The following is a 144,179-nucleotide window of genomic DNA, read 5'->3' as shown; positions in this document are numbered from 1 at the left end:
CCCCTTCTTTATTCCAGGGTGTCTCTGGGTCCCCCCCTCACCTCTTCTCATGTCAGAGTACCCTATCCGAAGGTGATCTTCCACAGTGAATAAGCAAGAAAATTTTGAGCAATTTTGGTGGTGTGTTACTGTGTTAGTGTTCTCACTATTGCTGCTACTGGTGGGACAGGACTGCAAGATGGAAATCTGTCATGGCACAGAAGAAATTAATACGCAGGCTCTGCGTTCTAGATTTTATTTGCTACTTATCTTTCCAATGCGTTTTCCTCTTCTTTGCCAAGTTTCTCACTCCATTCTGAAATTACGGAATTGATTGTTTGGGTTTTTTTTATTTTCAAAATTCTGTAGATGTGTCTCTCTTGTCACATCGTCTTACATGTCACACAACTCTGCTAAGCAATCGCCTGTGTCTCTGCCAGTTTCTCACTTCGTCATATCTATTCCTTCTTTGCTAGCCCTCCCCCAGCCCATGTATGAATTTCTCCACAGGCCCTTATTATCTCCACTTTTAATTCTGTCTTCAAACCCCCCCACAAACACACCACTGGAGTCTTTCAGGGTTTTTGTTTGCTTTGTTATTTACTGTGGAGAATCTTGTCTGTTTCAACAGAAATTAGCTTTTCCTGTTCTACTTCCCTCTTCTCTGACACTTTGTCTGCCTCTTAGATGATGACTTCTTGCACTAGGGACTCTTCTGACCTCTCTGGAACACACCTAGCACGTCATTGTCTCTACCACAAGAAAAAAATCTTCATAATGTATTCCCCATGAAATATCTTCTTTCTTGAAATTTGTACAATCATGTGGTCACCTGAGTCTTACCAGTCTACCCCCTAAAACTTTTCAGGGGACACATATAAAGGGCAAATTACATTTGTAACAAGTAGTCACATTCAAATTAAAATCTAAGTATTATAACCATCTGCACGTGAAATCAAGACTCTACCCTTTAAAACTTCACTTTAAAGTTTAGAATATCCGAATAGAAAGAGTACTAAGAAACACCAACAGTTCTATAGGGCTATGCCCTAATCTTTCATTTTTAATTTTATACATATCTATACAGAAATAAGATCCAAGAAACAGTGAATCACTATTTCTTTAGTGGAAACAGGGTAGGTGCCTGTCAGTCAGAGGTGTGTTTATTAAAGAATTTTGGTTTGGGGTTAGGAGAGTGTGGTGGGCCCTCAGTTTCCTTGGACAAAAAAAGCCTTCCCATCTTCAACAACTGGGATCATCCATGGTATGAACAGCCCCTGCTAATAACAAACAGTAACTTCCCAATCCCCCATTCTCTCACTCCGTGTTATTCTCGTACAGGAATGCTCTTTCAAAGAAAATCATCAAAGAGTCACCTGTTCTTTTGTCAACCTTTTCATGTGTCAGAGCAAATCTTGTGAAGTGTCTCAGCTCCTTGGCCCTACACCAGGAAATGTGGAAGTTTCTGACTCTCCCAGTCTTTGAATCTGTCAGTTGGTTAACGATCATGTCTGCTTAGCTGGCATATCTGTGCAATATTCTTTTCCCTTTGGGGGCTCGCAACCAGACGTGAATTACCTCTGGCTTCTCATATCTTGAGTAGTTTAACCAGGAGGGACCAGACATTTTGAGAAAGTGTATCCTCAAACAATAAAATCTCTGCACTCCTACTGGCAGAGACCTCAAAGGAACATAGGGTAGAGGTCAGGGAAAAGTCACTGGACAGCAGATTCAGAAACGTTTGACAAAAAAAACCCAGCAAGTGCTTCTCACCAGCTGAGTAACTTCCTAGAAACCTACTCCTAACAAGAACAGGAGTCCTTTTACTGCTGATAGCCCCTGCTCCTGCCAGTTCCCCAGCTATCGTCTGCTGGACTGAAACAGCCCCACATGTTCAGCAGTAGGTCGAGCTGGACTCCCAGCAGCCAGCATCTCTGGAGCAGACTACAGTGCCCACCCAGTGCCTCTTATCATGTCATTTATAACCTATTTTTTTCTAGGCAGCTCACACAGTTTAACTTTAGTTGGAAAATACCGAGGGCATGATGTGGGCGTTCTATGAGGAAGTCCCTGTCTACATGAGGGTCACTCGCTCCTCATACACAGCTGCTGAATACTCACTCAAAAGTTCAGCAAAAGGTCACTCATGGATGACTCTAACTTGTCCATACTGATATTTGATGGGATTTGGGAACTGTCTGCAGAAAGAAAACTTAATCTTTCCGTGCTAGTAAGAGGAAGGATGTGCTGGATAAGGGTACAGACTCCAACTGATGAGCACATTGAGTCCAGTGCAGGTATGTCTTATCCTTGCCACAAACCTAAGAAGCCAAGGCAACTGATGAAGTCTTTTTTTGTTTTTTGTCTCTTTTTTTAATAATGCTTGGGAATAGAAAGGGCAAAAACTCACTGAACAATTTGCTTTTTATCCAAGTACAATAGGGGAATTCAGCAGCAGCATGTACTAGTTCTACTTTAGCTCTTACACTGCATGTAAAGTTCTACTTTACTTATTACATGCAGAATATGTATTTCCCTTACTGTTAAACATGTGCAACTTAATGGAGGAAGTCTTAAAAAGAGATGAGATTTTAAATGCCAGTTGAAATATACAAACAAGCAGTAAAATTCTTTCCCCTGACAAGGGAAATGGTACAAACCCAACTACCTCCAAATTAATCTAAAACAGAGAAGTATCAAAAGCAGTAGAAGGTCTTGAAAATATCTGTGGGGTGGCTTTCAAATATGAAAAGTTACCTAATTGACATCAACAAAGTATCTAGTTTACTTCTTTTTTTTTAAAGTGACATAAAACTGCTGTCAGCATCTGAGGTAAAAGCTAGGTTAGATGTGGCATAGACTTCACTATAGTTCCTTTTTTGCAAACACCATTTGGCTTTCAATGTTTTTTGGAGAAAGCAACTGAAGCTTCACTTGCTATTACCATTGTTCTTTTCTTATCAGCTATATGATGTCTGCAAAGCAACAACTGAAAAGTTTAGCTGATTAGGACTTGTCAACTGCAGTGTAAAAATTGGCAGGAATTTACCTGCTCTTATGTGGGAGTGACAACTGATAAAACAGCAGCTGCAATAAAAAAGGTGGAATGACAGACACTCTAGGTGTAATTCCTTTCTGATCTTTTTGGATCTCAGCAGGAGCAGAAGTGTGATTTTTGTTAATTACTTGGATTAGTGTAGTCTTTAGAACTCAACTGTGTGAGAACAGGTCTTGCATAAAACCAATTTATGTGCCTGAATATCTAGCAAAGGCTTAGGACCTTCCTAGATAACTGCCCATCTTGTCTTCATCAGCCTGCATGCACTAGGCCTGTGAGAGTCTCACTCCATCTTCCTCTATGGGAAATGGCAGCCCTTCCTCCCAGCTGTGGCTCCAGACTCCATCGCTTTCTCTCCCATGTTCATCAGATCCTCTCTGGAGTATTGGACCTCCCCATACTGTGACACTGAACAGAAGCGATGCAAAAGTCCTATTAGTAGACTATGCCCACCTGCTTCTTCAGCTGATTAGATGACTTTCAACACATTATTCATTTGTGTTGAAATTAAATAATTTTTCCACAAATATTTGGTTTGCCCATATTGTCCGCACAGTATCTTGATCATGACTTTGTGGACCGTGGTGCAATCATGTTAGTAACTCTGTGAACAAGTCAGCCAGGTAACAGGGTGCAGAAAGAATACAAATATTCATGCACATGCTGGACGGACAAATATTCTGACTTCAGCCAAGTACAAGAGAGTAGAGGAAAAAGAATATTAAGTGTCCTAGTGACCTTTCCAGTCTCTGATCTTGAACTCCAGCTTAGATCACACTTGTAGTCATACCCATCACCCCATACCCATAAGAACCTCTCCAAGGATTAGAGGGAGCTCAAGGGCTCCTTTGCACTTCCCCAGCTGCCCCCTACCAGTTATTAACCCCTGCCACATCCCAGCATGCCCTTTCTGTCAGACGCAGATGGGAGACACACAGCTGGCCATTTTCCAGTGTTTGCAGTTTCTCTTCTGTGTCTCTTTAGGGTAGCTTTCCTACGCTGCCTGCTGCCCAGTTTACTGGACAGGATTCATTTGTATTTAAACCAGGGCTAGGACTAATTAAATAACATAATTTCTCCTACACTATAAAGCTTCAGTCTCAGTGCACTATGAAGCTGTAAGAGTGTCAGATCTCTTGATAAATGCTGGCCCAGACAAGTCTAAATGAAATAACAGAAAGTGTTTGTGACTGTTCTGATGACCAATTTGCATTCACTGGCAGAAGGGTACAGTCTTTCATTTTAATCCTTAATACCACCACCGTCCTTTAATCTCATTCACTGTTTATGTAGTTGAGGTCTTATCTTGATGCCAATCACCAAAGCATCTGATGTCTCACAAGGAATAAATCTGTCATCTTTCCCATCAGGTAGGAGTTGGAACTTGATTAGGAATAATTTAAGCCATTGTTACTCCTGCTTTCCACCGAGGCAGCAAACAACCCTTGTTGACTGAAACACTAGTAAACAGGAAAATGATGAAACAAATCATCAAAGTAGGAGAATTGGGGTGTGAATCCCAAAGCATTTATAGAAATGCATTAGTCATACCTTGGAAACCAATCAAGAATTTGGGGAAGGGGGGGCAGCAGGCTAGAGAGGCCAAGAGGTAAGCAGAACTAGCTGTAAATAGCTTCACCCAAGGCAGCTGACTAACACATCGTGCATGAGCTGAAACTTGTTTATTTGAACGCTGTGAACCCTGTACAGGTTTCTACTGCTCAAATGTTTTGGGGTTGGAGGCAGATGCAAGTGGCAAAGGTTACTCCCTAGTTACCGCTGCCAAAAAACAACATGCTCTCCAGCACCTTTCAACCGGGGGCTGGCACAGGGACAGTCAAGCAAAGAGAACCATCCCTTTACCCCTGGCAAACACATGGGTGGCAGGTGGGAATGGTCCCGGAGAACAGCCTGCACGTTCCCCTCAGGTCAATTTTATGCACCAAACATTTGGTACAGTCCAGGAGTAAGACAAGGAGGGGAGGGTGGGAGAGGCTCTTTCAGGTTTTCTCCTTTATTCGGCTGTTTCCTGCAAATTCACAGCTAATGAAGGGGAAAGAAACAAGGGGAATTGGAAGTGTGCTTATCTCCCACAGTAACTCTCCTCCCTCCTTCTCTGCTCACATCACTTAATTACCTTGTCACTACTGTCTTTGTTGCTGGAAATCAGCATTTTAGCAAAAACTGCAGAAAAACTAGCACTGTGCTCAATGAAACGGCCCTGTTGAAATGTAAAAGAAAAAAAAATCCCCCTAAAACTTCATAGAAAGAATGCTTTAAACAGTTTCTAAAACTTTGGGATCTAATTATTTTATCAGGTTTTTGCCTGTTGCCTTCTGGGTAGTGGGGATCTAAACATCTCATCAATAAGATTCATTCCTCTGCAGGTATTGTTTCTCTTTTAACGTATCTTCATTATGAATTTTAAAAAGGGAAACACTAGAAGTGGTCACAGGCAGAAAATTATTTCACAGCATTAATAAACCTCTCGCATTCCAATACTAAAGATGAGCTACAATGGACATGTCAAATTACTTACAACTCCTGTAATGCTCTAAGCCCACCTCGTGGTCTGCTCCTGCTGCAGCATAGGTCATCTGGAATCAGTCTGCTGCTGTTTGCGCCCCTTCGTGACTGAACTCAGAAGATCATTCAAGTTAAATTCAACAAAAACGGCATTTTCTCCAAATAAAAATATTAATGCCTGATTTTTCCAGAAGAAAAGCCAAACCCACATTATTCTGTTTGAACTGCTGTTTTGTCATGAAATCTCATTTGAGTATATCCAAACAGCAACCCGCAGGGTTTTCAGTACAGCAAAAGCAATAAAGCCAACTATGAAAAAAGAAGCTGGTCTGGACAGTGAACTGGTTCTTCAACAACATCAACTGCAAATTAACATTTGTTACAAGACTGGAACTTTGTTATGTTATTTCAAGGGGTGATACGAGTATTAGAGAAGTAGTAGGTTAATATCTATAATGTGGGCTAATTCAATGGGCTGATGCAGGAGGAATACGATAAGGCATAAACAAGTTTTGACTTGTTATTAACTAGGTTAACATGACACTCTGTGTGTGTGTGCATTGGATGGAGATATTACTCTTACGAAGTATTATGAATGTGTATTATCTGCAATACTGATTACTCATCATCCCTGCTTGCAGACAGACTGAAAGTACTTGCTGTTAAGTATATGTACCAATTTAGCCAGTGCACCCTAATGGATTAAATGGAGAATATTGTCATACAGGTGATTCAAATATTGCAGCTCGGTGAAAGAAATCTGTTTGGGTTTTTTTAATCATCTTCGGTTCCCTTGTGCTACAGTAACTTCACCATCTTCAGAAACTAGAGCACCAGCTGGAAAATCATGTCCACAATGTAGCTAGTGTTAGCCCAGCACTACACCACAGGAGTCCTGAGTTTCCCTCCATTGCTTTTTGTGCAGATTTCACAGAATAAATGCCCGTAACGGCTCTCTGAGCCTGCAGCAGTTCTTCCATTCGTACTTTCTGGTGATTATCCCCCAAAGGTCCAGTGAAGTGCAGTCACCCTTGCTCATTGTGTAGCTGCGTCCTCTTCTTCTGCAGTTACTAAGCTAAACCTAAGCCCCACATGGAGCACCACCCTGCCCCCCCCACCTACCCTGGTGATAGGCCAGACCTAGTGCCTTACCTAGCACCACTATCAGTTGGGAGCTACAACTGGATACAGCCCATCACACTCACAATTTTAAAAATGCTTTTCCACTCATCTTCTACTGACAGTGTGAGAAACCACAGCAGCAGGTTAGTTGGATGTTTTTGTATTTCCTGTGGCAGGGAAAATATCCAGTCTTCTATAACAATACCAAAACAACTGGAACATTTTGTTTAGAGGAATTCTGCACAAAATGAAGGCAGCAAATCTAAGGATCCCCACAGCTGTGGGTAATGGACTTTGTTGCCTCCTTCTTCCTGACAGCTTTACAGGAGTGAAAAAGAGCCAGATTTTTAAAAATACTTGTAGCTGTGGATTAATTAGCATTCTAAAAATTTTGACAGCCTCAAATTTGTACCTGCAAACCAAAAGTCTGAGGGCTCAGCCAAAGACACCACTGCCAGGGCTTCCACTTCTTCCGCAGAGAGTTTCTAAGCCCTGAGAACTGCCAGAATCAGGTTTCAGGAAAAGCATTTTCCTTCCTACTGCTGATGCCTCGCCCTTGGCTGAGGCAAGCCACAGCGAGAAGCTAAGGTGCACTGACTCCAGAGCTGCATCCCAGGAAATGGCTGTCCAGTGCTTTGGGATCCCCAGCCTTCGGAACACCTGCACACATGGTCAGCCTACGGTCTAGATCATCACTTTTACTACATCTATTTAAACAGGAAAACTGCTAGTTTAACTAACTGATGATGGCAAATAGTTCCTACCAAGCAGTGAGCTCTGTTGATGGTTCATAAAGATGTTTTAAAGGGGTACAACCTTGCTTTTACTTTCAGTAGAAAAGCTTTGGATTTGAGCAGCCTTCCAGAATATTTAGGACCTTAAGGGCTACTTACACTGGTTGAAAATGGCCTCTGAAAACTCAAGCTTTTGTTGTGGATGTATTCCTAAAGAAGTGCTCCAAATTTAAAAGTGGAAAGAGATGACTGAAGAGGTTTTCTTGCAAATTTTATAAGCCGTTTCATTATAGGCAAATGCTGCAAAAAAACTGGTTGCTGACCTACTGTTTTGCTTTTCCACATCCTGTTGTGTCAGGGCCCGGCAAAGGTGAGGAAATATTTTTAACAATCCAGAAAAACTCTGTCCAATTTGCAAACCTCAAAGGGATACAGATGTAGTTTTACTGGGATTAAACCGGCCTTTCCTTCATTCTAACCATTATACGTTCAGAGCAGGACTTGAGACTGCACAACTCAAAACCCATGCCACAGAGCACAATCTGCAGACAGTATCATGACCCTACTTTATTCATGCAAGTTATCCCATTAACTTCAATGGCACAACTCATTTTCTAGGTTGATCTATATTCTAAAGTGTTTGCAGTTTGTGTTAAAAATAGCTATTGAGGGAGAAATAAATTATTATGAATAATCAGCCTCAATATGCCTTGTACATTTCACAAAGCGTGCTGGGTTTAAAGATGTAGCCTTCTACTCTTCTTATGGATAAAGTATATCCAGGACTGCAATATGCAGAAGGACAGCCATCTACACAAGAAGAATAGAAGGGGGAGGAAATACTTACAAATATCTGAAGGGTGGATGTCAGGAAGATGGGGCCAAGGTCTTTTCAGTAAAGCCCAGCGACAGGACAAGGGGCAATGGGCACAAACTGAAGCACAGGAAGTTCCGTCTGAATATGAGGAAGAACTTCTTCCCTCTGAGGGTGACAGAGCACTGGAACAGGTTGCCCAGGGAGGTTGTGGAGTCTCCTTCTCTGGAGATATTCAGGACCTGCCTGGACAAGGTCCTGTGCAGCCTTCTGTAGGTGACCCTGCTTCGTCAGGGGGGTTGGACTAGATGACCCACAGAGGTCCCTTCCAACCCCGAACATTCTGTGATTCTGTGAAAAAAATCCATTTGCCACAATAACACAAACACAGATCATCGCTAGTGATTTAATGGGATTTGTCCCCTGCGCAATAAAGTTTCCTTGTGCAATTATTTTCTATTATCATCTTTCTCCAGATGAATTTAATGATGAATTGTAATTTTAAATGCCTGGAAGGTATAACTAACATCCAGACCAGTTCAGCCTAGAATCACTATGCATAGGACACTGGAAAATTTTGACACATGTATCTACTCCAAGATGAATAGGAGAGATAATCCATGGACATTAGGGCTTACAGAAGAGTCGGTAAACAAATTTATTTCAAAACCTGAAAAGCTGGCAGCTTGATGGAAGGGTAGGACAGGAGTCATCTCCACCTTACTGACCTAGATGGCTTTGCTTACTTTCTTGCCTGATATTTGTCCATTAAAATACCTTGTCATTGTAAGATTATTTTGCAGCACAGGAATCTTGTACCTGCCAGGAAAGTAAACACTGCTTGAACATGCACATTTCCTGAATATTAACAGGCCAGAATTTCTGGACAGGAGAGGCATCTCGTGGGAGACAATAAATGATTATAATGCACTTATCCATGTCTTCTTTTATCTCAAACGATGCAACACTACCTGTTTGTCTAGCATCTCATGTTAACAGACTAAGAAGCAAGCTATTGACACTGGGCCTAGGATTTAACCACCCAGGCAGACATGACCCAAGCCATGATGCACAGTGCCTATCACAACGGGACCGCACCCCCAGTTGACCCTGAGGAGTCTTTCTAACAGGTTCTTATGAAGATGTGGTTAGGTCCCCAATCCCACGCAAATTAGTGTAGGATGACAACGGCTTCTCGTCTTTGAAGTGTAGGTGCCAGATGAACAAATGCCAAATAACTCTGTACCCTCACAGTCTCTCATCCCATCCTGTGACTTAGTTCTTTCTTCATCATTCCTGGACTGGCTTCGGTGATTCAGAATAATGCTGTTCCTTGCCATCAGCACAGGTTAAAACACAAGGACTGAACTGGTTGCCAGCAGTCCTTGCTCTAAAGTACAGCTCTCATTCTGCATTTCCAAATCATGTAAAAGTCTACACTAGGGTCTAGTCTGGCCTCTAAGTCTCATTTTTGTGCATGCAGGTAATGTGAATTGTATATCCAGAATCATGTCCGATTTTACGATGGATATTTAGTTCCCCACGTATGCGTTTATTATTGAAATCTCTGCTATTTCTAAAGAAGTTTAGCCTTCGTTGTTCCTGAAGAAGAAAAAAATAATACTGCCATGAACTCTGAAAGTTTAAAGCCAGAATGAACATTTGAAGAAGCTAAAGTATATTACAGTTGCACAACTGCTTATAGGTGCTGTGATTTTTGAGTGCAAGGAGTCAACACTATAGGGCTGGTACAACCACTTTGCTTACAAGGTGCAGCACCGCCCTTCAGGATGGAGAATGACAAGTTCTTGAAAAGGTGGATTGTTTTTTCCCTTAGTATCGATGAGGCCCTGTCAGCTGAAATGTGCCGTGTTTGATGGGTTAAGGACTTTATGCAAGCAGTTCTTGGCAGACAGGAACCAAACGCTGAAAACAATCCCATCTGTAAAACTGCACCAGTTTGGCAGGCACTGAGTTTCCTCTCCTTATGCCACATGCTGACTGATGGCATACGAATCGTAAGAATTAAAGATAGAACAGATCTATTAGCTCATGTATCCTTCTACTGCCAGGCCAATCTTATTCCCTGCCATACATTCAGCACTGCTTCCAAGTCTTTTTTATAAAAGTTGCACATAAACTTCCACCAATTCTCTGGCAATGCACAAGCCTAATGGCTCCCAAATTAGAAAACGTTTCTTAATGTGTCATTTTCGCCTAATTTCATGGCATTGTCTCCTAGGCATGACCTTGGCAATCTGTCTATATGTTTAAGTCTCTTTCCACTTGTTTCCACCTCTGCCACATCATTTTGTCAAATGCCACAGCAAAGGAGCAGATATTCAAGAGTGGCAGTTTTCAGCATCCTCAAAAATTTTCAAAGCAGCTCTACATAGAACAGTGTGGCTGCTGGGGTGGATGGTGAGCAGCTATCAAAAGGAAAGGCAGAATTACACAAAAACACATGGACAGACTTCTGCTAGTGGAGGCATGACTGAACCATTACTGAGGACCAACAGGCTTTCCTGAATGTTGCTACATCTCTTGGAGTCTGTTTATGAAACGCTAACAAGAATCTACAAAGAAAACACGACAAGTCAAATTCTGAGGTTTTCTCTTGCTGTTTAAACCTTCCTGTAATGGAAATTGAAAGATTTCTCTAGCCAGGCAATTCTTCTGCATTCTTAAAATGTCACATTCATCCACTGGTAATTGTATGTGTTGGTGACAAGTATGCAGGTAACTTCCTGATGCAGCCTTTCTGTACACTGCATTATCTATTAGAATTTCTAACTATTCTTCAGACTGAAGTTGCAGGTCCTGCAATAAATATCCCATTTCAGAGCATGCCAGTTGCTCATTATGCCAGGAGCCAGGTTTAAAAGACCAGACTCTAGACAGCGCGCTTGTATTCACTACCTTCCTGCCTGCAGTCCTCTCCTTCCACTACTAAGGTGACAATGCTATAGAAATTACAAGCACTTGTGTGGCTTGTTATTTGCCCTAAGGTGATTCCACATTTGATTTACCTGAAATCTTCAGCTGCCTCCACCCTCTTTCTTCATGGAAAATGCCCTACCTGGCACACAGGAAGGTGAGCAAAAGAAAACCTTACTACCCTAGTAGTTACCTCCTAAATTACATGGTAACCTCAAGGGGAGGGTCAGAATGGTGGTTTATCATCTTCTTACAGTGTCAGATCACAGTACACCCACTAATGCCAGGCAGCAGTCTGAGCATGAGTAATACACCTCATTCTGCTGTTACTGACTGTAAGGCTGGATAGTAAGCACTCAAAGCTTTTTTCAATGGGTTAACAGCACACAGTACAGGGTCACAGAATCAGAAAAGTAAAAGATAGGAAAGCCATTTTAGTTTATCTAGTCTTGTGCTAGCTTGTTCCTTAAAACATATTTTCTAGATTGTAGCTGTCTCAAATCAGTTTCTTCCACTTTCTTTGAAGTGTGATACCCAATCTATCATAACCATCAAAGCTCCATCAATACAGGAGTCATCTCTAGTACTGAGCAGTGCCAGGAATTACGTTTTATGGAGGATTTTCACTTTTTATCCCTTTGTACAGCAAACAACCCAAAACTTCAAAATTCTTCAGAAAGGAAATTCCAGGACCTGGGGGGAAAAAGGAAGTGTTGGAATGGTCAAAACATCTTAAAATCTTCCTGTATAAATGTCAAATTTTCAACTGTTATATTGCATTATATATATTATAAGGTATATGGTACACATACTTAATACTTGAAAAGTCATTTATTAAATGCTGTAGATTCTCAGCTTAAATACTGACTGGGTTCAAACATTTTCCTGTTCACTTTTTTTAATGGAAGTTTGAGCCAGCAAAATCGGTTTGATTTCTTCAGAATTTTAATATGAACACATCTTTACTGTGCATTTTCCAATAGAAAGCTTGTGAGAAATGTAGACTTGAACATTTTAATTTTGTTTTGTCCAGCCCTAGCAAATGCCAGTCTAGATATATGGTAAATACATTCCTATTTTGTTCCCTTCATGCATACCAAAGTACATACAGTGTAGGCCCCTGAGCAAACTCCAACATGTTCTCAATGTAAGTATAAATATTTTCCAGTTCAGCATAAGCATAAACCTATTGAACATACCTCCTTAAAATAAATTTTATTCAATAAAGAGAAAAACATATCATATCCTAGTTCAAAAGCATGGAGGATGAGTGAGAGGGAGATTTTTAATCAGTTCCGAATGGAAGAAAGAGGGATGCTCTGCTGTCATTTAAAAGACACTTGTGAAAAACTGCCTGTACTTTTATAGTTCCACAGAGATTTATCATGGTTCTAAATATTAAGCAATGCTTACATTTCAACAACAATTCCCCAAGGGACCATGACAACTGCTGGGATTCACAGAAGAACCACACTATCAGCTGTAAGAAAAGTTCAGCATTAGCATGGAGTCAAACAGTACTGACGTGGTAGGTTAGGCTCCACCTTTAATTGTTCTTACTTACAATACTATTTTTAAAAGATTCCAAGCAAATCACATAATCCTGAGAGAACAAAGAGAGGCTACTGTAGCCTTGAAAAAGGAAAATTGCCCAGAGTTTTGTTTTCTCATGTTGTCAGTTCAGAGAAGGAGAGTAAAGGGCCCTGAACTTTGAAAATGTGTTCAGATTTAAATAAATGAACAAGTATTTTCAGAATTAGGGCTAACATTGAACATTAACCAGATATTTCACGTTTCTAACTGTTGTATTTCTCTCCACTCCTCCAATGAAGTCACTGATTACTGCAAGATCCTAACTGTTACAGCTGCTCCCTCTTACCCAGGGAGATACATACGGAAGATCCATGGTGTCTTTATATTTTGCTACATTAAATAACAAGGCATCAGCACACAGCATAGCTTACAGAAAGCTTTGTGTCAAGGCACAGCAGAACAAGGCTTTAAAGCTTGGGCTGCTAAGCTACACCAGTACAATCTGCACGTACGTGTAAAATAGATTATTGTATATTGCGCTATTTTTATTCGTTTGTATTTTGGTAATTATGACAATGTGCTTGGCATGCTCTCACCACACACAGAGAAAAGACAGTTTGAACACACACACACACACACACATAGCCTTCTTTCATGCAGTTTTGGAGAGGATTGAACTTGTGGCCTTATGTAATGTAAAGCAAATAAGTAAGCAGCAGATAACTGTAAAAAAAAGTAACTCTATCTCACACTAGTCAAACTCAGCAAATGTGGCTTCTCTTTATTAAATTTTGGGTTTCATTACAAAGAAAGCTGGACAACGAAATGAAGACAAGAAAACTGTGAACAGAAGAAACATGTTTGCTCCCAATCGTTACATCTCGGCATTGGCTCTGCCAGAGTTCAGAGTGGCAGCCTGGTTTTCTTTTCATGCAGTTAAATTGTCGTTTTCCTCACAGACCTGCTAAGGAAAAAGAATGGTGACATTTGTGCAGCAATAATGAAGTAGGGAGATAAATGTCCTTCATTTTCCAGCCATTTGCTGACTGGCTGTCTGAATTAGTGTTAAGGGAATTTGCAGTCTCCTGGCCCAGCAGCATCTCCCAGCAGTGCGGTTGTGTTCAGCAGGCCTGGCAGCTCAGCCTCCATACCCTGACATGGTCATAACTCTGCTCTGTGACATTTTATGGCAATACACAAATCTTGCCATTCTGTGGTTAGGCCATAACTTGGAACAGAACTGGGAAGACAACGCAACCTTCATTTAGCATAATTAGTCTGGGATTGGTAGATAGCTCTAAGTAGTTTTTTTCCTAGATATTGTGATAATGAAATAATGTTGTTTGGTTTCACCACCAGCTTACAGCTGCAGCCTTGGTGCAAAAAGGCAGGAGTACTCCCAGACCGCTGAATGCCTGTATAATTTTATTTGCTAAGAGAATGTTGAATTCTAGTGTCATGGCCAGAATTATTCTAGCTTTGGGATCACAGCAAACACGTCAACACAAAAGCAGTCTAGAGCAGTTGCAACGAGAAAGTACAGCTCATTTGTGCAAGCCTATTTATTTCAGTGATATCAACCCAAGCCAGCCCAATACAGAAAAAGATTTAGAGCTTGTCTGCTTTCTTCAGGTTACATCAAGATGATGTACTTCATTTCAAGTGTACCATCTGAGCTTGCACACAGTGGCAGCATCTAATAGCCTTCATTTCACAGTGAGTTAGTACTTTCAGACAAGGAAGGCTTTCTCTAATGGCTTCACTTGCTTATAACAGTGCTGACCTCCATTCATGGTAGCATTTTTCTAGCAGTTGAATGCGGGTCATAAAGTCAATAAAAACTGCTGTGCTCCACCTCAGGATCACACAAGAACAAACCTGGGAAGTCCTCCTGCCATCCTGTGGTCCGACCCCTTTGAACAACCAGCAGCAGTGAGCAGCCACAGCTGCCATAGAAGTAACTCACGCTTCAGTCTGACCGTCAGGCAGACGCACTATGCACACAGCGCACGTGTACATTTGATGTGACGCTGATCACTGCAAGCTGGCCACAAGCCAAGCAGTGTGCTCGTCAGCAGCTGTGACAGCAGCTTTAGTGGCCACAGTCACAGCTTCCTCTGTCTCATCTGCAGCTGCCCAGGAAAAAGCACAAGCATGAGGCCAAGGAAAGTGAAGAAGCCTGGGTAGCTGCTTCAGCGTGGACCACACAGAACAGCTTTCTTCAGTGCACTATTGTTCTAGGAGCAATAAAGAGGCATTGCCAGGGAGAAGCAGTTGGTGCTGCAGACCCAGAGCAACCCATGGCTGCAGAAGACAAAGATCCACGCACTTCAGCAATGGGAACGTACACACAGGAGACCTCCTGCAAGTACCTAGAGCACCTGTGAGTTCGTGACAGCCCATTGCTGCCTGACGGTGCTGACTCACACAGTGCTGACAGCCAGACAAATGGAGCTGTCGTGCTGAAGGTGGGCACATCCCTTAAATTACAGATATTGCCACTGCCTTGCCCTCAGCAGTCCTCAAGATTGCTACTATTTGTGTGCATGGACATTACTGTGCATGTTTCTGTCTTCTTCTGAGTCTTCCTGTTTTCTTCCAGCCACCACAGCTGACAAAGACTTGCTCACACCAGGAACTGTCTAACAGTCACCAAAGCAGCTGCAGGGTGACCGCAGAACACGCCTCTGGGAAACAGTGATCCCTGGTGTGCAATATGAACCCTGGAATTCAGTTCTGACTTGTTGGCAGCAATATTTTCTGGAGCAGTACAGGAAGCATCGCAGGGAGAGAAAGACACCAATTTTCCAAGCAGTCCGAGTGCACTAGGAGATGCCACTCCTAAGGGAAAACTGATGAGCGTACAGTACTAGGGATGTCTCACATAGACAAGTAGATATTAATTTGGCAAAACAACACATTGTGTCACTTGTCCTAGCTCGTAGGATATGACACCACTAGCCAAGGCCCATGCTGTCCTGGACCCGTGCTTTTGCTGCACCTGCAGTGTGCCTTATTCAGGGTACAGTGGTATGAGATACACTTCATGACAAGATGGTGATAAGCATACCGTTGCTATGTGATCTGTTTAAGCATTTTGGCCTATTGTCTCAAAGAAACAGTGACTACTCTCTGTGAAATACCTCACTAAACACTTTGTAAAATGGTATTTTCTTCACAGAATGGAAGAAGAGCTCTCTCTGCCCAGGAGCTTTTGGTTTAATGTGCCAAAACAGAAAACCAAAGCACGTTTGAACAAACTATATCTGTCTTCCTTAAACTGCAACTGCTTACATGCTGTGCAAACAGTGGGGCCTTGAACTGTAGGATCAGAGACGTCTCAGTTTGGAAGCTTTAATCTTTGGGTTCGAGGTTCCCTGTTGCCTCTTGGAGCTCCCTCAAGAACCCCAGAGGCTAAAGGAGTTCATTAAACACCAGCCTCACCTCCAGAGGTATCAAAGCAACTCAGCTTCTACAGGCCATTCTTTTCACTACAGAAGGAATCACTAGCTGAAGAGTTATGACACTTCCAAGGTCTGTTTCTTGCAGGAGGCAGAATGATTCATGCCTGTCAAAGGGAAATCCTCAACAAATTCACTGCCCTGCAGCACCAGCCCTCATACTGCTTCTTTGCAAAGCAGCAGGGAATATCTCGCCAGCCCCTAAGTTTGCTGAACACTTCCCAGTGTCTAGGTCCGTGAAGACTGCCCATGTACACCTCTGATTTGCTATTTTCTTTGAAGCACTGCACCATACAGCTTTAACCTGATTCACTTTGTTTTTCCACTTTCTCATTGTCTCCACTGTCTCACTCTCATGGTATAAAGAAGGAAGGTTCCTTTAGTTGAACAATGTCAGTGTACAAGATCAATATTTCTAATTAAAGAAAATGCAAAGGCAAACTTTAGTCATATTTTGCAACAGGGACATTTCTTAGCTGCTTCAGTACTCTTTGCCTACAATCTATCAGTCAGGCCTAGATGTCACAGTGGGGAGCAGGGTTTGTGTATGTTGTGACTGCGTCGTGGTGCACTGGATCCTTTGCAGGAACCTAGGTGAACACCCACGAAGGAAACACACACGAGGAAAGCCAGAATGAAATCACAGCACTGCCCAAGAGCTCCACTGGTCTAGGTGATCATTGAGTCAGGACCTGGGAGGTAGACCCCAAAGGACATTTGCTCTGCAGAGTAACCATAACCTCGGTTACACCACCTCCTGTGTAGTGTCCTCAGCTCAGAATGGTTCCCCTTCCACCCAGACTGTCCACTCCATAGTCTCTGCATCCAGGTGGGACATTCCATACATTTACCACTGAGCTTGTATGCTCTGGAGCAGTATCAGCTGCCCAAAGTGATCACACACAATATAATATTAATACAGATGAAAGAAACCTGTTGCTCTTCTTGACAATGCCTCTTCTTTTTACCAGGTACTATTGGAGTTTAAGAGTCATAGATTCTCACACACATGGTTTTCAGAGCCTGCTGCTGATGAGACTTTAGGTTAATGTAAAGGCAGTCAGGAACCAAAGAGTAAGAAGTAGAAGAGCAACAAGCAAGCATGCTTTGTTAGTTCATTTATCCACAAGATCTGCTTCTGCAATGCCTTTCCAGTTCCCTGACTATAGCAATTTTCCTTCTTCAGCAACTCGTAGGTTTTGCCTCCTTGCTCTGCTGCCTTTTTGATTGTCCTCCATACGTAACCCCTCCAAAGTCACCCTCTCTCTTTCATTTCATTGTGTTCATAAAGGTTACCAAGCATTTGTTTGCAGATGTTGTGCAGCATTTAGCAGCAGTGTTCCAGGAAAGCTCTGATGCACTTTGCATGTAAACTTTCTGCTGCTCATCATTCACAATTTATGCTAGCAAAGCTGAACACAAAATACAGAAACATGCTGCCTATATGCAGATCTTTTTATATCAGTGCAGCTTGAATAACTAGAAACCAAATTCAGCGTGCACCAAAGTCCCCAGGTACAATCAACACTGATCTACAAAGTGGATCTTTCCTTGTTGTGCTGTCCATGCTGCTAGGCCCTCGTCATGCAACACTGAAATCAACTGAAAGTATTTATAAGAGTCAATGAAGTCCAAATTCTATCACAAGGTTGTTCTGGTGAAATAGAAAAGGAGGTCAAATGTAAATGCGGATCTACAAACCCACTTGAAATTAATGATGACTTTGCACATAAATCAGCCGTCACCCTATTTGCACATACTGTCGTAGTAACTATCCAGCCTACAGCAGCACCACCTACAGATTTTTAACCACTTTACACCAAATACACATTGCCGGTGTCACTGTTAATGTCCCTGGCCTACATGACGTCCCTGAAAATTCCACTCCTCTCTTCCAGACTAAAATTAGGTACAGATGTCTCCCCATTTGTTTTTGCTCAGTGAATACCATATATCGTGAGGGAAAAATATACTCTATTGAGGGAAAATTATTGGGCAACGTATCATGAAGCATCTATATTGTTTCACTGAAGAAGAGCCTTCCCAGATGATGATGAGCAGCTTTAATGGCTTTGCAGAGGAACTGATAGATATGTGGAACAAAAGGGTGGGTAGTTGAGGCACTCTCCAGCACCCCATTGCAGATAACTCAAAGTCCTGCTGTATGTTGGATGTGGGTCTCTGAGGCAGGCATTTGTGCTAAACATTTTATCTACACAGAGAAATCTATGGGTGAAACAATGTTGGTATAATTATCTCACTAGAGTTATATCAGCACAAATCCTTGCATGAACACTTACCTTCCTGACTACGACTGTGCACATGGGCACTTATTCCAGCATAACTACAGCACTCTAATTAGATCAATAGTTACACTGGCAAAAATTCCTATCTAGAAGGTGCTGTCAAAATTACTAGAAGAAACAATACCCATTCACCTTCATTTGTTCAGCCACATTTCTTCACTGCTATTTTTGTATATAGAGAAAGGAAAATAAATTTATTCTCTATATAATGCAGAAGGGAAATTTTTTTTATGATGTCTGCTATCTTATCTTTTTCTGTGTCATCAGTAATTGCTATAAAACTTCATATCAAGTATATGGTAGTATAATGTAACTCAGAACTCAGAGAATCAAAAGCCACCAGACCCCAAAAAAGACTCAATAGAGCTCAATGAGCTACGATTAAGGGGGAAAATGGCAAATTTCCCATTTGCACTAATTAAACGTAATTGCAGCTGACAAGTAACTGTTACCCCCAGGGGCTTACTGAATCTGTTTCAAAGCTCTAATTTCAGATTAAATCAAAGTACAAACAGTTCCAAAAGGCACCAGAGATAGCATGGTCACTACTGAAATATGAAAATACTATGTCACCCATCTGACACAATCAACTGATTTCTTATCTGGCAGTTCTTGTCATGATGAAAACCCCTGCTCATCCTAGTTCAATACCATTCTTCTGTTCTGGCTGCACTCAGTAATTTGCTCCTTTCCACACAGACAGCAACAAACCATGGAAGTGGAACAATTAACTCTTTCATGCCAAGAAAGAGAAGAAAATAAAACCCCTTTCACTGGACATCTTTTGCTCTTGGTCTCTATTTTCCTGAGACAATGGCTGCCTACACATGTTCAAAAAACAGAAGGCCAAAGAAGAGATTATTAAAGTTATAATGGTCAAAGACGACACACTTTTCACAGCCCACCTCTTACCTATACGGTTTCAACATTGAGAGAGCTAGACCCTTATCAACTATAAGCAGGCACCCGCTCGTAAGTGCTGGAGGATCTCTGCAGGCACTCACGGTTTGACACCGTCTCTCCTTGCATGCTACGAGGCCTCCGCGCTGCAAGCCGTGGGGATGGCGGACGGGCTGAGGCAGGTGCAGGACCCTGCCGCGCTCCGTTTGGGGAGAGAAGCCAGCACTCCTTACCTCGTGCACGTGTGGAAGAGCCAGCACCGCCCTCCTGCCTAGCGCACGTGTTTAGTGGAGCGATGCGCCGATCCCGCATGCTACAGTAGCACAGCGCAGGCACCAGGCTGGGCAGAGCCCCTCCTCATGCTGCAGCACGGTCCGTTTGCTTGGCTTCGTGGACCCACTTTAGTGCTGCCGCCGTCATCATAAAACATCCCCAGTCAAAGTCAGTCTGTGTTAGTAAAACTACAAAGCAGAGACCAAGCCAAGCACTGAGGTTCCCCAAAGCTGCCGCTTATCTCCCTTTAAGACGTTTCCCTCATAATTAATAGAGTCAGCGGAGCTTGTGACAGGCAAAGGAGTTTGCCCACATGCAGCAACTCGTGACACTGGAGCTTTCTTCTCTCTTCCAGTGGCACACCAAGAGGTCGAATAATGATTTCCATAAGGGTTCCTGGATCTTTTTTTAATGGGATCCCAACACAAGCTTATGGTTTTCCTTACATCTGGTGGAGCAGAAATCTGTATTTCATCCTCTCGACCCCAAAGATTATTTTCCATGAGAATTTGATTGTAAAATATGTTCTTATTGTTCCTCTGTTTCCTCATGCCTGTCCTTCTTTAAGAACAGCGTCTTCTGCTGTCTCAAGGGCTTTTCTCAAATATTAATTTATTTTCTCCTCCAACATATTATTTTCATTAGAAAAGTATTTTGTCATTCACTACATGGTCTGAGTCCTCTGAGAAGTTCAGCGGCTCCTGAAAAGTGCAAGTGCTTAGCTCCTTACAGGGGAGGCTCAAGACAGCATCCCTTGGAGAGCGCTGAGAGGGAACTGGGAAAAGGCTGAATCCAACTCCTATCCCACTGAAAAGCAGATGAATAGCTGCCATGAGAACAAAGGCTGCGTTTGCTGGCAGAATGAACTGAAACTAATGCAGAATCATGGACCAGAAACTTTGACTCTTCTTGGAGCATCTTCACGTGTATATTAAGCCTCCCAGACTGGAAAAGGAGAGGAAAAGGGAGAGCGCTGTATGTCTTCCAGGAAGGGAGGCTGGTAGCCCAGGCTACTTTACAGATCTCTGGGTGTGCTGGTTAGCATTTTAGGAAATTTAAGTCTCTTGGGCTTCTACCACTGCCAGTCACTCCTTTAGTTCAAATACATGAGAAAAGTTTAGGATTCCTTATCTCTGCTAAGGACCCATATGAAAGTTGGTCAGGAGAGCTCAAGAAGATGACTTCTTCAGCTTAAGTGGTGATTTCCTTTTCAAAAATCCCAGGAAATTACATCCCACATTTCCAGCTTCCTCCACACCATAAGCAAAGCCTGATGCAAGAGAAAAGTTCACAATGCAAAGTTGAACACTGAAAGGTTCATAGATGTTAGCATAACGGTAGGCAAAAATTTGAGCAGAAAGATGTAGAGGACAGGGAAAAGAGCAAATTGCAGCAATAAGCAGAAAGGCAATTGCAGAGCGTTGAAGTAAACAAGATAAGAGGAAGAAAGGAGCATTCTGTTGCCAGAAACTGCAAGCCCATGGACAACACATAATCAGCAATTACACTAGCTTGTTAGCGCGCGATGTATCCGCGGATTGGTTAGAAGCTTGGTGGGAAAACTTGTGCAAATAGCTGCCTTATCGGGATGGAAAGTTCCCAGGGGACTAACGTCCCGGTACAGATGTATAAACCACTGCCTGCAAAATAAACTTTGTGTCACTTACACCACAAGTTGAGTCTGTGCCGTAATATGCCACAGAAAAAAATGTATGCAACAATATAATTAAACCTGGTAGCTTAATGCATAACCTCAGAGGGCCTGAACTAAGGCTTCTCCAGCAACTCTGACTTTTAAACACTACATTTCACAATGTTCATGTTTCTCCCTCAGAGGTTCCTGGACTGCGATGTATCCACTGTCAGTTCTTCTTGTGGCTGTATGGAAAGCACCATTTTTTTAAAAACTGACTTCAAGACAACCTTGAAAAACATGGATTTTTAAAATACACTAAAAAATTGTTTTAGGGAAAAAAAGAATGTAGCAACTTCTATTAATTTGCAAAGTTTCAAGTTCCATAAAATCTGCCTGTCCTTAAACTGAAGCAAAATGCTACGGTTATAGTGACCATGAAAAGGCACCCCAATTAGCGCTCACTTTTGAATTTCATAAAATAACACGGAACCTTCTTCCTAGAAAACATAGATCTTAACTCCCTGTCCTCATGCTGAAAACCTAGTCTGGTTACTGATATTTGGGAGCCACCACATTTGCATTACGAGAACTTCTGCTACAAGCTCTTATCTTACCTAGTAAAATTCTGCTGAGCTGATGAATGAAGTCATTATTGTTAAACCGCACCAGAAGCTCCTCACAAATGTATCAACATCTTCTCTCCTTTCTGCAGAGCTGAGTGTGCATGAGACTCAGCAGTTCAGCAAAACTTGGTTCCTACTACTCCCAAATTCAGGAAGTTTGCTTAACAATCCTTGTTTCCATCTGTGGGATTTGCTAGCCTGGTTGTAGGTCAAACTCTAACCTGCAGAGATCCTTTTAATACATAATGACATAATATTTCCCACTAAGTTACTCAGCAAAAAGAGAGAACCAGCTGACTCACAAACTGGACATTGCCATTATCAACGGATCTTAAAAAACAGGTCATCCTGAAATACTCTGAAAGCTGCTAAAACAAGTGCAAGACTAAGGTCACAAGGTCAGCATGCCTGAGTGTTACTACCGTATTTTGTCATTTGTCACTGATTTGGAAAAGCTTGTTGTAACAGCTGGGTGATTTCAAGCATGCAATGTGGTTTCTTCAGGATAACCTTTTAATCTCATGAGCTTGATTTCTTGCAGTATAAATTAGCTTAATATAACACAGAAAAGCAGACTTTCAATCGTTAGATCAAGCTGCAAGCTTCTCTAATGAGTGACAACTTTTTCCTCTAAAGTGTGAGGTTTATACAGAAGACTGAATTTTGTGTTGTTTTTATGATAGCAACATTCAAAACAATAACTGCAGGATGCATTTACCAGTTAGAAAAAAAAATAGTGTCACGGTCACTGTGAACTGAAAAAGCATGAAAATTAGAAAGTGTTCATGTAAGTTTAGAAAAAGCAGATGAGAAAAATGTTTAGCAAAACACTAGAGCTTCTGAGCCAAGGGAAACTGATGAAGGTGGTGCATAGATAATTTTCAGAAAAATCAAAATTGTTATTAGCAGATGCTAATATTCTTCAATGGGAGATAAACACTAACATACAGCTCCTGTCCATGCCCCCAACCAGTAAGAGTTCATCTTATATCAGACATGAATCAACATGTGGATTAATGGTGTTGTGATACCCAAAGTTAGAATATGCTGTAAGGCTTCACCAAAGTTTTTCATTTCAGTAATATAAGCAGTACCGTATACTGGAAATCGTGAGTACACTCCAAAATTTAATCTGGCCAATACAATTTGCATTGCATATCAGACACACAGTGACTCACAGTAATTACAGACATGTAGACAGAAACAGAGACTATGTGCAAATAGGCTGCACATCAAAGATGAACATAACCCTTTGCAGCTGGTTTGTTCTTATAATTTTACTCTTTGGGGACACAGTTAAATGCACATTTTAATAATACTGCAGTTTCTAGAAAGATGGTTCACAGGATTATTTCCGTCACCAGCCCCTGTGAGCTGCCAGATAACTCCTTCAATTGCCAGGGTGTGACCAGAGCCCTGCGTGGGCCTTTTATCGTCCTTGCATTACCGTGCGATAGCCTGGCTTCCCCTGTGCTCCACCTACACATTCTGGTACCCTCCTAGCGTGATGTAATTTAACACTATTTTGAGCACAAAAAGGCAAAGAGAGAGGCATTTTTACACTTCACGGGAAAAAGAAGGAATATTTAGACACACTACAGTGGCACAGGGATGGGGCCTGACATCCAGGGCTAAAAGCAGGAAACCAAGGGAACAAGACAAACCTTCCCAAAATGCATTTCAGATGTGAGAGCAATAAGGATTTGTATCTTTTCTCCAAAATATAACAGCAGGTAAAAGGTAAGGAGGAGAAATCAAGCAATATGTCAGATAAAATCCACTGCCTACACCGTAAGAATTAATTTGAAATTTTGATTAGCAGGAGAGAAGCAAGCAGAGTGTCCAGACACTGCCACCAGGTAAAATGCCACCCAAGGCAAACAAACACAGCCCAGTGGGCTCTGCATATCTCTTCTCTGCAGTTTCGAGCCTGTAACCAGCCAGCAGTCCATTCACTTCCTTCAACAAAAGCCACGGTTCATGACTGCAACCTCCCCAAAGTCACTAACCCACCAGCTTGGCACAAGCACTTACAAGCGCGACTCATTTTACATTTGAAATGAGTAGATCCCCTGCACAAAGGAGAGACAGGACCCAGAAGTGTGGAAAGCCTTCCACTACCCTTCTGCCCAAATCCGGACAAGAGCAAAGGCAGCGGCGTGAAGACAAGGCAACTCTTTGTCTGCTTTTGTTCCTAGAGCACACACTGGTGTCGCCACAACACAACTGCAAGCTTGAAAGGGACTCGGTGCATTCACATTCATCTGCTCGGCCAGGAGTCAGCCCAGAAGCGCTCACTAATTCCTGGCTATTTGATAGCAGCACCAAGGCAATCGGAGAACACCGAACATTGGTGGTAGTCTTGAGCATGCACTGGCTCCCTCTTTACAAAGGGGAATAGTAAAATAAACCATTGAAGCAGTGGATGTGCCAAGCTGAGTTTCTAAGTCACAAGCTACAACATTTTAATTTGGTGTGGCTGGTTTTTAATTTTACAGTATTTCTCCTAATTGCTGCAGAGCTGCTCTAAAGCCTGAGAGCCTTCATACTGGCATGAATGAAAGCAAGTACACTGAATGTGTGGGTTGAATGGCAGGGTTGTTGTGATTTCTGTATCACAGGAGGGGGACATGGACAGATGCACTGTGACCCTTTACTATGGAGGATTGCACCACCGTGAGTAGATGAGAAAAGAAGCAGATGGTGAAGCAATGTTCTGGCCACCACGTGCAAGTGAGGCAGGAACCCTAGGCAGTCCATGGCCAACATGAGAAGGCAGATGACAGAGCCATGCTTTACCTAGCCACTGTCTTTCCATGATCCTATTATCAGTAAAGGTTTACAGCAGACACATCTTAGAAAAGCTCCATATATAGCACCAACACAAAGCTTCTGGTACACTCCCAGATACAGAGGTCACAAACCATTTCGACCATTCTCAGGGTCTCCACAGAAATATCACTGGTATCATATTTGAAACCTTTCCCAACTTACTCCATCCCTATTTCCCATGCACTAGACTCATCAAATCTAGGCCCAGGCTAGAAACCTAAAACAGGATTTATTTTCCACTCAGTGTAGCTCAGTCAATACAGCTTCGCACCTTTGAGAAACCGCTAAAGCCTAAACTGAAGTAAAGCCAGCTAAGCTGGTTAGGCTGTGGATAAGCAAACACCATGAGTATTTTCCTCTTGTGTTGCTGAGAAAACACAGAAGAAGAGCTGCTCAGACAAAGACCTTCCCTGTTGCTCATATAACACTGTATTTCCGGCAGGGTAAATCAAATCTCCAGCAGTCAGTCACCAAAAGCCTGCCCTGAACTGACTCACTCGCGGCCTCACCAGCCATAGGCAATACCCTCCATGCCTATCTGCAACGAGGGGCAGGTCTGGCTGCTCTCCTCTGTCCTTTTGCCACAGGGCAGAGTCCCAGATCATGAATTGAGAGCAGAAGAAACCAAAGTAACTCAACACAGCACTTGGGTTAATTTTGTTGTGCAGAGGGAAGCAATTGATGCCCACTACTCAGCCACAAATCTTTCTAAGTGTCTGTTGGAAGGCCAAGGTGAGATATTATGACCAAAAATTTCATGCCAGTGTTGTTTTCCATGGGAATTGCTCTGAGAGGCTGAAACTACAAGCAAGAATTACACTAAGAAAATCTGTAGGTACAATTTCTATAGATTTTGTATTTTGCTTGCACTACTACAGTTCCATTACTATACATTCTTTTATAATTTCATCAGTAATGACTTTAATACTACCTGCCCTTAGACTAACAATCTTCAAAATGTTCTGGAATAGACAGCCTCAAGTGTAAAGGGTAAATACACTGCTTCCTTTAATAAAAAGACATTGGTATTTTTCCCAGGGCATAGCTAACAGAAGCAGAGAATGATAAAATGCAGATTATAATATCTTCATGGTTTCGATGCCCTGATACCTTGAGACTGTTAATGTTATCTTCTATGCTTTGGCATCTTTGCATCTTTGGTACCTTCCTTGGGAAGAAGTACTTATCTTCATTACCTGTCAGCCATAACATCAGCCTCCCCAAAAAAGAACAACTGGTATTTGATATCTTCTGCCCACAGATAATCCCACAGGGTTCTGCTTAGGCTCAGTAAATTCTGCATTTATCTCTTTTTGGCCCTCTCCTGTTGTCCTAATTGCACATATGCAATACTCAGTACTGTTTATGTTTTATTCTGCTACAGTCAATAAGAGTTTCACCATCAATCACAAAAGGAGTCAAGTTACATTTGTGATAATATACCAGACCTAACTGTACTCCTCTGCCGGTTGTAATCTTTTATAATTATTTCTCAATCTCAGTTACATTATTTTAACTACTTTGGGGTCATGATTTTGAGACTGATCACACATTTATGTTTCTTTTGGTTCCTTGAATGACTCAGCTAACTTCCTAAGCACTGCCCTCGCTCCCCACTCAGCTCTGACCCTATCAATACTTGGCTTCAATTCCACTTTCCTCATTATAGCTCCAATATTGATGAGCATGCAGGTCAACTAACTGGGCTATGCATTTTGTGCCTCAAGTGAAGCAGGCCCCCAAGCTGAACCCTGGACCTCAGCACATGGTCCTAGTTTGTACCTGACGAGTGGCTCTGGGGAAGAAATAGAAAGTGGCAGATATGACCTGTTAGCTACCGTTTAGGCAAGTAGAGACCTTTATTTAGTGGATTTACTGTCAGACTCACAGCCTGCCTGCATGGACCGCACCACCACAGCAGCACAGGAGTGCCCAGGTTCCCTGTCCGATATCCCTTCCTCCTGTTGAGCCCGTCCTGCCTGGCAGCACTTCCATTGTTAACACTCTTTTTTGTCAAAGGTTGTGCTTTTCCACTGACATTAGGAAAGTACTTTTGATATCAAATGGTTTCTTAATTTTCAAAGGACATGGGAAGAAGGTTAAGACTGCAAAGTGAAACAAAACAAATTATTAGACACCACTGCTAACGTTAAGTCTGCCAATAGGTTACAACACACACATCTCTGTCTTTTCCAGAGAAAGCTTCCCCTTACACAAAGTTTGCTAAATTATAATGACAAATCACTCCTGTTCCAGCAAAGTACCACTGGGACTAGTGTAATAAAAATGTCTCCCCTATTCCTTCTACAAATGAAAGAAGCCACATGGATGAAAACACAGTATTGTCATTATAAAAGTGCTGGCACCAGGAGAGTCTGTAGCACAGAGTCAGTCTAAGACAACATTGCCAAAATATATCTCTAGCATAAACTTGCCCCACAGTTATCTAATCCCTAACTTGGCTAAGAGGCAGACAAAAAAAATAAGTTCTCAGCATTAGCAGTTATATCTGCAGGCCATATTAAGAGCTGTCTACTTAAATACCCACCAGCTGTTTTTATCACTTTCTGTGGAATGGAACTGTGAAAAATTCCCAAGTATAAAGCTATCAGTTTAAAAAAAGGAAGATGACACAAAGATAATTTTAGATTATTAGTTATACTTTAGATGTAACTTTCATTTTTGGTAGTGAAATCAGACTTCATGGAGCTCTTCCATATTCTACATTTATCTTTGTTTCATATTTCATGAGCTGTAGTAATCATTTTCTTCAAAACACTGCTCATAGGTGTATTGCCTTTGTCTTGCAAAAGCTGGTTCCTTTGTAACAATGGAAAGAAAAGAAACATTTTCAATATTAAACTACACTTTTGGGCATAATTATGCTCTACTGTGCTTTTACAATGTTGAAGCAATAAATCAAGTGAAGTGGAAAGGTGTCGGTGGATAACCCACCCCCTTCAACAGCTTGACTAGTAGGAAAGAACGGAAGAGACCAGACAACAAGATGACATTCAATTACTTGCTGAAAACTGACCTCTTAAGAAAGGTACCTGACCACTGGATCTCTTCCCAGGAAGAAAAAAAAAATTAATTTCTCTTATGTGTGCCTAGTTGGAACACACTGAAGGGAAGAGTTTCTTCAATGTGTACAAAAGGACCTTGCATAGCTTCTTCCTCATGAGATACTGATGGTAAAGAGGAGGAGGTCTTGTGAAAAAGCACTGCAAATGTTCTGGAAATGCCATTACTGTGACCTTGTGGACACAGAATTGGATGGACAAGCAAGGATCTCAATTTCCACAGGACCGAGAATCCAAAGCCCCAAGAGTTCAATGTAACCTGACAAATACTCAGTAAACTCGTCAATGGCTATCTAGCTTTAAAATCTGCCTTAGTCACAAACTGTGAGACTTAAAAAATACAAGACGATGCCAAAAACAGAGGGTAATAGGAAAATTATCAACAACAATTTATAAACAAATTCTCTTTATTATTTTATTTGCAGTAAGACTACAAAAGAGAGAAGCAGAAGTTAGAAACTGATGCCCTCAGACACCTGAAAGATAAACAAAGAAATCTCCTAGTGCTGAGAAATGAAGATGCAAGTAACATGAAGTTTTCTCAAGGCTTCTGGTGCCTTTGGAGTGCAATGAAGGAAATGCTTTCTCAGATTTGATAATTTTGCATATTCATTACGTTTCAAACTGCATTCTCAGCAGCAGTTGAGTGCCTTTTCCAAAAGTATCTTACTTCTGGAACGAAACATGAATGACAAACTGACATCTTCATGAAAATTACCTGCATTTGTTTACACTTACAAGGCTTTTAAAATAGACTAAGTTACAGAGACTTTAAAGACTTGCCAAAACAAGCAGACAGGCACTTATGAAAAGAGTCTGAGGCAAATGGCTTGTGAGTGAAAGATCTTCATGAAGGTATTTAAACTCACAACTTAAGTAAACCGCTTCTGCGGCTCCACAGCAAGAACACTGGACTGACATGCAAAGAATTCATTTGCAGAAGCCCAAACTGGCCACTACATGAAAGCAGCAGTTGTGGGAATTAGACTAATATACATCTTACTTTTCCTCAGTTGCTACATACCTCTTAAAAGTCGCTTAAGATTTTCAAAAGCTTTCAGGAATTTTGGCTAGATGGATCTCCAGGTGTCATACCTTGGATACCCTGAAGGACACATTAGGCTCATGTTTAAGGTGTGGCTTACAGAAACTTTGTCAAATCATCATCTTTAAAGGATATCTCAGTCTGGGTATGCACCAGACTGCTAGCTTCTTCAGAGAAGCAGTGTTTTAACCTCTGTGTGAATTACAGCAGAAATACTAGGGGAGACAATGGAAACATTTTAGCTTTCTGGACTGCTTGCAAATCTACTGTTACCAATAGATTTGGTGTTATGAGTTAGTGAAACTTGACTAGTGAGTAACTACGTGGTTACAGTGAAGTGCCTATTAAGCCACCTTAAAAGTCACTAGGTGCTACCATGCCGTTTAACATACATGCATACACTGCAGCACATCAAAGTACTAGAACTGCATCTTCCACATGTCACAGAACATTTTAAATACCCAGAATAATAAGCAGGATCTCAGAACAGTGTTAGCATTTTAGTTAAAAATGGTGCATGTATGCTTTCAGTTTCGCCAAGTAAGTTCCATCTCAGTGCTTTCTTAAGGTGATATGCTTTATACAATACAAACTTTCAGTTGGTCCTTACTGTCCCAGAAGAGCATTTTAAGATAAAAAACCCTAGATTTTCAGAAAGAAATTACGTGTGTAATGATCACTTCTCATCCAGTTTTGCGGGCATGCATTTATTTGTGGACTTCATTTCTAGACACCTGAGAACCAAACCAAAGGTCAAACTTCTTTTAAATTCCATATAATGAACTAGTCTGTCATCAGTGCAAAGATGTAAACAAGAGGAAGAGTGTATCAGCAGAGAAAAACAGCCCCCACCTTGTTACTTCTCTTAAAACGTGTATTGTTTCTATTTAAACGTATGCCCATCTGAAGTGTCTGAACATTTTTCATGTTTGTTTATTTAGTTTATTTTGAGCGCACACAAATATTGCTTTTAAACTATTTATTTTCCTTGGAAGTCAAACTGTATTTAGTAGTTTACTTTGTGTAACAATTACTATTTTCCCTGATCTACAAATTACGTGGATTGTTGTTTACCCATATCTAGCTCCAAGATCCAAATAAAACCGTAAATAATACATAACACACAATGTACGTAATGCTATAAAAGAATATAATAATAACTCTTAGCTAATAACTCTCAATAGCTTATCCCACAAACGGTATCTTTCTGTGAAAAGTTAGCTTAATTCCTATCCCTCAGTTAAGCACTGTTGAAAACTCAAGCAGGAAGCAAATTTGCAATGACCAGTTACTCCGAGTAATGCTTCACATGATCTATAGGCTTCTGAAGTTAGCAAGCTTCTGTCTTATTCCTGTTACAGGGGGACATTTTCATGTTTCAATGGCAAAGGCAAGTTTCAGCTATGCCTTCAAAACTCTATCCTTTTAAATGCTCCATATTAGTCATAAAATAAATTCGGCTTCTATACACCCTACACCCTGGAAACCCGTTCATTACAGCTTTGCTAGTATTGCATGAGTCTCCATACGGCAGCAGACGTAAAGCTTTTTTCCTTTCTATTTCATTGATCCGATCTTAGCTCCAAGGCATAAGAACTCCTGGGGCTCTTTTGTGTGAAGGATCTAAGCAGCTTAAAAGGGTAAATTTCTTTTATGGTTCCACCAATTCACATTCACAATTTTCATTCTCTGAGGAAACTTACTATAGCTTGGTTTTGACCCAATACTATGGTATTCATGGGGTTCCCCCAGAACACCACATGAAAGTGTTGGGGTATAGGGAATGGAGATTAGCAGTTACTTTCTGAGCAAACTGATGAGCTCTTCCCAGCATCAGAGAAAACAAAAATAGTATTGTACTGAAAACTCCAGTGAGGAAAGAGTTAAAGTTGTGTTCTTTGTGGAGTTTTTTTTCTTCCTTAAACTAAACGAGGACATTCATAGACCATTACCAGTGGTGTTCTGCCAAATACTGATATCTCTGCAGTAAGGAAACTATAAGCCACATATCCAAATTAGCTCAAAAGAATCCCACTCTGAAAAGATTGAAAGGTGGCCTGCTCCAAATAAAGTCCCTCCCTTATTGAAAGAATCTTTTTATGTCACACAAACATCTGAATAATTGCTGCGCCCTGAAGAAACTATCTTTCATATCAGATATGTCCCAGTATTGGTCAGAAAGGATTAGTTTACATTTACATCAGACACAAACAACTGTATGAAGACAAGGGAAACTTTGTCCACAAGGACAGCTGGGTAGCCTAGCAGGGTCTGTATAGCTACACAGACACAAAGAATTTGGCCACCACCAACAGCATTATGCGAATCAGGACATCGCTCTGCTCGAATTAGGACATCACTCTGCTGTACTGAACAAACGGCGCTGCAAATCCACCCATTTCTCTAACGCAGCATCTCTGCCTACCTCAGCCCCCTTACCTCATCATCTAGCAACATTACAGCCACAACGTCTACCTGCAAATACTTGCCTCCTTTGTGAAAAATGAAAACTTATTTGTTGATTCTCCAGGACTGAGATCTAGTCAAGTTTCAGGCTTTCTGTATCATGGTGCGTGGTCATATCTTGCCACAAGTACAGTTTGATCTTTGCCCAGGAGATGCCCAAAAATAGAGAGAAATCTGTCAAGGAAAATGAAGGCAATATTTAATTGTCAGCTTAAATAAAATCACGGATTCCTCTGGGGCTCCTTACAAACGTCATCCGTTGACGTACTTGTCAAAAAATTGCTCTGCTCTTTGAGAGTTATCTTGGAAAAAGTCAGACCAGTTAACGGCTTTCAGCTGAGACCGTCCCACCTTCGTCCTCTGTCCTGCCTTTGAAGGAGAGGTCGAAACTACTCTCCAGGGCTACTAGTACACCAACTTTTATCTTTACAATGAGATTTGCTGTCATCTTCAGTTTTGGTTCTCGCCATAAAGTCTCTCCGAGGGGAAATTAATACACACCTCAACTTCTTTTTTCCAGTTTTCCCCTCAAAGTGATAAAGTTATACAACTCCGAGAGAGTCTTGAGAGCAGTGATCTCAGAAGACTTCTCCTCTACATCATAAACTAGGAAGCTGTGCTAAAATGTTTGCATGTAACAGCTGAAACTCTTTTGTACTACCCAGTAGGAGCTACCAGCCCAGAAGCTGCAGGTAAAAGCCGTGTTACTCCAAACACTGGTTACAGAGCAGAGAGCACTGTGCCACTCCATTTTCCTGAAGCTTTTGGGTCTCAGGAGACATCTCGCTGACAGATGAGGAAAAAGATGAGCTCTAGAAGGCACATCAGGCAAAAAAAGAAAAGACTTTCTAATGATTTCTGTGGCATATTTCCCATGGACCCATAGATTCTGATTCCAGCTGTTCTCTTCAGATTAAGTGGTTCAGAGGTCCGTGAATACAAGCCCAAATACATTGCCTTAGACTATCACTAGGGCATGGCAGAAACCATGTTTAAGAGAAGCTGAATTACTCAGAACACATATCTAAAGCAGCTTCGAATTTTACTGAAAATGTTCTACCCTTAAGAAAAGCATATCATGCTTGTGTGAATCCACGTATTTTCCACTTCCCAGGAAGAGTGCTTAAAAAAAAAAAAATCATTGCCCCTAGTTTACTATGAGAAAGCAAGCCACCATCGCCTTGTGCCTACTGACAGTGTTTTGCAGCCACCCGGTGCCCCGTGTTGCCCTCGGAGTGAGCAGGAAGTCTGAAATACCAAGCTTTCTTCTCTTGCCTTTGGTTTCTTTCTCCTCCCACGCTACCCAGCCTTGCGTGGTCTTACGATTCCCTCTCCACAGCGACGTCACCTTTCCTCCTCTGTTACCCACCCAGGCCAGTGCCACATCCCCTGAACGTGACAGCTTCACGGACACAGAGTCTGGCTACCACACCTACGCCAGCCCCGCAGCACAGCTCGGGCATGCAGAATCATAGAATCATAGAACGGTAAGCATTGGAAGGGACCTTAAATACCATCTGGTTCCAACGCCCTGCCATGAGCAGGGACATCTTCCACTAGACCAGGTTGCTCAGAGCTCCACCCAACCTGCCCTTGAACACTTCCAGGGAGGGGGCAGACACAGCTTCTCTGGGCAACCTGTTCCAGTGTTTCATCACCCTCATGGTGAAGAATTTCTTCCTAACATCCTACATCTGTCCTCTTTTAGTTTAGAGCCATTGCCCCTTGTCCTATCACTACACACCCTTGCAAGAAGTCCCTCTCCATCCCTCCTGTAGGCCCCCTTCAGGTACTGGAAGGCTGCTATGAGGTCACCCTGGAGCCTTCTCTTCTCCAGGCTGAACAGCCCCAACTCCCTCAGCCTGTCCTCGTAGGAGAGGTACTCCAGCCCTCTGATCAGCATCGTGGCCCTCCTCTGCACCTGCTCCAACACATCCATGTCCTTATTCTGCTGGGGGCTCCAGAGCTGGACACAGCACTCCAGGTGGGGTCTCACGAGAACGGAGTAAAGGGGCAGAATCACCTCCCTTGACCTGCTGACCACGATTCTCTTGATGCAGCCCAGGATATGATTTGCTTTCTAGGCTGCAAGCGCACATTGCTGGCTCATGTTGAGCTTCTCATCTACCAGTACCCCCAAGTCCTCCTCCTCAGGGCTTCTCTTAAGCCACTCTCTGCCCAGCCTGTACTTGTGTTTGGGGTTGCCCCGACCCACGTGCAGGACCTTGCACTTGGCCTTGTTGAACTTCATGCAGTTCATGCAGGCCAAACTCTCCAGCCTGTCAAGGTCCCTCTGGATGGCATCCCTTCCCTCCAGCGTGTCAACCACCCCACACAGCTTGGTGTTGTTGGCAAACTTGCTGAGGGTGCACTCAGTCCCACTGTCCGTGTTGTCGACAAAGATATTGAACAGCACTGGCCCCAGTACCGACCCCTGAGGGACACCACTCGTCACTGGTCTCCACCTGAACATCGAGCTGTTGACTGTAACTCCTTGTGTGTATCCATCGAGCCAGTTCCTTACCCAATGAGTGGTCCCTCTGTCAAATCCATGTCCTTACAGTTTAGAGACAAGAACTTTATGCAGAACAGTGTCGAATGCCTTGCACAAGTCCAGGCAGATGATGTCAGTTGCCCGCCCTTGTCCACCAATGCTGTAACCCCATCACAGAAGGCTACCAAGCTGGTCAGGCACGGTTTGCCCTTGGTGAAGCCATGTTGGCACGCACACGGATATTCAACCTCGAGGTCCAATGGCCCAGAAATCCACAAACCGAACACAAACCAAGGCCTAGTCCTCACAGCGAAACCTTCACGCAGGGCAGGGATCACTCTGCTCTCAGCAGTTTCACGCCCCACCGAGCACACTGAGGCCGAGGGCAGCGCCCTGAGCCCCGGGAACTGCCTCGGTAACCGAACCGTGGGCAGCCGCCCCGCCCGGCCCGCAGGAAACCCCGCCCACTCCCGCCACGGCCACGCCCCCCGCCCGCACATGGCCTCCTCCTTCCCGGGGCAGGTGTAGCTCTATGACGTCGCCTGGAACGACGTCCTCCCTCCCTCCCTCACGCGTGCGGCGCCGAGGGCACCGGCGACAACGGCAACCTCCCCCCTCCCCGCTTCCTTCCGCCCCCGGCGCCAGCGCGCATGCCCCGGCGGCCGGCAGCGGGCGGGAGGAGGCGGGGACGGGGGCGGAAGCGGAGGCGGTGGGCTCCCTCCTTCCCCTGCCCCCTCCGCCCCTCCCCCTCCCTCTCCTCCTCCTCCTCCTCCTCCTCCTCCTCCTCCTCTTCCCTCCCCCGGCGCACGGTGCCTCTCCCCTTGCGCCGCGGCCGCCGGGACGGCCGCCGCCGCTGCGGGAACAAAAGAAGGAAGCGGCCGCGGCTGTGCGGCCAGCCCTGCGCGCCGCCCCCCTCCTCCGCCGGGGGCCCTCCCGGCAGCCGCCTGGAGACCCCCGCGGCGCCTTCTCCGACGCAGGCCGCGGGGTGTCTGGCCCCCGCCGGGAACAGGTAGGCGGGGCGGGGAGGGGGGTGGCTGCTGGGGTCAGCTCCCCAGGGCCCTCACGGCAGCGGGAGGGGAGGAGGGGGGCTGCCCGGGCCACCCCGCGGGCGGCCCCGCCGCTCTCCGCCTCCCGGCGGCCTCCTCCCGCCCGGACCCCGGTGCGGGGCGAGGCCGCGGGCCGGGCCGCTGCCAGCGGGGAGACAATAAGATTTCCTTGGCCGCCGCCGGCGGCGGGGCCGTGCGGGCCGGCAGCGGCGCGGGGCCTTGCGGCGGCGGCCGGGCCGGGCGTGACTCAGGGGTTTGCGAGGAGCGGCCTGGCCCCGGCACCCCCCCCGCCGCCGCTCCGCATCCCGGCAGCCGCCGGGGTTCCTTTGTGTTCCGATGTCCGCGGCGGGGGGGTGCGGGGGGCCGTTAAGACGTACGGCGCTGCGGGCGCTTGGCAGCGGCTCCCCTTTTGTCTGACTCGCCCGGCCTCGGGAAGCGCCCGGTGTCGGTACCGACCCCGCGTCCCCCCGCGCAGGTGAGAGAGCCTCGGGAAGCCTGGGTGAACGCCGCTTGGGGTTTGTCTCGCGTAACTGCGGTCCCGCTGCGGAAGGAGGGTGTGGGCCGAAGGGGTGTTTAGGTCGCAGCAGACGCGTCGCCGGCGCGGTTCCCGGCTTTTGCGGTGGATCTCGGTGCGCGTCGGGGGTCCTGACGTCCGTCCTTAACGCCGAGATGTGGGGCCGTCCCGGCGGGACGGAGCCGGGCTGTGCCTGCGGGGCGGGGGGGAGGGGGGCTGCGCGTCCCGCTCCGAGCCTCGCCGCGCACTGGACGGGATGGAAGGGCTCCGGTTTGTGTGGGTTGTGCGCCGGAGGCCGCCCGCTAGGCACCCCACCCACCCCCCCCCCGCCGGTCGCACCGGGCCGTCCTGCGATCAGGCGGCGACGGCGGCCCGTTGGGGGCGGCGATGCTGCCGCGCTTCTCCGGGGGCTGAGTCGATAACGGGGCTCCGCGGCCGGGAGATACAAGTAGGGGCTGATTCAGCGGCGCTCCGCCGCCGTCCACCCCTGACAGGCGGAAGCGCGGGCGCCCGCCCACGTGACCGGCGGGCGGGCCTGGCGGGCCTGGGCCTCGGGGGGAGCGGGGTCGAGCCGCGGGGGGGGGGGGGGGGGGGGAAGGGCGGCGGAGGAAGTGCTTCCCTGCCTGGCGGGGGGGTGTGAAGCACGGCTCCTTGGGCAGCGGCGACTCGAGCTTCCCGGCGGTGGAAGTGGGCGCCGGGGCCTGCGGGCGGGGTGCGTGGCGGAACGGCTTCGCGCTGGTGCGGCAGCGGAGCCGGGCACTGGGAGCAATTCCGCGTAACGGGGGGGCGGGAGCGCAGCCTTCCGCTGGCGCTGTGCGGACGTAGGCCTGCGACACAGGCGGCCAGGGTTTGTTTTGTTTTTTTTTATTTAGATTTCTCTAGGCGGGTCGTGGTTTCTTCTCGCTCCCTTGGCTGGTGTGTGTGTGTGGCTGTAAAGCTGCGCCAGAGTAGGTGGGCAGCCGTTTTGTAGTCCTGAAAGGAAACTGTTTATACCCGGGAGGTGTTACAAAAAGGCGTAAATACGGCTGTTCATACCGGGGAAGTGAGGCCCTGCGACCACCAGCAGGCAAGCAGATGAGTTTTGCTGGTTTACTTTCTCCTGCTCCTGGTTTACTTTGGTCCCAGAAATTCAGCTTAAGTAGCTGAAGGCAGCTGTCGGTTGCAGTTGTCATGCTGGTGGAACACAAGTTTACTACTTGCAGTGTGGGATTTTGTTAATTCAATATAGTATTCCTCTGTACACAGTAATGGATTTGCTTGTGGGGTTTTTGACTTCTTGCAGGCATCAGCAGTCAAATTGTGATGACTCTTCCTGGATAGGAAGATGGCAATCTAGAGATTACACTAAAATGTCTCCAGGTACCTTGTACAGAGCTTCTACTCAATCTAAATTTTGGGAGGGCAAGCACAGTGTTCTTAAGTGTCCTCAATTTGTAGCAGATTGCTTGATTACTGTGTTCCAGTTTTGTTGCCCTTGGGAATCAAGGATTTGGTTGCTATTCAGTTTTTCTACTAACCTTGCTTTGCAGAGGTTAACCAGCAGTGAAGGTGAAGTATTTTTTATTCCTAACTTCTGCAGTTCATGGTAGAGTGTTAGCATTGTCTGCCTCTGGGAGGTTCAGAAGACTTGCTATAACTTTATTAAGACAAAGGATTTAACTGGCTTTTTATTTTAACGTGTAGGCTGTGTAATAGAACATATTCATCAGTTTAAAGCTGTTGATTTTATTTCTCTTGGAAGAGTAAGACTCCGTGTAAACTTACTTCAGAAATGCTCTTTAGATTCTCAGTCGAAGGGCCTGTTGTATGCCTGTTGTCGCCACTTAGTACTCAGTATTGGGTTTCATACACAATTTAAGCAGTGTTCATGGTCTTGTTTTGGAAATTTCTCTTAAAGGAATAAGGACTTTAGATGGCTGCTGCCAACACTGAAGGGTTTTCTGTTGTTCTGCGTGGCAGACTCATTGTGAGTGTAGGAACCGCTATTAGCGGAATTAGCATCAAAATGATGCAAGATCAACATTACTGAAAAAGTGGAGCTCTTCTGCTAGAGTCGGGGGGGGGGGGGGGGGGGGGTGGAAGTAAACTATAGTATTTGCCAGAACTGTTTAGTAGATAGGAACTTGGTCTTGCTTATTCTGCATATCACTGTTTGTGCTCAGAGGTTGGTAATAAAGGGCTGCTTTGGCTGTCAAATTTAATATGGTCATAACTTGCATATGCAGCTCAGTGCCCAACAAGTACATTATTTCCCAGTATTAGTATGATGACACTTTTTCTTCTTTTAAAGGTTCATAACGATGTTACTTAGCAATAAAATTACAGTATTGAATGGTATATTAACATCCATATAAGCCTCTTTAAGAATGCTGATGCCACTTTTTGGGGGCAGGGTGAGCAGAGATACTTTAATTCTGTAATCCTGTAATTGATTTTGGTGACATGCCAGCTCCTAATGCAGTTCTTGATTTTATTTACAGCATCGAGATGACTCAGGAGACAAACCAGACCCCAGGGCCCATGCTGTGTAGTACAGGATGTGGATTTTATGGAAATCCTAGGACAAATGGGATGTGTTCCATTTGCTACAAAGAGCATCTTCAGCGACAGCAGAATAGTGGTAGAATCAGCCCAATGGGTAAGGGTGTGTGTTTGTGGGGTTTGTTTTGTTTTTTATTTACTACTTTTAAAATAAAATGTATACAAAATGACAAGGAATCCCGGAACATGTCTCAGGCGAACTTCTGAAAGCCGTACTAAAACAGTGACTATCAAAGAGAATACTACTTTAAATCACCATAAAGATAAAAATACATTTCAGTATAATGTGTTCCGGTCCGCTTGGCATTCAGCCATAGCTTGCTTTCCCACTTAGCCTCCTCTTTTAGTGTATTCTTATACAATCTGTGTGTTTCGGTAGTGGGTAGCCTGTCTTTAAGTAAGGAGTGATATGCAGTAGCAATGAAGATTGGATGCAGACAGTCCATATCTGTACACAAGACTATTTGACTAACGTATACACTACAATTTGTGTGTAACTAACTTGTCAAATTCTTGTTAACCTAGGAACAGCCAGTGGTTCAAACAGTCCTACCTCAGACTCTGCATCTGTACAGAGGGCAGACACTAGCTTAAACAACTGTGAAGGTGCTGTTGGCAGCACATCTGAAAAATCAAGGTACAGTGAAGGTATTACTTTGAGGTTTGCATGAGCTGTGAGTGTGCAGCAAGTGGAAGGCCTGCAGCAGTCCTGCCCTATTGCAGTGAGTTTCTGCAGAGCAAAAAGGGACAGTCTGCCTGACAGTGCTTTAGGAATCTGTGTAAATGAGAACCGATTGAAATATTTGGTGTTGGATTGTTACATGTAAAAGGATGGTTTTGATTTATCTGGAGAGATGTTTTCTGCAGGTTTGCCTGTTTTCTTCTAGGGAAACTAAAATAGTGTAAAAAAATGTGTTTTGAAGATAGTAGAAGCAGAGGTCAGGGAAGTGTATCAGTAGTAGTTGAACAGGTAGTTTATTAATAGGTCTGGATGGTTTAAGGTTTTATTATGAATGCAAAACTAACATAAATTACGTGTTTCACTGTACTTAAACAGAAATGTGCCTGTTACCGCTTTGCCTGTAACGCAGCAAATGACAGAAATGAACATTTCAAGAGAGGATAAAGTAACACCAAAAACGGAGACCGAGCCAGGTATGTTTGCAGAGTAGCACTGGGTACAACTGGTGACTTAACGGAAGTGGATGGTTTGTTTTCTTTGTAAGTAGGCATCTCCTGTTGTGGCCATGGTCTTGGGAACTGTTGTGATCATTGTTAAGGATGCTTTTTGAGTACTCTCTCCCCGGTCAAGAAGAAGGACTAGTGCCTCAATAGAGTTTGAAGATGCATGTTCGCTGTTAGTGAAAAATAACCCTGACACCTGTGAGGGTGGGTGTGGCTCCCAAGCCTGCTTTTTTAAAAGTAAGGTACTCTAAAATTGCTGTTGGGCAAGGTGTTCAGATTTGAAGTCAAAATGTTGAGATCACTGTGTATTATGTAGCAGTACAATTCCTGCGGACTCGTGGCAGTCAGAGTGGCTTGTTGCGTTTGGAGAATGGGGTTCTTAATAAATTCCGTTCCACAGAGGAATGAGGCTGTGAGGGGAAGGGAGTACCTGGTCTGAAAATACTAACAGAAGCTGTTTAGGGTTCTTCAACAAATTCAGTAATCAGCAGATATAATCAATGCATTGTTCCGCGGTTGTCGGATATTTGCAGCCTTAATTGCTGGGTGTGAATTGTCAATTTAAAAGTTTTATACTTGTACTGGAAGGCTGTAGCTGTAGTAGTTAAACGTTAAAGTGTAAACTGTTTCTTGGAGGGAGGCAGGGAGGGACAGCTTTCCTACCTACAATGTGTGACTGAATTCATGTTGAGTTGTTCAAATAGATATCTTAACACACTTGTTCCGTACTTACACACACTTTTTTATTAAATTTCGTGGTTCTGAAATAGTCTTAAGAGGCTGAAAGCCGATGTTTAGTAAGAAGTCTGTTCACTCAAACTGAAGATGAAATTAAATTTTTCAGTTTTGAAGTCAGTGAGATGAAAATTGCAGAAGATGCTACTCAGCACTGTATAAAAAGGATTTTTATCTAGATATATCTTTGCTAGCAAAGACTGCTGTAAGACCTGATATTTAATTGCTCGGTATTTGTACAGAGGGTTTTACCATTTGCAACAAGTCATGCTAAGTCAAGATTCTGTGACATAAAGCACACTTGTGCAACATGTTGGGTTTTTCATTTTGCATGGACTGAGAGGAGACTTTTGCAAGTATTAACTTCCTGTAACTGATGTCATCTGAAGAGGCTTTCTTCATGTAACTGAGAAATAATTTAGACTTTGCTACTGTATTTCAGCCCCTCTTCCCTTATGAATTCCTACCAGAAATGTGGCAAGCAGGAAAGAGGAATACATAAAATGAGAGCAGTGGTGAAGTAATAGGTGACTTCAACCTTACTAGAAGTGTCAGAAGGAATTTGTCATTTCGCCGGGTGTAAAGGACAGTCTTCAGTAGTTGTTGACATATTTCCTGTTTTTCAGGTACTGTGGGTCAACTGCTTGACAGGTAGTGTCACACAGCACTCTGTTGATTAGAATAGGGGAAAAAAAATATAAAAGCAGCTCGAGATACTTATGTGAGGTTGTAAATAATCTCACAGGTTGAAAACAGTAAAAACTGTCACAAGCTTGTGTAGAGATGACTGGAAAAACTGCGAGACAACTTAAATGTGTCTGGGAAAAACATGTAGAACAAAACTGCTGTCCTGAGTACGTACCTGTAAATTTGTGAGATGGCCTCAGCTGCGGTAATGCCGGAGTTCCCTTCTGAGTGTTACCATTTGGCACAGACTGTACACAGCATAGGATAGTGTCCCCACGTAGTTTTCTTAGGGTTTGTTGGACATGTGAAATACACAAAGTTTTGGCTGTATTCAGTGGTACGTCGGTCTCTGTCTTGCAGGCAGGAGAAGCTGGCCTAAACTTTTGTCTAAAAATCCTGGTCATTTCTGGACTCGTTGCGCTTTTCTTCTGCTTTTTCCAGCAGTGTCCAACATGTGCTGGTCTCTCAAGGAGGAACTGAAACAATGGTAAATAATTCACATCGCCTCGTAGCAACAAAGCTAGTACTTTCTATGAGGTGTAATTCTTTAGGATAATGCCACAGCCACGGAGTTGCTAGAGAAAACACAGTCTAGTTGTAAGCACAGTCTGACCCTAGCAACTGAATTTCATAACCATCTGTCAGATAGTAACAGATTATGAACAAACAATGTAACCTTCAGGCAAAGTAGCTTTTTAATGTCTTCAACAGACTGAAGTCACATGCTCTGCCGCCAAATTTTCATTAGTGAATGAAATTTTGGATATTTCCCTTACAAGCGGGAAACATAAAAATATAATTACATCTGGTCAATGGAAATTTTTTTAGCAGTCTGTAGCATAAAATCATACTTGTTTGCTGTTGGAATTGAAGCAGCTGACTTGAGAAGGTGGTGAAGTTGAGGAAAAATGAAGCTTAACAGGCTTACTTTTTTTTTTTCGGTTGAGAGGTTTTATTTCCTTTGCACAGGTCGGTGTTGCAACCTGGGTTCTTATTCAGAACAAAACCAGTGCTAAGACACTTAATTGTATTTTAGTATTTGAAGGAAGAAAGGCATGATGGATGTAACTGATCTAGTTGGTTGTAATTCATGTCTAATGTGTGTGTTTCTTGTAACTTGTAATTTCTATGTTCAGATTACTTGTTTGGTGCAGTTTTATAATTGAACAGTGGCATGTATTCAGTGCAATTGTGTGTCTAAACTGCTCGTAAAGGAATGCTCAGAGAAATCTAGAGGCTGTTATGGCCAAACTCAAATTCATAAGTGGGCACTATTTACAGAATACTTTTTAGAGGATTTTGATAAGCTTTTATACTGCTTATGAAGGATTGAATTCTAATAGTCTTGACCCAAGTCAGGCTATACCCAAGCCTTCTAGAAGTACGATTCATAGTTGGTTTTTTTGCTGTGCTGAGTTGCAGGAATTACATGCAAAACTTAGCTAACTCTTTTCTTTGTGTTATGCTATTAAAGCAATATATCTACCAAGCTGGTGAGGCATAGTGGAGCTCTTAACACATGTGTTCTGTTTTTTTAGCAGGTGTTCAAATGGAAATAAAAGATCTGTACAAGAAAGAGAATTGGGTTAGATGGTAGCCACTAAAAAAAAAAAGATTTTGAAAAGAACTGTGTTTAAATAATCATATTGTGTGAAGTTACAGCAGATGTTTAGCCTTTTCCTGCGCTTTTGTACGTCATCACCTTGCTGAATGATGAGTCTCCAGTCAGGTCTGCCGGTGTTTCCAGACGTGATTGGTATCGGAGGCTTGGGGTTTAGGTTTTGTGCGTTTCTTTGGTTTTGGGTGTGTTTTTTAAATGCAGTAATAGCTCTGTTTCGGGGACTAGTGTGATTAGCTATCATTTTGTGAAGCCACAGCTGCAGGGTAGCACTGCTTATAAAGAAAGTGAACCAGAAATTGAACTGATTAAGGTCTTGTGTAAATCACGTATTTAAAAAATACCTGAATACTGTTAGCTACTGTATAATTCCAGGAGTGTTGTAACTTACACTTTCTGTTGCTGAATAAATCATCTTCAGAAGACAGCAGGCAGCACTGGTTTGCTCACTTGTCTCTTGGCTTTCTACCAAGCCAATATGATTTGAGTTATTTTACACCTGTCCTGCATTCAGGTTGAGACCCCATTACGGGTTAGTCTCACATTGTGGGTAGAACCAATGTACACATCTGTGATGTCTAGTGTGTGGTGCAGGTAATACTGTGAGTAAGATGCTGAGTAGACAGCTAGCTTATGAGATACGGTAAGATGCAGATGGTAACTACACCATATTCCTTGGGTCTTGTTGTAATGAACGCTGTGTTAATTCTGATTTGTTTGCACACATGGCTATAGTATTTTAACCATGTTGCTATCTGTAGACAGTTCCTTTGCGGCTCTTGGTAAAATTGTCTAATACAACAGCTCTATCTTGTGTTGAAAATAATTAGCTCATCTTCATGTTCCCCGTGTCTGCTGCAGCTTCAGCAGATGCCCCTGTGTCATGGCTTAACCCCGGCTGGTGACACAGAACCACGTGGTGGCTGTATTGCCCTTCCCCCCGCTGGGAAGAAAAAGGCAAAACCCGTGGGTTGGGATAAGGATGATTTAACAGAACAGCAAAGGTAGCAAACAGTAACAACAATAATACTGATTTAAAGAATATACAAAACAAGGGATACACAGAGCAAGTCTCTCTCACCGCCCGATGCCCAGCGTGCTCCTGAGCAACAGTTCCCCTCCGCCAGCCAGCTGCCCCACAAAGAGCCCCACCATGATGGCACACAGTATCGGATACCATGTTTGTTTGGCCAGTTTGGGTCAGCTGTGGCGGCTGTGAGCCCTCCTGGGTTCGTGTGAAAGTTAACAGTATCCCAGCCGAACCCAGGACATTATTCACACCTTATTCTATACCGTCTAAATTATGCCCAGGTCCCTCATTTTCCAGTTAATTACCACCACTTTTCCTGTTCTATATATATATCACACAGATATCATTCCTCTTGGGCTGTGGAGCATCCCTCTCAAATGTCTGTTGAATTCATTTAATCTGTGACTTTGGGCTACATCTGTCATAACAGTCTTTCAGGGCAGGAGACTTGAGGTGTGGTGTTGGGTGACTGCATGCTGCGTCCAGAGGTCATGGCTGGTCTATCTGGCATGGCCTGTGCCCACAGTCTGTGGGCTGAAGGTGCCAAACTTCAGGAGGTTGCTGGGCGCCAGTTGCTGAAGCAAGGTCCAGTCCCACCACTGCTGCACTTTGTTCATTTTCATCAAAGCCCATCCTTCATTAGTTTGGGTGATTCTTACTGTAATACCATTGATAAGGCATATAGTGACTATAGTGGTGATGACATGCGGTGGTAGGGCTATTTAGCAATTAACATCATACAACTTAATTCATTGGCTATTCTCACCCAAAGTCAAATCCCCATGAGGTATACATCGAACTTCCCTATCCTGCTGCATCACCCACCAAGTGCACCCAGGTCCTTGAGCAAAAGCAGTCCTGCAGACAGGTTTGCCTTTGCTTGAGGCAGGACTAACCCAGACTGTCTTCCCTAATGTATTTTTCATGTGCACTGTGGGGACGTCATCCCCTTCTACAGTACGTGGAAGTTTTGACTGGGCAGGGCCAGGTTGGTTGGTGGATCTCCTGGTGTTAACTAACAAGGTGGCTTTTACTAAATGAGTAACTCAGTGTCTGAAGGCACCACCCCGCTTGCTCTCAGCGTAGTTTTTAACAGTCCATTGTACTGTTTGATTTTCCGAAAGGCTGGTGCAGGATAGGGGATGTGATACACCCACTCAATGCCATGCTCTCTGGCCCAGGGGTCTATGAGATTTTTTTGGAAATGAGTCCCATTGTCTGACTCAGTTCTTTCTGGGGTGCTGTTTCTCCAGAGGAGTTGCTTTTCAAGGCCCAGCATAGTGTTCCAGGCAGTGGCATGGGGCACAGGGTAGGTTTCCAGCCATCCGGTGGTTGCCTCCACCATTGTGAGCACATGGCACTGGCCTTGGCAGGTTTGTGGGAATGTCATATAATTGATGTGCCAGGCCTCCTCATGTTTATGTTTTGGCCATTATCCTCTGTACCACTGAGGCTTTACCCGCTTGGCTTGCTTGTTTCACTTTCATGGATAGCCTGTGTGATAGTGTCCATGGTCAAGTCCACCCCTCAGTCATGAGCCCATCTGTATGTCGTATTTCTTTCTTGATGGCCTGAGGTGTCATGCGTCCACCAAGCCATAAACAATTCACCCTTGTGTTGCCAGTCCAAACCCACCTTAGCCACTTTAATCTTGGCAGCCTAATCCACCTGATGGTTGCTTTGATGTTCCTCAGTGGCCTGAATCTTAGGGACGTGGGCATCCACATGGCATACTTTTACAACTAGCTTCTCTAGCAGGGCAGCAATATCTTGCTACAATGGCAGCCCAGATGGGCTTGCCTCTGCGCTGCCAATTGCTCTGCTTCCAGTGTTTTAACCACCCCCACAAGACGTTTGCCACCATCCGTGAGTCAGTGCAGAGATAGAGCACTGGCCACCTGTCTCAGTCAGCAATGTCTAAAGCCAGGTGGATGGCTTTTCACCTCTGCGAACTGGTTTGATTCACCTTCTCCTTCAGCAGTTTCTGCGACTTATCATGTAGGAGTCCATACAGCAGCCTTGCACCTCTGATGCTTTCTACAGTGCGGCAGCACCCACCAATCAACAGGGCATACTGCTACTCATCTTCTGACAGCTTATTATACAGTGGGGCCTCTTCAGCTCGTGTCACCTCCTCCTCTGGTGATACTCCAGAATCTTTGCCTTCTGGCCAGTCCATGATCAATTCCAGAATTCCTGGGTGACTGGGGTTTCCCATTTGGGTGCACTGGGTGATCAGCGCGACCCACTTACTCCACGTAGCATCGGTGGCATGATGCGTAGAGGGGACGCTGTCTTTGAACATCCAGCCCAGGACGGGCAATCGTGGTGCTAGGAGGAGCTGTGCTTCAGTGCCGACCACTTCTGAAGCAGCTCGAACGCCTTCATGTGCTGCCAGAATCTCTTTTTCAGTGGGAGTATAGCGGGCCTCGGATCCTTTGTATCCCCGGCTCCAGAACCCCAGGGGTCGACCTCGAGTCTCCCCTGGTGCTTTCTGCCAGAGACTCCAGGTTGGGCCATTCTCCCCGGCTGCAGTGTAGAGCACGTTTTTAACATCTGGTCCTGACTGGACTGGCCCAAAAGCTACTGCGTGAACTATCTCTCGTTTAGTTTGTTCAAAGGCTTGTCGTTGCTCAGGGCCCCATTTGAAATTGTTCTTCTTCCCAGTCACCTGACAGAGAGGTCCATCCTCCAAAAACCCACAACAACTAAAGAGGCTTGTGTTTCCTTTTTGCTGGTTGGTGGAGACATAGCTGCTATTTTGCTGATCCCATCCATTGGGATCTGACGGTGCCTATCCTTACATTTTATTCCTAAAAACTGGATCTGTTGTGCAGGTCCCTTGACTTTACTTCGTTTAATGGCGAAACCAGATTTCAGAAGGATCTGAACTGTTTTCTCCCCTTTCTCAAACTTGTTTTTTTGTATGACCCCACACAGGGATGTCATCGATGTACTGCAGATGTTCTGGGGCTTCACCCTGTTCCAGTGCAGTCTGGATTAGTCCATTGCAAATGGTGGGACTGTATTTCCACCCCTGGGGCAGTCAACTCCAGGTGTACTGGACGTCCCTCCCAAGTGAAAGCAAACTGTGGCCTGCACTCTGCTGCCAAAGGGATGGAGAAGAATGCATTAGCGATGTCAGCGGTGTCACACTGCTTGGCTGCCTTTGACTCCAGCTGATACTGAAGTTCTAGCATGTCTGGCATGGCAGCACTCAGCGGTGGTGTGACTTCATTCAAGCCATGGTAGTCTACTGTCAGTCTCCACTCTCCATTAGATTTTGTCACTGGCCATATGGGACTATTAAAGGGTGAGTGAGTCTTACTGATCACTCCTCGGCTTTCCAGGTGACGGATCAGCTTGTGGATGGAGATCAGGGAGTCTCAGTTGGTGCGATATTGCCGCCGGTGCACCGTTGTAGTGATTGGCACCTGTTGTTGTTCAGCCCTCACCAACCCCACAACAGGAGGGTCCTCCAAGAGACCAGGCACAGTGGACAGCTGTTTAATGTCCTCTATCGCCAAAGCAGCTCTACCAAAAGCCCACCAGTACCCTTTTGGGTCCTTGAAATACCCTCTCCCGAGGTAGTCTATGCCAAGGATGCACAGGGCCTCAGGACCAGTGACAATGGGATGCTTCTGCCACTGCTTCCCAGTTAGGGTCGCTTCAGCCTCCCATGTAGTCAGCTGTTGGGATCCCCCTGTCACACCAGAAGTACAGATAGGTTCTGTCTGCCCCTTTGTAATCTGATGCTGTTAAAGTACACTGTGCATCGGTGTCCAGTAGAGCCTGATACTCTTGCGGGTCTGGTGTGCCAGGCCATTGAATCCACACCGTGCAATAAATCCGGCTGTCTCTTTCCTCCACCTCGCTGGAGGCAGGGCCCCTCTAATCCTTGTCAGAGAATTTGCTGCTCACCTGCTGTAAAAATGACTTGGAGGTCCCTTCAAGAGGATCAGAAGTAAGATGAGGCTTTCTGCTCTGTCTGGAGAACTGCCCGCTGCAGACCAGAGTGGCATTTTTCCCATAAGAATCCATTTTTGTGATTGTTTTTTCCTTGCAGCTCATGCCTCTAGGGTTCAGGTAGGTTTTCCGTCCCACTTCATGTCCTCTCTGTGGTCACGCAGGTAAAACCACAGGGTGCTTCATGGTGTGTAGCCTGTGTATCCTTTCTCTTGAGCAGAGGAACACTTATTCCTAATAACTGAGATACTGCTCTGTACAAGTGGGGAGTAAGACATATTCTCTTTGAGTTGCTGGACCTCCCAGGACAGTTTTTCCACAGCCAAGACAAGGGAGAACAAGAGACTTACTTTGTGTTGCCGTAGGCCGTATTGCCAAAACTGCGTATCCCTCAGCTCGCTCAGGAACAGGGACCGGGTGATGATCATAGAATCATAGAAATCATAGAATCGTAGAAAGTTTTGGGTCGGAAGGGACCTCTAGAGGTCATCTAGTCCACCCCCCCCTGCAGCAAGCAGGGACACCGCTAACTAGATCAGGTTGGTCAGAGCCCTGTCCAGCCTGGTCTTGAATGTTTCTGGGGATGGGGCCTCCACTACCTCTCTGGGCAACCCGTGCCAGTGTTTCACAATCCTCATTGTTAAGAATTTCTTCCTTATATCTAACCTAAACCTACCCTGTTTAAAACCATTACCCCTCGTCCTGTCACTGCTGTCTCTACTAAAAAGATTGTCCCCAACTTTCCTATAGGCTCCCTTTAAGTACTGAAAGGCTGCAATCAGGTCTCCCCGCAGCCTTCTCTTCTCCAGGCTGAACAAGCCCAACTCTCTCAGCCTGTCCTCACAGGAGAGGTGCTCCAGCCCTCAGATCATTTTTGTAGCCCTGCTTTGGACCCGCTCCAACAGTTCCATGTCCTTCTTGTGCTGAGGGCTCCAGAGCTGAACGCAGTACTCCAAGTGAGGTCTCACCAGAGCAGAGTAGAGGGGCAGAATCGCCTCCCTCGACCTGCTGGCCACGCTTCTCTTGATGCAGCCCAGGACACGGTTGGCCCTCTGGGCTGCCAGCGCACATTGCTGGCTCATGTCCAACCTTTCATCCATCAGTACCCCCAAGTCCCTCTCAGCAGAGCTGCTCTCAATCCTTTCATCCCCCAGTCCATATTGATAACGGGGATTACCCCGACTCAGGTGTAGGACCTTGCACTTGGCCTTGTGGAACCTCATGAGGTTCACACAGGCCCACCTCTCCAGCTTGTTCAGGTCCCTCTGGATGGCATCCCCTCCTTCTGGTGTCTCAACTGTACCACTCAGCTTGGTGTCATCTGCAGACTTGCCGAGGGTACACTCAATGTCGCTGTCCATGTCATTGATAAACATATTGAACAGCACTGATCCCAGTACGGACCCCTGAGGGACTCCACTCATCACTGGTCTCCATCCGGACATCGAGCTGTTGACTACCCTTTGGCTGCGACCATCCAACCAATTCCTTATCCACCGAAAGGTCCACCCATCAAATCCATGGCTCTCCAACTTTGAGAGAAGGATGTTGTGGGGGACCGTGTCAAAGGCTTTACAAAAATCCAGATAGATGATGTCCATTGGTTTTCCCTTGTCCACCCTTGTTGTTACACCATCATAGAAAGCCACTAGGTTGGTGAGACAGGACTTGCCCTTGGTGAAGCCATGCTGGCTGTCTCGAATCACCTCCCTGGCCTCCATGTGCCTTAGCATATCTTCTAGGAGGATCTGTTCCATGATCTTCCCAGGCACAGAGGTGAGGCTGACAGGTCGGTAGTTCCCAGGGTCTTCCTTTCTACCCTTTTTGAAAAGGGGCACAATGTTTCCCTTTTTCCAGTCACTGGGGACTTCCCCTGACTGCCATGACTTTTCAAATATCATGGAGAGTGGCTTGGCAACTAGATCAGCCAGTTCCCTCAGGACTCTGGGATGCATCTCATCGGGTCCCATGGACTTCTGTATGTTTAGGTTCCTCAGGAGGTCCCGAACCTGGTCTTCACTTACAGCTGGAGGGATTTTACCCTCCTGGTCTCCTTCATGCCATCCATCGACTCGGGAGAGGTGATGTCTGGCTCTGCCTCCTTCTCCTGTTCCTGTGATGGCCCTGGTTCATAGTCATGCCTTACCAGGCAGACTGATTTTTTGTGTATTTCTTTTTCTATATAGAGGGAGCTGATACCGGCACGCATTGGTGTTTCTGGTTTAACTGCAGTGCCTGTCTCTGGGATTGGGGCAGCTGCAGGGGCCAGGGTGGTTTTTTTGGCCCTCTTTCCCTTGAGAGCACTGAATAGTGTTGGACAGGGCTCAGTAGGCATGGGCCAGGCCCCTGCACCTTGCAGTGATTTGTGTTTGTCTGGAATTGCTTGGATGACAGCATACTTCCAAATATTTCACTAGTTTGTCAGGATTCTGCTCTTGTTTAGGGGTAAAGTTCAAAAAGACAGGAGTTATCCGCAATCCTAGGCATTTGCCCACATTGTCTCACACACCCTGCCACTCATAATTGTCCATACTTGGAGCAGATCTCTGGACGATATTTTTAACTAGTTGTTTAACCCTAAACAAGACCTGAAAGACATTCAGGAGACACAGCAACAGGAGCATGCTGGCTGGAACATCCCAAGGATACTCAAATGTCTCAAAAGCTTTTATGACTAGCCTGAAGGAGAAAGGAGGGGTGAAAGAGTAGGGGGGAAAGTGTCCCCTCCGTCCTTACCCATAGAGTGGGTGTGGTTATTGATAAATTCTGAGAGTATCCCAGGTACAGAAATTACTGCAATGCTCCATACAAATACAACCTTAACCTCATGCCCAGTGATGTTATCATAACATAAATTGATATTACACAGTACAACAAAGTGGTAATCCTGATCATTTTCCCAGAGGTGATGAACAGCACGATAGGGAATGCATACAGTGAGTAAGGATTTACGTGCCACAACATTGTGACCAAACAAACCAACATTGTGACCAACAACTATTTAACATACTAAATGTATGTAACAAAATATAAAAAAAGTTGTTTTAACACCATCTGGTCAGCCCTGCCATTATTCCAGTCCTTTGTGCCACACGCTGTACATCACAGAATCACAGAATAGTAGGGGTTGGAAGGGACCTCTGTGGGTCATCTAGTCCAACCCTCCTACCGAAGCAGGGTCACCTACAGCAGGCTGCACAGGACCTTGTCCAGGCGGGTCTTGAATATCTCCAGAGAAGGAGACTCCACAACCTCCCTGGGCAGCCTGTTCCAGTGCTCCATCACCCTCAGAGTGAAGAAGTTCTTCCTCATGTTCAGACGGAACTTCCTGTGCCTCAGTTTGTGCCCATTGCCCTTTGTCCTGTCACTGGGCACCACTGAAAAGAGCTTGGCCCCATCCCCCTGACACCCACCATTCAGATATTTGTAAGTATATATTAGGTCCCCTCGCAGCCTTCTCTTCTTCAGGCTGAACAAGCCCAGCTCCCTCAGCCTCTCCTCGTAGGGGAGATGTTCCAGTCCCCTCATCATCCTTGTAGCCCTCCGCTGGACTCTCTCCACTAGCTCTTCATCTTTCTTGAACTGAGGAGCCCAGAACTGGACAGAGTACTCCAGATGGGGCCTCACCAGGGCAGTGTAGAGGGGAAGGAGAACCTCCCTCGTCCTGCTGGCCACACTCTTCTTGATGCACGCCAGGATTCCATTGGCTTTCTTGGCACCCAGGGCACACTGCTGGCTCATGGTTAACCTGTCGTCCACCAGGACACCCAGGTCCCTCTCCGAAGAGCTGCTCTCCAGCAGGTCCACCCCAAGCCTGTACTGGTGCATGGGGTTGTTCCTCCCCAGGTGCAGGACGCTGCATTTGGCTTTGTTGAACCTCATCAGGTTCCTCTCTGCCCAACTTTCCAGCCTATCCAGGTCACGCTGAATGGCAGCACAGCCTTCCGGTGTGTCTACCACACCTCCCAGTTTGGTGTCATCAGCAAACTTGCTGAGGGTACATTCTAACTCTTCATCCAGGTCGTTGATGAAGAAGTTAAACAAGACTGGGCCCAGTACTGACCCCTGGGGGACACCACTTGTTACCAGCCTCCAACTAGACTCAGCGCCGCTGATGACAACCCTCTGAGTTCTGCCATTCAGCCAGTTCTCTATCCACTTCACCGACCACTCATCCAGCCCACACTTCCTCAGCTTCCCTAGGAGGATACCATGGGAGACTGTGTCGAAAGCCTTGCTTTAAGTCAAGGTAGACAACATCCACGGCTCTCCCTTCGTCTACCCAGCCAGTCATGTCATCGTAGAAAGCTATCAGATTGGTCAGGCATGATTTCCCCTTGGTGAATCCATGCTGACTACTCCTGATAACCTTCTTTTCTTCCACTTGCTTGATGATGGCCTCCAGGATAAGCTGCTCCATCACCTTTCCCGGGATGGAGGTGAGGCTGACCGGCCTGTAGTTCCCTGGGTCCTCCTTCTTGCCCTTTTTGAAGATTGGAGTGACATTGGCCTTTCTCCAGTCCTCGGGCACCTCTCCTGTCCTCCAGGACCTCTCAAAGATGATGGAGTGGCTCAGCAATGACATCCGCCAGCTCTCTCAGCACTCGTGGGTGCATTCCATCGGGGCCCATGGATTTGTGGGCATCCAGATCGCTTAAGCGATCCCTCACACAGTCCTCCTCGACCAAGGGAAAGTCGTCCTCTTTGTAGGCTTATTCTCTTACCTCCGGGGCCTGGGATTCCTGAGGGCCAGTCTCAGCACTGAAGACTGAAGCAAAGAAGGCATTCAGTAGCTCTGCCTTCTCCGCATCCTCCATCACCAGGACACCCGCCTCATTCAGCAGCGGCCCCACATTGTCCCTAGCCTTCCTTTTGCTGCTGATGTAGTTGAAGAAGCCCTTCTTGTTGTTTTTCCCATCCCTTGCCAGCTTCAATTCCAGGTGGGCCTTGGCCTTCCTCGTCGCATCCCTGCATGCTCTCACCACGTTTCTGTACTCTTCCCAAGTGGCCTGCCCCTCTTTCCACATTCCATGGACCTTTCTCTTCTGCCTGATCTCTGCTAGAAGCTCCTTGTTTAACCATACAGGTCTCCTGCCTCCTTTGCTCGATTTCTTTCTCAGGGGGATGCATTGCTCCTGTGCATGGAAGAAGTGTCGTTTAAAGAGCGACCAGCACTCATGGACCCCCCTGCCTTCGAGAGCCCTGGCCCACGGGATTCCTCCCAGTAGCTCCTTGAAGAGGGCAAAGTCAGCCCTCCTGAGGTCCAACGTTTTGATCCTGCTTCTCGCCCTGCTTCCTCCACGCAGGATCCTGAACTCGACCATTTCATGGTCACTGCAGCCGAGTCTACCTCCGACCTTCACATCCTCCACCAGTCCTTCCTTGTTTGTTAACACAAGGTCCAGCAGCGCGCCTTTCCTTGTTGGTTCCTCCACCACTTGCATCAGAAAGTTATCATCAATGCTCTGCAGGAACCTCCTGGATTGCGCCTGCCTAGCTGTGTGGTCTTCCCAGCTGATGTCAGGGTGGTTGAAGTCCCCCATGAGAACCAGGGCCTGTGACTGTGAGGCTGTTTGCAGCTGCCTGTAGAAGGCCTCATCAACCTCCTCCTCCTGGTCAGGTGGCCTGTAGTACACACCCACCGTAATGTCACCCTTATGAGCCTGTCCCTTAATTCTAACCCACAAGCTTTCAACTTGTTCCTCATTTGCCCCCAGGCCAATCTCAATGCATTCCAGTTGCTCCCTCACATACAGAGCAACTCCCCCACCTCTCCTTGTTGGCCTGTCTTTCCTAAAGAGTCTGTAGCCATCCATGACAGCATGCCAGTCATGCGAGTTGTCCCACCACGTTTCTGTGATGGCGACCAAGTCGTAGCCGTCCTGCTGTATAATGGCTTCCAGCTCCTCCTGTTTATTGCCCATGCTATGTGCATTGGTATAGACACACTTGAGCTGGGCTGTCAATCTCACCCCTGGCCTTGGCACTCCAAGCCTGGGCTCATCCCTAGTGAGCTGGGCGATGCCCCCTTCCCCCTTCAAACCTAGTTTAAAGCCCTCTCAATGAGCCCCGCCAGCTCGTGGCCAAGAATCCTTTTTCCCCTTTGAGATAGCTGAGTTCCACCTGTCACCAGCAGGCCCGGTGCTGTGTACACCTCCCCATGATCAAAGAAGTCAAAATTTGACTGATGGCACCAGTCCCTGAGCCACCTGTTAACCAGGTGAGTTTTCCTGCCCCTTTCAGTGCTGTTCCCTGCCACTGAAGGGATGGAGGAAAACACCACCTGCGCCCCTGATCCCTCAACCAGTCGCCCCAGTGCCCTGAAGTCCCTTTTGATGGCCTTGGGACTTCTTTCTGTGATCTCGTCCCCGCCAACCTGCATTACCAGAGGGGGTAGTAATCAGAAGGCCGCACCAGACCAGGGAGTTCCTTAGCAACATCCCTAACCCGGGCCCCAGGGGGGCAGCAGACTTCCCTGTGGGATGGGTCCGGTCGGCAGATCGGGCCCTCTGTTCCCCTCAGAAGGGAATCACCTATGACAATGACTCTCCTTTTTTTCTTAGTTGAGGCAGTTGTAATTCTTGGGGCTGTCTGACTTGTCCTGGGCAACTGCCTGGATGGAGCTTCACCTTCACCCACATCCTCCGTGGCCGGTCCCTCACATTGCAGAGCCCCATACCTGTTGCTTAAGGGCAACTGGGCAGGTGAGGGAGGCCGGGGGGAGATTCGCTTGCCACCCCGAGCAGGGACCCGTTTCCATTCCCCCCCATCTCTTAGGTCCCCTCTTTCTGCTCGGTGGCAAGAGGGTTGGGGGTTCTCTGCTTTCTGTGGAGCCACCTCCTGCTGCGTCTGCCTCAGGGAGGGCAGGGTGCTGCCCCACCAGTCGATCTCCCGCTCACACTCCTGGATGCTCCTCAGCCTCTCCACTTCCTCCTTCAGCTCTGCCACCAGGCTGAGCAGGTCATTCACCTGCTCGCACCAAACACAGCCGTTGTCTCTGCTGTCCTCCGGTACGAGCGCCAGGCTCAGGCACTCCCTGCAGCCAGAGACCTGGACACCCGCGTTCTTGCGTGGGGCCTCTGTCTGGGTCCCCACACTCCTTCTAGCAAGAGCTTTACCACGGGTGGTAGCCATGGCTAGAATATCTCCTGGACAGGCGATGCCCACTACTTGAGTTGCTAGGAGGGGGGGCTGCACCCTACCTGTCGCCTTCCCCGCTCGCCCTGCCCGCGCAAACTGCCGCGCCGCTCCCCGGCTGCTGCGCCGCCTCTGTTTGCCGGCTCTGTTCGCCCGCGCTCCCTGGGGGCTGCTCTTATCCGTGAGGGGGTTTGGCCGCTGTCACACTCGACTCCGCCCCCGCTGAGTCAGAGCTGCCGCTCGTTGGCACCTCCCGCTTTCCCGCTCGGGGGGGGGGGGGAGGGGGGGGGCTGGGGTCTCCTCTCTCTCGGCGCTTTTTGCCGCCTTGCCGCTGCGGTTTTGCCACCGGAGAAAGGGTCCCTCGGTGCGAGCCTCTGCTCCAGAGCCCTTCACCTTCAGTAGCTTCCTAAAGCCAAAGGGACTGTTGTTGCTTAGCCCCAGCTGGCGACACAGAACCGTGCAGCTCTTCTACCACCCCTGCCCTGTGGTGGGGTGGGCAGAATGGAAAGAAGGCGGCAAAGCCCGTGGGTCAGCATAAAGACAGTTTAACAGAACAGCAAAGGAAGCGAACAGTAGCAAAAATAATTCTGATACAAAGAATATACAAAGCAAGGGAACACATAGAGCAACTCTCTCACTGTCTGATGCCCAGCGCTCTCCCGAGCTGTGATTAACCTGCTCCCGGCCAGCTACCCCACTCCGAACTAAGCATGACGTCACATGGTATCAAATACTCCATTTCTTTGGCCAGGTTGGGTCAGCCGTCGCACCTGTGTCCCCGGCTGTTGAGGGGTGAAAATTAACCTCATCCCAGCCAAACCCAGGACACCCTGACTGAAACAATTCTGAAATGGAACCAATAGGCTCTTCTAAGCCCTGGAGCTGTCCACCTTGGAAAATAAAGACTGGGGACCCAACTGTTGGTCCTGTGCTTGTTGGTGATAGGATGCTATTATTATTTTATTTCAACAGCCGTATACCACAGACATCAAGTCTTCATGGTGACCAAATTAAACCATATTTATGTGTGATACTGAAACTGGGGTATCTTTACATTGTATTAACGTAGCAGTAAAGATACGCTGGACGCTTAGAGTTGGGCATGTGGGCGATGAGTTGCATACTGTAGCACATTTCTGTTCGCCTTCTTTGACATGAAATTAAACATGATGGAAATTCATTCTACCGCCTTTCATCATGGGTCTCTGGGGTGACATAGCAATTCTAGTTCCTGAAGAATAAAGTATTTACACTCAGGAAGCTTGAGAAAGTGTCCATCTTTTCAGACTGAAATTTTGTATACAAGTCCCTTGTGTAAATATGCATTGTAAGTATTGCACAATCTCTAGTGCAGCTTTCTGCTCCAGTACTGCAGAAATGTAGTCTAATATCTTTTTACTTTTTTTTTTCTTTCTTGTTTTAATTTTTCCAGCTCTTCTGTGGTGGGAGTTGGGGGTTAACTTCATCAAGTCATAATGCTTTAATCAATTTTTTTTTTTTCTTATACTTTGAAGACTTTGCTCCACTGATATGCCTACCACATACTAGTACCATGAAAGTCATGCATTTTAGGCTGTTGGGATCTTATTTTGGTTAATTTCTGTTTAGTCAGAGAAGCTACTAAAAACTTCTTGGTGTTACTTTGGTAGCACTGTCTGGTCACTTTTGTTATGGGGGGGGTTAAAATGTAATATTGCTGTATTTTCATCAGGCTTTGTGCAACTGAAATACTGTATTCATTGCTTTCTTGTGTCAAATCTCAGTGGGAAGATACCTACAGTAGGCATATTCTTTTGCAGGAGTCATACTGGTTTGTACGAGGAAAACCACTGTCAATTTTTAAAATCTTGTTCTTAGAGTGGTTTGTAATTTTCAGTGGCAGTCCCACATAGTCAATGTGGCTTAATGCGTTGGGGTTTGAGAAGAGCTTTGTTCTCCAGTTTGTAAGATCTTTCTCCATATAGATTGAGTAGCTGTCATGCTGTGGCATGCAGCTAACTTCTTTCTTCAGTAGCCTTGCTGTTCCCACATGCCTATTGTAAAGATGTATCTCATCTTCAGGCTATACATGAAGGAAATGTTCCCATATTCATGATGCAATGGCTGTATTTGTGTGGGTTTTTTTCAGGCACTGCTCCAATACTAGGATTATGTTAATCTTTATTGTCCTAGCAGATCAGTGATAGTCTTCCTTGTGCATGACGGTAGTACATCGTACAGTGCCTACAGGTAATAATTTAAGACTGAAAGAATAGTTAATAAAAGCCTGCCCAGTTCTGAAAATCTGTTGCTCCTAAGTTCTTTGGCCTTGTAATAGAAGAGCCGGTCTAGTAAAATTCAAGGGAATTAAACCTGATTGGGTAACCTGCTAAACCAAAGGCTGGGAGGGGAATGACCGAGGTGATGGAGAAGGGTACAAGCAAAGAGGAACTCTGTTATAAAACCTGTTTTAGTGGTGAGGGGTTTGCTTCATCTGAACGCTGTTACTGAGGAAGCAACTGTACAAGTACCAGTAACCACTATTTTCCAACTTTCAGCATTTGTTCAGTTATTCATTCCATGATGATCATACAGCAGTAATTCAGAGCACTTCGCCTGATGACTAACACTGTGATTTCTGGAATAAAATGAATTTAGTATACTGAGGACTGGAATTGTGCTTGCCCGGTTGGATTTGGCTTCCATGCTAAAGAAAGCCTCTTATGACACGCAGTTCTCAGGATAGTACCAGATAAATTTATGTTGGCTCCTGATGTCATGGCAGAACAACTACAGTTTACCATGTTTTTTATCTTTAAGTAAGGGGCAGGGTAGGCAGCTTTGCCTCTGTCCTAGCCATTACTCAGAAGCACATCTATGAAGGTCTAACATTGTATAAACGCATCATCAGGCTTGGCTCTGCTGGCATAAAAGAATAGGAGAATCCTTTTGTCATGGAGGGTGATAAATCGAACATTTGAACTTGGATTTAGGGGGCTACATCCCGTCTTGTCTTGGGACATTTTAGTGCCCATTACTGCATGTTGTACACTGCTTTTCCTTCTTGGAACATGTTTTAGTTGGGAGGAGGGTCCTGTTCAGCAGCCCTTTCAGGAAATGTGCCTCTACAGTTTCTTAGGATCACTTTCATCACTTCCCAGTTCGTGGGCTGCCAGTTGTGAGTTTCTTCATGCAAAGGAGGATTTATACCTGTAGCGGTTGGTAACATTTTCCTTTAGATGGATTTGTTCTCAGTGTCTTTGTTTTGTGGTAGCGATCCTACTAGGCTGTCCCTTTGCCTTGGTGGTTCCTGGGAAGTTGCTGTTTCCGCTGTTGCTGCCTTGTTGGCATCTTAGGCAGTGATAAAGCTTGCTCCTCTTCTTGTTTTCCTTTTCTCTTTGTGCATATTGTGAATGTCTTTAATTATTTAGGTCACTGCTGATTTGCCCCTGTTTCTGCATTTTCTTTTGCATCTGATTGAAACAGCATGTATGCTCCCAGAGGTCATATTTATAAGTTGGTTCTGATGCAGATGAAGCTTCCCCCTGGCTAACTATACACCAAATTGCAAATTGTGTGAGCAGTTCTGGTTTCTCTTTTTCATTTGCCATGGCTTACAATTAGCATTTCATTTTTAAACCAATTAGCAACATAACAAATCTAAAAGGAGTTTAACTGTGCTTTTTGGGAGGTGTTTGGTCATTTATTGTTTTTTAAGGCTATAGTGATGGCTGTTAGCCAAGGTCCATAGTATCCAACAGGCTTGCACTGTTTATGTATGATACCACTGTTTTTTAACTTGGTTTTTGGTCACAAGCTCTCAAATAGATTAACTGATACCAAACACTGCTTTCCTTGGGATTCGAAGACAAGTGCAGAGGATTATATCTGTTCATCTGGAAAATGTTAATCATCAAGACAGAAATTTTTCTCAAAAAAAAAAAAAAGCAGCATCAGAAATTACTCCAAAAAGTAGCCATAGCAGTAATGACTGTAGTGCCAGTGCTGTGATAGTTTTCTTATCCCTCAGACGTGGCAAGATAGCGCTGACACTGACCTTCCCAGATTTTTTTAGAAAAAGATCTATGCAAGGTGACAAAAAATAAAGGCAGTAAGTGGCCTTAGTTGTTCATTATGACTGTTGCTATAGTGTATAAGTTAAGTATAAGAATACATTAGCAATGATTGTTTTACTGCATGAAATTTTTTTGGTGGTTGGCACTGAAGGTTCCTTGTTACCTCTGAGAGCTTGTCATTTAAATCTTGTTTAGATTATGAAGTCTTGACACTGGGCTGTCTTGTCCACTGAATTGTGAGGTTTTCTAGGTGTTAGTGGTAATAGTGAGCTGTGTTTTAGAATACCTATGAACACAGTAATGCAAACGCAATTTTAAAAAACAAATATGAGAGTAAAGATAGAAAAACAGTCAGCATAACTGTTCTTTCATGTCTGGAAAAAATCCACTTTTCACAGGATACAACACTTAGTGATCCAAAAGAATCTCAGCTAACAAATCTTATTTGTGTGCACAAAAGTTGATTACAAATAAGTCCTTAAAACTTACATACTCCATTTATTCTGGAATGCACTTTGTAGTTTATTCTATTTTAGAACAATAGATGTCCTCATACATCTGGGAGTGTTCAGGAAAACTGTACCAGGAGCAGGTGTTAAAGTTGTGTACAAACATTGCTCTCACAGCTTTCCTCCATTCCAGTTGGGATATAAAGGGAATATTAAAAAAAAATTGATTGATGGAAAAAAAATATTTTTGAGCAAATTAACAGGTTCACAAAAGTTCACAAAAGGACAATTTTTTATCCTTCAGAGAACTTAACTAAAAAGTGACTCAGGTTTGTGTGAAGATGTTCATGACAGAGGTGGTTGAAAATATGACTTATTTTAACTATACCTGCTTGAACACTTAACACTGAGTAAAGTGCGAAAGTACAGAGACATTCAGTGTAAATCTGCACTTCATTCTTCAAACTACTGAAAGTGTCAAAAGCCTGAAGGCTCTTTTGAACTGTGTTTGTGTTTTATAGCTGCGTTCTGGATCTGTCACAGAATCAGTGGCTTGCTGGCTGCTCTCTTGGTGAACTGTTGTAGGCGTCTGACTTAACAAGTGTAGTGACAGAGTAACCCATTACTATGATAGTAGCACATTACTGAATTTCATTTGCTTCTAGAATATGTTCCTATTAGTTGCTTAATCATATGATTTTTTTTTTTAAACATTGAAGGTGTACATGGAACTTCTAGAGCGCTTTCTAAGCCCTAAACACCTGTGTACACCTATGTAGGTGTAACAAATAAGTGCCTTATATTTTCTAGCTGATGAACCGTGGGGGAAACCTAATTGTCTTGTGGAGAACCAAAAGGGAAGAACAGAGTACCTAGAAATCCCTATTGCTGATTTACGTTTTCGTAGACTAGTCTATGTAGTACTTTAGACAACAAACATCAGGATCTTAGTAGGGGGAATCCTTAGGAAATACATGCGTGCTACTGAATATCTAGTGAAGTAAAGAAAAGGGAATTTAACCTATATTTCCTTTACTTGCTTTAACAGTTGTTACTCAACCAAGCCCATCAGTTTCTCAGCCTAGTACTTCACAGAGTGAAGAGAGAGCCCCTGAACTGCCCAAACCAAAGAAGAACAGATGTTTCATGTGCAGAAAGAAGGTTGGCCTCATAGGTATGAGAACACTTTGTCAATTTTGAGCAGGTCTTTGTGATTAGTTGCCTCTTCCTAGACAAAACTTAATGAAATATCTGTACCATTAAACTTCCTTGCTTCTTCAGAATCCAAACAACTTAGTACAGTTGTTCGCTCTGTATGTCAGACTAGACAAACATACCCTCTTTGTAGTGACTAAGCCCTTAATTTACAACTTATTTAAATGTGAAGCTTCCTAGTGATGTTGCTTCTTTTTCTATGTACAGGATTTGACTGCCGATGTGGAAACTTGTTTTGTGGACTTCACCGTTATTCTGACAAGCATAACTGCCCGTATGATTACAAAGCAGAAGCTGCAGCAAAAATCAGGAAAGAGAACCCAGTTGTGATGGCTGAAAAAATCCAGAGAATATAAGTTAACCTGCTTGTGAAAAGACTGACTGACTTTTTGTGTTTTTTTTAATATATCCTAGGAAAACACAAAAGAGCAGGTGCATGGCCATTTTCCTTTGTTCTCCAAAGTTTTACTTTTAGTCTTGTCTGTCTTAATGATATTTCAGAATGTTTGAGTGTTTGTTACAGGCAGGATTGGACAGATACAGCCCTTGAAAACATATATGCCCTCCCCAGAATATAGTTGGTTCATAGGAAACCTGCACAGGAATACATATGCACAGAGGACAGACTGTAGTTTACATGTGCCAAACAGATGTATGCTATCTGCATGTTTGCAGCAGATCTGCCTTTTGAGATGTGTTTGAAATATATAATCTTTGGCTAGTGTTAGTGCCTGTTCTGGAGAAGGAGACATCAAAAAGGTTGGCAGTCTACTTCTGTCATTTAACATCTCATTCTAATTTTAGTTTCCACACTCCATTGTTTTCCAGTAGAATGTAAGCTATGTAGAGGGGTCCACCATCCCAGTAAGATGAGTGTTTATGCATTTTTAAGAGAGTCACTTACCAATTGCAGTGAGAAAAATGGGAAAAATCATATATGTATGAGAAGGAGACTGTTTCGGAAAAGATTACATTAACTTTAGAATCGTGAAAATAGGTTACCAAAGGAAATGTCCTGCTAGGAACTTAGGAACTGGCCTGCAACAGAGTTGTCTGCTTTTCCTTGCATAGCTAAAAATGTGGTGTAGCACAATATTGTAAGATTGGTTCCCAAAAAAAGTTACGTATGTTTTTAGACATACTACAGCAGCTCTATCAAGCAACACGTGTCTGAGTAAGTTGCTGAGGTATGAGAGCAGTTTATTATCCATACACTTTGTTTTGTGTGTTCTGAGTTCAAAAGAATATTAGGAATTATTTTTTTCTCATTTTAAATGTAACAGTTGCACAGTTCTGCATGGAAAACCATCCCCAACATGGCTGCTGTAGACTTAAGTGGTAGTTGGAACTACTCTTGGAGGGCTGCTTTATCATTTTTAATTGTACTTGGGTGTAGGACTGTAGTTCTTGGGTGTATTGCATGGGCTGCATTATCTACAGCATTGTACAATAACAACTCTAGAAAAGGCAGTATACTTCACTGATGCTTGTCTGGTAATATCACTTCTGTGTTATAATGGAAGGGGTTTTGTGATGTATGAAACTTGTGGTTTTTTATATAAACAAGTACAGTTTAGACTAGTGTTGTGGTAATGCCTGTTCTCATCTGTAAATAGTTATGTACGTAAACAAGGCGCTGCTCTTAAACTTCTGATTTTAATTGCAGTGTTCAGTCTTAGGTTTCACTTCACTATTAAAAGCATCAGGTTTTTGCTTCTAACTTTGTTCTTCTGAGTTATTAGATATGCAAACATGTACAGATAGTTCATATTTATGTATTGCACATAATCATGCTACCCAGCATCTATGCTATATTGTATTATGTAAATAATAAAAATCATGTACAGAAGGAAATACTTCCTTTTGTGATAGTTCATTGGTTTTAGTTATTGCTGTAATTAGAAGGTGACCTTGTAGAGTTGCAGGTGAAAGGTTAGTACTATGTTCTTATAGATGTCGTCTGTGCTTAAGCCTACCTGCGTCCTCGTTGCTTACTCGGATATACCAACTTCTTTTACGATAACTTGCATCAGCAGCTGGAGTACAGATAAGTGCTTGATGGCCCGACAGAAATGCCAGCAAACAACAGTCTGCTTAAAGGGAGCAAAGGAAAGCGTTATCAGTGAACTTCAAAGTTTTTTTCCTTTTGCTTACAAAACTTACTCCAATGGATCTGTTATAAGACAGCCGAACAGAGCCAGTACACTGACTACGCCATTCTGTCCACATCTTCACCATCAGATCTGGGCAGAGTTATTGTCAGGGTCAGCATCCAAATACAGATGTTAAATGTGCCAGATTTATCTTCCCAGTGAGGAGAACAGAGCACACAGCACACATTGCCTTGGAGGAAGACGTCTTCACTGCTGGATAATGCATAAAAGTTGCTTATGTCAGAAATGGATTGCGCATCCCACCACTAAGCTGATACTAGTGAGAAAAGTTACTACTGCAGACACTGTGTATACTTCCAATAAGGGAACACAGGCATGCTCTGGGACTTCACTTTCCAGGATGAGTTTTATGACTTAACCATGGAACTACTTTACAGCAACAAAATTACCATTTTCCTACTTTTTGTATTAAAGCGAAATCAGCTACTCCACTGCAGCATAAAATGCTCTTCTCCGTTTCTTCTTTTTTCTTTTGAACCCGAGAATGCCCTGTAACTGGATATTTGACGAGAGCGTGTCTGGTTTTGATACTGTTGTAGCTAGAGTGTTTTAGAACAAGTAGTAGTACTGAAACTGGTATTTGATGCTATGATGGTCTTAATCTCACTGTCTGCTTTGTCATCTGGACAAAGGCTGTATTTGGGAAGACTTCCTGAAATAACTGATATCAGTAGATCTGTGGAGGTAATCGTGGAATGAGAGATCCCTCGTTGTCCTGTAAAACCATGATCTGTATCATATGTAAATTGCCCGCAAGTGGGATATGAGCCAGTACTCAAAAGTAAGTCTGAAAGCTCCCCTGAGCTTTGTTCTTTTAATAATTCGTATAGTGCCTATAATCTTTCAGGAACCCTAATTCTTTTGAGCCTCACTAGCACTCAAAGGAGGGTAAGGTTGTATTGACAAAGGGGTGTGGGTGTAGTACTTACACTTGAGTGCAAACACTGTGGTACATCTTCTTTTGCAAAGAGTAAGAACGTAGGTGCAAAATCTTTCAGATCCCGCTCCCTGCCACCCAACTTGGAGATTGATACATATTCCTAAAATAAAGGGCTAACTCCCATGGCACTGCTGGTCACAGTTTCAATACAGTGGTACTGGGCTCTTTCTCAAAGCGTTTTGTGTTCTATAGTGGCTAAACATAAGCCATTCACAAAGCTGCTGTCATTTGCTCTTTCAGTTTGAAGTAACAAACAACTACAAATAGTACACCCATATTCCAAGAAAGAAACACGATTGCTTCACATGACACTGATCCTATTTTAAAGTTTGGCTGTTAGACTGAGATGTTCTTAATGTACCCGTAAACAGACTGTTCTGGGAAGAGTCTTCCTCTGTCCTGAACAAGTTTACCAGGTGATGGGGACTTTGTTTTAGTCAGGGAAAGAAAAGGAGCATACAGACAAATGAGGAAATGAAAGCAGCTAGGTGACTATAAACTGCTTGGTCGTCCTCAATCTGTGAAACACTTGCCTACCTAACGTTATGTCTATGCAATGCTCTGTTCCACAGATTCTGTGCAAACTTACTGACACTGTTAAACCTGAAATCCAGAGTATAATGACGAGCTTCCTGGGGAGTTTCCACCCTGTTGCTTCAAGGCTGATGAGCTGCCATGTGACTTGGATGGTTGTGGCGCATAAGGATGCCGTGGGTTGAGAAGCGCTGGCTGGCTCCCTGGCACTCAGCCCTGCGAAAACTGCTGTTCATAATCAGTTACTCTGCCGTGTGTTTTGGAGGTCGTTATTCACAAGTGTAAGGGCATGCCTTACACGCTTGCTTCTGTTTGTCACGTCTCTTCATCTCAGTTACTTTAGGGATATTTTATAAGCGTTTGGCTTGTGTCTGGTATCATTGCACAGTGAGTCAAAATGCATGTTAGTTTCTCAGCTCTACAATATCACCTGATGCGTATGCTTGAAGAAGGAAATGTGCAGCAGAGAAGGAAATTGGTTTGTTGCAGGTATCCAGGTGGGTTAAGTAGCAATGATTCAGCAAGAAAAAATACTTTGCTCTCTGTATAGATGTGTGATTTTTATGTTTGTTTTATTAGTTTCTCAGCCAGCCAAACAATGGAAAGGTGTTCTCTCACAAATGACCCATTACTGAGTCCCTTGATCTTTTTCGTAATTAAACACCCAGGAAATTTGATGAACTGTGCTCTGGTTCAGGAGACACAAAGGGCTCTGGCAGTACACCTGAAAGTCCCTGGATGCCACTGGAATTATGACAAACCTGAACAGTTAACTGAGGGGAACACTTAGAAAACCTGAACTGGAAAAATAATGAGAGTGACTACCTGTGGAAATGTTGAAACATTCCAGAAGCAAAGTTCTCTCTGTGAGTGCAGTAAGGATTAGTTATCACCACAGAGGGGTCAATATCTAACACAAGAGTTTTAAATGCCACTCGACAGCCCTGAGTTGCCCCTTAATCTACTGTAAACCCTTCAACAGAATGTGCTTCAGTCATTAAATTGCCTACTGTAGTAGTAATTTAGTGATGGCCAAAGAAGAAATGGGTTGGGTTTCTTTTTTTTTCCACTAGACTGAAGAAAATATAGACACTGTTTCTTCTTAAAAGGGCACATCAGCACAACGAAACAGAACCAAGGACCAGATTTCTGACTCTTACAAAGAATAGAATTCATTGGAAAAAGCAAGTCTTGGTATGTGGGATGCAAAATAGCACAGTATCGGCAGCCTGTGATTTAAATGAAGTGAAAATAGATGTAAAACTGCTAAAGGTAGCAGTACTGAAATAAATGCAAAAATCTGAAATTACCTACACTGGCAACCCAAAACACTGTCTTGGCTGCTTATTGATGTAGATACAAACCTACCATTAAAAAAAAAAACGTTGGTTATTGAAATGACTAGAGTCACAGCTTCCTGAAGAGGCTGTGTCTCCCTCTTGCCTTTTGTACTAGATGGTAAGATGTAGATTTTCATGCCAGTTTCATTCCAGTGTGTGTTTCTCCTGTAAACTCATGGCCAGTATTGTGGCAGTTTTGGAAGTTGGGTTTCTCATGTGAATGTTGGCTTGGCTCAAGCTCCTTAAGTGAGTTACCTGTATCCTTACTAAACCTCCTTGTAGTCCTAGGTTTTTTCTCACTGTATCAACAACCAGCTCACAGCATTTGTTCCCAAGTAGCAATAAGCCTGGCTATCACAAACTGAGGTTTATTTATTACGGAGGCAAAATAAAAAATGAATAAGGTAATTACAACTACTCTTGCACCTGAGTACAAGCATGCAGGGTAGACTGTATTGTATAATTAGTCCTGACCCAAGGCAGGTTAAGTCTTGCACTTAACTGACCCTATGGGCACCTGAGAGGGTTGTAGGGTGAGGTGCCTTTCTCTCTGCAGGCTTTTCACAGGGAGGTTAACCATGGCCCGTGCCAAGTGAAGGCATTTCCAGAGCCTCCCTCCTCCTCCTGAGTTCCTTGTTGGGATGCCTCTAATGCAAAATGACTACCATTGCAGCGTGATGCTATTTTTAATCCATACACAGGTGACAACATTTCTGAATTACATTACTGTGACTATGGAGCACATTCGTTCTTTGTTTTGTTTGCTTTTTTAATTGCTGTGCATGTATTTTGTTTGAAAATATGCATGGGGGTTGTGTATCAAGGAATTTTCTATATAAAATAAAATGTGCCTTCATCTTTTCCATTTTTTCCCACTTAAGATTCCATATCCCAAAGGATTCGGCTGAACACACAACTGATGTTTGCAATGCCATATACTACTGTAGTTGCAAAGTGACCATCTCTGTATAAGACCAGCCTGAATATCAGTGTAAGATGACCTTCTATAATGACAGACAAAGGCTGCATTGCACATGAAAAATGTTTAAAACTAAGGAAAGGCTTAGAGTTACTGACTGCGAAATAGCCAGGTATACTTGCCAGATATACTTACCTGATTGGACTTAAGACCCCTTAGCTGCCCACTGCTTCACTTGCTGAACTACTTTAAAGTGTGTCTGCATCTGAATTGGTTTCACTCTCTTCCATACCGGTGGCTAGCCAGCTGTCACCATTATCGGTTAGTTGTTAGGGAAAAATCAACAGGTTTAAAATGCTTTGGTTGGGGGGGCATTAGGTTTTTGAGGTTGTTTGGACAGGGCTGTACGCACTGTTGATCGTAAAGTAACTTTTAACCTGCTCTTCCTGGTTCATCTGTCTCCAGGTTCTTCCTATAGCTCCTGTTGATGGTACGATAATGAAATCAATATAAACAGAGGCAACCTGACCTAAAGGATAAAGTGAAGCCACGATTCAGTATGGGGCCCTGCTCACAGCAGAACTTCTCTCTTCTTTCACCTTCATTTTCCCACTGCAACCATCGATATCTCAATGCCTTTATCCCATGTCTGAGAGGTGTCATTAAATGTTAGCTGGGCATATTTAGAGATGTGTATTTGGACATGCCTTTATTGGTTGATTTTATTTTCAGATTTCACTGACAGTGGCCTTTACATGCAGTTAAAGTATTTTGTTTTCTGAAAGCATGTTGGCGATGATGTATGACAGCTTGTTGGTGTACTCTGGTGAGAGGTGTTAGGAGCACAACGTGTGTGCCGAGCTACTGCATGGCAAACAAGTAGGTGGAGAAATGCTCCCTACAGCTCAGACCTTTCACCTTTGGGGACCTACAGTGCCCCTCACTAGTATTTTTGCAATATAGCAAGACAGGATGAAGTCCCATTGTGAATACTCACTTGTAACACCACCAAGGTTGTAACATAGGAAAGAGAGGAAAAGAAAAGCAATTAATTCACTGTTCCTCGTTCCTGTTTATCTACTCTTCACCATAGTGTACATTTATATTCATATTGTTTAAAACCCACCCAACCTGCCTCATTTGCTAATGAGGGTTTTCCTTGAGCAGACAGCATTTTTGCTGTAGATTTGATTGAAGTTTACTTTAGTAGGACAGCAAGAAGTTGGGCGCATGATGAATGTGCCCCGAGTTCCCAAGGGAGCCTGTGAAATGGTTTGTGCACAGCACCATTTGACTTTGATAATGCTTCTGGGAGATGAAGTCAGACTATGTTTAAACAGGATTAGGCTAAAGTAGATTTTCCTTAGTTGCATTTTAAGTAGCATGGGATTTATGAGGGGAAAGTAGGTTTATGACCCTGGAAAAATCTTGATCCCTTTCAGTCTTGTTACAGTCTTCAGACTGAGACTGAGCTGGTTCCTTTGATTGCTATACTCGCCTTATCTGATGGATAATATCCATATGGATTTGTGTATTTCTACTAGAATCTCACCTTCTGACTGACCTTGTAGGACCAAAGAGTTGCATGTTTTGCTGCCAGTTCAGTCACCACAACAGCTCGTGGAAAATTCACCGAGTGCCAGAATTAGTGCAAAGAGGAGGAAGGGACAGGCAGGAGAGGTGTGACCACCACACACAGATTTGCATAGGTTGCTGAAGGAATTGCAGTTTTGATCTGGGTGCCAAGACGAATTGGCTGGTAGCTTCAAGCATATAGCAAAGGTTGGCATGTGCCATCATGGCTTCAAGGTTTACTAGCTGAATCCGAGCCCTTAGCCTGCAGGTTGCAGAAATGGGTTTCCATTTGATTTGAGGTGATATTTTTGCTGATATTAGTAATTTAGTCTCTTTCATGTAAGCACCTAGCAGTAAAAAAGGACCAGCAGTGGGAATAGTTCCCTGTCTCCTCAGCAAGATTTTCTAAGCTACAGTTTGGAAACCATATTATGTTAGGAAATGGCCTCGAGGTACAAGTTAATTTACTCAGCTTTCACATAAGCAGAGGTTGTTGTGTTTAACGGTTTGTCATCTGGTGAGGGTGAATCACAGGTCAGCACAGAGTCATTTCTCAGTGTCGACCAGCCTTCAGTAAACAGAGGCATTTAACACTCATCTGCAAATAGGTGCTGGAGACCAAAGGTTATATAAGTGAATAGTAACATTAGGACTTTTACAGCCCTCTTTTTCTTTGTTACCCAGAGCCCTTCATGGCGGTGGGTGAGGGTTGCTGTCCCCACTGCACAGAGGTGAAGAGGAAGCACGAAAGGGGTCAGCGAGGACACAGCCCTGCGGTCCTGGCTCCAGCTGAGCCATGTTACCAGGCTACTGCCACCCTCCACCCTAACATATGCAATTGCTCCTTGATTTGTTTTTGTCTGAGTGATACAAGTTAAAAAGCTACATTTTAAAGAGCAATACCACAGATCACAGAGAGCGTGGTTGAGTTACGCTGCCAGGAGCAGAGGTACAACATCTGGGGATGCCCCAAGCGCAGACCAAACACATCTTTCAGCGAGAGGAGCACACCATCCGTGTCCAGAACTGCTCCTGGCTGCGTAAAACAGCAGCGACAGTGGCAGGGTCCAGACCCAGCTCTCCTTGCCGCTTCAGGGGTGCCTCTGCTGCATCCCTGCTTCTCCCAGACTCTGGGGTGGCTATATGTCTTCTTCCCCTCCCCGAGGGCAGGGGAGGCCAGGGGAGGTGCAGCAGCCCTCTGGTTGGGGCTTGAGCAGGCCCCATGCAAGCCACTCATCCATCGCGTTTTGCTAGCAGGCAAAAACAGATGAAGCCTAGAGGTAACCCTTCCTGCTTCTACCTTACAGCTAGCACTGCCACAAAATATTTATGTGCTCCAGTATGCTTCTGTGGAGGCTAAAATCCGCCCACCACCACACTTTGTCCTTGATCAGGCTATTAAAAATCTTCAATCGCTGGCACCTCACCTCAGGAAACAACTGTGTCACACCCACATCAGCAATAGGCAAGAATACCCGTACTGCGTTACACTTCTGCTCCCGGACCTCAGAAACACTCTGACTTACTCTGTAACTCCCTGCAGTAGCTTTGGCTGGCCTTTGCTTTCCTCTTTCATTTCATGCCCCCCCTCCTTCTGGTACCACTTTAAGAGTCTGAAGAAAACCTGTCTGTGGTTTTCTTAAAGCAGTTCACAAAACTTGAAAAGCTGCTGGGGGAGGGGGGATGTTATTTTCTAACTAACCACGGTAAAATGTTATGCCAAGAACATACCTTTGCAGAGCTTACTAGCACTGGAGAAAGTTCATATATGCACAGCCTGCTTCTGAGTGTAAGTAGCATGCTGGTTTGGGCTACAAATAGAGGGTTATTTTTAAAAAAGCTGACACAAAAATGTCACTATTGACTGCAAGTCCTAAGCAGTCAGGGTAACTTCCACTTTTTTTCTGCTAACTATGCCTTTTTTTAGGGCATGTTTTACTAGCCTCAGTTAAGTTGCTGACTTCTGTGTATTTTCTTGACAAAACACAATTTAGATAGGTGGAGTACAGGCAAAAAGATTGTGTGAAATCCCTGTGTTTTCTCAAACCTGGTCATTGTGGTTTTTTAAAAGTCTGTTGTTCAAACGCACCCCGTTGGTGCGCAGCTCTGTTCTAGGTGAGAGCTGGATCTAAAAATCCCTCCCCCTCGCTCTCCCACTTGAGTTGTTCGAGTGCTGTTCCTAGAGAAGTGAAGCCGTGTGTTTTTCAGAGATCAGATGCATGCTTCTCTGTTTTTAAAACCTTTTGTGTATGCAGGTTTACAGCCACAAGCATAGTGCACAGCTTTTTTGTTTCCTGCTTGAGGGAAAGAGCCATTCTCAGCCCACAAAGGCAGTAACAGTAACCAGCTCAGGAGTCTGATTCAGCTGAGATTAACCTGCGGCTAACCACAGTCTTCCCCATGCCTCAGCTCCCCGCTGACACATCGGAAAGTCATTGCCGGGTAGGTCCCAGCCCTTCGCAAGATCTGCTGGAGAGAAAGGGTGGCCAGGACAGCCCGGCAGCGCCTCCCTGCTGCAGTTTGAGCCCTGATGCTGCTGTCCCCACGCGACCAGGTGTCCCAGCGACCATCCCTCTCAGTAGCCCAGTTCAGATTCCTGGTGGCCCTCCAGCAGCCCCGTGCTGGCTGGCAGGGATGCGGGACTCCTGGCTGTACCCGCTGCAGTGGCATCCCTGGCCCATCCTGGCCTGTCCCAGCAATGCCTCCTCCAGCCATGGCAAGTCTCTCCCTTCAGTGACTCAGCATATCTGAATAATAGCCTTTTTTCCCCTCCTCCTTGTGTATTCACAAGTAATTTCAATGTAAGGAAACTGCATTTAGAAGGAAATTAAAATAAAAGAATCTAACTGGTGTCTTCAGGTTCCCGTTTCTCAAGGCTACAAACTATGGACAAACCTGCCCCATTTGTTTAGTTAAAGAAATCATCAGGCACATCAGCTAGTTCCAGAACAAGCTTTCAGGGCCAAGTAAATATTTTTGGACAGGTGTGTTTATTTTGTCTGCACTGGCAGTGCCAAGCTCCAGCAGCATGAAAGCAGACCGCCTTGATGGTGTGCTGGTGAGCACCAGAGCTCAGAGGGACTTCGAGTAGCCCAAAAGGCTATCCAAAGGGCAGGGCTATTCGCGGCTCCCCGGGGGCTGTCTATGCCGCACCACCACCCTGGATGCGGAGTTTCAGCAGTGTGTGGATGTGGTCAGCTGCTACGGCCCTGCCTAGAACAGCCCAGCCCCTGTCAGGTGCATGGCGAAGGGGGTGAGCATTTATGCCCATCGCGCTGCCTCTGCTCGTCCCTGGGGTGCTGAGGCGGGAGACTAAAAGATGGAGAAAATGCTTGAGGTCAGCCAGGCAGAGCTGAGCCTGCATGGGGTCAGGACAGCGTCCTCTCCACCAGCATTGCTCCAGCACAAGCAGTCTCACAGCCCCACACTCGCTGCAAGTGCCAGGGAAGGCTGAATTTCCCCAAGGGATGGTGACCTTGCTGCTACCTGTGCTCAGAGGGAAGGCACAGATGTGCCACCAAAGCCAGCACAAAGCCTTGCAAGGTGCCACGTGGATCACTCCAGTGAGGAAACGTATCTCAGGTCCCTTTTTTCATTTTCAGCGTGACATTTTTCCTTTAAAAGTGTTAAAAGATGGATTTTCTGCAATACACAATTGTCGTTTATAGGGTCTCCACATGAATTTTTGCCCGTATCTGACCTGGCTTGTAAGATTTTACAGCAAAGTTTTTCCTGGATGCCCATGCAAACTGCAAGGGGAATACTATGAAAAAATAAGGGAAAAATGCAAAAATTATTTCTTGGCAGGGAAAGGGGGGAGTACTTTTTTTTTCCTCTCTGTTTTGTTATTCTATAGACATTTGCAACCAGGAATTTCACGTCATGTTTAGGTGATCTGACATGCAAGCAGCAATAAGTAAAGAGCATTTGTTCTGTTTTTATGATGATATGATAAAATGTTAAACTAGGAGTCTCAAAGTCCGGTGTACAAATATTTTAACCTCTGGTGTCGTGTTCAGCTGACGTGGCTGTTATCTGATTATTAGTATGCATTTGTGTGGGCAGTGGAGGAATCTGCTTTTTAAATACCTCTTTGAAATCCATTAGCTCAGCCCACTTATTTTGGAGTTAAACATGTAGAGATCTAGTGAACTCAGTGAGTTGCCATCTCAGCAAATGCAAAAGACTATTCAGTGCATTTAGCACTAATATCACATATACAATTAACACTTCAGAAGCCTGGCTGAACAACAGAATCACCCAAAGCAATTATTTAGGTGATATCAGTAGCTAGGGTGCAGTGTTCTTTGCTGAACAAGGAAGAGTCTCCTTTAAAAGCATCTCCTTCCTATGCTGCAGAGGCTTGAAGCAGCTGGTAAAATTATGCCTGCAGAAAGGTTTAACTCTCCCAAAGCAGCACGAACATTACAGAGAGGAGCAATACGATGCAGTCTTTCACCACCTATCAGAGCACGTTGCTTAGACCTTTGCAAGCAGTCAGCGGTGGCTTTCTTTTCTCCAGAGAGGAGCAGAGTTGGCAGGTGAATCCTCGAAGTCAAGGGGGATGCACATCATTATATCCTCTCTCTTGGCAGAGAAGCAGCAGTGTCCAGCTGGTCTTTCCTGGGCTCTGCCAAAGACAGAAAAAGCAATGGGGCCGTGCTGATTTTCTTGCCCTCAAGTGTAAAAGGATGAGCAGGTCTCATTAAAGAACTGTCATGGTAATTACAATGTAGTTCTTGGTATGTCGAGGACCTTCTTCCACAAGAGAAGGCCAGCTGAAGTTTTCATGGTCTTTGCATCTATGAGAATGTTGGAGCTGCATGGTGATACTGGTTTTGGAAAACAAGTTAAAGACGGTTACACTTGCTTTATACTGATACCATGCAATTCATCTATCTGTTCCACATTTGTCACCACAGTATCTGAATGTTTACCTTGTTGTACTTGGAGGACAATTTAGAAAACAAGTGTAACTGTTCTGAGTGCTCATGTGAATAACAGAAGTAAGTATGAATAATGATCCAAAGTGTTATTTTGTACTTTTTGTGCATCTGTTTGCGGTCAAGCTATTTGACCTTTGAATCCGCCAGGACCGGAGCTCAAGTATGTCTGTAGTTTGATGCAGATTTTTAAACCTGTCCCCGAACAGAAAGCTTTGGTAGTGTTCACAGACTGCACATCAGCAGAAAATCACGAAACATCTCTGGAAGGAGTTGTGAAGGGTGACACTGCTGCCAGCTGTGGTGCCCGTTCCTCTCATGTCCTTATTAGGAGGGTAAAACACGTATGTTCTTATTGTACTCTTTTAAAGGATTTTTAAGGTATTTTAGAGGATTTTAAAGGTTGTACTCCTTTAAATGATTTTACTCTTAAAAGGATCTCTTTTAAGAATCAGGTTGTATGTACATAAGGAAATATCCTCTCTCCGCTTTTTCTGTGCCCTGGCATACAGTTACTGCTCTCTTCTTCATAGCGGCTCTCATCCCACACACCACATTTGTACACGGAGGAAGAAACCGTGGACACTTGATACTGTTAATCAGTCTTGGATCAAGATAATGACTTTAGCTGTACAATATTTTTTCTGAAGTCTGGCCAACCTTGAATCTGACACTGTCCTTCAGCAATGCGCAACTCCACACGTCTATCAGCCTTGGCTGAGAGACCAGACATTTCTGTAGCAGCGGGCAAATCCCAAGCTGTTTGGCCCTTGCACAGCATGTACAAAATGTTCTGCTTCTTCCAGCTCTAGGAAATGGTCTGTTTGGTTTAGGGGACAGGTAGGACTGGCTGTTACTCCACGCTTTCTGTGAAACCAGCCCAGTCTACTTCATGTGTAATTTGCTGTCCAGCCTTAAGCCTTCTCTGTCAAACCAAATGCTAAATAAATACATGAAAACACACTTTTGATAAATCCAAGCCAAAATGATGAGAAGCACAAAACATTCCTATTTTTCCTTGAAACTGATTTTAAGGACAGAGATGCAAATGGAAAAGGTGGCACTATATTATTCACTGTAGTTTGCAGTCAAGGAAGCAGGGATGTGTTTAGGCACCCAGTTTAAAACAAACAGAAGAAATTATTGTGCCACCCAACACATAATGAACAGGGATGATTTACAGTCACTAGATGTCACAGAGAGCAAAAGTTTAAATGTTTCAGAAACGGATTAGACAAACTAAGGAGCTAAACCCAACTTCCTTGCTGCAATGTTGGCCTTAAACTTCTTTGACTTGTTGGCTGAAAGAGGAGGAGACTATGAGGGCAGGCTCGTGCTGTGTCTTGCTGTCCTTGTGCACATCCATGTTTATTAACTTTACTAAAAACAGGACAGTTGTGCTAGGTAAACCTTTGGTCTGACCCAGCTCAGTCTCTTTCACATACTTCTGTAACGAAGAGCACAGACATCCCTGCAGAAGGACGATGCAGTGAGCAGTAGCTGGTGTGCCATTGAGGACATACCCACTCTCCATGTGAAGAACATAACACTGTCAGCAGCTCTGGGGTTCCTGAGCCCACTCCACTTAGCTGTAGTTTCTTCCAAATCATTTATTTTAAATCAGGGAGAAAGGGGTGGGGTTTTTTTGGTCTGAAGATGGAAGGGCCAGGGTCATCAGTGTGATGACTGAAGTCCTCTGTGGATTCACAGAAAAGGTATTATGTAGGAGCAAGAGTTGTTCAAGCCACCTTGATGCCTAGTTAGTCCCACAACAGCCTAATATGTCCAGCAGGATTTATGGATAATATTTGCCAAGAGAAAATCAATTCTATTCACAATGGGTGAAATTTCACTTTATTTCTTCTTTTTTTATCTATACTTTTTGTTCAGTTGTATTTCAGTTAGCAAAGGCTACTAAACAATCATTAGCTCGCAGCAACTTTCTGCTGCTGACCACCTAAGCTGGATTTAGTAGATACCCTAGAAGTGACACTTCACGAACTAATTATAGGAGCAGCTGTTTTTCAGCATCCCAGAAAAGTTATTCCAGACTACACAGGGATACAGAAAACTACCATCCCTGTGATCTCTCAGCTGAGCACTTACCTCACTTTGTTGCGTAGAGATATGAACTTGAAGTCCATGCTGTATACATCTTGCCAGTTGTGAAAATTCCTACAGAAGAACATTTTACCTAAATGATGGTTAAACTGCACTGGAATTCATGAAAAATTGGAAATAACACTTTTGTTAAAAGACATTTCTGCACCAGAAAATGTTTCATGTCAAATTTTACAAGCAGGTCTATGACGCATGTTGCAAGCAGCGCAATTGCCTGGCTCTTCTTTCAGGGAAAAGCTGAGCTGATGTTGCTGACTGCAAGGAAGAATCATTTCACATCTTTGTTGCTTGTATTTAGGGTAACCAGGGGTAGGAGGCCGTGGGTTTGGTGGGGAAGTGATCAATTTCTGCAGTGCCATCTCCTCACAGGACGCTCCCTTTGCAAGTCCCGATCATTTCAGGTGACCCCAAGCCCAGCCTGTGCCCAGGTGAAGAGCAGGAAGGGTGCCCTGGACCCCATTCTCCCAGTGGTTTACATGCTGCCTTCATGGCCTTCATACCTGAAATCACCCATCAGTTTAATGAGGTGATGTGACAATGAGTTAGCACCATTTGCTTTCCTGTGTTTCACAAAGTTTTGGTTTTTGACTGTACTGACAGTCTGTTTCACTCTTTCTGCACAGCCAGTTGTGCCTGAAGGCTTGCATTTCATTACAGTTTACCAACCTGGCTAGAAACAAAAGCCACCCATGCCAGCATTAACAACAGATGCTCTTTACTCAAGTGGGGATTAAAAATGCTCCTAAAAGCATATATAAAATAAATTCTGTTGTAATCCATTGTTCCTGTTTGACTTTATGCCAAGGTTTGACCCAGCCAGCAACTCGGCACCCGACAGCCGCTCGCTCACCCGTCCCCTCCCCCACAGCTGGATGGGGAGGAGAGTGGACAAACGGGAAAACTCGTTTGTTGAGATAAAGACAGTTTAATAAGACAACAAATGAATACTAATACTAACAATACTAATATTGATAATGGATATGCAAAACAAATTATACATAATACAATTTTCTCACACTTAATGACCAATTCACAGTCAGTCCCCGAGCAGCAATCGCAGAACCCAGAACCCACAGATATAGCGAATTTCGCAGCTTCCCACACACACCAACAAAAGACCGAACTCGCAGACCAAGTTCAAACTCCCCCCAAAAAAACAAATCAAAAGAGTATTCAAACCCATGGAAAAGAGAATGAAAAAATAGGATTCCTGCCCCCCCTCGGCCAACTGCCATTCATAAACTGAGCACCATGTCCATGGTATGGAATATTTCCATTGTCCAGCTTGGGCTAGTTGTCTGGTGGTGCTCCTTCCCTGCTCCTTCACACCTGCTCATTAGCTGGTTATGGGAGACTGGAAAAAGTCCTTGATTTCACAGGAACAACTGAAAACATCAGTGTTATCAACATTCTTCTGGTACTAAATCCAAAACACAGCAGCTACTGGGAGGAAAATTAACTCTATCCCAGCCAAAACCAGGACACTTTATCTTTCTTGTTTGGGTTAAAATGGAGCAAAAATGCTGGAACATTACTATAAAAGTAGCCATTCTTGGAGACCACAGTTGCACTGAATAAAAGGACTAGAAGAGCCGGCTGACCTTTCCTCCCATAAGGAAAGCTCACATTTGTACTGAGTTTGGTTTTCTTCCTCAAGCTTCCCCTTTACGGAGGGAGAAATCCGCCCGTTCCTCCCAGTGGGACACCATTGGCATCTGAGCAGCACCAGGCCCTCCCGGCAGCCTTGGTGAGTCAAGTTTCCACACTCTTAGCAGCTTGCATCAAAGTTCAGTCCTGGTTTTCCTCTTGGAAATCCACTACATTAACTTTTCTGAGAGGGACTAATTTGGGAGGCATTTATTGCTCTCAGCCTAGTGCTGCTGTGACCCCGTAAAGGATTTCCTTGAGCTCACAGGCCATCATCAAACAGTCTTTCAAGGGAAAAATAATCTAGAAGAAGAATCCCTGAGGCTGCATTACGGGTGAAATGCACTTATGATGTGCTCACCTTAAAATTGCATCTACTTTCTTCTCGCCTAGCAGCATCTCTCTTTGTGGGAAAAGGTTACCAAACCAGTTCCAGGTCCTTTAAATTAAATCACACTTTTGCAAGGAAGACCTAGAAAATTACGAAGAGGGTCAGCTCCAAGCACAGCATACCAGAGCCTACTGCTACTGTCCTGTGGGGGAGCTCAGCCACAAAGCCTGGCACTGATCCTGTAGCCACACAGGTGCGATGGTGCTGGTGACTCTCACACTCATGGGTTCACCACATTTCGTGCTTTAACAGGCTGTAGCCTTCAGAATTGAAGCCTATGTAGCATCTGCTCTTTGGACAATAACCATCAGGTAACTCCACAGATCCTAGAGGGTCCACATTACTGGGTTTTGTTGTTGTTGTTGTAGTGGTTTTAATTTAAATGCAATTTTCATGGCCTAAACACCAAGGAACTGAGTGTTCCTTTTGGCATGTTGTGTCCTCTTCTCCAGTGCAGACCTCAACACTGCAAGAAGGCTGGAGGACTGTTCAAAGAAGTACTACAGCTGTCAGACACTGTAGCACTTAAGACTCTAATACCTTTGCCTACTCTGGATTTCAGCTATTACTCCAACTATCTGTATAGGTCAGACTGTTTTAAATGGAAGGTTTATATGTCACTGGCGTCAAAATTGTGAAATGGCAGTGAGTGTGTAGGGCAATGGCTGTATGTTGCTTGCAGTCTCTTCTCTAGGTGATGCACTCTGAAGGAGTGGAGATGCTCACGGAAGGTGGTGGCACCTGAGGGGACATTTATCAGAGGGCTGTGGCTTCCTGGGAGGCTAGGAAGGCTGCAGGTGCCCTGGCAGCCCAGCCTCGAGGAGACACACGCCAGGAGAAGAGGCAGAGAAGCTGTGCAGAGGCAGGGGGAGAGCAGTGCAGGGGGGTACCACCTCCAGTCACAGCCTGCCCCCCGCTGCCCCTGCCCCTGGGCTGCTCCCACTGGTCTGAAACACCTCTGTGAGATACAGCTTTGGAAATACAGTAGGGAAAAGGCTTGTTTCTTCAATTTGCCCCCCCACAAACACTCTTCCTTTCATTATTTCTTTATTATTTCTTTTGTTTTTCCTTTCCTTTTCTCTCTGAAACTCCTCAAAGGGTTTTACGAAGAGGGGTAATATTCCTAACCACTGTTCTTTTTAAAGAGAGCAAAAGCTGAAGTGCAGGGGTTTATGAAGGTTGCTCATGCCATGTCCCACCTCACACTGCCTCACCTTGTCTCAGTCCCACGTCGACCCTACAGCGAGATGCGGCAGCTGCTACATGGCAGCAGCAGCTCCCAGATCAGGCAGAGGTGCAGCCGAGAGCTGTCTGTACGCAAGAACTGCTTTGAGACAGCTTTGGAAGTGCAAGTATAGCAATCTGAAAGTAATTTTATTCTTGACAGTTTGAGATGGTGTTGAGGTGAGGATGCCCTAGTGACAGGGGCACCAGTGCTGGAGTGCAGGAAACCGTGGTCAGCTCCCTGCTCTCTGAGAGGCCTCCAGTGAGAGTTTGGGTGCTTGTGTAGGCTGGCTGAGTGACGGGGTGTCCAAGTGACCTCCCAAACTGTTAGCACAGTGTTCAGCACAGCACTGCGCTTGAGGGAACAAGCCCTCATAATAAGCCAAGATATCAACTGCTCAGCATGTTTGTGGTGTCACGCTGCTCTTACCTACCGTGCCTGGAACAACTCCAGCCCTAACCACTCCAACTCTTCGCATGTCGTGGCTTTCACCAAGACTTTCAGCCCCGCAGGTGGGTATTTGATGAAGGCATGGCCTCGCGGTATGCCTCAGCCACCCCTCTCTCAGGGCCTGGAGAGGTCAGAGCAGACGATTGCAACAGTTATTTCCTTATAGGTTTAGGCTTTAAAATCTGTGAATGTCTCTTTCTGTGACAGCATCTTCTGCACACCATTCAAATTCTCACCTTTTCCATCAAGTATCCCTCAGAGAGTGTGAATCTTTGTATAGCAATGCTGGAAATGCCCCCAACATATGCAGCCCCTCAGCTGGGGAAGGGAGGGTTGCTCAGCACTGGCTGGCGTGTGCTGCAAAACAGCGCTTTTCTCATTTGGCACATCTGTTTGCTGCTTCATAAGCCATAAAAATACAACAATGGTGACTCCTCCTCAAAAATAAAAGGTCAGGGAACAATTTTCACAGCACCAAGCTAACACAACAAACATTAGCATTGCCCACAGCTAGCTAGAAATTATATTCTGTACGATGTATCAGAGGACATGAACCCTTGACCAGTGTGCCGGGAGGTTGAGATTTGCTTAAGCAGGGGCTGAGATTAAACTTTAGCTACCATTTTAATATTTCCAGGTTCTAAGAAGCAAAATAGTTTTTATATTTTGAAATAGTACCTCTGGGACAAAATATGAAAGGAAGAGGCACCACTCACATTTCATCTAGATTTCATGGTATTTCTGGCCATATTTTTTACATTAATTCCCAAAGGACAGTTTTAAGAAGAATTAATGCAAGAATGCAGTCACAAACTCACTACTTTGGAAGGAAGACAGCTAATTACAGAGTACAAACATAGGGCAAGCAACCTTTATATTGCATTTTAACTATGCTCTTAACTCACGAACTATAAACCCATTAAGCTCAGTTATAAATGATTCAGTATCTGATCCTAAACCAAGAAGAGACTTTGTACTCTTGTTAATAGCCATGGGAGGAGACTGATGAAAATTACACTGGTAATGTGCTCCTGATTATTCAATGGCCCTTTTTTAAGCTTGCAAATTCCGTGTTCACTTGTGCACACTGTGCCTGCATCAACTTCCTGCAGTGAAACAGGTAATTATAGCCTGAAATGTACTGACAACATATTCAAAGGCTCTCAGACTTTCAAACTGTCTCACAAACCCTCTATACCGTAGCAACTGCGCTCACATCTGGGGTTTACACTGCTTCAAGTAAGTAGGTCTTAACACAGTACTCTAGCAAAATGTCACAAGAGCATTTCTTTCTGCTATTTTCCTAAATAAAATGTTAAGTAGCAGAATTCCTATGCTGAAAGCCTAAATGGGTCCTTCTATTAAGAACAGTACTCTACAAAGAAGTTTTCTTTCCCTTGTCTTTTCTCTGTAGTTTGCATGAAGTCTGCTGATATGTTGGTTGATGGAAATACAGAACAGCTTTATTTCCTGCGCACATAATTTTGCACAAGTTGATAACAACTTGCAGATCATTCTCAAAACTTCAGCATGCAATTCCTCAACGTGCAATTAGTGGTTCTCCTATGGGAGTTTTTGTTTTAAAAAATCCACTTATGGTGAGTTTCAGAGCTGCTTAGACTGAGGATATTTTTATGCCTAAGCTTTGAAAAGTAAGAAAGTGAAGAAAAACACATTAAAGGAGATGTGACTCTGTGCGGTTGCTGCCAAGCACAAGAAGAAAGCACTGCAGGATGGTCTGCTTAGACACAAAATAACAAAAAGGTTACTGAAGCCTTGGCTTTGATTTACCAAGCCAGCAAATCTGGTAATAAAGATACATCAAAAGCTGTAAGAGTTTTGAATCTGGAAAAAGATCCCCTAAAATAATGTCATGCATACCAAGCAGAGCTTGCAAACCCCTATGATGGGTCCTGCCCGAATTCCCCAGGGAACATGTAAATTCTGTACATCTCCAGCACTTTGCTGTGTATTATGGTCTTCATAGTAAATTTTCATCAGTCAGCTTGCCACCTTTCCCTCTCTCCTCCAAAGTCAAACACAGAAAGAGATGAGGGTTGGTGTAAACACAAGGCCTCTTTATTTTGTTTCAACAGTACATGACTTCCTATTTAGCATGATCAAAACCAAGCAGAACAGTGGAAATCGCATATTCCGTTTTTCCTAATACATTGCTCTTCCTTGAAACTAACAAGTACAACAAGAAGGATAAATTCAACAATGTTAACTCCAGTTAGGTGTTCTTCACAAACAAAAGAACCAGAACCTATGCACAACAGGCGACAAGCAGAGAAAACCAAGGACCAGAATCAGAAAAGCTTACTCCAATTAGAAGTGAACTCTCCTTCGGCATAAGTATGGCTAATCTCGAAGAAAGGCCACAATCTTCCTCGGCTAAGGAGCATGTGCAACCACTTTTTAAAAGCTTCATCAGCAAAAGGTGTTAGTGGAACACACAACTCAGCTCCCAAGCCACAAGGACACAGAGATCAAAGCCTTCAATTTTCACTAACACTGGTCCCTTTCTTCTGAAGGCTTATCTCCAGGGGGGTTTTGTATCTAAATGAGCCTATCAACACTTTGCTAAACAAAGTCTTTGGTGACTTAAGTGCAGATCAAGGTAAAACATTTTTAGGTTTTTGTCAGCTGCTCACAGTTTACATCCTGGTCTTAGCTGGGTTTAATTTAATTTAATTTGACCAGCTGACTCAAGTCGTTAAGGCAAATCATTGAGTCTAAGAGCTGGGCAAATATAATAACATCTTACCCCATGGGACAAATCTTTTGAGTGGAAGCATTAGGCAGGCAGGTGTTAAGATTGCCTTTTAGCCTTATCAGTCTCCCCGCCCCATGCACTCAGCACAGTAATTTCCAAACTAAAACCAAGTGTATGAGAAACCACAAACTAGAGTCAGAATTACAGCCAATACACATTTCTGAGTCCTGACTGGGGGAGGAAGTGTGAGTCTAGGCCTATCATATTCACTTCAGTAGAAGTGACTGCTTCTGCAGAAGCCACAGGGGACCTCATTGGTTGGAGCACATGCCGATTCAGGGCATTTTCCAAGAAATAATTTCCACTGAAATTTCCAGGAAACTGCCCTCCAAAAACATTGCTCAGCCTTTTGAGAAAAATTAACAGTTCTATTAACTTTACACAACAGATTGTTGTTGATATTGCTGGTGCCCTTTGGCTTCCCAAGAATTGTTTTTGTTGCTGTTACTATTTTTCATACAGAGAGTCTTGCAGATGTCATTTGCTGGCTTCTCTGTTGAGAGAAGCACAAGCTGTACAAGGGCTTAAAAAAACCCCAACTTTAAGCCGAAGTTCCTAGTACCTAGAAGTTCACTGTTAGGTATGTGTTCCTGTAATTTAAAACGTGCTGTGCTCTCCGCAGTGTGCTTAACTTCAGAACAATCTGATTTTTTAAACAGCTTACTTTCAGTTTCTCTGGTCACACCAGATACTTGTCTTCCTGCGTCAGGCTCAGTCATCGCAGTGCCACCAGGCACATGACAGGGAGCTGATCTAGCTCTTTTCCACCCTGCATTATTTTGTATTCTGTTACCACCCTTTTCAAATATCTTCTCAAAGTCTTTTTTTTTCCCCAGTCCTTCCTCAAATTTTCAAAATCCCTTGGCTTTTTTCTTTTAAATACCTGCTACTTGTACACTATCATTTTAATTCTATCATTCAATTTTATCATTCAGAGATGAGCTGACAACTGCTACATACAGGGCTGCAGATACGGCAGCACCGTTCCTACAAATCCTGTATTTTGAAAGCTGTCCACCTTATCGTCTGTTACGGATTGTTCCTGGAAATGCTTAAAACAATATTTTTAAACAGCTTGTCCAAGCAATGTTGTTAACCTTTTTTCCTGTTAAAACTGGCATATTCTTTGAAAGAACTCCGGCTTTTTATTAAGACTTGTGTATACTTTTTAAATGTAGAGTTAAGAATAGTTACATTCTCCTCTGCTCAGTAGGACAGTAGATACTTAGCAAGAATTATCCTCTTTTGCTAATTTGCATTGCATAATCATGATTTAAATAAAAAACTATTTCTGTAAATATTTGTAAATTATAACATTACCATTCACGTCGGCTTTCATAAAACCACTATCATTTTTTAATTTGTGAGTGTATAATCAGGCACAGACTTTTAAACAGGGTCATTTTAACATTTCTTTTTTTAACAGGAAGTCCACTTATACTGAAAATGTTCAGTACAGTGAACAACCACACGTTTTCTTCCTCAACAAAGCTTTCTGATTGCACAAAAAACACAGAATAAATATAAACATTAGGCAAAGGCAACATTTTAAAGTGCAGAACTCCACTTGCCATACATGAATAATTCAAATAATGCTGCATAATGCATAGGCGATACTTACTAGCATTTCATTAATAATCAAAACCTAAAGTGACACAATGAGATCAACATACAACAGTAATTCAAATACATTCCATTTATAATAAATAAGTGCTCATCTGAACGTGGAACACATTAAGCATACTGCCCCAAGAAGCAAGCTTTCCACACACTCCCCCTTTATTTTTCTTTGTCTGAATGGTGTGCTAACATCGAACACAAAGTCACATTAAGAAACAAAGACCCCATCCACAATCTGACAAGAGAACTAATGGGGTCTGACCTCTGGCAACAGTTACGTATAAATTTTTCCAGAGGTTTTACCTTAAGTCAGTAGCACTGTGTCGATTCATACTGAGTAAAAATGATCCCGTTCTTTTCTTCCACTTACTCATTTGCCCTTAGAGTCTGATCGCCTAATTTTTTCTTTTTTGTTTGTTTGGTTGGTTGTTTTTTTGGAAGAGGGAGGAAGAGGGACGGAGGTTGTTTTAATCTGTCTTCAGCTACTAAGTTCTGTGACAGTGAGGATGGAGGGGGAATCGCCCAAGTCCTAGCCTTCATTAACATTTTGGTTTGAGACAGTAGTGCTGTTGTGAATTCCCTGTCGTCCTCCCTAACTGAACCTTGGTTCAGTTTGCAGGGTGGCTTTGGTACACAAGGATTAAGTTTATTTTAGAGGAAACTATACTGGAGGCTCAGCTGCATGCTAAATACACTTCAGCCTCTAAAAGAGACATTAAGAGTCTGAACCAACTATTTGGCCTGCTTCAGACTGCATACGCAGTGGGGACATTCATCCAAGCAAACAGACCACATGTAGTCTGAAGCTGCATACAGTGTAGATGTACAAGTCTCAGCACTAACTGCTTTCATCTACTGATCCTCCCCTACTGCATCAAGTATCTTGGCCATCTACACATAGCCAGAGAGTCCTAAGGACTGAAACTTCCCAGTGGGATTCTCAGTGGCTTTTCCAAAATTGCTTCAGATAAATTTGGCTAGTACATCCTTTGTATCTCCTAAAACCTTAAAATTTCTGTGTGTAAGCCATCTTCCACTGAACAAGCTTTTGGGACTACCTCAGAGGACCCCACTTCAATATTTTTTTTTCAGCATTACAGTCTTTCTCCACTCAATTCTATCTCAGATGCTGCTGTTGAAAGTACCTTCCAGTTTATTTGTTATATTCATTCCTCCGCTGGCTTCCTCCTACTTCAAATTCAGGCTTCTTTCCTTTACCCCTAGGCATCTCAGCATGTAGTGTAACGCTACCCGTCTTGGTCCTCGCTCCTCCCGGTCTTGGGCATTGCCGGGTGGTGCAGGCAGCCCACAGCACTACCTACCTGCAGGCAGAGCTCCCCCTGCAGCTGAGATTCTCCGTTTCCAAGTCTGGGTAGTGTCTGGGTACTAGATGCTAGTAAAGCTATAACCAAAAGGCCGAGTTCCTGCCTTGTGCCCCAGTTTTACAAGAATGAAACTGCTCACGATGTAGCCAATATTCAGATACAAAGCTCATTGGCAGCAGTTATCCTAGGGACTGCCTTAGTAACTGGGCCAGCAGTACAGTACTGAACTTCTGAAAGTTTTCTGTATTCCCAGTTTGCAAATAAGCAACCCCTCCTCACCTGCAAATCTTTCAAGAAGAAATGCTGAATCCCATTTTTAACAACACTACAAAATAGTGAGAAAACAATTACGTCAGAGACAGTTAAGACTACCCCTTAACATAAAAGCATTGATTTAATTCACAGCTCTAGAAGCGAAGAAGTAGGGCACAAACATACATCGTACACAAGGCTGTGTAACCTGTCTCTGCCCCAGAAAGCATTCTTGCAGGAAAGCCAAAGCCGAAAACCATGCAACTCCCTAAAATTAGTTTCAAAGAGGAGGATTAAAACATGTGCCTCACTGATCTTTGGTTTTGGAACGTGAAATTTGGTCAGTTAAATTCATGTCAAAATTCATGAGGAAAAATGCTCCCTGAATCAGGAAACCAAGTTAAAGAGCTGAAGATTGTATTTGCCAAGCAAGTGTGCTACTGTGTAGGTGACTGGGACGCACGAAAAACAAAACAGTTAAGAAAACGCCCTGATGGAATGTGAAAATCTTAATCCTTAACTATTCACTCCTAAAACCTTAGGGGTCATTGAACCTGACAGATATGCAGGCCGTACCTCGGCAAGCCCAGGGCATGGCGCAGTGCCCTGTGAAGACATCCGCGCTAGCTCTCAGCCCCGCAGCTGCACTCGGGCAGCATCCGCAAGCCAACATCCCATCCCCAGCTGCTCAGCAGGGCTGCTCGGCTTCGGCAAAACAAAACACACCGAAAAGACTGTACTGCTTCAAGTGCCCAAGCTGGCTTTTACACTTCCATTTGACACTATACTGTCTCATGTAGGTGCCACCATAACGGTACGCGAGGTCTGAAAATGCTTTTAAGATCAGAAAAGTTACCAGCGACGTCAGACCAAGCACTGTCTCAGAAATCGACACGAAGTGAGGCTTTGGTGCAAGGACCTCCCTTGTTTTGTGAACAGAGGGAAGTCCCGTGCCTTTATATCGACATGCAGTGACATAAAAGTGTGAAACAAAGCTTAATGAAATCAAGAGAGTTTGAAGCAGGCCTTAAAACCGTACTCAACACATTTACGGTACAACTCGATACAATATGGTCTCTATTAACACTGAAATTAAAGCTTACATCCTTTGTGTTGCAAAAGCGTAACAAAGGAACAAAAAGCAATCCCCTTCTCAAGCTAATTTCAGAAGAAAAAAAGTCTCTGATAAAAAATACGCAAATATGCTTTTTAAGAAAGGAAGTCGCACAGATTTCTAAAATAAAAAGGGCACTTTTTTTACCTGGAATTGTACAGGGCTGGAATTACGGTTGCCATGTTGAAAGACACAAAAGAGCACATTGAAGCTGAGCTGCTTTTTCCAGTGATGATTTCCACCTCAAGTCAAAGATGGTGATGGCCAGAAATAGCCCATTTCTGCCTGGATTTTTTTTAAACCCACTCACTTCCCTCACAGGAAGGAGAAGGGACAATGTATCATTCCATGTGAACAGTCAGGAGCAAATGAGCTTGGGAAGGTTCTGCAGGAGGCTGAACTAGAGGAAGTACTCCCTCTAGCCCAGAAAAAAACTCTTCTTTTGCTTGCCATCAAGTAGCCCGCTCAGATATCTTAGTGCCTGCTTCTAATTCAACACAAGTTTCATTCAGCTGTCACTCAGCTGAAGATAATTCAGTGAAGTGGGTGGAAGATCCGGCTGACCACTTCTAGACTTAGGAACAAAATCCGCAGAAATGCAGTTTCAGCTGACAGCATCACAGAACAATGCAGCCCTTCCGCTCTCCCTGCCCGTCTCCCTGTGACTAATGCCCTGTTTCTTATTTGGTCCTTCCATCAGTTCTCTTCTGTCTGACTACGAATGACAAATCTGAACTCCTTGATAATAAGGACCCTTATTTATTTATGAGTACTCACTTCTTCTTTAATTTCTCTTAAAAAAAATAATGTTTTAAATGAAATAATTACTTTAAAAAAAAAAAAAGCTCCTAAAGAAAACTGAAAAATGTTCTAAATGCCCAAAAATGTCACTGATTTTTCCATACTTGGTGATAATATTATGGAAATTGCATTCTTCTGTGATATTAATTATCTGCAAAATCAATTTACTAGCACTGGCTTTTTTTTAAATTCAGATGCATTACAGACAATAAAAGTCTCACTGCTCTTCATCATGCTTCCTACACTATTATTAAAAGGAACATCAGGTGTCCTCTTTAATTAAGGTATTTACCAAATCCCTTATCAATGCACACATGCTATTTTTACAGAGAAAATTAAGTATCTGTTTCCTCTAGAGCTGTGACAATTTTGGTACAGCAATTCTTGAAAGGTCTATGAAAAATTTCTGATGTTTGTAAGTTTTAAAACATTAAACAAAAATGAGGTGTCGTTCCAGATGATCAGGCACTGTGTTTAATCAATCTTTTCCAAATCAGATGCAGAATGATCAGCCGAGTATTTTGCTAAAGGGAAATGGATTTATACTGAACTTGAAAAAGGAACCACTTGCTTTCCAGCCACATACACTTCAGAAATATTCCGATCATCACCTGAAATAACATGGTCAAAACAGAGATTTGCACATAAATCTATGCACTGATTTAATTAATGAAAATTGTGCAATCCACAGAATCAGTTTTGTAATACTCATCATTTGCGGAGACCATTTCCTAGGACTGAGAAAGTTCATTTAGAGAGAAATAATCAGGGCTACCAGAAAGATCAATGGATGTTTCAACAACCCATGCTTTTTTTAAGAAATAAACACATCATTCAGCTGCTGCAATGGTGTCACGGGTTTTCTGTATATTTAGGAGATCCAAACCCTGAAAGTATTATATATCTGTACAGAAAAGGCATTGCTGCATGGTATCTGAACTAACTCGGGTACCAGGCAGCAGTAAAGCTGGTTCGCCTCAGCCAGCTTCTCAAAAAGGCAAAAGCCTAATCAGAGAATGACACAAACGTGGCCTAAGCTAACACCAGTTATCCCTATATAACAACATGATGGGCAGCGCAGCTCTTGGGCAGACAATGCCCTACAAAGAATATATATTCTTAGGAAAGGGTGGGGGGGCAGGTGCTGAGTTGGGTTTTGTTTCCTTTAAAGGCCTTCTTTTTTGTTTGGGAGCAAAAATTACCAGAACAGCAGCTGGTCTGCAGAGGTCCTTCTGAGCTGAACTGGTTCTGAAGTGATGATTAGCATGTCAGTGTTACTTTACCGTGAAATTTGATTTAGTTCATACCGTACATCAAGATAGGTGTGGTAATAAATCTGACAAACTTCGTGCATCTGATGATGTTAAACTGACTATTTAACTGTGTCCCAAAGAACAAAAGTGAAACCACTTAATTCTTGCTAAGTATTAATAAATGAATATCAATAAATGTAAATAAATGCATATTTAATTAAGGTAAATATTAATATTAATAATGACCCAATAAAGTTTATATACAAAGTAAATTAATATACTTAGTTACTGTAAACAAATGTATATCTAATTATGTATAAATATATTTATTATTAACCTCCACATTAATTTAGGCAATTTTTGATGTATGAAACAAGAGAATTTTATGTGGGCTGAGGATCAGAACATACCTAGATACAGGAACTTCTGGAGAGTGTCCTATAAAAAAATGGGAGAAAACCAAATTCAGAAAGCCATATCTGCTACCCCAGATCATAATTATCTGAAGCTTGAAAGAATTGATAAATTTTTCCAAATATTCATAGTAACATTAAAATCAAAACTTAATTTGCACATTTTCTGATAAATAGCTTTCAGTAGGAAAGCTGTATATCTCAGGAAGAAAACACTACCCAAGTTTGACAATATAAATAAATACATGCCTAAAACACCATACTTCCCCTTCTAGTTTTTTAGAGTTCTCAAATTCATTCACTTTTTGGAAAAGTAAGACAAAATTGTAAGCATTTTTAAAGTTGTAAGAACTACCACCTTATCTAAAAAGTTTTAGACTTCAACCAGAAAATATTTTTTTTTCCAGAATTATCTGATTTAGGAAGAAAATTTTAAATTTAAAAAATTGAATGTAATCCAGATTATTGTGGTTTAAACAGATTAAGGAACAAGCATCTCGCCATTTATGCCCGCATTTCTAAGTAAATGGTAACATTCAGAATAGAAATGGCAATAGACAGTCTGGCCACATCAGTAAATTCAAGTAACTGCTGTTACTTTTTCAACCATAAAAGGTTTTTGTATGAGAAGTGCCCATTTCATAATGCCAATACTACTTATATGTTTGCATAAAAACTGGGCTTTCAACTCAAATTAGACACCTTGAGCTCTTGCTTAAATTTACAATAGCAGTGCAGTCAAGGCAGCCTAGCCTTTATCTGGGAACAGGTTGCCATTTTTTAGTTTGAATCCAGTGTTCACTAAAACATTCTCTTGGCTGCCATTTGTCACCGCGAATAGCTAACTCTATTTGTCATCTTGGGCTAATAAAACATGCATTAAAAATGTTACAGGCATTTTTGCTCATGGGGATTTGGGACTGTCACTGAGGACAACATGATTCTGAAAAAAAACCAACTGCCAAACCTCTTGAGCTGAAACACAGACAGCAGTGGTGTAGTACACCTGATTCGTAGCCCTGGAATAACTCTCAAGAGACTTATTCTGGCTGTATCACAGACCTTCCCCACATAATTTCCAGTAATTTTTTGGATCATTAATCCTCTTCTGATTACCTCAAAATTATCAGCAGAGAACAAGTCAAAAGGGCTGTCTGAAGCCTTCGTGTTGATTAGCAGGGCATCAAATTCTTTGCCGACCTCAAAGTTTCCGATGATGTCATCTAATCCTAGCGCTGAGGAAGAAAATAAGCCCACAAATGGATCTTTAACACAAGCCTCTTTTCACCATGTGGAAGCACCTGGTAGATTACTTGAGGTGTTCATAAGAAAAACTACAAGAATTTAGATGATTACAAGGAAAAACAGGAAAGCAAATTCAACAGTAAGTACATTAGCATCAGAGTTCTTAAGCAACTTCTCAGTAAACACAGGTATATTTTGATGAATTCCTGAAGGGCACCTGTTAAGGGTGAAAGAAATCTGAAAAATAATTTGAAGCCCAGCTCCAAAACTGCAAACTTCCAACAACTGCTCCCACACAGAACGTGCCAGCACTGAAAGCTGTTGCTGACCCTCACCTTTTCTTGGCAGCCCTTTCACAAGCCCACCAGGTGGTGTTGACCAGTCACCAAGAAACTTGACTTTTTTGTCTGAATGTTCTGCACTGATTTTGTGTCATTGAAGATCTGATGTATGGGCCACTAACTGTTTAAAGTGGAATAATAATCGTTTACAGTGCAAAAACATTAAAGCTCCAAAAGGGGCAATGAAATGAAGTCAGAGAAACAGTCAAGTGTATAATATTCACCTTGCTAAGGCAGTATTAGATTTAATTGTTTAGAAAGTTTAAGCAACTTTAACAGGTTGTATAGACCTATTGCAATACTAACACATTATAATGTGATAACAAAGAGGTGTGCAGAGAGGATAACTAAGGGTAATTAGCAGAAACAAAGAACAATACAGTGTGGAAAAAAAATCATAGCCAGACCTGAAGGTCTCGTACGCACTTGTAAGTTTTGTCTTGTGGTCTATCATTTAGCTTTTTTATTTCAAAGCTTCATTACAACCTCTGGTTCTCAAGTCCACAAGCACTGAAAATCTACAGTTTCATCTTCAGGACCAGGTGCTTGCAAGTGCTTAGAACACCTAAAGAGAGGCCTTTGTGTCTCCCTGGAAATGATTTAGGATAGTTTTAAGTTGTACAAAATATCTGCATATTAAATCAACTTTTCCAATACTCTGGAGTTAAATTATCTAAAGGGGATAATATCTGCAAATAATTTGTTCACTTGTTTTCAGATTGCTCCTGACCGACAAAGGATCTTCAGCCTTCAGTGAAGTCTGTGTGTGGCAGGAACTTCACAATACCTTAAATATGTTTAAACTCCTTCAAATGGTGAAATATTTTCACTACCTATCAGTTTCAATTAAAGTGGCCTCACATTCCTTCAGGTTTGTGAGCAGAATGCAATTTTTAGATTAAACACAAGAGGGTACAAGTGTTTAGCAGTCTCAGCAAAGCAAATTATTGCAACAAAGAATTACTCCTTTAAATTTCTGCAAATAGTAATTGTCCAGGCTACTGGAAGGTCATACGAGTAATTTATATTCTACCCTTGAAAGTGATTCAGTAAGGATAAAACAGCTCAAATCAATATATAAAATAAACACATCACTAAGTAAATCTAAGAGCCAAGGTAAAACAAGTGCAAGAGTACCTGGGAAGGGAAATCATGTATGAGTTGGGGATTTTATAAGTTTTCCCTTCCATATCTCAGCTAATTTGTTCTCACCTTTTATGAGAACAGTATTTATTGTGGGAAAAAGGTCTCTCCTTTTTCATCCCCTGCCCGTTTTCTGTCTTCTCTTACTTTCCACTTACAGACTTCAGAAATTCACAGTTCTGAGAAGACCAGTTTGATGACACTTCCATTACATCTTTCAAAGTTCCATTAATAGTTCCCAATGGTGTCTTCTGACAACTGCAAAAATGTTACACTGAAAAGGCTTGGGATCAGTTCTTTAGCAGGTAGTAAGCTCATTTCTGCTAACTGGAACAGTGATAAATTTTTACTTATGTGTGGATTTGCTCTTTGCTAAACCATAGAAGTTCCGCTAAAACTTTGCTAATTGTATAAATCAGTACTGATCATGCCAAAACATGCCAGCGAACCAGAATAACCGATGTACTATATAACTATATTCTGCAGATGCAACTGTGTCTTAAACAACCATGGTGCATATCCTGTTTAAACTTTGTGCTTTTCTCTGACTGAGGAGTGATTTGCATGATGTTTTGACTTGATGGAAAGACAGTGACAAACAGCCTCAATGAGAGCCCAAAAAGCAGAAACAAAATTAGAAACTGATGACAAACAGGATGCATGATTTTATAGTAATTGCACAGCTTTTTCTCTAAGTGTTGGTTGCTAAGAAAACAAAGTCTTTCCAACTGGTGTGATAAATATACAGTCACTAATGATTAAGAAGTCTGAGGACGTTTGCAAAGCAAATCTACAACCCTGAATAATCGTAAAGATTCTATTATTGAACTCTCAACATCAATACAAAGAGTCTTCTGTAATGAGCCTAGTATGGGTATGAGTGACTGAAGGATATCTCTGCCCAGCAGATACTATTTTTGACACCACTCTGACACCAGAAAATCTGTGAAATCAGCAACTTTTAAAGACAAGGAGACATAATATCAAAAAGAGCTGTAGTTCTCTGTGTACATCCTGAAGAAATTTCTTCTTACCTTGGCTTCCTCCAAGAGTGGCTAGTTGAAAAGCTTCTTCCAGAGTTAGTCCTGTTTCATTCACTTTATTGATCTGAAGGCTATCAGATGCCATCATTGTTTTCCTGATAGCATCAAGCATAGAAGCTGAATATCCACCAGCAACATCTAGAAGGGATCAGACTCTTAGAAACAAGCTTTGGGAATAATTCTCTGGGTTAAATTTCTATGAGCTTTAATTAACTGTTACAAAGTGGCAGATGTGGTAAACACAAAAAGTTTTATTGCTAAGCACTGAATGCATAATTCCTAATAAAGGTGCTGTCACATACAAAATCAGGTAAATACAACACAACACGGAATAACAGAAGCCTGAAAAGTTGTTGTTCAAGCCCTATTCACTCTTACAACAGGAACAAAACTTCCTTCATTCACTTTTTGTTTTCTTTTTAAACAGTTTTGGACCGGCTATGTCAGTATTTTAGATTTCATTACTCTAGAAGTACTGCGGAAAAAACCACAGGTCCGTAAGTTGGAGACATGCCTACTTTTAAAGACAAACAAGTAGGCATGTTTTTGTATCTCCCAGTGGTTTCTACCGTGTTTACAGCAAACTACTAACCTGTGCCAAGGCCAAGCTTCACATTGTGTTTCAGGACTTTTTGCACATTTAAGACACCACTGCGCAACCTGCATTGGAAGAAGAAACGTGTTCTGTGTGTATAGAAAGTTCAGGAAGAGCAGGGCGGCAGAGCCGTTTCACGACAAAGGCTCTCAGAATGTGTGCAATAGATTCGGTTTATTAAACTGGGATGGAGCATTTCCATTCATACATCTGAAAGGTGAGGTTTAATCACTAAAAATAACCGCCATTTTTCTCAATTAAAAACTCACATAGTTTTATAGTTACCTGCTGAAAATGAGCTGTCAGTATAGCATTAAAGCAACCCAAATACAATGTAAAAGATATTCCAGGAGATGGGAGGTCATTTCATGAGCTCCAGTAAGTCATCACAAACAAGATATTGATTATGTTAAAGGCAAAATGATTGTTAACATTTAGTACAGTAACTTTGCTGGTTACCATACAATATCTCATTTCTGGTTAATAGAAGAAGACTGTATAGCCCATTCCCATTTCCTCACAACACATGCCTACTTTGGGGGGAAGGGAGGTGGCCTGAATTTGCCATTGATAGAACAAGTGAAAGAAATAAAGTTTAAAAAAAGAAATATATGTGTATATATACACAAGACTATACAGAAAGATCACAAGTCAGTCCAGAGCCTACTGTGCAGAAGTGGAGCATGAATGGGCTTGCTCAATCCAGTATTTCACTTCTGGTGGAATGAGGTATCATACACATAGCCTTGTTATGGTAGGCTGGACTCACAGTATTATGTCAAAACCAGCTTTATTTAATTGCTTCTTTTTTTCTTTTTTTCTTTTTTTTTTTTTTAACTTACGAAAAATTAGAATTGGGGCAATGTGAAATTGCAGCTCCACGAAGGCTAAAAAGCTTCAGCTCTTCCTCAGAGAGATAACAAGCATGGGCCATCACTGTCTAAAGAAAAACAGAATCACCAGTTTACCCAATATACTCAATTTACTCATTTACTTCAGTGTCTTTGATTTTTGCTGCACTGCTTTTAATAGGCAAAAGGACACCTACTACCATCAAGGGAAATTAATACACTTCTTGAATGAGGCCTTTGAAATCAACAGGGGATAAATTCTCATTAATTTCAGTATGCCAGTCACATCAATCCCTCAGCTGTTTTCCATTTATTAATGCAAGAAGACAGGGTGCTGACTCTCGCAGTGACTGCAGTGACCCAAGAGCTTCGAGGCACAAAAGCAAGAATTCCCTGGTTGTCCTAGCACTGTAGTAACCTTACGAATTACACTTCATAGCCAACACAGAGATTAAATACGGGGGCTAGGAGTACATCAGATACAATGGAATATGTATGTACTCTTAGCATGTTTCCCATTGTCTCTCTAAAGGTTTGCATCAGGTAGATATACGTATCTGGAATATTCTTCAATTCAAATAATCTAATTTGTTCTGCAACTGATTAATGACTTTTCTTTCTTGGCCTACACAGCTGGCTTTAAAAACAAGTTCACAAGCAGTACACACAAAACATAAAAGTATAGGATATATCATTTAACAGGACGTAAGCCCACCATTCCCACACAATTCTACTTGGAATTACCCCATTTGACAAATGCCCACTCAAAGAGAAGAGCAAGAGCTCTGTTAGGCCTTGCAGTCTGCTGATAAAAATAAGAATGGCACAGGGACTATTTCCACTGAGCATCTCTTAATAGCACTGTACTCTTGCCGTCTCTACTTATCAAGCTCAAATGTAACTGGAAACGCAATAACAATAGCCACATCTTAAGTTAAGCACATCCATATGGGAGCTGCTGAACCATGTCACTGCTGGTCTGTACTTCCTTTTTAAAAAGAAGAAAATATTTCAGCCACAGCTCTGAAAAGCATACTGTGAGAACATTAGTTTTTGTGGTTGGGAAGGGGGGAATGTCCGCAGTTTTGTTTTGTTTGTGTTTAATAGGATGCTTCCCCAAACAACCTGGAGCCTGTTGCCAGAAAGCAACAGTAACCCTGATTTTCAGTGACCATTTTCAGTGCTGTGCACATAAAAGTCTGCAGAATTAAGACCTATGTTTCTGCAGCACTAATACTCTCTTCAGTACGCTGACACAACAAATCAGTGTGCACAGGACTTTTTGAGAGAACAAAGTTAATACTGTGTACATAGTTAAGTAGTCCATATTGATTTCTCAGGTGAAAAGGACCATAAATAAATAATTTACTCAGGTACAATTTCAAAGACAGAAATGGGAGTTCAATAGCTAATTCGCAAGGAGTTCCCAGATGCCCTTCTGTGCCTCTTGAAAATTCTCTCCTAAAATTTTATATAAAATTTGACTAACTACTTTGACTGTAGTTAGGCTGTTCATATTCACTCTGGCATGGGCTCTCCACTACCTAGTAAGGTGTGCCCTGGCACTCTGACCCGTACTTAGCGTGGGCTTGTATTTATCTCACCAGCACAAAGCTTTAATGAATATTCAGCTCATCAGGCCACTGTGCCTCTCAATACTTTGTAAAATCAGATAATGAGATAAGAGTCCTTTTGGTTAGTTGGAACAGCAAAGCGTACCTGACTGTACGTGAGGTTTACACACAGAACACAACAGGACAAGCTGCTTTTCTGTAGGAAACTTCCAAAACGTTTAAGCCCTGCCACAACACTGTAGAACAAACCAGGCAATGCCAGTATGCAGGAACATTGTAACATAAGGATAACTGTTATGGCCCAAGAATTGCCAGCTTCTACAATACCAGCTTTACCTAGTCTCCTTCTGATCTCACTGCCCAATTCTCTTTAGAACCCTTAGAAAACGGATCAGAGAGCACAAAGTAGCTTTACTATTCATCTCCCCTAAAATGCTCAGGAAAAGTGTGGGCTTGTCTAAAGTTCCAATACCATGACCAACACCTGTGCAACAGAACATAAAACCAATTTACTTTCTCCCAGATGTCACTGACCTTGACAAAACAATACCAACTTTTCAAGTAACTACAGTTAATATCATATTCTCTACACAGACAAATCTAAGCTATGCTGTAGCAGTTTTTATGAAGCTACCTTGCTGGTAAGCAGCTTGTTTTTATCATACAATTCAGTGTAATTCTGGTAGGCAGGAAACATTTTCTCCACAACTTTGAGCTCTTCTTTGTTCTCACTTATGTGACTCTGCAAAAAGAAAATATATAGCAATGAATGCTTTAAATAGCATTAAACCTGACATTACAACCTTCTGAGCAACCTACCACAGAGGTTCTATCTATATAAAGAAAGAAACCAGTATTTGTAAAGCCTACAGTTAGGTCTAGTCCTTGGGTTTCTTTTCTCATCGGAGAGGTCCCTGGGACCCAAAAGAGTAGCTCTACTTGTTCCTTTAAAAGTGGTATGAGCTGGTATGCCTGGATAGTCTGTCCCAGTAGTTCGGTGACTTAACAGCCCACTTAGTATTTGGCATATGTTAAAATAATAAATAAAATAATACATATGATTGTGAGGTAAAAGAGAGAATCAGCCTACCACAGAGTGAACCCTGGGATCAGTGCAACATATAGGTAGCGATCCCATGTATCTTCAGACCAGCTAATTAATTCCTCATCTCAGATAAAAATCTGATCCTCCTGTACTCCCACTGAAGCATATATTTTCAAAACGCCCACTTCGTAATGACAAAAAATCCTAACGTAGGATGGCTTTGAAACAGTATATGTTTAGAACTGTGTAACCGAGAAAGAAATGTCTCTAAGTTTCAACAGAACCATAAGCTTTAAAACAACTATTTTTTAAACACAAACTTCATCATGCTGGAAATCCTGTAGCTATGTTAACAATGTTAAATAAGATACAAAGATGAGTAATTCTTCTGTCTACTGAAATCTGCTCTGTACAAAAACAGCAGAAGGCAGAGAGACACACAAAACAACCTTGGACTAGGGAGAGCAACCTTTAGCTCTAACGCACAGCACTGTGTGCTGGTCTCTCAATGACCATGCACTGGGACTTGATGAATTGTGCATCCTTCCAGCTACGAGCCTTCTCATTTCCTGCGCAGGTCACAGTGTTCTTGCAGAGCAGCATTAACAATGTCAGAGGAATTTAAAAGACAGGCTCCAAGGTAAGAATGTGTTTTAAGTGTTTTGCTGAAATTACGCAAACTCCCTGGTCTGTATGCTATCCATCCAAACAATTTAAATTGTATACAGAGCTCTCAGAGCTTACCTGAACATGGAGATCATGAGCCTGTGCTAAATCACCAAGCGCACACAGCAAACCCTCCGTGCAGGAAGGGCCAAAACGAGGGGTTATTATAGGCTGTACTCTTGGATACTGAAAATATTAAAAAGATATGCTTGGGATTCTACACCTATACATCAGTAACCATAATTAAGACAAGCATTTAGACAGCAATTACATTTTGTCTAGATCACTTATTGTTTACTGCATCATTGCCAACTCAAATTAAGCTGTATAGTCATTTCCATATTTTTATTAGAAATTTCACCACAAAAATAGAGAATCACAGTTTTTTCTGAAAACAGTTATAATGAACCTTAGGAAAGAAATTATTTTCATTAGAACTCTTTTATTGAGCCCCTAAGATTTTACCAGACTTCAGGAGAAACACTGGGTGCCTTTCCATATTTGCTGACAGTCCAGTATGCATTACAAGAAATGAGTCAGATGAATGACCAGACATTTTTCTGAGTCCTGCTTCTATGAATGTCAAAGATTTAATGATGCAGAACTACAGTGTGCTGTAAACCCAGAGCCTTTTTCTTGTTCGATCTTCTCCACTCATAATAGCAACAAACCGTCCCCATATTCCCTAGATAGGAAGATGAGCAGTAGCACCAGATACACTACACAGTAGGAAACAGTGAAGAAGACACCAGGGCTAGATCTACAGATGTTTACCTTACATCTTGCACTTCTGGACTACAATTTTCACAAAAAATAGACAACGGCATTACAACTCTGCCTCCAGTCACAGGCAGTAGTTGTGCATGTGGCACCACTAGAAGACAGTATATGGTAACTCAGTTTGCAGTTTCTTACACCATCTCCCAAGTACAAGTTGCTCAGGATTTCTGCAGAATAGCTAATTTACTCTACTAATATATATGAATTAGGCATTAAACTCTAGGCATCCGTTCTTGAATATTTTGAGATATAAAGGTCAATGAATTAAGCCACTGAAAACAAAAGGCTGATAGGAAAAGGTATCCCTGCTTGTAATAATGGAGTAAACCTCTGTCTTTACCTCAGGAGTGCAAACCTGAATTTCTTTAGAAACGCACTGGAAGACATGTGCTGACCCAAAATACTCTCTTGGCAATGGATTAGTAACTGTAGTGTAAAAACACTCATTTGTGCTGGCAAGAACTTCTTTTACTAGTCTATTCATACATCACAGAGTGATCAACTAACTTCCACCTTTCTTTAACAGGAAATTGTCCTTTCTAGGAAGCCGAATATTTTAAAGTCAATAGAGAACGCACACAGAACATTACTTTGCTGTGCTCTGACCACATGAAACTGAGTTTACAGTGCTATGAGTCCATTTCTCAACCACATGGCTAGCAGAACTATTTTTCAGACTGATGATATCTGTCTACTAAACAGAAAGATGTGAATTTATTGATTTGTCACTAAGCCAGCAGAACTTGTCAGCAGGATTAACTATTTCATATACTCACACAGCATCTTCTGAATACAGAAATTAATACGAAGGAGAACTCTACTTACCTTCTTTTCCAGTAGTTCTTTAACAAACCTGAGAAATGGTGGGAAAAGATCTGTTATAAATCTGTCAGCTGTGTTATAAATTATGAACAATATAGAAAATATTTACTTAGATATCCTATTCAGCATTTCAGACATAGAAATTTTTTTTTTTTTACAGAAAGTTGGGCCAGATTCTCGGATTAAATAAAAAGAAGCCACACAATGAAGTAAGGATAGTTACACCAAATGATGCTAGTTGTGGATTTGGCCCTGAATATGCAGAATTTCTTTCATTTGCAATAATTAACATTAGACACGTGGTAATTACTTTCTGTCCTCACTGAAAACCAAATACATGTTACATTAAATTCATCGAAAACATAATTATAAGCTACAGCTGCAACATTCCAGAAAAAAACCCACACTTAAATTTGGCTGACCATGAATTTCAATTACACCATTAAATATATTCTATTATTTAAAATTATATTTTAAAAAGATGCTGCAATATTTCACACCTCACTTACAGTGGTTGTGTGTCCTCATTTACTTAAAGAACCCTTGATTTTCCAGAAATGCTTACATTAATATTCATGCATAGATTATCTACCTTATAGAAAATATAGTATAGATTTATTTACTTTATTAAATAAAAGAGGTTACCTCATGGACCTCTACAAAAAAAACCCCAAGCAGGCAATATGGATAATGCAGATGAGCAAATAAAACTTATTCTGACTTTGCAGGGAAGAAACTCTTTGAAAAATCACGTGCACAGTGTATGCAAATAATTTCCAAAAGAAAATTTGAGATGGGTTCTGGACAGGATCTCTGTGAATTTTTATGTCGCAGTTTATATTCAGAAAAAAACGTAATTTTGGTCACAATAAACGTCGAATCAGATTAATCAAATATCTTTGGATGGAAAATAAAATAGTGCTGGAGGCAAGATTCACAACTCTGAAGCTGGTGATAGATCACCCGCTGGAAGTGAGAGTCCTGAGATAAACTTCTGCAATGACCAGGGGAGTTTGAGCCCACCGTTGTCTAACTTTCAGAGCCAAAATGCAATGTGAATTAGGTATCATCTGTCTGTCCATCCTCTTACTGATTCACTTGATATAATAATAAAATATTCATTGGAGCAGAAACTGTAACACAAGTGTAACTCTCAGGTGATAATCCAAAACTTCCAGATGGCTGTTTTCATTCTTTGTAATACTCTTTGAACAGTGTCAGCACTGTTTCAAAACTGAAATATCTTTCTTAAAATATCCTGTATTTCACTGGCTTATGTACTTCTCTATGAGGAAAGAAGCTCAGGTTCAAACAACTGTCTTTTGTAGCAGAACAGATTTGAACATGGGTCCTCCTCTTTCCATATGACTACAACTATTAGTAGCATAAAACGTATTCTAGGCTTCAGTTTCCTCACTTTTTATTCAACTCTCTTTGCAGGAGAAGGGTGGATTCGAACTCTGGTCTTGAATGTAGATTTAATATATGAAGCACTTGGAATGGTATATTATTTCCATGCATACAAATAAATATTTCCAGAGGTTAACTGTAAAGAACTGAAATTGGTGTAAGACATTTTCTGACAGTGTGACAGATCACATTTCTCAGGTTCTTATTAAAGGAAAAGCTTTTTCATCCTTCTGCAATCATATTGCTGTGATTCAGGGCTGATGAGGTAAGTACTCCTGATCCATTCCAACTCTCTCTTCTAGACAGCTCTGGAGTACTTACAGCACATTCTTATCCAAAGCTGAGAAACATCTGTTACTAAGACAATCACATGAGAAGAAAGTTGGATGCACAAGGTAGGTGTTTAAAAGAAAGCTATTTAGATCATTATGAAGCTTTAAAAAATATCAGAACTGGAAGTTCCACAGCTTTCAGGCCCATTCAGCAGGACTTATGCTGTACTATGAAAATTTGGGATTTACATGAAGGAAAACAAATGTTAGTAGAGTGCAAATGACTAATACTACGTGTTTTAAAAACGTCTTTAAACACAAACACAATTAGAAATCCATTACTATTTCTAATTTTTACTGGCATTCTTGTAGCATGATTTGCAGAATTAATGTAGCGAATTCACACAAGTGCCGTAAGATGTTTACATTACTGTTAGGTATTTTCTCTTTCAGCGTGATATTTGAAACATTTATATAAGTAAACGAATAATCCCATGCAAAAAGCTGTATGTCTGCTTAAGCATCTTCTGAGTGTGGATGCGAAAGACAAGAAAAACCTAAGACAGCAGGCTGCCACGCTCCAGTCTTGGGTCCCCTCCGCCATGTACATTGCCTGAATTTGATTCTCCTTCATTCTCCCAGCTGCAAGCTAGAGTGCTATGCTGGAGGAGAGGAGAACCACAGCATAATTAAAATGGGGTATATAAAAGCTGACTCCTACAACTTGAATAAAGTTTTAGCCTAAATGGGGGAAGGAAATAGCTCAGAAGTTAGTGGGGGCGAAGGAACTGATTGCCACCCCACCATCCCATGTCAGGTCACATCACCTCCACACACAGAGCTGTGAAGGGAAGAGAGGAGGCAGAAAACAGATAACATACACACACACACATATTCTCTGCTTCTCCCTTTCTTTGGAAGAGATAGGCTTGGGCTGTCCAGCAACTGGGTATGCAGGAACTGTCAGAACTGTAGGAAACAGTACTGCTGGAAGAAAAAAACTGTTCCAAATGAATTTACACCTGTAAGTTCTTAGCCAGCTTCACATCACTTTGCAGACATATGAAAAAGTCTTACTTCTAAAGGTTGTGCCATTAGTTTAATGACCTTACCTTTCTGTCTCTTGGACAGAGTCAGCAGTATTCTCCTTGTATTGCGGCACACTGTCATTCATATCCATGCAGACTTTTCCAACAAATGCTCGCTGACCAAATTTATCTGTTGAGATGCATAAGAGTATAAAACTCAGAATCACATCTCTGGTTCTCAAACTCTGCTATCAAAGCCTGTACTGAAATGAAAATAGCAAATTCTACCCCAGACAGCTTCATTTAAGTTGAACAGAATTTATGCTCTTTTCTAACCTTTAAGTTGGGACCATCCATGTGACTTTAAAGGCTAAGAAGGAAAGAGAAAAAAAAAACCCAAATATTTAAAAAGGAGTTCTCCTCTTCCACATCAGTACCCAACTTTATAAACGTTATAACTGAGGGCTAGATTGCTGTAGTTTAACCACAACCAGAACTCATATTGGTAGTATATGAAGAAGACCACTGCGAAGTAGAGGATAAGAAATGCAAGCATCAAAATACAGTAGCTGTAGCAGATGAATACCTTGAGCTGAGAAAAGGCACAAAGACCTCAGTAAACCATCTCTCCTTAAGAGAAAGGAATGAGGTTCCTAACACGTCTCCCACTCTTGGTTGGATGGAGAAAATTACCAGAGCTACTTCTAGCGTCTTTCTTAAGATTTATCCATGCTAGGACTCAGACTTCATGTGTAAGACTTAAAAGGAATGCATACAATTTTAAATTCTAAGCTTTTAAATGTGTTTCTATATTAGATCTCTTTTGTCCACTTTTACTGAGTTGTTGAATACAACAGTTTCAAAGTTTTAGGCTTTCCTACAAAATCAGAAAGGCTAGGGAATTTTTGACTGAAACTGAGATTCTCATTAAATTGCTCTGCTTTAGGAGCTGGCTGAGCCTTGAGAAATCCTGCAAGAATCCCAACAGTTTCAAACAGCAGGCATTTGCAAAAGCAAACAGAAGGGAGGGATAAGATGTAGATGCAAATCCTTCTGTTCCCATTTCAGACGGTGTGTGGAGATTTTTGATGTCGATTTTCAAGTGAAACTTCAGAGTATCAGGAAATTGATGCACTGGCTGCACCTCTTGTCATTCAGCCCTTTAATCCACAAAAAGCAAAAGGTTAGAAAGAGCGGAGAACTTCAGCTGAAGAGCAGCTCCAGCAGACCTAACTCAAGCTCAGCCAGCAGCTGATTTGAGAATGAAGAGAGTAGCAGGAACAACAGTAGGAGACAGGTGGTTAGGTGAACAAGGGTTACCAGGGTGGATTTTGGGGACACAGTATGACAGACACAAAGAATAAAAAACAACTTAGTGGAAAGACAGATCCCTAGCTAGTCTAAAACTCCTGAGCTTTGTTTCCTTCACTAACACGGTCTGCGCAACATCCTTCAAAGTTCACTGTTAGTCTTACCTGTAATTTCAGCAAGAAGAAGAGAAGTGTCTGTGTAAATTGTTGCAAAGTAGCAAGCTGTAGTCGTGCCGTTCTTTAGTGTCCGTCTCTATAAAAAGAAATCAGTTTCTACTGTCTGGAAAAAAAAATAGTCAACCTGCCAAACTGCAGAACAGGCAGTCTGATTTCAAATTGCAAGAATGTTTAGTTATTGTGAAATTGTGCAATGAAGTGGGGAGGTAAAATACAGTCTTTTAATTTCGTAACAGCTTTTTTAAGCCCGAGTTGTACTAAATACAAAAATTCCTCTTCCAGATCCATACAGGATTTTAACAATGGCTAAACCCATGGAAACCAGTCTATATTTCCTTCACTCCAACTGGAAATGAACTCTGACTTCTATTTAGAAATACAACCAGTCATTCATGTTATTTCCTAGTTTTGAAAGACTTCAATTTTCACAGTGAAGCACTGTGTACCCAATATTGGGAAAGCAAGGCTTTTGGGAAAAAGTAGTGGTTTTCATTTGGCCACCTCACGTGCCTTCTAAAAATAGCCAGGATTTCATGTACAAAACCCCTTTGTTATCCCTGAATACAAAGTAACAAAATTCAAGGTAAAAGTAAACTGAGAACAACTGCTCAGAGTGTAATTTAATTATTTATTTAATTATACCATTTGAAAGGAGACGGTGGTTGATACCTGTTCATATGACTTTTGGAGGACATAATGGTAAAGGAAGAGTGATTTAAAGTTACATTAAGTCATGATGAAATTTATAGCTTCACTTGATCTTGGTACTAATGCATACTATATTGACTACCCATCCAATATACAGGTTTAAATTACATTTTTGGATTCTGGCTACAATGTAATTACAGATTTTTTTTTTTTAACGAGATAGAAGATGGGACATGCAACACAACTTTTGAGAATGGCTAGAGCTAATTATTTGACAAACATGAAGCCAAGCTCTGTCTTTTCTGTACAATATTCAGATTAAAGTCAACAATTAAAAATAAGTCTTTAAGGGTTCCTAAAATGAGTCTCAAAAATAACAATGTCATTACTGAGACAAACTAACTTTGTCTTTCTCCGCTTTTAAAACCCAGAATTCTCTGCTTCTGGATTCCTAACGTAATTGTTAAATGAAATCTAAAAGAAATCTGTTTCCAGAACATCAGCACAAAGAATTAGCTTTCCTAAAATTTGAGGCAGGTTCCAGCTAAAATCTGGCAAATTTCACCTAATTTGTTTCTTTTACCAAGTACCAAAAGTGCTTATTGGAAACAGAATTTTTATTTGAAAAAATCTGCTATGTTTTCATTACAGCTCAAAAAGGACAAAGATACATATAAAATAATATCTGCTCCCTGAAGGTTTAGTCCTGTTTCTAACAGTTCAAGGTTATTACCAGTTCCATCAATCACTGGAGAGCAACTGGTATTCTGCTGCATTTGGGGATGAAGACATTTTCCCGACCTTGTCCTATTTGATACACATGGAGAGAGCCTAACCACTGTGTTGAAGCTCCAACAACAAACTTCTATCTCTCACTGGCAGTGCTTTCCCAGGTGATGTTATTAAATACCTTGCACAGTGAGCACTTTCACTGTGCTGATGTCACTCAGTCTGAACTGATGGAGACAGTAACAGTTAGTTTAGGCACACAGCTGGAAGGTGAGATCGCCTCTATGTTTTACGCAGCTGAAGGCATGTGTACTTGTCACTAGAGTTTATGACCAAGCTGCTCCTACGTGTTTTTATTACGGCAGAAAGTATTTTTTTTTTAATTTGTGTGGCAAGGACGGTATAACTATTTATTTCAGATTCACTACATTATTGTTTTGACAACACACATTGTCGCAGTATTAGACAAACACAAGGCAACTTACGTTTGCCGAATCATTTAATCTGTTGAAGATATTTCAGTCCATATACTAAAGGATGCATTTCAGTTACAGCACAGAATCAGTACTTTGCAATGTGACCTCTCTGCTTACTGTTCATCAAGTGGAATTTGACCTCTAAAACCTTTATATTACTCAGAACTTGTCTAACTCAAACACAATCTCCCTCTTTGTGCTGCAATACCATTGACAGACTTCACCTAAAGTCCCTGCAGTGAAAGATATCCCTGCTACAAGGACCTCAGCTGTAGAAACGTCTTCCTTAATTACTTCAAAACACCCCAGATTTGTCCTCTGTGAGAAGCATCTTCTCTTTCATGCAGTCTTTGCAGAAGACAATTTCATAACAGAGGCTTTTTGTGCAGAAAAGGAAATATCCTCCGAATTTGTTTTTTTTTTTTACCATGCATGGTTATTTCAGCATTGAGGTTGTCAGCACCTGCTCGCTACACTAGCTCTGACAGTACTCTTAAAAGTTGGTAATTGTACTCAGATATCAGAAAAGATAAGCTCGTTGTTAACGATGTGATTAAATGAACTGTCTTATCAGCAACAACAGAACAAGACTGGAACTAGCAAGGGACAATCTGGGCTGACAATTAGAACAGCGGCTCTACTGTTGGTTTTATCTGGTTTTCATGATGTTAAAACACGCTCTACTATTTCTGCTGACCTACTGAAAACATACATATATTTCACAAATATGAATGTCATCTAGTAGGTAAATGGCATTTGCAGTACTTACAACAACTCTGGTGTACACTTCTTCTGCAAAATCACTGTCTTTGTATTTGGCTTCTGCTGGAAATGTGTAGGTAGTCAACCACTGCAAAAGAGGTAGATCTACTCTTGTACCAGCAAATGAATACTGAGGAGCGTGAATGTGTGTATCAACCATTCCTGGCATGAAGAATTCACTAGGGAAGAGAAAAAAAATTATATTAGTCGAAAATGTCACAAAATCGGTAAGTAGTTTTGCTTGAAATGGTATGTTTGAGCAAAATACACCAGAGTAAATGGCAAGTACAGATTAACCTTCCTCTTTCAGCATCAGCCTGCCAATTCCTATTGTACCTCTACCCATACTCCTTTTATGGTATGAAACAGTTGAATAATAACTTTTACACAGACTTATATATAGCTAACTAAGAGAAAAACAACATAAAAGCATGATTAATCCAATTATCTTTAATATTTTCCCAGACTAAATGCCAACAAAAAAAGCCAAACTGACTTCACAACAACTAAAAATACTCCACCATAGAATCCACCTGAAAAAGAGAAGACTCAGGCACAGTCTTGCTTCCTAGTATGGATATATTTGTAATGCCTCTAGATGCCAGACCATTATATTTACAAAACTGTAACTTTCTATACCCCAGTTTTTCTCTACATTACGTATGTGTCTATATATATACATTCAATCAATGAATTTCAAGGTTTAATGGAAGAACGGCCACTGTGTCTAGAAACATAGACACAGCCACTGGTGAAACAAATCTCTGCTCAACGTCTTGACAGGAAAGGCATATTTGCAATGGTATTGTAATATTGTTTGTTGTCATGCAGTGTTCATGCAATAACAGGGATGAATAAATCAACATTACCAGGCAGTTGCTATAATTATTTTTTTTTGTGCTAAAATTCCATAGAGAACAAAATTTCTCTCGGTGCTCTTCCCTTCTCCCTGACTGCTGAATGAAGAGTGATTTCACCCCTTTGTAGTTTCCCTTCCTCCAATTTTCCTGCATGCTAGAAATGCTGGAAGATCTTTCCAAGTCTGATCCCTGTTCCCAGCACCTTCTATTTTCCTCAGACTATTTCGAGTGAAGAAAATATCATCTGATGACTTACGTATTCTGTATGATTAGCCTTCCAACAAAGCACACAGGTTATTTAGCAACTCAACAATAAAACCACGCTGCAGCTCTAGATTGTAAGCCACAAGTTGTTTACAGTCGTGCTACTACATGCAAAGCGGAGTAGGTGCAATTTGAAACTATTTCTCTCCACCAGAAAGGGGGGGGGGGGATTTCACTGGCTGAATTAAAAAGAAATGCTTTAGCTGCAATACAGTTAGAAATCCAAGGCTCTGTGTTTAGAAGGTTTAAATCTTGTAATTTTATTAATTTTTTACAGTAGGGAGTGTGTCAAAGCTCAAGCAACTGAGTTTTATATCTGCAGTGTTAGTGCTACCTACATTCACTAAGTACAGAGTTTCGAGCTGGTTAGGCACCGCCCACTGCTAACAAAACAGATATAAAACGTAATCTCAAGCAAGAACGCCATTTACTTCTGCCAGCCCAGAAGAGGTCATGTATGAAAGCTAAATATGGCATTTTGTTGTGTGCAGTGTAAAGCAGCCACCACAGTTCAGCCTTGGCTGCAGTCCCAAACGAAGGAATGCAAAAAGCACAAAGACCATCCACTCTCCGGGTCCCGTCCAGGACGCAGGCAGCTCTTGGGTTAAGAGCTCTCACAGACCTGAATGGGAGTTTTGCCCACGACACTGGATGTAATGTGCCTCCTGCCAAAACGCACTCACAGAGTCTCACATTACTTCACTCAGAGAATAAACTGCATTTGCTTAAATGAATCTAATCAAAACACATACTGGTTACTCAGTTCTCTTATGTCAGACGTTTTGAACCCCCAGTTCTTAGCCAGTTGCTCTTGCTCATCATTTTTTTCCAAAAACACAATCTAAAAGAAAGAAAACATAGTTAGAAACTTTAAACCTGTATCCCACATCAGCTTTGCGTGAAGGCAAAGCGACTCGTATCTTGAGACAGATTTTACATGCTTACTACAAAGGTGATGGGTTTGCATTGATATACTCGTTATTCCTGACTGTGATTTTGAAATACCTACTCACAACCCAGTGAATAACCACATCCACTTTGCACCTTCCAAGAAAACAGTTAATTCGTTCTCTGGTAATACACGGGCAGAATGACACAGACCTCAGTGTCCACTGGCACCGCTGCAACACACCACCACGCTAGGTGCTTTGTTGTGTAAGTGTAAGACAGCCTTACAGGAATGCAGTCAAAAGTATTGAAGACCAGAGCAGTCAAATGAATTGCTTTGCCTAGGACTGAATGGCACTGAGCTAAGTATTTTCTGTTTTTCTGCTCATGTCATTAATGTTGGGGGTTTTATATTTTTAAGCGCCTAGGAAGAGAACAGAAATTGAGGGGAAAAAATGTGGATAATTTTTTCATTTTCCAGAACAGACTAAAAGCATGCCTAAGATCTTTGTTTAAAAAAACCTACAATCTGGAGCCTAACTCAGCCCCATTTGACTCCTAGAAGACATCGACTCTGCTGCTGCTGAGTTTCTGTTGCCAAGTCAGAATTTTGGCTCACTTTCTGTTTATTATTAAATTCCATGGTATTTTAATCTACAACACGATTCTTGGCAGCTGAATTCTCAGCTCTCTAATTCTCTGATCTGTCAATAACAGGCACAACAACTGCCCGAGAAACAAAGAGAGCAGAGCCTAGGAACTGGCTAGGAACTACAGGTTCCAGGTTGGATCTGGGTTTCTGCAACACTTGACAGAGTAGAGGACCCCGCTGCCTCCTCCAGCCAAAGACCATCTGTCCTGGGCTTTCAGGAATTCTTGCCCAACCGCAGTTTCTGCCAGAAACCAACTCATGGTCTTCTAACTCTCTTGGTATAAGAGCTCATTCCTCTAATTTCAAGGGAGTAATCTTACTACTATCGGCATCCTTCTGCTCCTGTGAAGATTCCCACACTAAGGGCCTGTATCAACCTCACGACAGCAGTTTCTAAGGCAGCAATTAAAAACACATGTAAAGGCAAGATCAAATAGTTGTATGAAGGCATTAGGAAGGAACTTACGAGGAACATCAGGAGGACCAAAAGAGCACTGTTTCAGTTATTTGCATGCCCATTTTTTTTACGTCTATGACATTACCTTTTGCATTTTCTTTTTTTTCTGTAGAGAAAAATAAGCAGAGGAGGCTAAACAGTAGATAAGAAGTTTCTGGCTGCCTGGTCTTTTAAGTGCACATACGGCTTATATGATTACACTGTCTAAGGAGCAGATGTTTTAAATTTTTAGTCAGAAAAAAAAATATTAAAATCATACCATATAAATAAATACCACAGTAGCAGAAATTGCAGGAATATTGCAGTCCAATAATAGTTCACATGAAGCAGCATCTCTCTCCTTCTAAAGAGGAATACATCCAGCTTTATTAGCTATATGTCTGCAAAGAGCTTAGAAAACAGACCTACTGAAATTTCTGATGAGCAATAAAGAATATGTCACTCAGATGCTGAAGTCAAAATGGATGCAGAATGAGTAATGTTAGAGCTGATGAAAAAAGAAAAAAAAAAAAAAAAGAAAAGAAAGAAACATGAAACACCAGATGGCAAATTCTGGAAACAGGCGTTGCCATGGAAAAGAAGTGGCTGTTATACACTCTTAGGGTGCAGTTAAATAAAAATCATGGAAGAATGAAGAAAATATGTTTCAAGGGAACTGGACACACGAAATCAACCCTAAACCTCACACCTGGTCAATTACTGTTGAACACAGTGATGGATGAATCAGCAAGACAGCCATACCGTTTTCAAACAAACTTCCCAACAGAACTCCTTGGTCACCCAAGAGATGTTCCCCGTTACTTTAGGATGCACTTGCTCTGACCACCTTTCTAACACTGAATTAAGTGCTTTAAGGTCTTTGAGGTCCCAGGCTTGGACATTTGCTTGTACATTCAAAGTAACCAACCTGGTGCACCAGTCCTTTAAATTACTTCTGGACCTTAACAGTGTAAAGGCAAGAAAAAACTCTACAGCAGACTTACTACATGGTCAAGAGAAGTGCACAGGCAAGACCAAGACCTTCAGCTCATAAAGAAGCCAGTCAAGGACAATAACCAGCCCTTTGGGAAAGGTGTATCACAGACAGCAGGATGAATGGCTGCTAACACCAGTGCCCAAACACTTCAGTCAGTTCTGGTGTGTCACCCATGTGATGGGACTAAAGGATCCAACAATGAGGAGCTGAAACCTCTCTACCTTGGTGCCTAGCTCAGGCCTTTTTTACTCCAAGAGATGCCCAAAGCTCCTCCACCAACGCATAGCTGCTCCACTAAACCATGCATAGACCCTGATGTGGTAAACCATGATGCCTCCAAGCACCACAGTGCAAATAACTTTGCTACCAAAGGAATGGAAATGGAATGACACTGCCTGAAGGAACACAGGTTTTTTTGATCCAGCTGTGACTGCGTTACTTTGTTTCTGGTTATGGCACTCCTCGATGAACATGAATAACAGATCCATCCTTCTTTCCCCTCCCACATGCTTCTCTTCCCTCTCTGTTCCCACGATGATTAGCTGACTTTAGCATTTAGAGACGAGATGCCTGTTGCTTGCCTAGTTCCCAAAACTGGAATCTGAGGCTAGATGAGAGACAGGAGCACTCATAAGCACCAGCTCCTGAACGAAGAGCCCGGCCTGCTGAGAAAGGCTAAGCAATGAACTCCAGAAGGATATTGGTGTCTTGGTACCTTCCTCCTCATACAGCTAACACACGTCACTTGCTATCCCAGCTGGCTTAAATCAAACACTTATGTCTGGCAGTACTTAACAATATTAACTCTCATTCCACAACTCCTGCTCTTTTCATGCCTTCAACTGGAGCTTTTAGCTTAACACTTGTTCTATTTACCTAATATTCTACTAAGCTAAGCTAATGACACCAACATTTCAATGATAACTCACATTTTGCACCTGTCTCTATTTTCTTTACGCTGAGGAATAGAATACTACTCTTTCTATTGGCCATTCATCAACAGCAGCACAACACTTCTCTGCAAACTGCTCAGTTAAGCACTGTCCTTATTTTACTAACTTAACAGTAACTTGGATCCTCACACCTGACAGCAGCATTTTCCTTGCTAAAGATCTCTTGTCATCTACATGCAAAGTACAGAGAGCTGATATTTCATCTGTGGCCTTCACCATCCAAGAATCCCCACATGCAGCAGGGGTCTGGGCAGAGTTTCTGCGGTGCTGGTTGTGTGCTCGTGTCCCTTGCAAGACAAGCAGGGACTCACGGTGGAGAACAGGACTTGGCTGTTCACAAAAGCTGGGCTGTTTACCCTGTCAGAGACCGTGTAAGGATGGAGTGGGCAACATGAGGCAAAAGAACGATACCTATGCAGGTAAACTTACTTCTTTGGGAGTAATACTGAAACAGTTCTGGTGTAAATTTGGACAATAAAGATAAGCTATTTCCTAACCACCATGTCCTTCCTGAAAAGCCAACTCTTCCGTAATTCCAGTGGAAACTCTGCATGACGTTAAATTATAAGCAATGGGCTAAAGGGTATCAAAATTCACTGTGTTAGAGCCTGGAATAGCAAAATGCCAATAATTTGTATTAAGAAGAGAAGAAAATGAAAGTCCTTGTTAGTGTACTCTGGTGCAAATTATATTTTTGGACAACAGTGTACTACTGGAAAATATTTTTTTTTTTAAACTACTGCAGAGGGATGTGTCAATTTATGCAAGGAAAACAATACCCAGTGAATCCTTGTTCACTAAGAGAATGGAAGAGAGTGACTGAGAGCACAAATCCCTAGGTATAGCTTACTAAGGTATCTGTTTTTCAAGAAAAATCACTTAAAGGCCTTGATTTCCTAAGGATGCTGAGCAGTGAGCCTTTTCCAGAAATTGCCATTAGAGAGAGCGGGATGGGGTATGAGTTTCTGCCTCCTGCATCTCACTTACACAAACCAAACTCTTTTTTTTATTCAGCTCTGTTGTTTTTACTTGACATCAGCCAATACATAGTTATGTAAGTTTTTATTCCCTTCCCGTACATCAAAATACACCTTCTCACAGGCTTTGCTATGGCTTTTACCAGACTCCTCAAGAGCTGTAAGAGGGCTGTCTGGAAACAGGCCCTCACAGACCTGTACGAGCAGATAAAACCAACACCATCAGGGCTCCAAGTGTGCTCCGCACAGATTTCAAATGCTACCGAAGCCTGACACACCGAAGCCTGTTATTTAGTCACGAGCAAGAAAAGGACCTTTTTCTACCCTATGTAGGGTATCTTGAGTCTGCAAGACATCACCAGCCTACCTGTAGGACGTGCACTGCGAAACCATGTCCCACTTCTGATGCTGTGAAGGGAACGGCGCAGCTTCCCTGCCAGAACCGGTCCCGCGTTATCAGCGAGCGCAACGCTTCTTTCAGGCTCGGCGTTTACCACTAACATGCCCAGCGCCGCCAGCTCCCCAGCTCTTTACGGCTATATGCCACGTCTTTTCTTGTGACAAGAAAAAAAAACCACGAAAAGCCTCGCTCGGCAGTCTCTGGGTGAGCGCAGGGGGTACACCGCCATTACTCGCCATCACCACTTCGATACCTGGAGAACGCAAAACCCGCCCGCGAAGCTGGAAGGAAACTGCGGGGACCCGAAGGAGCGCCCGGCCCGGGCGCGGTGCCGCTCTGGGAACGCTCACCCCGGCCCGCGGCCGGGCCCAGGCTCCCCGCGGCCGGGCGCCGGGCAGGCACCGCGCCGTCCCGCCCGCCTCCAGCCCCGGCCCCGCCGCCCGCCGCTCCCACCGCCACAGCCCTCCGCCTGCTCCCTCCCGGCCCCTCACCACCCCCGGGACGGGACGCGGGACCCAAAAGGCTCACTGTCACCCCGAGCCGCGGGGACACCGGGACACCCCGAGACCGGGCACCCCGCCGGCCGCCCCCGCCAGACCCCCGTTCCCGCGCTCACCGTCCCGCTGTCGTCCACCCCCAGCAGGTGCCCGTGGAGGATCTCCATGGGCGCGGAGGGCCCGGAGTGCACGAAGGTCCCCCTGAAGACGTGGGCCAGCGGCGGACGCTGCGGGGAGCCCATGGCGGCGGCCGCCGGTTTGGCCACGGCGGAGGCGGCCGGGAGGGAGCTACCGCCCAGCCGGCTGCCGGCCTTCGGCGTCTCCCGCTGCCGGCGGCGGCTTCCTGGAGCTGTCACCATTTCCCCACCCCCTGGTGACTTTCTCTTCGGGGAGGGGTTTCGGCGGGGGGAGGCCGGGAGGCCGGCCGGGGGCCGGGCGCAGACCGCCCGACCCCCCAGCGCGACCCCCGGCGGGGCTGGGTCCTCCGCCGCCTGCCAGCTGGCTGTCGCGACCAGCCCGTCGGTTGTCGCCGCTTTCTGAAGTTTCTTTCACGAGGGCGAGCCCCTAAGCTGGCTCTGCCGCGAGCCGCCGCCGCCAGCGTGTGGCCTGCTGCCCGGCGCCTGGGGCCGCAGGAATCCGACCGGGCGTTTTTCGGAAGAACAGACCTGACTCCGAGATACTGTCAACTTTAAACACGAATGCTGAGGTGGCAGTTACTGCTTCGTTTCACCTCTTCTCTTGTCCTGGGTGCCCCTAGGTGAACCTCTCAGACTGTCTCCTCAGCCCTCGGCCTCCGTGCCGCTCCTTAGCTGGGTACAGGAACAGGAGGCAGATGCCAGCTGAGGTACCAGAGCTACCGGAGGGAAGCAGCCAAATGCCTCATTCAGTGGAGATGGTCTACAGAAAAAGCAAAAACAGCCTCAGGAAAACCAAAGGCAGAGAAAAATGGGTTTTATTAACAACAGAGAACCGCACTTCCAGGACCATGTTCTGCTCCAGCGACCAAAGCACACCATGAGCACGTGCTAAGAGGATCGCTAGTGAGAGTGCTAGAATAAAACTTCATGGGGCCAGAATGACGTACACCAAGGACAACACCAGGAATGTCCTCTGAATTTCCATTTGAAGACGGCTTTCTTCATCAGGTTGTCAAGTGATGAATGAATTTAGCACCGAGGGCGCCGACAGGCTCATTCTCAAATCTGGACTACGAAATTTCTCTTTTCATAGTTTATCACTGAAAGACCTTTGCACTTCCCACTGTGCTGACGCTGTACAAATGCAGAGCAGATTATCTTTCCTACAAACTCTGCAGATCAATGGTGGGAGGAGAAAAAGACACAGTGGGAAAACACAGAATCAATTTTATTTTGAGCTGTGGGCAAGCCACCAGCCTTCGTCTTGCCTTCTTTGCATAACAACGCTTTAGGTTGCTTTGAAGGAAGTTTGAAAGATACTAGACTTACTGCTGCCAACGGAACGATCTTACCTGGACTTTGCTATCAGATTAGTCAGGCCATAAAGAGTGTCCAAAATAAAATGCACATGTGAAAATAACTCTTACATGCCAATATTGGTAATTTCTTGTGAGAGGTCTTGCAGTTTGAGAAGACCGCTGGTGAGGTAAAGTGGATTTTTTAAGACACATGGCTTTTTTTTATTGTATGTCTGGTCCCTTTGGCATGAGAAGCTAGCAAACAAAACAAACCACAGGTTGGTCCTGCAGCTTAATCCAGTTTGGAGAAGAAAATGGCATGAGCATGTTTCATGCAATTCAGTTTTTTGACAACACTGTAATACTTCCTGCTTCCTTGAGCAGCAGAGTAATGCATTTTAAAAAATACCGCCAGGAATCTTTTAAATTAGCGCTTGCAGAAGCCGTCTTACAAAGGTGCTGTGAGAGTGATACGGCTGTGCTTGTTAAGGCTGCAGATGAAATGAGCTCGGTGCCAACCTGTGACCCCAGGCGAGGAAAATCGTCTTTTGCTGCAAGAAGGATAAGGAGAGAGAGCTGGGCTGCTTCTGCCACTGAATAACTAAAGGTAGAGGGAGTAGAGCTGATAAGGTGAACAGAAACCAAGCCCTGCAGAGGCGAGCTCCTCCCTCCTCGTGTAAACAGAGGACTGAAAACTACTTTCCCCAGCAATAGCTACTGCTCCACACAACCCGCCTGCGCTGTCGTGGCAGCTGCTAGCCCCGTGTTCCGGAGCAGCTGGGTCCCACTGCATGCTGTCCTCTCCAGCACGCTGCCCTAGCTATCTGCGCGCTTCACTGACATCAGGCTACATATGGCTTTGGGCTTCAAATCCTGAGCTCTTCTGCTGGCTACTGCCCGGACACACGCACGCTGCTGCCCAAAGCAATATTCAGCTGAGCTCACCGCTCCAGAGATGCACTTCGGCTGCATTTGGTGGGGGTGTGGGCTGCTCCTGAGAATCTGAGGCTGCTTCAACCCGCGTTTTCCATTAAAAAACTCAGAGATTTCCCCCAGCTACCCGACGATACTTACTCCAGTGGTTTCAGTGAGATTTAATCCAGCCAGTATTTACACACGAGAAGAAAACAAAAAACACTGACAGTTTCTTCCTTTAGCACTTTTAGGAAGAAATGTCAGTAGCAAACACTGATAATGATAAATTTAAGTGCCATAAGTGGGTTCCAAACACTCTGAAGCCGTGTAATTTCACTGTGAAAAGAACTAGATATCTCTTCTGCTTCTTTCAGCCATTAATGTGAAAGAGCATGGGAGTAATAATATACCTCAGCACATTACCAGTGACTAGACATCTGTCTAACTTTGCACTGCTAGCAGAAGATAAAACCTTTAAAACATGTAGACAAAAATAAATTGTCATAAGGAATTGAAGTGAGCAGCTACTATTGATTTCTTCCTACTATTGATTTCTTCTTCTTTAATGCTATCCATGCATGAACACTTTCTCTGCTTTAAAGAGGAGCAAACAACTGCTTCCTACTCTAGCCTTGCCTTGCCTGTTAATCTTGATGAGCTCGGTTGCCCAATGTGCTTCCACTTAACGCTAGAATTAATTTTCTTCTCAAGTGATTTGTGAACTTTGAACCATGATGAGTAATCTAACTTACAAACGTGATTAATGCAGGCGTCCAAACCTACTCCTGTAAAATAGCTTAACAATTTCAAGGCATTAACCAGCAGCCACGTTTGTGAGCTGTACAAAGTACCTTTTTGTGTGTGCTAGTGTTCAGTCAAGTAGTAAAATCATCGTGAAAGGTTTTGTGATCAGGTTGGAAGAAGTCTACTAGAAATATAGAAATAATATCACAGTATTATTATTTCATCACTTTATTCCAGAATAAAAACCGTACATTAATACATAATATATATACTGTGAGAATTAAAAATATACATATTGTGAGAATTAAAAAAAAATTCAAACACTTACTGAATTCCAGTGGTAACAGTGATGTGTGTAGACCGAATTAAATGACTTATTTATTCACAGGTACCAGCTCTGGAATTGAAAAGGAGTTTGTTTCTATGACCTGTTGACAGAAAGTTTCTTTATTTGAGATCTACAACATTTCTGACTTCCTAATAATAATTTCTGACTTCCTTCTTCTTAAAGAAGAAGAATGAGGGGGAAGGGAAAGAAGGAGGAAGTGAGGGGAGAAAGGAGGGAGCTTATCGATGATAACTATTATGTAGATATGCACATCAGTATTATTTACCCAAGTTCATTCTGAGAGGTTGATAAAAGACCCGTCACCTCCCAAAAAGTCACATACGAATGGGAAAAAGTGGAATTTGCATCACTTCGTGTTGATCAAAATGTTCATTGTTTCACAAATGCTTCCCAACCTCACCCCTTTCCTAACACGCCCTTGTGGGATGCTGCCTACTGGCTAAGACGCCCTGTAACCTAGAGTACCGGTCAGTATCCTCTGTGGGGAACACGTGGACATGTCAAAAAATATGATTTCCTAAGGCTGCAAAAGAATAGATGTTGATGGGTGTTAATCTTTCGTGTATCCATCTCCTTACTCCTAGTTTTTGTCTACGTTTTGCTTGTGTTTTCCAGAGGGTTTTCAGTAGTGTGAATTTTCTTTGTAAAATTACTATTGCTTGCTGACTCTCAAGCACTCAGTGGTATAGCTTCAAAGTACGACATGTGTGTGCCATATTTGCACCCAATGTGTTTATGTTAGCAATTTACTGTGCTGAACATGTACATCCTAGACAAAACTATTTTTTTGGGGGTGCAGATTTGTCTTGCATCTGCTTTTAGAATCATGCAGCGTCCACTCGTGAGCACCGCTTGCGTGCCTGGCATGGTTTCCCTTTTAGTCGGAGGGAACCCATGATGACATTGCATGCAAGAAGCCACACAGAGGTTCTCACCTGCAATGTATCTCCAGGGTCCTTCAGTAGTTTTCTCGTTTCATGTGCATGGGTTTCTGTTAGTAAAGGCTAGGCAGTCTGGGATGTTTCTACAGAAATCTGGTTTCACGTATCAGCTATAGACATATTCATGTGGGAATCACTTATGAGGTATGGACACATGGTGTGTACTAAAGACCAGCAACTAGCATGAACTCCATTGCTGGTAAACACAACTTGGGTGTACAGTCCTAGAACCACAACAGATAGCATCAAATCAAACCTCTGTCCCTTTGAATCATACTGGTAAGTAAGGTAGGATCCTTAAGCCGTTAAGGGCACCATCTCACACAGCATCCTTGTCACTGAATTAGAGGGATACATGTTTGATGGATGGACTATTACATGGATAGGGAACTGGCTGGATGACTGCGTCCAGAGTTGCAATCAATGCCTCAGCGTTCAAATAGAGATCAGTAACAAGTGGAGTCCCTCAGGGGTCTGCACTGGGACCAGTATCATTCACTGTCTTTATTAATGACATAAACTGTGGGATTTAGTTAAGGCTTTTCACAGCATCAGCACCCTCAGCAAATTTGCAGATGACACCAAGCTGAGTGGTGCAGCTGAGAAGTTTGAGGGAAGGAATGCCATCCAGAGGGATCTTGACAGGCTTGAGGAGTGAGCCACGGTAAACCTCACAAAGTGCAACAAGGCTAAGTATGAGGTCCTGCACTTGGGTTGAGGCAATCACCAGCATCAGTAGAGGCTGGGTGATGAACAGATTGAGAGCAGCCCCACAGAGAAGGACTTGGGGATACTGGTAGAAGAGAAATTAGGTTTGAATAGGCAGTGTGCACTTTCAGCCCAGAAAACCAATTGTATGCTGGGCTCCTTAAAAAGAAGCGTGGCCAGTAGGTCAAGGGAGGTGATTCTGCCCCTCTGCTCTGGTGAGATCTCACCTGAAGCCCTGCATCCAGCTCTGGAGCCCTCAGCACAGGACAGACATGGAGATGTTGGAGCAGAGGAGGGCTACAAGAATGATCAGGGGGATGGAGCATCTCTCCTATGAGGACAGGCTGAGAGAGCTGGGGTTGTTCAACCTTGAGAAGAGAGGAGAAGAGAAGGTGCCAAGGAAGAATTTATTGTGGCTTTTCAATATATGTTCTTTCTTATATAGCTTATATAACTCCTTCTTACAAGAAGGACAGAGACTTTTACCAGGGCCTTTAGTGATAGGACAAGAGGTAACGGTTTTAAACTGAAAGAGGGTGGATAAAGACTCGGCATTAGAAAGAAATTCTTTACTATAAGGGTGGTGATACACTGGAACAGGTTGCCCAGAGAAGCTGTGGATGCCCAGTGACTGGAAGTGTTCAAGGTGAGGCTGGACGGGGCTCTGAGCTACCTGGTCTCGTGGAAGATGTCCCTGCTTATTGCAGGGGTATTGGACTAGATGAGCTTTAAAGATTGAAAAAAGCCAGCCATTCTGTGACTCTAAGTATCTGCTTGCTTCTGAAGATACTAGTCTTTTTTTTTCAAAGGTAATAACAGTGTTCACAATTTTATAGAGTGCTACTTCTCTGAAATCTCACGGTGACATCTGGGAAATACAGTCACACACTGAATGCTGTTGTTGACACCTCCAGAAGAGAATCCTGTCAGAATTCACAAAAGCATCACAGGGCTTCTCCCAAAACCAATACCAAGGCAAAATTGTTCTGCTGCAAATGTGCCTGCAAAAGCTCTGGAGAAACTGTACTAACTGGAGTGTTGTGAAGGCGTACACATACAACATACCACCATAAAGCAGAACATCGCGACATGGAGACATGTTGTTGAGGCCATGTATAAGTGCTAAGAGGCATTGGACCAGTTCTCCTTTATATACAAGTGTTGTCCAAGAACATTGTTTCATCATGCTTGTCATTCTTTATTTCTTCATCTCATTTTATTGACTAACATTGTAATTCACAGCTTTTTTTCAGTTCTGTTTTTGTGTGTCTCCTATTTATGCTGCAGTCTTTCTGCTGCTTGCGAATACTGTCAGATTCAGGTTTGTTTTCAGAAGTGTTTGTTGTCTTGCAGCATTCAAGCATTGCTGTGGTTTGTACAATGTTTTCTTCAGACTTCCATGAAACATTAAGTAAAACTTGCAAATTTATGAAAAAAAAAATACTTTTCAGTTTTTTACTTTAGTGATATTATGAGATTTCCTTTTTCTTTCAGCTTTTAAGCTGAAATACTATATTAGAGGTTGTTAAACTCTGAGGTGTTCCATGGTTGTTCCCTCCACCCATACACGCAGCTATATTTATATACAGAGGAAAGGACAACTGTGATCCTGTAGTCTGATCATCTGTGTAATATGCACCATTAGCAATGCCTGAGGCTGTGTATGTTTGGTTATATCTCTAGGAAGATCTTGATACATAATTTTCCAGTAATAGAGAATTCCTTATAGCCTTTGCTAAGACATGCCAAATTATTTTTATTGATAATTATTTTTCCTGGCAAACAAGGAAGGAAGGCACTTTATTTACAATACGAATTTGTGTACCTTGGATTTCCAGACATTCAATATTTTTAGATTGAGTAGAAAAACCCCTTCTGAAAGCTGCACTTTCACTGAGATCAAAGAGATCCCTTCACTCTCTCTTTGACAAGCTAAATAGATTGTTCTTTTTGTCTTTCAATGTATAGCTTGTTTTCCCAGCCTTTAATGTTTTTTATGGCTGCCAGGTAAATATATCCTACATTCTTTATTCCTAAGCATACATCTTATATCTGTTTTTTGTTGAAGTACTATTTGTTTGACACAAGGCGGTCAAGCTGTCCAGATCATAAAGCTGGACTCTATTATTTACCATTTTCCCTACCTCCAAATTTTTTTGCAAATTTTGCAAATGACAGTTTTGTATTTTCTTCCAAATGGCTGGTAAAAACAGTGTAGAGCCAAACAGTTTTATCTGCACAATTCTAGTAGAGAAATACCACAGTATACTTCCACATTTGTAGTACGCCTAGAGATCTGTCTGCTTTCTCATATGAGTAGGTGGGGTGGTCAACAGCAGACTGTGTATGGTACCCCGTCTCGTGTTTTATCTGATAAAATGAATTTGCTAAACATTCAGTGTGAAGTTTTTTCTGAATTTTCAATATTTTGAAAACAGGATTGCTTGCTATTTTTTTTTAATTTTATCACATCATCATAGCAGAAAATTCTTATTTCAAAAAAAAGAAAAAGAATCATAAACACTGGGGTAATTGCTTTCTGTGCTTTTTTTTTATCACTTCTTTCAGTGCTTGTGGAAAAGAGCAGTGGGATCTCTACTCCAAAAGGTCTACATGCGTCAATTGGCACACATTAGTAAATGTCAGCTCTGAAATGCTTTCAGAATTAGTTAAAAAACAGATGAAGCAACTCGTCAAGCTGTCACAGATGAGACAGATTGAATGACAACCCATCAAGGATCTGGGTGCTGGGTTTTGTTTAAGAGCCAATGGCATTACGACTTCTTCACACACTCACTCCCTCGCTTCCCTCGGCTTTAGGCTCCCAAGTTCTTGACCTACGTCCCCAGCAGAGAAGTCACTGCTGGTCCAGTATGGTGGGGCAGGAAGTCATGTAGGCTCCTGCTGTGCCACTGCTGGCAGTTACCTCTCCTGGGAGTTACTAAGGATGCTGGACATCCCGTGGCACTCATTTCCACTCAGCTCTCTGATCTCCAGGATCTTCCCCCACTTCCAGGATATTTCCTTCAGTCAGGATCTTCACTTGCCCCTTTCCAGGCCACAGCTGTCTCAACCTGAATAGTCTGTGTGCAGAAGCAGTACAGTGTGATCAGCCTCTTAAGTGGTGTCTCATGCCCCTTCTTCAACTGGATGATTCAGGATGTGCCACCTGTGTTTAGACCAGGTGTTACCAACATTTACAACTGTTCCCCATGCCAGTTGCAACTAGTAAGCAGCAGGCTTCTGCTCGGGAGTGTAAAAGTGCAGTTTTGGACATCTACTTATATACGCATATGCATCTAATTATCTGCCACCTGCTAGCATTCACAGCTAAGCTATTTTTCATCCATGGCACAAGCAAGATTGTTTTTGTGATTCAGAAGTACTGTCGTGACTCATAGGCCCTTTTGATATGCAAGTACAACGCTTTAAATAGTACACTGTGACAGAAAGACAGAGCATGGCAAAGTAGGTTGTCTCCTTTGAGTCACACTTATTCACACACTTGAAGTGTTAAACTGCTGTATTACAGCAGAGAGAAAGAAATCTCAAGCCTTTGCAAAAGGCAGTTAATTTATGCAAATCAAATGGGCTCCTGTTTCTCAGTCCTCCACACAGTCACTGTTGCAGAAAAACAGCCACGGCACCTACAACAGATCCTCAGTGAGTGCTCCACCGCCTGGGGGAAGAGCAGTTTTACCCTACTGCCTTGCCAGTGCGAGAGAAATGGATGTTTGGAATAACAGGCAAGTACCATCCAAAAGCCCTCTTTCTGCTATGGCTGTGTCATTTGAGAAAGAGGACTTCTACTCTTCGGCTCTACAGCCACACTGATTTTGATGTGTCCCTACCTTACATCTCTCACAGCAAATGTTGGCAGAAAGACCTGCTGGGCTGAGGGATGAGAAAAGAAACTCCCACGCATTCCCAGGAGAACTTCTGTAACTCCCACAGTATCAGCATTAATTTCTAGTTTTGTTCTCAAAATGGATGTTAGAGAAAATGCTTTACTCTGCTTTTTGCTTTTTAACTGTCTTTTTTCGAGAGGTTTAGGTAAAACACTACCTGCTAAAAAGCAGGAAAGTGATACAAATTGCTCATAGCTGTTCTTGTAGCTCCCAAGGAGCCTCCCAAGGCTGCTAAATCAGGGGTCATGTATGTGTGTCATTCTTCACTGGAGGCTCTGGGTAGGTGGACTGCAGGATGAAGTTGGAGAGATTTTGAAACTATAATATAATTCAACTTCAGTATTGCAGCAGTGGTTCACAAGAAGGGGGGCCATCTTCACATGCAGAAGTGGATTGCCAGTATCTATGGAGAATCCCAAGTAGCTACTGATCAGCTAGTTGGTGGTCTGGGATAAAGAAATGTGTGGTAAATTCTGGATTTCTAGGCAACACGTAGCCTGTTTCAGGGGTGTTTGCACAGCACAGCCAGTGTGCTAGAGGACACTAAGACTAAAGTTAGATGTGTTTGGGCTATTCCAGAGCCATGTGCTAGCAAACACTAAAGTGCTTTAAACAGGAACTACATGCTTGTGTGATGTCAGATCTGTTGCATCACACCAGAGGAATCATGCAGAAATGTAAATTATCCAAGCAAGTTTCTGACCGAGAGTTTCATGAACCTCTCAGCTACCTCTGTGGGTCACTTGGTATCAGTGGTGATCCTCCCCAGACACTGACCTCAAAGTATGCTCTGTTGTTGCAAAAGTGAAATCCTATGTACATTTGGGAATCTTGAAGCATGCTGGAGCTCGCTGAACTGAAATAAAGGGTAGTGATTTTGAAATTATTACTGTTAGACCTCCTGATTTTACCTTGGCTGTGTAACTGCAAAATTGATTTTTAAAAAACTAGCAACTTATAACAAAGGCTGACCTGCACAGGGAGCCTAATTTGCATCATTCACTGCAGAGCTGAACAGTCAAGTTTGAACTGAAAAAGCCAGGCTACATTGCGACAGGCAAACTACAAAACAAGTGGGTAACTGAGGATGGTTTTCATCACAAAACGAAACTGGAGGTTATACATGGCTATAATTTTTTTGCAGTAGAAATACAAGATTTTGCGTGTATTAAACCTCTGGTTTATTACTGTTAGGGACCAATATATTTCTCTAGGGAGAAGATTCATAAGGAATGCTTGTATTGTGAAACAGCTCTGTACAGTGAAGGAGTTAATCAGAAAAGCCAACTTGTACTTCACTTTCTAGGCAAGTTAATTGAATTAGTTTTGAGATTGAGCGGGTACCTCTTATAATAACCTGCAACAGTTAAAGATTAAGCAACTGATTAGTTGAAGATTGTATTAACACTAACAATAACCTCAGTTCATGTGCCTTAAACAAAAATAGCAACATCTACAAGTATTCTTTACCTCCTCACCGCCAAATACTTGCGTTCACTTCCCACATGCAGCCACCCACTCTGTTCATAATTCATTCCTTTAAATCATGTTCAGATGCACTAGATTAAATAAAATCTTGAGGTTTTTTAAGAGTGATAATGCATTATATACTTTCACAGTGAAAGTGTGTCTGCTAACAAAATATCTAATTTCACAGGGGATGTAGCTAAGCTTGCACATGTAAGTCTAATTAGTGCTTTTGGGCCTGTTTTTTTTTACTATTTTCTGATTTAAACTTCTGAAATTATATGTTTCATTTAGCAACAATTCTTTTTGTTCTCACTGTCCAATTTCCACTGGGTGCTTGCTTTCACCTCCAAAAAAAGAAAGATTTTTAATAGCTTTCTTCTTAACAGACTGCCATCTGAGACTCTGAGACATACACAGAGATGGTTTCAATGTGGAGGATGTGAAACAGCTTACTCTGCTAGCCCTGTGACTCCTGCCACGAAAGTATTTTGTTAAAGGGCTTATAAGATTTTCACTTAAGAACGTGAAAGTTTAACTTTACCTCAGCAAGAGAGTTCCAGGACAGTGTAGGGAGACAAAACTGAGGTCAACCTGCCCATTACAATGGAGTGGCCTCCACAATTAGTTGTTCTTTCAGCTAGTTCCTTCAGCTAATAAGTTGTTGTTTCGTAATCATTGTTCCCTTGGACTCAAAAGCTATGTCAAGATCTGTTTTCAAATCATATGCCTGCTTCCTAAGCCATTTCAAGGGCCTAATTACAACAATCTGCGGTTGGGTGAACTTTAGATCAAGAATCTGGGTTTTCAGTAACTTGAGGACAAGAAGGGAAGGGAGAAGAGAAAAAGTTCTTCACCTCTTTCACATGCAAAGTAAATGCCTTCTTTCCCACTAGAGGTTCTATAAGAGAAGGCTGTAATGCAACTCTCACTTTCTGTGGACCCGAATTATACATCTCTGCAGCCACAACACTACGAGTTGTTTCTTTAAGACTGCTTTTATAAGATTTGTGACTAGTACAATGAATAGCACAATGAAGAAGGACCAAATAAATAAGTTGGGTGTGTTTTTCTGGAAAAATCAGCCAAGTGTCTTTGAAGAAAGGGAACAGAATTTTTCCTTTATGTAATTCCCTTCTTTCTCTCTTGAGACAATGGATAAATCTGCTTCTTTGTTCTTCCCCATCTCACTTCCATAGATGTGTAGGTAGATATTTGAGCAACTGGCTGATTTTATGTTTGAAAGACAGTGCTTGAAAGAGTAGGGGCTGCTTTCTGCGCTAGAGAATATCCCTAGAACTACTGAATATGTCATGTGTGTTTCCATACCATTCTTCTACTTAGCAGTAACGCCATTTTTGGTATGTTTTTTATTTAGCTATTTGAGAAGTATGATTAAATTTTAGTTTCAGTTCTTAATAATGGGGAAGGTTAGTCCTGTCTTATATCAGCTCATAAAAAGCGATCATTTTCATGGCTATACTGAATTTTCCCTCAGTGTTGTGTATACTAGACTGACAGGCCACCTTGCCTCACAGATCAGTGCTTAACGGAGCTGAGCTGGGTCCCACTACTTGAAAATGAGGCCTTGTATTTCTAATTAATCATCCTGAAGACTCACTGAGCACTAAAGGATGCACGTATATTCAAGAATTCAAAATATAGGTACAGTTCTTTCCTTTTGGATCTTTGTCTTCCTTAACAAACCAATGTGTTTTACTGAGTCATGACTTTGCAGCTCTTATTCAGTATAAAGAAATAATGAGAAAGCACTTTGCCTTTTACTGTCTGTAACTATATGGAAATGAGAGTGGCTGCTGCTGCTACTAGGATGGTACACATTGACTATTCCATAGAATGATCACTCATTGTATCCAGAGAAACTCGGTAGAAAGCAGAAGAAGAGACGTGCTGCATAATATGAACCCTAAGCATTCATAAATTACACAAGTATTTCAGCATCCCACATAGCACAGCCTGCATACAAAAGAATAAAAAACAGCAAAAGTAAAAGAACCTTTCTGTTGAAGGAAAAAAAGAGTCAGGTGATCTTTCATGTACTCTTTGGAGTTACAAGAAGTTGGCATTGGCTCATACTTTCGAACCATTCACCCTACAATAAAAGGGTAAGCATTTCACAGCACAAGTAAACATTATATAGCTCAATTTGTGTTTACTTCAGTAGAATGCCTCATTTATTTCTGCACAACATAAAATCCTTGAATTAAGAGTTTTACTGAGAATCTTTCTGCTGCAGCAACAAATATGATACATGAGAGAAGCTATAAGGTAATAAAAGTGTTTGGTGCCAGCATAAAATCAGCTCGTGACAGTGTTTACTGGTGCTCAGGCGGTGGGCATTTCAATGGAGCCAGGACTAATTAATACCAACGACTTACTCCTCTCTCCTTCCCATTTGTAATAGTATTGCTTACATCTGTCAAAGAGCTTGACTTCAAGACAGGCAGCTCCAGAATCTGCTCCTTTCCTTAGTGCCAGCTGTACTGAGACTTGTAGGCAGAAGTGCTCCAGGACACTTGCAGCAAAGGCACAAAATAGGGGTGAATATTGATATTTTACCAAATAAACGGCTGCCCTTCTTGCATTAGAGCCCATATGAACCAACCTGTTCCCTACTGCTGTTTTTAAGCTTCTTACCTACTGAATTACTTTGAAAAGCAGAGCTGACTCTGCTGTGTTCTTGCAGGGCTGGCTTAGGCATATATTGATAAGTGTTTAAGCCAGTAGAACTTGATAAGTGAAAGTTATGACCCTTTCAATCATTGCTCCCACCAAAGAACATTTCAGTTATTGCACTGTGTTTGAAGTAACACAATTCATGTCATTATTAAGAAACAGAGAGAGGGATTAACTCATGAAGTTAGGAGCACTGTCATACTGCACAGTCAAGGAAAAATCTCATCTAAGTGCTTGAAGACAGATACTTCCCATTGTCTTTTACATCCTAGGGTAGCTTTGTACTTATTTCATACTGGAAACAGCAAGCTTCTTCCTAATATAGCTACAGTTAATGTCATCCCAGACTGAATTTTATAATAATTTGAAGATTTATAGATTTATTATATTTATGGTAACATAGCAGCAGGAAGGACCTCCTCAGTCACTGAGACCAGCCATTTAATATCACCTCACAAAGACCCATAAATCCATGTAGTATCAATTTCCATCTTAAAGCCAACTAGGATTTCTGTCCTGACTCTTGTGAGGCAGCAGCCATTCCAGACCCTCATTTCTGTAATGGAAAGGATTTTTCTTCTGATTTCTAGTCTAAACCTATCTACAGACATCTTGTAAATCAGATGAACAAGGTCTCTTAGTTTATGGATGAAGTGAAATACAGTTATAGATATATTCTTTCCATGTATCAGCATGTTTGAAATCAGACTGATTCCTGTTAATGATCAATGATAAATTGTTTATCTTTTTTGTTTTCCTTTGTATTCATGCAGTACTAAAGCTGTAGTTAGGCATCCCAGCTATTACTACTGCTTGCTTTCTACAGGTTTCCGAATTTAAACATTTCTGTCAAAACTCACATGTATATTATTTGCTTGACTTTTTGTGAAGGGAACAGTAACAGAGATATGAATGCTTCCAAAACATGGCTACAGAGCCTCTGTAATTCTGGGCTCTTAATAGCACATATGACTCCCTGAAGGAAGCACAGTGTAGAGTAGCAAGGGGATTTTTGGCCTCAGTCTCTATGACTGTATACTGTCAGCACTTGAGAGGCTGCAGTAAAGGGCAGAGTGGGGGACCTTTCATTACTGCTGGTCCTGTGGTCAAGAAATAGATTTATGAACTGTAAAATAACAGTGGCAGCTCAGCACTGTCTATGTGCGTGGTGTATTTATTCATCTTAGCTTTTGTTCATAGGTAGTACATATTTTCTTAAAACTTTACCAAGTAAATGACTTCTACGTGCTGGAAGAAAAAGTATTTCACTATTTTTTTCTAAGTTAGTTGTTTACTAAAGCCCTAAGAGGCTAGATGAAAGCAGATCAGGCTTGTAAGCATGAAAAGGGCATACTTTCAGATCATGCATTCAGAGACTGCACCGAGTCTGTCATAGGCTGCTGCCCTCAGAGGCATAGTGCTGCGGCTGCAGATGGGCGATGGATTTTCCATCTGTTTTATCCTTCCGGTTTGTTCAGGGGACGAAGGCACATAAGCAGGCCCTCCTTTTATTTGTTTAACAGCCAGAAGGACAGATAGTTACAGCTGATAACATAATAAACAAACATAGAAGCAGAGTGGACATAAAGGCATTTTGTTTGACCAGCAGTGTGTCTCCATGACAATGATGACTGAATAAAAGCGGAGATTAACTAGTCAGTTTTAAATAAACAGTTCTCCCAAGGATGTGTCTAAATAATCCTGCAAGGAAAAATTACAAATGGTCCCAAAGGTTTTCCATTTTCTGGATATGCACAAATCCACCATTTTGGATTCAGGCAGCTCAAACACCGGTTGTAGACAGAAGAGCTGCTCAGGGCTCTGGCTTTGCAGTTTATAACTTCCAGGTTCAAGGCAGCAATGCCCTTCTGTCGACAGGTAGCAAGGGTTATCACTCCGTAACAAACGGTTTCACAGCTTATTCCTCTTATTTATACATCCATTAACTGGATGCTTGAAGGAGAAGAGGTGGGAAAGGGGCTGAGAAAGCAGATAATGGACAGAACAGAGTTGAAATCCCCTTTAGAAATGTACTGGCTGTGCCCACGTCAATCAGTAGAGACAGTTTCCTCCCATGGTGCTTCTGCTGGGTAGACTTCCACCCTGCTCCAGCTAGCAGGATCTCCAGAGTGGTCTGAGGCTCATAACTCCTGAGGAACTGTAGTGCACAGCACACCTGCAGTGTAAGCCCAGTCTCAAAATCTGTCCCAGCTGTGGTTGCAATGATAGCCCAGTCCTAAACACACAGCATGCAGTCTAGCTTTTCCCAAAATGAGCAGCTCAGTCTGCTGGACCAGCCTTGAAATTATTATGCCTGGCCCCCTTGAACATAGGATCATGCCTTTAGCACTGCTATTTGCTTTGGCTGAGCTGTGCCTGTGCTCCTTTCGATCCAAGCACCAACCAGATCCTTTGCCAGTTCCAAGATGAACGTGGATGTTTGAGTTTCTTCTCACACTTTTCTAACTGCTGATTCATCATTTGAAACTGAAGATGATAACAGAGGATGTATGGAAGAATGGTGAAAAAGTAGGGAACTCTTATTTGCCGGACTGGGTACTTCTGCTCTTGTGGGAAAGACTGCAGTCTTTTGATAGGGACTTTTGCACTAAAATGGTAGTTATAATACTAACCGTGGGAAGGGGCATTTCTCAGAACACGGAAGCTGCAGACAACCTGTTAAAATAATGGGATCTTTGGAAATTCAGGTTGGAAGGAACCTCAGATGTGTTCAACTGCCTGCTCAGAGCAGTGACAGGAGTGAGATCAGATTTTATCAGGGCTTCACTCAGTCGCAGCATGAAGCCCGCTCTAGGCAGGAGACTGACCAACCTCCCTGTGCCTTGGCTCCACCATTGCACCAGGCCTGGTCCCACAGTCTCTCCTCACAGGGCAAGATCTCCAGCCCCATCATCCTAGCAGCCTTCCTTCGCTTCCCTCCATATTGTCAGTGTCATTCCTGGGTTGGGGACCCAAACAGGAGGAAGTACCTAGGTCGGGTCTGGCAGGCACTGAGCAGAAGGGACAGTCCCAGCCCTCCTCTGGTTCTTGAGGCCGTGTCCTGCTCACATCAGCCTCCAGGCATCAACCACCACCCCTGTGAGCTCACCACCCAACCAGGTCCTCACCTGCCAGCACGTCCTCCCTCCCAGACTGTAATGTCCTAGCCTCCCAGTACAAGAATATATGGGGAGACAGTGCTGAAAGCCTGGCTATAGCAAAACTCGGTGGCATCCACAGCTCTTGTCTCATCCCCACGATTTTGTAGCACAAGGCAGTCAGGTGGGTCAGGCATCATTTACCCCTGGTAAATCCTTGCCAGCTGCTCCCTATCACTGTTGTCTCCCTGCTGTGCACAGACATGGGCTCCAGGAGGTCTCACTCCTTGATTTTACCTGGGACGGATGCAAGGCTGGCCGGTCTGCAGGTACTCAGGGTGGGTTTTGGACTTTTTGGAGGGCAAGTGGAACTCAGCTATCTCAAAGGGGGAAAAGAATTCTTGGCCACGAGCTGGCGGGGCTCATTGAGAGGGCTTTAAACTAGGTTCAAAGGGGGAAGGGGATATTGCCCAGCTCACTAGGGATGAGCCTAGGCTTGGAGTGCCAAGGCCAGGGGTGAGACTGACAGCCCAGCTCAAGTGTGTTTACACCAATGCACGTAGCATAGGCAATAAACAGGAGGAGCTGGAAGCCATTATACAGCAGGACGGCTACGACTTGGTCGCCATCACAGAAACGTGGTGGGACAACTCGCATGACTGGCATGCTGTCATGGATGGCTACAGACTCCTTAGGAAAGACAGGCCAACAAGGAGAGGTGGGGGAGTTGCTCTGTATGTGAGGGAGCAAGTAGAATGCATTGAGCTTGGCCTGGGGGCAAATGAGGAACGAGTTGAAAGCTTGTGGGTTAGAATTAAGGGACAGGCTCATAAGGGTGACATTACGGTGGGTGTGTACTACAGGCCACCTGACCAGGAGGAGGAGGTTGATGAGGCCTTCTATAGGCAGCTGCAAGCAGCCTCACAGTCACAGGCCCTGGTTCTCATGGGGGACTTCAACCACCCTGACATCAGCTGGGAAGACCATACAGCTAGGCAGGCGCAATCCAGGAGGTTCCTACAGAGCATCAATGATAACTTTCTGATGCAAGTGGTGGAGGAACCAACAAGGAAAGGCGTGCTGCTGGACCTTGTGTTAACAAACAAGGAGGGACTGGTGGAGGATGTGAAGGTCAGAGGTAGACTCGGCTGCAGTGACCATGAAATGGTCGAGTTCAGGATCCTGCGTGGAGGAAGCAGGGCGATAAGCAGGATCAAAACCCTGGACCTCAGGAGGGCTGATTTTGCCCTCTTCAAGGAGCTACTGGGAGGAATCCCGTGGGCCAAGGCTCTCGAAGGCAGGGGGGTCCATGAGTGCTGGTCGCTCTTTAAACGACACTTCTTCCATGCACAGGAGCAATGCATCCCCCTGAGAAAGAAATCGAGCAAAGGAGGCAGGAGACCTGCATGGTTAAACAAGGAGCTTCTAGCGGAGATCAGGCAGAAGCGAAAGGTCCATGGAATGTGGAAAGAGGGGCAGGCCACTTGGGAAGAGTACAGAAACATGGTGAGAGCATGCAGGGATGCGACGAGGAAGGCCAAGGCTCACCTGGAATTGAAGCTGGCAAGGGATGTGAAAAACAACAAGAAGGGCTTCTTCAACTACGTCAGCAGCAAAAGGAAGGCTAGGGACAATGTGGGGCCGCTGCTGAATGAGGCGGGTGTCCTGGTGATGGAGGATGCAGAGAAGGCAGAGCTACTGAATGCCTTCTTTGCTTCAGTCTTCAGTGCTAAGACTGGCCCTCAGGAATCCCAGGCCCCGGAGGTAAGAGAAGAAGCCTACAGAGAGGACGACTTTCCCTTGGTCGAGGAGGACTGTGTGAGGGATCGCTTAAGCGATCTGGATGTCCACAAATCCATGGGCCGCGATGGAATGCACCCACGAGTGCTGAGGGAGCTGGCGGATGTCATTGCTGAGCCACTCTCCATCATCTTTGAGAGGTCCTGGAGGACAGGAGAGGTGCCCGAGGACTGGAGAAAGGCCAATGTCACTCCAATCTTCAAAAAGGGCAAGAAGGAGGACCCAGGGAACTACAGGCCGGTCAGCCTCACCTCCATCCCGGGAAAGGTGATGGAGCAGCTTATCCTGGAGGCCATCATCAAGCAAGTGGAAGAAAAGAAGGTTATCAGTAGTCAGCATGGATTCACCAAGGGGAAATCATGCCTGACCAATCTGATAGCTTTCTACGATGACATGACTGGCTGGGTAGACGAAGGGAGAGCCGTGGATGTTGTCTACCTTGACTTCAGCAAGGCTTTCGATACAGTCTCCCATGATATCCTCCTAGGGAAGCTGAGGAAGTGTGGGCTGGATGAGTGGTCGGTGAAGTGGATAGAGAACTGGCTGAATGGCAGAACTCAGAGGGTTGTCATCAGCGGCGATGAGTCTAGTTGGAGGCTGGTAACAAGTGGTGTCCCCCAGGGGTCAGTACTGGGCCCAGTCTTGTTTAACTTCTTCATCAACGACCTGGATGAAGAGTTAGAATGTACCCTCAGCAAGTTTGCTGATGACACCAAACTGGGAGGTGTGGTAGATACACCAGAAGGCTGTGCTGCCATTCAGCGTGACCTGGATAGGCTGGAAAGCTGGGCAGAGGGGAACCTGATGAAGTTCAACAAGGGCAAGTGCAGGGTCCTGCACCTGGGGAGGAACAACCTCGTGCACCAGTACAGGCTTGGGGTGGACCTGCTGGAGAGCAGCTCTTCGGAGAGGGACCTGGGTGTCCTCGTGGATGACAGGTTAACCATGAGCCAGCAGTGTGCCCTGGGTGCCAAGAAAGCCAATGGGATTCTGGGGTGCATCAAGAAGAGTGTGGCCAGCAGGACGAGGGAGGTTCTCCTTCCCCTCTACACTGCCCTGGTGAGGCCTCATCTGGAGTACTGTGTCCAGTTCTGGGCTCCCCAGTTCAAGAAAGATGAAGAGCTACTGGAGAGAGTCCAGCAGAGGGCTACAAGGATGGTGAGGGGACTGGAGCATCTCCCCTACGAGGAGAGGTTGAGGGAACTGGGCTTGTTCAGCCTGAAGAAGAGAAGGCTGTGAGGGGACCTTATAAATTCCTACAAATATCTGAAGGGTGGGTGTCAGGAGGATGGGGCCAAGCTCTTTTCAGTGGTGCCCAGTGACAGGACAAGGGGCAATGGGCACAAACTGAGGCACAGGAAGTTCCGTCTGAACATGAGGAAGAACTCTTCACTCTGAGGGTGATGGAGCACTGGAACAGGCTGCCCAGGGAGGTTGTGGAGTCTCCTTCTCTGGAGATATTCAAGACCCGCCTGGACAAGGTCCTGTGCAGCCTGCTGTAGGTGACCCTGCTTTGGCAGGGGGGTTGGACTAGATGACCCACAGAGGTCCCTTCCAACCCCTACTATTCTGTGATATTCTGTGATACGTCTGATGCTCCTTTACTGGCTCTAATGTTCCCAGTCTTGGCTGACTTTAGGTCTCTGAGACCAGGATGGACAGGCTCAGGACCTCTGTGAAGAAAGAAAAGAGAAACAATGTTGGCTTTTCTGGCCCAAAGAATTATTTCCTCGTTTTGTAGATTAAAAACAGCTCATTGTGACTTTTCTAGACAGGTTTTATTAAGTTTCTGGAAGGGTGTTACCTGTTAAGTGGCTGTTATCTGATTCCTGCTGATACTTGCACACTGGATGTCATTGCCTTAGTTCTACTGTTTTTATGCAATCATAACAAAAAAAAAACCTTACAAAATCTATAACTTCTTGCCCTGCATCAGTCAGTCTTTTGACATGTATGGCTGCAAAACAAACAGAACAAAGTCACTAACAGATCTTAATGCTGTAAGGGAAGGTAGCATTTTCACTTCATTAATAAAGCATGTTAAACCGTGTTTGAAGCATGTTTTGGCTGCAGTAAGGCTGTGACCTGAAAAAATTTCAAACGAGTCCAGATCCAACCACAGAAAAATTACAGCTCTGTCTAATTTGGAGCTTATTTGATGGTCAAGAAATTCCACAGAAAGGGAAAGAATAAAATCCCTCTCTCCCACCAAACACCTCCCCTCAAAATTTCCTACACCCTAAATTCAGAAAAGTTTGGTGAAATATTAGGTAGAATAGAAACATGAAGAGTGTGCTCAGAATCTAGCACACGTTTTCTGTGTTCACATCTTTCTCTGATTCATCCGTTTAAGTCTCTTTTCATTAACCAGCCATGCTTGTTTAGCAGAGAAAAAAATATCCTGATTAATTTAAAGACTGGTGTAATTCTTAAAATAAAAAGATATTTTTTTTAATATCCATTTTTTTAGTTGTAGCTCAGGGAATGTGGTAAAAAAATAAAGTTTCCACTTCTTAGAAAAAGGTATTACTACAAAACTTACAAAAATTACTTCAGCTTTGTTCAAATGGAACAGGAAGACTTCAAACACATATCTGTTTTCCACACAAAAGGACTGGAACACCTACAGGATAGAGGATTTAAAATGTTAAGCACTTTAACTTTTTTTAAATTACAGGAATTGGTTCAGATATCTTTTGACAGGTAGCGTACAACAGAAATGCTAAACAGTATGTATGCCATTTGTTACATTGCGTTTGTGAATTGCAAGGAAGAAAACACCAGTGTCATCTCCAAAACAGTTTGCATTATAAACCGAAAAAGGAACTGGCTTTTCAGACAGATGGCCTCTCTCACCTGGTAACTTAAATTCTGTTAAAGCTCAGTGGCAAATGCTTCAGGGGAAGGCTTAGCCAAAGTCAGGACGTGAACCATCAGACAGCAGCAAGTATTTGGAGAGTTTGTCCTCAGCTTGGGTCTGTTAGCGTTTGGCATACTCCCAAAAGAATGAGAGCTCAGTTTATATGCCTTATTTTATCCCAGCTCGCGCCTCTCCAGTTTTACTCCGCACCCATTTCGGCCATAGACAAGGAGAGGTGGTCACCTAGCGTGACCAACTTCTGCTGCCTGCCCACCAGCATGCCCCCAAAACCAGCACTGTGTTCACAACACACACCTGGAATCACGGGGAAATCTCCTTCTTTATCCTGACTGGACCTCGACGGGCTCCTTGGGCCCACAAAACCACACTGACCTCCCCACCATCCTTTGTTCCACTGCAACAATATTCATTTTACACTGGCCAGCAATCAAGGAAGGATAATTTATTGTGTTCCTGTTACTTAGGACAATAAAATACAGTTTTAATCAATAGTCCAGATAATCCCTGTATTTCTGCAAGCATTGTATGAGGTTTACTGCTCCTTCGGGAAAAGATCTTGTAGCTAGCAGCTCCCTTCCTGTTTCTCATCCTCCAACAAAATGCAATAATACGGCACTCTGTCCACCTCTGGTGTTAATCCAGTCACAGCTGTATGGAGATGAACTGTTTCAATTTTAAAATAAAATCTGGATTACAGCAACAGGCAGCCTCAATTTTCATTTTCCAGTTACAGTTCAGCGGGTGTTCAAAATGCAAGCTCCCTCCTTGGCTGAGACTTTGTTCAATGAAGTATAGTTGAGTGAATTTTTGTTGTTTTTTAAAAAAAGCTGTACTGAAACTGCTTGAAGAAATGTATTGTATAGATATGCAACAAAATCACTATGTTCTACCTTGTTCTCAAGGTTTCTTTCTTATCTTTCAGAATAATTGTATAAAAACAGTTGTTAAAGACTTGGAGACTTCTTTGCAAAATTATTTTGAAAAATAGTGTCATGGCTATCTTGATACTTCAGTTTCTTCTTTCTGACAAGGATTTTTAAGATAAGAGCGATTTTCACATTAGCCAATGGCAAGTGAAAAAAAGAAGAGTATGTTTGTTGTTGAGTATAAAAGCAATTTTATGCAGAAGTCCTTCTTTACACTTCCAAGAAGTATGCAACTCACAGAAGGAAGGAAAAAAAAGAGGAAGATACTTTCCCATTAGCTGACCTTAGAGATTTTCCTGGTTTTGGTTAAAACAGAACTGATTGTTTTTTAGTGAATCTTCCTTACAGCTAGGTTCTTCTGAGTAACCGCGTTTTTCTGAAGCTGGATGCATATTTTACAGATGCTGTCTGCTCCACAGCTGATAACACCTAATGTCTGTAGTTTTACTGAGCTAACGGTAGGAAAGGAATGCAGAAGAAAGCCCCTGTTTGTAATTATTACTGTAGCATTCAAGGTGACCAATAGACCTCTTGGGTCCTGCAAAGTGAGGAGTCGTGAAGGGTCGCACTTGCAGGGAGGGGAGGACAGGACAGGTGACCCAATATTGACCAGCGAGGTATTCCACACCATGCAGGTCACACTCAGTTTAAAGCTGGTGGATCACAAAGGTCTCGCTCTCTTCGTCCACGTCTGGCTTCTGAAGATGACCCTGATCTTTGTCCTGCCTGTGATCCTGATCCAGATTCCCATCCGTGAACTCCTGAGTCCAGCTCATGTCTGCTGCCAAGACCAGTCCGGGACTGCCTGGTGCTGCCTGGTAGCTGCTGGGGGGACCCCAGTGTCCGGCACCCAGCTCTGGGAAACTCAGTGTCAGTTTTGTATATTTTGCATTATTTCTCTTGTTATTAATATTGTTAGTATTATCACTGTTATTAGTAGAGCTGTTTTAATATTCAATTTGTAAGTCTCTCTCCCTTTTCCTTCTTTTCCCTTCCTCTGGTGGGAGGATGGGGGTTAACAGAGAGCGTCTGCCACTCCGTTTATTGACGACCTGCTTTAACCCGTGACAGCCATCATAATGATCCCAGACCGGTTAACAAGGTAGAACAGCTGCTGCTCCGATTTTGTCAGACAGAGACACATGAAGTGACATATCTCAGTGCCCTTCCCATAAACAGAGCATTTCACTAGAAGACATCCCTTTACTGTCAGGACCATTTATGGGCATACACATTAAAGGTAAAAAGGCCATCTGTAGATGAGGTATACCACTCTTTATAGTTTTATAATGGGACAAAAGATGTGGAGACCAGTCTGTGATCTTTTGTGGAGTGAACATGAACAGTCCACACTGATGTATGCACTGAAACATCAGAAGTACAGAAAAACAGCTTTTGGGGGTTTGTTAGTATTAGGCATAATTCCTTACCAGACGAGAACACCCAGTATGCATCTCCAAATGAAGACACCTGGTGCCCGTGCTGGGGAGAGGCTCCTGGGGGTGGCTGGTGGTGGTGACAGTGCTATGGCTTAACTGGGCTGGGGGCCAGAGGCTCCGTCCACTGCCACCTGTCCCCATCCTGCCTCACTCTGAGCATTACCTCTCTCCTGGCCATCCCAAGCTGGACTTCCCAGTGCACTGGTGATCCTGGGGACAGTTCTCAGGTCCGGTACAAACCTGCCGAGCGCCAGTCAACACCATGCTCCCACTTCACTCCGAAGTGAGCTGAGCAGCTCGAATCGGCACACCGGTGAGCTTCATGTGCTGAGTAGCCGGCGCACCCAGGGCTCCCCGCTCGTATTGGTGCTGTTGAAAGTCTTATCCTGCATGCGGAGAACGTCCTTTGGACTTGTTTGGTTAGCTGTTTTCCAGTTTGCCATTAGAATTACCATGTAGATATGAGATTAGAGATAATCTGCTGCATGATACAATGACTGCAGTTTGAAGTGAGGATGAATTATAAGAAGCTTTGCTGTTAGCATCACATTATGGAGCAATGGAGCTATTTTGGCAAGGTAATTGTTTTCATGGCGTTAAAGAGGGGGCAAAGCTGTGAGAGATGACAATCCTAGGGTCTGTGCAGAAGTTAAGCTTTTGCAGTCACCATGGTTACTTCTAAGCCAGAAACAGGGAGGGAACGTATAATTTATTTCTTGAAACTGGCCTGCTCCACTGAAAATATATCACGTTCTGAGTTGGCCCCACTTCAGTAAAACTGTTCAAAGGAATGGGCCTGTGCTAGATGTGAACCACCACCATCGTTGATCAGAGTGCTCCTGCAGTCTGCAAACAGCAGTTGTAAAAGAGAGGAACAGATAACAGGAGCAAAAGAAAATCAACTATCAAGTCAAGTTCGGGGTTTTTTTCTTTTTTAAGGTGGCACGAAAATAGATCTGATTTTTTGCAGAAGGTGAAATTAGAGTCCAGTCAATTGTCTGCACAAGGCCAAGAGGACTTAGGCTCTGAAAGCAAATTCTTTGTGGCGCATGGAACATTTTCTAGGCCTTCTGCATTGATGTGTTTGTACTTGTAGCTGTCTTCCATATCAGGAAGAAAATAGCTAGTGAGGAAGTTAGTGTCTGAAAATTATGATTAAGAGACTATTAATGAATGCAGTATTTCAGTTTATTAATTTCTGTCTACCAGCCAAAGGAAGGACTTGCTTTTTCTCTTCTTATCCACTTGCTCAAATTCTCACCATCTTACTCCTAATTAGGAAGGAAAAGAGCTGGTAGTTCTGGGACAGGATTTTTCTTCCACTTTTATTCTGCTTGAATTTAGGAAATTCTTCAACTCGATTTCTTCAATAGCTGCTTAATTAACTGAGAAATACCTATCCAAAAATTAATTCTTCACTGAATGTTTCAACCAACTCATATAAGCAGCAATAACTCCATACTGCAGTTGCATCACCAACTTATTTACATGCCGTTTAGGTACCTTGCAATTACAAATGTGGTACTTATTACTAAACAACATTGTCTCCTTGCTGTATATTTTCTTACTTAACTAAGAAAAAATCTGGAGATGAGAACGTAGTTTTATTTTACTATTGCCTATCTGATCAACTATGTTAGACAAGAAATTTAATGCTAGATCACACTGGAAATAGGCAGTGTCTGGCTGCACAAAGTGATGCAAGGCTAAAAATGTAAGTCCAGGTCTGTGGAGAGATCTACTATCTTTTTTTACACAAAAAATCAGCAAATGACCAATACAAATGTCTGCCATGTGATAAGCAGAAGTCCTCCTGTTACATGTTATTTTACATAAACCAGCAAGAGCTTGCAGAGAGAAATTATTTTCCTCTGTTACCTGCAATTGCAAAACAGTTATACTACATCCCTTCACAAAACATGACTTGCTCCATCTTCATGCTGTTAAGGTAAAAATACTTTGTTCCATATACAGTTTACTCATGTGATGGCCTGTGCCCTTTACTGCAGTGCCAACTGCAACACAAGAAGAAGTGTGGATCAAATTCAAATATGCCTTGGAAAAAATGTGCTTTCAACACTTAATAGAGACCTAGCCACAGTCTTATCCATTTCAAAAAGCACTAGGAATATGCCTACTTAGAATATCTGACATTACATCATTGTATTCATTCTGTGATACCAAATATTAATTCTACATTATTTTAACTTTAATATTTTTATTTATGCATTCAATATTAATACCAGTACTAAATCAGAACTGCACTGTGAAAGCTGTAGCTTTCATCTGCATTTTAATTTCATGCTTTTGATTTATTCTTTAGTTATAAATGCTTGCATCATAATTCATGATACAAACATGATGACATCATTAGTTATGATTGTGACCAGACATTCGATTTTGACACTATTATGATTTCCATTATGTAAAGGAAGAGTGCTTCACAGCTGAACATTGCTGGTGTAGCTAATCCAGTCACCATATTTACTGCAGTCAGGCAAGTGATTCATAAGCTAAATTGTGAACAGAAATGAACCTTTTACCTGCTGTATCTCCCCTACAAAGTCAAACAATAAAAAAATGTATCATTTGTTTTAAGCAAGTCATAAACTTTACCTATAATAGTTCAATTGCAAATACCTTTCAACAGAGAAGAGCACTGATGCCCATCCTCAGTGTGATGTTATAAATATAGAAATACTGTTCTTCTGTTACCATAGAAATCATTTAAGATCATTGCAAAAATTATTGGGGAATTTAGGGAAGATTTAACTAATGTTGTTAAATTTCATCCATTTTGCTTTCAGTGCACAGAATACCCTCAGAGGCAAAAAAACAGTCAAGCCTCTTGTCCTAACAGGGGACCTAGGCATTGTCGTGACAATGTAAAGTTGTGTAGATCGTGGGCATTGGATAGCGCACAGGGGTGTGGGGAACTCCAGTCAGCAACAGGAGGGATGTCCTCCCTGTTGGAAATCTTTGGTGCTGCCACTTGCCGAGAAAGGGCTAGGAAAACAGAAGCATGACTGGTAGCCATCTTACCCAACTCCTCCCTGCCCACAAGTCTTACACTATTGGAAGACGGATCCTCCAGCTCAACTCTCCTGAGACTTGGATCAATGGATTTGCTTCAGGATGAACAGGAGTTATACCAGTTTGCTGGGCTGGAAAGAGCTTTACCCAAAAATCTTCCTCATTTGATAGCTGAGCTCACCTCTGGAACAATAGCGTTTCCACCAAGAAAACTGCACATCAGAAATATATACCAGTATAAAAGCTCTTCAAAGCAGTTTCTGTGTGACCAGTTTGAATAAGCGAACTTGTTACCATTTGTGAACTAATACCCTTGTGAATCATCGCATTGTAGTGAGACTCCACAGGCCCGTGAGGTCTTCTCAGCAGAAGCAAGTTTTGTTCCAAGTGTCTACAACTTCATAAGGCTTCATAGTCAAAATCACCATTAGCACAGTACAAATTTAAAGATGGCAGCTCCAGTTGTCATTAGATTTAGTAGCAAAACTCCCAATAATTTTTATACAGTCTGGATTTGACCCAAGACCAGCTGAAGTGCATGGAGCTTCACCTGGGGGTGGGTGAGAAGCCAACTGAGAGTTTATGGGTCAGCATTAAAGGCAGGGCAGGGACAGGTGACATTATAGTGGGGGTCTGCTGCTGGCCACCCGACCAGGAGGACCAAGTGGACAAGTGCCTCTATAGGCAGTTAGGAGCAGCCTCATGTTCACAAGCCCTCGTCCTCATGTGGACCTTTAACCACCCCAATATCTGTTGGTGGGACAGCACAACAGGGCATAAGAAATCCAGGAGGTTCCTGGAGTGTGTTGATGACAACTTCCTTCTTCAAATGTTAGAGGAGCCCATGAGGAGAGGTGCTATGCTGGACCTTGTTCTCACCAGCAAGGAGGGGCTGGTGGGGAATGTGAAGCTCTAGGGCAGCCTTGGCTGCAGTGATCATGAAATGGTGGAGTTCAAGTTCCTTAGGGCAGCGAGGAGGGTGCACAGGAAGTTTGCTACCCTGGACTTCAGAGGAGCAGACTTTGGCCTCCTCAGGGATCTGCTCAGTAGAGTACCATGGGACAAAGGCCTTGAGGGAAGAGGGGCCCAAGAAGGCTGCTTAATATTTAAGGATCACCTCCTCCAAGCTCAGGAGCGATGCATCCCTGCAGTGAAGAAGCAAGGCAAAAACACCACAATGAACATGGAGCTCCTGGACAAACTCCAGCACAAAAAGGAAGCATACAGAGGGTGGAAGCAAGGACAGGTAGCCTGGCAAGAATACAGAGAAATTGTCAGAACAGCCAGGGATCAGGTTAGGAAAGCTAAAGCCCTGATAGAATTAAATTTGGTCAGGGATGTCAAGGGCAACAAGAAAACTTCTATAGGTACGTCAGCGATAAAAGGAAGACTAGGGAAAATGTTGGCCCTCTCTGGAAGGAAATGGGAGACCTGGTTACCCAGAATATGGAGAAGGCTGAGGTACTCAATGAGTTTTTTGCCTCAGTCTTCATCAGCAAGTGCTCCAGCCATGCTGCCCAAGTTGCACGAGGCACAGGCATGGACTGGGAGAATAAAGAACAGCCCACTGTACGAGAAGGTCAGGTTCAAGACCATCTAAGGAGCCTGAAGGTGCACAAGTCCATGGGACCTGATGAGATGCATCCGCGAGTCCTGAGGGAACTGGCTGATGAAGTTACTAAGCCACTATCCAACATATTTGAGAAGCTGTGGCAGTCTGGTGAAGTTCTTAGTGACTGGAAAAGGGGAAACATAACCCTCATATTTAGAAAGGGTAAAAACGAAGACCCGGGGAACTACAGGCAAGTCAATCTCACCTCTGTGCCTGGCAAGATCATGGAGCAGATCCTCCTGTAAACTATGCTAAGTCTCATGGAAAACAAGGAGGTAGTTTGTGACAGCCAACATGGCTTCATTAAGGGCATATTGTGCCTGACAAATTTGGTGGCCTTCTATGATGGGGTGACTTCATTGGTGGATAAGGGAAGAGCAACTGATGCCATCTACCTGGACTCATGCACAGCATTTGACGCTGTCCCACATGACATCCTTGTCTCTAAATTGAAGAGACATGGATATGATGCATGGACCACTTGGTGGATAAGGAATTGGCTGGATAGTCATGCTCAAAGAGTTGTAGTCAATGGCTTGATGTCCAAGTGGAGACCAGTGATGAGTGGCACTCCTCAGGGGTCAGTATTGGGACTGGCGCTGTTTAACATCTTTGTTGGTGACATGGGACAGTGTGATTGAGTGCACTCTCAGCAAGTTTTCCAACGATACCAAGCTCTGTGGTGCAGTCAACACACTGGAGGAAGGGAAGCCATCGAGAGGAACCCTGACAGGCTTGAGAGGTGGGCCTGTGTGAACCTCATGAAGTTCAACCAGGCCAAGTGCATGGTCCGGCACCTGGGTTGGGGCAATCCCAAGCATAAATACAGGCTGGGCAGACAATGGATTGAGGGCAGCTCTGAGGAGAAGGACTTGGATGTGCTGCTTGATGAGAAGCTCAACGTGACCCAGCAATGCATGCTCGCAGCCCAAAAGGGCAACCATATCCTGGGCTGCATCAAAAAAAGTGTGGCCAGCAGGTTGATGGAGGGGATTCTGCCTCTCTGCTCTGGTGAGATCCCATCTGGAGTCCTGCGTCCAGCTCTGGAGCCCTCAGCACAGGAAAGACATGGACCTGTCAGAGTGGGTCCAGAGGAGGGCCATAAAAATAATCAGAACGATGGAGCACCTCTCCTAAAAGGAAAGGCTGAGAGAGTTGGGGTTGTTCAGCCTGGAGAAGAGAAGGCTCCGGGGAGACACTGTAGCACCCTTCCAGTGCCTGAAGATGGCCTACAAGAAAGCTGGAGAAGGACTTTTGACAAGGGTATGGAGTGATAGGACAAGCAGCAACGGCTTCAAGCTGAAAGAGGGTAGATTTAGATTAGATGAGGGTGGTGAGGCACTGGAGTAGGTTGTCCAGAGAAGCTGTGGATGCCCCCTCCCTGAAAGTGTTTAAGACCAGGTTGGATGTGGCTTTGAGCAACTTGATCTGGTGGAAGGTGTCCCTGCCTGTGGCAGGGAGGTGGAACTAAGTGATCTATAAGTTCCCTTCCAACCCAAACCATTCTACAATTCTATGGTTCTGTGAAGATAAATGAACAATTCCATAGTTCCCAGAAAACCCTTCAGTAGTTCCAGAACGAAAGTCTTATGCAGTGCTGCTCTATGAAGTCCTACACAGACCTTTAATACTCACTAAAACAACATGCTGGTGTGGATCTGAACGCTCTCATGCACATGGATAACTGCCAGAGATCATCAATCAGAGTATGAAATGAACTGCAAAAGGAAAAAAAAAAAGGAGCTCTGTTGTCAGGAGTGGCAAATAATTAGTTTCCAGATTTCTATTCCCCAGCACTTATGATCGTAACATGTTCTGCTCATTACCACCCTCATATCTGAACTTCTCCAGAACACACACATCTCTGAAGTTAAGTGACCAAGGAACCTCCAAAAGAGGAAAAGACAAACCACCTGCTCTCCACAAACTCGAATGTCACTCTCTGATTGCAAATATCCAAATCCTAAACATCCAGCACCTTGTAAGTATTTTTTTCCAGAGTCTTCAAACTCTGTGTGGCTAGCAGGAGGAGGGAGGTTCTCCTTCCCCTCTACACTGCCCTGGTGAGGCCCCATCTGGAGTACTGTGTCCAGTTCTGGGCTCCCCAGTTCAAGAAAGATGAAGAGCTACTTGAGAGAGTCCAGCGGAGGGCTACGAGGATGGTGAGGGGACTGGAGCATCTCCCCTACGAGGAGAGGTTGAGGGAACTGGGCTTGTTCAGCCTGAAGAAGAGAAGGCTGCGAGGGGACCTTATAAATGCCTACAAATATCTGAAGGGTGGGTGTCAGGAGGATGGGGCCAAGCTCTTTTCAGTGGTGCCCAGTGACAGGACAAGGGGCAATGGGCACAAACTGAGGCACAGGAAGTTCCGTCTGAACATGAGGAGGAACTTCTTCACTCTGAGGGTGACGGAGCACTGGAACAGGCTGCCCAGGGAGGTTGTGGAGTCTCCTTCTCTGGAGATATTCAAGACCCGCCTGGACGGGGTCCTGTGCGGCCTGCTGTAGGTGACCCTGCTTCGGCAGGGGGGTTGGACTAGATGAACCACAGAGGTCCCTTCCAACCCCTACTATTCTGTGATTCTGTGATTCTGTAACACTTAACTAATGAAGAAGACATTGATTTGTTTTAAAATATAGGTTCAGATCTTTCTTTCAAGAAAAGAGTTGCTTGTCACGCATTTTACCCTTTAGTGATTATACCAAACCAACTTTTAGTGAGAGGTAAACATTTAATCAGATTGATGCATACGGATCCCCATGCGTATGCTCAAAAATTTTCTTACAAGATTTGTTCAGTTTGTGTGTAGAAAGGTCTGTATTAACAATTTTACAATTTTACAGACCTGAGATTGCTGCAACACTGAGACAAATCAGAAAGCAAACTCAGTACGTAAATGCACTGGGTCTAGCTGGGATAGGGTTGACCTTCTCCACAGCAGCCCGTACGGTGCCAAGCTTTGCATTTGTGACCAAACCCGTGCTGACAGCACACCCGTGTTCTGGCTGTCACTGGGCAGTGCTCGCACAGAGTCAAGGCTCTCTCTCTTTCACCCTCTGGCCCCCACCAAGATGTCAGCCAGGGCTGGGCAGGAGGCTGGGAGGGGGCACCGCCGGGACAGCTGACCTGAAGTGGCCAAAGGGATGCCTCATACCACATGACATCGTGCTTGGCAATAAAAGTGGAGGGAAAGGAGAAGGAAGGGGGGAACATTTGATGGTGTTTATTTTCTCAAGAAGCTGTTACGCATGATGAAGCCCTGCTCTCCAGGGAGCTGCTAAACATCTGCCTGCCCACAGGAAGCAGTGAGTGAATTCCTTGCTTTGCTTTGCCTGCAAGTGCAGCTTTTGCTGTCTCTATTAAGCTGTCATTACCTCAATCCACAAGTCTCTTCACCTTCCTTCTGCTTTCTCCCATGCCACAGGAGAGGGGAGCGAGCGAGTGGCTCGGCTGTTAGCCAAGGCTGGCCCACCATGCTAAATAAGCGGGTGCTTACTGAGATGGAATTTGATACAGGAAGCCAAACTCTTTTTCACCTGCTCTTGTTCTCAGCTAACAGAAGAGAATAGCAAAAATTTTGTTGGCCTGGACACACACCTACTTTGAGGCCCTGTCAACTAGCAGCTCAGAGACGCTCCTGAGAACCCACTGCTGAAGAAAGTGTTGTGGGTGAAATCTCATTTGGTGGCAACAATTTCTTTTTCAGGCTTCTTTCTCACTCAATCACTGTACACCAGTTTTCCAAGACTTCTGAGGAAATTCATGAGCTGAGCTTGATATATCGAAGTCTAATCCTTTCTTTGGTGTGATTGACGTGTGGTTTGTGCAGTGTTGGTGTTGTGGGTCTGCATGGGAAGGTTTTGGTAGCGGTGGGGCTAAAGGGGTGGTTTCAGTGAGAAGCTGCCAGAAGCTTCCCCCATGTCTGACAGAATCCATGCCAACTGGCTCCAGGATGGACCCACCACTGGCCAAGGCCAAGCCAATCAGCGACAGTGGTAGCGCCTCTGGGATAACGTATTTAAGAAGGGGAAGAAAAAAACCTGCAGAGACAGCAGTTAGAGAGAGGTGTAAGATGATGTGAGAGAAACCACTCTGCAGACACCAAGGTCAGTGAAGAAGGAGGGGAAGGAGGTGCTCCAGGCGCCAGAGCAGAGAGCCTTCCCTTGCAGCCCGTGATGAAGACCATGGTGAGGCAGGTTGTGTCCCTGCAGCCCATGAATGTCCACAGTGGAGCAGATCTCCACCTGTAGCCCATGGAAGGGACCCCACACTGGAGCAGGTGATGCCTGAAGGAGGCTGAGACCCTGTGGGGAGCCCGCGCTGGAGCAGGTTCCTGCCAGGACCTGTGGGCCCGTGGGGAGAGGAGCCCACACCAGAGCAGGTTTGCTGGCAGGGCTTGTGACCCCGTGGGGGACCCACGCTGGAGCAGCCTGTTCCTGAAGGACTGCACCCCGTGGGAAGGACCCACGCTGGGGCAGTTCGTGAAGAGATGCAGCCCGTGGGATGGACTCACATTGGAGAAGTTCGTGGAGAACTGTCTCCCATGAGAGGGACCTCACACTGGAGCAGGGG

The 144,179-nt window shown here is 43.5% G+C and overlaps 2 protein-coding genes across 6 annotated transcripts; one reads left to right on the top strand and one right to left on the bottom strand.

Annotated features, from left to right (window-relative positions):
- Window positions 1-34,382: 34,382 nt before the first annotated feature.
- ZFAND5 (zinc finger AN1-type containing 5) lies at window positions 34,383-61,856 on the top strand. 3 transcript variants are annotated; one of them, XM_075447069.1, is made up of 6 exons: window positions 34,383-34,831; window positions 37,863-38,020; window positions 38,449-38,560; window positions 38,981-39,078; window positions 59,834-59,959; window positions 60,208-61,856. In XM_075447069.1, the coding sequence occupies exons 1-6, from the start codon at window positions 34,473-34,475 to the stop codon at window positions 60,354-60,356; spliced, it is 1,002 nt and encodes a 333-aa protein (XP_075303184.1). In that variant the 5' UTR covers window positions 34,383-34,472; the 3' UTR covers window positions 60,357-61,856. The 3 variants fall into 3 exon arrangements, with proteins under 3 accessions (XP_075303184.1, XP_075303182.1, XP_075303183.1); XM_075447067.1 differs by lacking the exon at window positions 34,383-34,831 and adding an exon at window positions 35,137-35,343; XM_075447068.1 differs by lacking the exon at window positions 34,383-34,831 and adding an exon at window positions 36,649-36,741.
- A 13,676-nt stretch (window positions 61,857-75,532) lies between these two features.
- GDA (guanine deaminase) lies at window positions 75,533-112,037 on the bottom strand. 3 transcript variants are annotated; one of them, XM_075411304.1, is made up of 14 exons: window positions 111,774-112,037; window positions 106,607-106,695; window positions 104,738-104,909; window positions 102,104-102,191; window positions 100,713-100,818; window positions 97,922-97,949; window positions 96,395-96,502; window positions 95,240-95,347; window positions 93,023-93,120; window positions 92,178-92,245; window positions 91,577-91,723; window positions 88,930-89,048; window positions 87,811-87,838; window positions 75,533-78,380 (listed from the first exon to the last, which is right to left on the bottom strand). In XM_075411304.1, exons 1-14 carry the CDS (start codon window positions 112,011-112,013, stop codon window positions 78,310-78,312), a joined length of 1,470 nt encoding a protein of 489 aa, XP_075267419.1. In that variant the 5' UTR covers window positions 112,014-112,037; the 3' UTR covers window positions 75,533-78,309. The 3 variants fall into 3 exon arrangements, with proteins under 3 accessions (XP_075267419.1, XP_075267418.1, XP_075267420.1); XM_075411303.1 differs by lacking the exon at window positions 75,533-78,380 and adding an exon at window positions 80,317-86,758 and having other exon boundaries at window positions 111,774-112,035; XM_075411305.1 differs by lacking the exons at window positions 75,533-78,380; window positions 111,774-112,037 and adding exons at window positions 80,317-86,758; window positions 111,125-111,242.
- Window positions 112,038-144,179: the final 32,142 nt, after the last annotated feature.

This window comes from Opisthocomus hoazin, chromosome Z (genome assembly GCF_030867145.1).
Source record: "Opisthocomus hoazin isolate bOpiHoa1 chromosome Z, bOpiHoa1.hap1, whole genome shotgun sequence".
In the NCBI taxonomy this organism is placed as follows: domain Eukaryota; kingdom Metazoa; phylum Chordata; class Aves; order Opisthocomiformes; family Opisthocomidae; genus Opisthocomus; species Opisthocomus hoazin.
This window is presented reverse-complemented; position numbering and strand designations above follow the sequence as displayed.

What these genes read in the sequence shown, in the direction of transcription:
- GDA (XM_075411304.1), bottom strand. Translation starts at nt 112,013, where the DNA reads ATGGTGACAGCTCCAGGAAGCCGCCGCCGGCAGCGGGAGACGCCGAAG. An exon ending in TCTTCTTGCTGAAATTACAG is followed by an intron (nt 100,819 to 102,103) that starts GTAAGACTAACA and finishes GCATCTCAACAG; the next exon opens with ATAAATTTGGTCAGCGAGCA. An exon ending in AAGAACTACTGGAAAAGAAG is followed by an intron (nt 96,503 to 97,921) that starts GTAAGTAGAGTT and finishes TAATATTTTCAG; the next exon opens with TATCCAAGAGTACAGCCTAT.
- ZFAND5 (XM_075447069.1), top strand. Translation starts at nt 34,473, where the DNA reads ATGCCCCGGCGGCCGGCAGCGGGCGGGAGGAGGCGGGGACGGGGGCGG. An exon ending in TGGTAGAATCAGCCCAATGG is followed by an intron (nt 38,021 to 38,448) that starts GTAAGGGTGTGT and finishes TTGTTAACCTAG; the next exon opens with GAACAGCCAGTGGTTCAAAC. An exon ending in AAAGAAGGTTGGCCTCATAG is followed by an intron (nt 59,960 to 60,207) that starts GTATGAGAACAC and finishes TTCTATGTACAG; the next exon opens with GATTTGACTGCCGATGTGGA.